At 49.3% G+C, this 142,823-nt stretch overlaps 2 protein-coding genes and 1 long non-coding RNA gene across 4 annotated transcripts; 2 read left to right on the top strand and 1 right to left on the bottom strand.

The window, feature by feature from the left end:
• Positions 1-501: 501 nt before the first annotated feature.
• On the bottom strand, positions 502-8,708 carry LOC140905513 (uncharacterized). Of its 2 annotated transcripts, none has more exons than XR_012156872.1 (3): positions 7,730-8,708; positions 3,700-3,806; positions 502-3,558 (listed from the first exon to the last, which is right to left on the bottom strand). It is a non-coding gene; the product is annotated as an uncharacterized lncRNA (long non-coding RNA). The 2 variants fall into 2 exon arrangements; XR_012156871.1 differs by having other exon boundaries at positions 3,700-3,797.
• LOC140905512 (interferon-induced protein with tetratricopeptide repeats 2-like) lies at positions 8,105-13,279 on the top strand. The gene is made up of 2 exons (XM_073328972.1): positions 8,105-8,388; positions 10,911-13,279. Exons 1-2 carry the CDS (start codon positions 8,384-8,386, stop codon positions 12,214-12,216), a joined length of 1,311 nt encoding a protein of 436 aa, XP_073185073.1. The 5' UTR covers positions 8,105-8,383; the 3' UTR covers positions 12,217-13,279.
• Positions 13,280-56,652: 43,373 nt separating this feature from the next.
• On the top strand, positions 56,653-139,646 carry TNPO3 (transportin 3). Its single transcript, XM_073328965.1, is given in 25 exon segments — positions 56,653-56,905; positions 56,907-56,939; positions 90,079-90,279; positions 91,696-91,769; positions 92,783-92,939; positions 99,644-99,787; positions 103,667-103,842; positions 108,132-108,270; positions 110,068-110,214; positions 111,117-111,224; positions 111,977-112,068; positions 112,766-112,831; positions 115,707-115,846; positions 116,034-116,225; positions 118,582-118,673; positions 120,456-120,532; positions 126,660-126,720; positions 127,285-127,425; positions 128,123-128,239; positions 130,338-130,432; positions 131,112-131,268; positions 131,913-132,080; positions 132,838-132,950; positions 137,252-137,342; positions 138,595-139,646. Coding segments are annotated over 24 exon segments (2,853 nt in total). The 5' UTR covers positions 56,653-56,803; the 3' UTR covers positions 137,313-137,342; positions 138,595-139,646.
• The last annotated feature ends 3,177 nt before the right edge of the window (positions 139,647-142,823 follow it).

The raw sequence follows: 142,823 nt of genomic DNA, 5'->3' as shown, positions 1-142,823 counted from the left end.
AGTATGTGCATGCATAGCACCTAGCACCAAGAGGCCCCGTCGTGCTCTCATCAGACATATTCCAACACAATAGAAGAGGGTTGTGACGGGTTGAATCACAGAAAACCCCTTGGGGCTGCCAACTGATGTGCCAAGACTACTTCTGCCCCTGTTTTCCCTGGCAGCTTGGGACTTCAGTGCCCTGCCTGGTTTGAGCCAGACATGCTTACCTGCTGCAAACACAGGCCCAGGTCTGAACCATGTCCCCCAACAGCTGCAGGCTTAACTGAAAACAGCTTAAGAAGTGTTCCTGTCTCTAACACTCAGATGCCCAGCTCCCAATGGGGTCCAAACCCCAAATAAATCTGTTTTACCTTGTATAAAGCTTATACAGGATAAACTCATAGATTCTTCGCCCTCTATAACACTGTTAGAGAGATATGCACAGCTGTTTCTCCCCCTCACCCCCCCCCCAACCAAGTATTAATACATAATCTGGGTTAATTAATCAGTAAAAAGTGATTTCATTAAATACAAAAAGTAGGGTTTAAGTGGTTCCAAGTAGTAACAGACAGAACAAAGTGAATTACCAAGCAAAATAAAATAAAGCACACAAGTCTAAACCTAATACAGTAAGAAAGTGATTACAGAGGAAACCTCACGCTCAGAGATGTTTCAGTAAGCTTCTTTTGCAGACTAGGCTCCTTCTAGTCTGGGTCCAGCAATCACTCACACCCCTATGGTTACGGTCCTTTGTTCCAGTTTCTTTCAGGTATCCCTTGGGGTGGAGAGGCTATCTCTTGAGCCAGCTGACGACAAAATGGAGAGGTCTCCTAGGGGTTTAAATAGACTCTTGTGGGCGGACACCCCTCCCTCTCTCTATGTAGAATACAGCTACAAACAGGAGTTTTAGGTCACATGGGCAAGTCACATGTCCATGCATGACTCAGAACTTACAGGTAGCAGCTATTGTTCACATGCTACCTTGAACGTCCTCAGGTAGACTTCTTATGTGGATTGGAGTCTTCCAAGATCCATTGTCTGTTAAGTGTTTCTTGATTGGGCACTTAACTTGCAAATTCCTTTCTAACGAAGCTGACCAAATGCCTTACTAAAGCTACTTAAAATCAAACAAGTACACAGCCAATATTCATAACTTTGAGTACAAAAATGATACATGCATACAGATATATTCAGTAGACCATAACCTTTGCAGAGATATGTTACCTAAAATATATTCCAGTTATGTCCTATTTACTTTCATAAGCAGATTTCCATAAAGCATTATGGGGTGCAATGTCACAAGGGTCTTCCACTATCACTCTTACACAGCATCTCTCATGGAATGATGGAGCCTGTCCCTGTCTGAGACACATGGGCCTTCATCTCCAGCCTCCTCATCCTTGCAGCCTCATGCACAGGAGCTGGGGTCTTCTCTCAGCAGTGTGCAATGAGGAGAGACATCACTATAAGGGCAGGAATGGCCCCACTCGCCCTTCCATTGCCCCAGTGATTGGTTTTGCCTTCTACATTTTAAGAACTGGAATGATAAAGACTGTCATACGAAAAATGGCTACGTTTGCAAGTATCGACCCTAACGAGGAGAGTCGCTCGCCTGCGCCTGAAGGGGGAGCTCAGCGCCTCGGATGCAAAAGAACTGGGCTCCTTGGGCATGATCAGACAAGGTCCCAGACTTTCCGATGCCTTTGCTGCATCAAGGGACAGTCCTCTCCCTCCCTGAGAGACCAGATCTCACTTCCCCAGCTGCAAACTCTCTTCTCCGAAGTGTGTCTGTTCTAGTTACACTCCTGCCCCTTCCCCTCAGTGGCTGCAGCCCACAACAAGAATAAACTCTCCTGAGCATGCAGTTCTGTGTGTGTCTCCTCTGTCCCAATCCTGGCCCTGCATAGAGGCATCCATCCAGCCCCCTCTGACTGTGTTCTGAACTGCCCAGATCTCAGTGGAGGAGAGGAAGGGGACCCTCAGAGGGAGGCAGGATGGGCCTGGCCTTTTGGATAAGGGACAGGACTTGGTCTCCCTCTAGATATCTGCAATAACCAGAGTTTCTTCTCTCTTCTGGCCCACCCATCTCCTCCTGATCTCATCTCCACTCAGACACACAAAGCAGGGACGTTTCTAGCGGTTGTGTAAACATCAGGCCCCACCAGAGCTGGAAGCATTTGCCACAGTACTAAGCAGGCTGAGGTCCCTGAATACCACCCCTTGGACCTTTTTCCAACTGGTCAGTGTTGGACAGTGACTGGGTTATGTTACTATTCCTGGGGGAATTCTGCACCACTGTGTGTGCAGAAAACATGCCCCTGCCCCCCACACTAAGCCCTTCCACACTTGGATCCTGCTGGGCTGAGCCTGCCTGCCCACACCTGGTGTGCCCGGTGCAGAGGGGCAGGGCCCTGGGAGTTTCGGGGGAGGTCCAGCCCTTGCGCTGTATCAGGGTCCAGAGCAACCTCACTGCCGAGTCCTGTCCTGGGGGGTCGGGGGGTGCTGCAGCGTGATCTCCCACTTCCGTGCAGCCAGTGGCCTGTGCTCCCCACTGCCACACTGGAGCATCCACATTTACTTATTAACAAATAAAATTTGCAGAATTTTAAAATACTGTGCACAGAATTTTTATTTTTTTGGTGCAGAATTCCCTCAGGAGTAGTTAACACCTTTGGCCCATCTAAATTAATACAACAGGCCCTGACCTGAGTGGCACCTCTAGGCGTGGCCTACCACAATGTAACTTCAGCCTTCTGCATGGTGGAGTCAGCAGCACCCACACAGGTTCAATATCTAGGGGTTCCTCCTAACACTGCCACAAAGAACTGGCTCGAGCCCCCCCACCGCAGTAATCTGGGAAAACTTAACACCGCCCCGGGCGCCTCCAAGAGACAATACGTCCCCACTCACAGGCACTGACTCTGTGTTTTACAAAAGAGAACTGCTATTGAAAGGGAAAGGGAACCCAGCATTAGTTTGGGAAAACATCACAACCACATTCAAACACATGTGATCATAAGCCAAGCCAACCCCACAGCACACTTTTGTTAGGTGGGTTCATTTTCGTATGTTTTGTGACTACAGGAATCCATGTTGGTTTCAAAATGGAATTTTATGCCCACGTGAGCTATAGGTCCATTTTCCCGCTCTTTTATTTCTCCTGGAGTTGTAAACAATTTCCAGTCAGAATTGGTTTTCCTAAGGGGTTTCCCAGAAGGGGCTTCCCGCCTTTTCTAAGGGGTTTCCCGGGCAAGTGTATAAAAAGCTGCCCCGAACATGGCCTCAGGGCTGTCCAACTGAGTGGCAGCTAGGGACGGTCATGGGTCGTGGGTCTTACCTGCAGACATCTATCCATCCTAGGGATTTTCCTCCAACAGCTTCCTCACCTCTAAAGAGAAGAGAGGACAAGAAACAGCACTTACCTTTCTCATCGTCCATCGCTGTGCTCCTGAGCGTACCATTTGTTCTGTTTTCCTGTGGCCCCGAAGGAACATCAAGGGACTCCTTGGAGCTCCTCTCCAAAGCCTTGCCGTTAGCCAGAGGATTGAGGTCCCAAGCACCTGCTGTCGCTTTGATCTGTGAAGATGGTTTTTATATCTGTATTGTAGGGTTGAGTTTGGGGGTAATCACTGTATTGTGCAATTTTGCTCTTTATTCCCCTTCTTATTTCTCCCACTCTTTGTTATAAACCCTTCAATACACTTTATTTGATTTTACCTTTACTGATTGACTCCTCATTATTTAGGGTGGGAGGGGTCCTCTTTGCAGGAGAAGGGATCCTTCCAGATGACAGACGCTGGACAGGGAGGCCGAACCTAGGGAGACTGAAAGCATAAGGATCTCTTTTCTTATCACACACACACACACACACTCCTCCTTTGCCTTTCAGTCCTTTTCCCCTTTAACACAGGGCAGTGTCTTTTGCCTCAGTTTCCCAGCTGCTGGTGGGAAAGTCCGAGGAATGAATGTCCCATTAGCACATCGCTCCCCTCTCCCTCCACTGCACCCCACTCACAGTTGGCTGTCCTTGGTCAGCAAAGACCCAGAGCTCAGAGGGGCCTTCATGTGGGTTCGCCTCCCACCCCCACCCAGGACGTGCATCGAGCACAACGGACCCTGCTGCCACCCTTCCCTCTGCCACCATCGGTCACCCCGGCGCTGCTGCTGCTTCTCTGCCGCCACCCGCTGCTCTCTGCGATGCCACGTTCTCAGGTCCCACCACTGAACCCAGCGCTCGGTGGGTAGCGGGAAACCTCACTGCTCAGGCGCTCTCTTTCCCTGCACCACTGTCCTTCACCAGGTCGATGGCTCGGCAGCTAGAGCTCATCATCAGTGATTTCAGCCCTAGTGACCCCTTAACAGAACAGCTCTCAATTGCGTCAAGTAGCTCTGTCTTTACACCAGGCCTTCTCACAACAAAATTTGTGGTGGCCACCATGCATCCACCAACTCTTGCTGGTGGCTGCTCTGACAATTCTTCCCAAAAGACTTAATTAACTTTAGGAAAAACAAACAAATATGCACATGGACACGTCCATGCCATTGTAATTTATCTAAATGTAGGGTTTGTATTTTGCAGACTCAATAATAAAAATAATGTACAGGTGTCTCTATTGTTTACTAGACCCAAATGCAATAGAAACACAAATAAGGTGCTTTGAACGTTCTTATCTTTTTTGTTGTTTCTTTGGCTTTTTTGGTAAAAGGTGGATGTCTGTATGACAGTTTGACCCGGACGTTGCTCCTAGTCTTGTGCTCTGGGCAGGAGCGACTCACCGTGCCAGGGAGCTGCCAAACCCTGTAGTTACAGCAACTGTAGGAAGTTTATGTCCAACCTAAACCTCCCTGGCTGCAATTTAAGCCCATTGCTTCTTGTCCTGTCCTCAGAGGTTAAGAAAAACAATTTTTCTCCCTCCTCCTTGTAACAACCTTTTACGTACTCATGTAAATACAGAAGTCTTTTTCCCCCATCCCATCACTAGATGTTAGAGGAGAGCTCAGTCACTCCCTGCTCACATAGCCACTGGGAGCTGACAACAGGAAGGGGTTCGGAGGGTTAACAGCCCATGGGGAACACGGATCCCTCCCACCAGCTGGACACCCCAGTTACTCAACCCTGCACAGAGACCAGGCATGAGGGGCAGACGCAGCCCGGCTTCTATGCCACCCAACCCCTGCAACCCTCTGCAGGGCCCCACAGAGCCAGGATCAGCCCCAGCACAGCAGTTGGGGGGGGGGTGTGCGGGGGGGAATGTGTTCACAGGGGCATGCATGTGAGTCGTGCAAGTGTTCGCAGGAGGGGGGTGTGGGGAGGGGGATGTTCAGAGGGGAAGGGTGGGTGACGTCTCTCCTGCTGCCCCCACTCCCCGTCCTGGGCACCTGCCAGCTCTTTGTACAGAGATCAGGAAGCTGAAACGCAGAGAAATGAAACCTAAAGGGAGCGTGAGGAATCAGAAAGAGCTGGGCCGGAAACGCAGCAGGCTATGGTGAGGCCCCACCCCCTGCCAGCCTGCCTCACTCTGGGGAGAATGCATTCGGCTGGCAAGGCCTCGGGCTGCTCTGAGAGCCTCGGATGACCGGGGCTGGGGAGCCCACGGGACATGATGGGATTTGTCCCTTTAAGGAGCATTTAAGCATCTCCAGCAAGGAGCTCTCAGCTGGGAGCTGGTCAGGGCCCGTTAACCCTCGCAAGCCCAGGCCTCAGGCACCGACACCCCCCAACAAAAAGCAACCGCGGCTTTGCATCCCCTTTAAATAAATTGCTCTAGATGTGGCCCTAGGGTGCTGGCTGTTCCCCCCTCACCCCTCAATGATGGGACAGTCCCCCCTACCGATCGAGGGCAGAGAACCAGGCAAACGATTCCCTGAGTGTGTTGAAATCGGCTTTTTAAGTGTATTGTCTTTATGCTGCTGCTCCCCCTGCTTCCTTCTCCTAGGATCACAAACTCTTTATCGCTGTGTAGTCACTTTCACCCAAGTTGCCTTCCACCTTCAGATTCACAGCCAGCTCCTCCCTATTAGTGAGAAGGAAATGGCAACTAGCCACCGGCCTTCCCCCCTTTACATCCTCCACCTTCTGAAACAAAACAAAATGTATATTTAAAAAACCCTCTGGAAAGACGCTTCTCCCTCTGGGAGAGGAGAAACCAAACATGTGACAGGTGTGAGTCACAGTAATTAATGCACAGCTGGAAAGCGCTCAGACACTGCAATGAGGAGCAGAGCGTAAGAACCGATGTAGGACGGAACAGAAGAGACCCCCACACTGTCCCCACAGCGCAGTGAACCAGGCAGGGGCCCCACGGAGATAGAACGCGATCGTCTCATTGAGGAGCGCACCAGCATGCGGCAGTACAAAGGGAAGAGATGAGGCTGCACAGGGAACCTGGGTAACGATGCAGCCTCTGGCGGGACACAACGGAGAGTATCAGTTCAGGACAAATTGCTTAGAGCAGGGCAGTTACAGCCCAAGGTTGGGTTTCCTTTACTATTAAGGCACACCGAACCAGCCAAACAGATCACTTGGTCTCACCCCACTGGCTAACCATAAGTCACACAAGCAATTCCCTTCGACACTCCGGTTCCCCAGTATCACCACCAGGGCCACTCGTTATGGGGACGACTGGTTATGAAAACCAATACCCCAATAAAAAAAAACGGTTCTCCCAAACCTAAAGGACCAAGCCCCAGACCCAAGTCAATATACAAGTCAGATCTTACCCACAAATCACACTGTTGCCAATCCTTTAGAATCTAAAAGTTTACTCATTGAAAGAAAGAAATATAGATGAGAGCTAAAATTGCTTAAATGGAATCAATGACATACAGTGATGGCAAAGTTCTTGGTTCAGGCATGTCGTAGTGATGGAATAAACGGCAGGTTCAAATCAAGTCTCTGGAGAACATCCCCAGCTGGGATGGGTCATTCAGTCCTTTGTTCAGAACTTCAGTGTAGCAAAGTCTCTCCAAAGGTAAGAAACAGGATTGAAGATAAAATGGAGGGATTTCCAGGGCCTTTTATATCCTCTGCCATGTGGAAGGACACCCCTTTGTTCTTACTGTGGAAAATCACAGCAGCAAGATGGTGTCTGGAGTCACTTGGGCAAGTCACATGTCCCTGCATGACTCAATTCTTTTACAGGGAGAGCAGCCATTGCTCACATGCTACCTTGAACATTCCCAGGAAGACTTCTCATGTGAATTGGAGTCTCCCAAGGTCCACTGTCAGTTAAGTGTTTCTTGACTGGGCACTTATTGAGAATAGTCCCTTCTCAAGAAGCTGACCAAATGCTTCCCTGAGGCTACTTAGAATCAAGCACATTGAGATACAAGTACATAGCCAATGTTCATCACTTCAACCACAACAACGATAGACCCATACAGACAGCATAATCCTACCCAGCCAACTCTAACCTCTCCATAGACACCTCACACCACAACCTCTGTACAATATTTGCTGCAACTATATAACAGTGGTTGCAACAATGATCTATACGGTCACAGGTCATGTCAATAACGTCACAACCTGACTATTATTTCCTCACTTTAGAGGGTTTCATTTGTATGTGGGGGAGGCATTTTCAAAAGTGCCCAAGTGACTGAGGAGCAGGGATCACGCTGGCAGCCAATGGGGCCTGGGTGACTAAACCGGGCGGGGGGCCTTTGGAAAGTCGCACCCTGCGCGGATAAAGCTGGGGGAGGTTCGGGGAGAGGAGGAGACCTGGGGGAGCAGGTACAAAGCTCTCACCTTTGGCTAATTGCCCTGCCTCCGTCATCGCCCTCTGCTCCTCGCTGCTCCGTGCCCCAGGCAGGGCCCTGGAAGTGCGTGAGGGCGATACGAACACCCCCCGGTGGTGGGGAAGGGCTGGCCGGGGCCGGGACGCGGGCAACCGGTTCGGGGCAGGGGGCTGTGGAGCTGGTTGGGGGCTAGCAGGGAGCGCCCGCGGCGCGGTGATGGTGAGTGACCCCGTCCGTGCCCTGGGAAGCCCAGGCCAGGATTGTACGTGTGCAAGAGCGTGTGTGCACACACCCCCCCACACACACACAAACACACACACCCATAACTAGTCCCATGTCACCCAGGGAGCTGCAGGTGGCGACTCAGGCTGAGGGGACGCTGAAGCTGACAAGTGGAAGGGAAAGTTAAGTTTCAGTTTCCTTTTCTCCTGCTCACTGCCGCTTTCCGGGGAAATGCAGCTCCCCAGCCAAACCAGTGAGATCCCCAGCTAGCAACCCGCCCTGCATAAGAAGGGCAGCATCGTCCGGGCGGCCACAGTCCAGCCTGCCCGGGCAGAACTCGGGTCTCTCCCAGAACCGGGCACGTCCACACCTTGGGAAGAAACCCGGGGCAGTGAAAGGAGCCGTCACCTCCCCTGGCCGGGCTGGGACTCAGCGGATCGCAATGAGGTAGGAGCATTGGGGTCGCTGGGCGGGGGGGACATTTCCAGCCAGGGCTAAAGTCAGGCAGCTTTCCACCCCCCTCTGCGCATTTCTGGGGCTGTAAATCTCCGGCTTTGAAAGCTCTGGGGCGGGGTCACTCTGGGGTAATTCTGCGTCCTGTTGACTCTCCAGGCTGGTGCCTCTCAGGTCAAGTGCAGGTCACTGTTGGCACCTCGCCCTGCGAGCTCCCCTCGCTCCACCTTCACGGAGAGCTCCCCCTCTGGCCAGCTGTCACTCCGGCTTCGCTCCGCATCAACGGAGGAGTCGGTAAGAGAGTGCCCCCCCCCCAGCCCTGTCCCCCCCTCTCCGTTGTGTTTCAGAGTAGCAGCCGTCTTCGTCTGTATTCACAAAAAGAAAAGGAGGATTTGTGGCACCTTAGAGATGAACCAATTTATTTGAGCATAAGCTTTCCTGAGCTACAGCTCAGGAAACCTGGCTGCTGGGGGGGAGAGATTAATTCTGATCCCTGGGGAGCTGGAGCCAAGGGGCAGCCGGGGGGGTGGGATGGGACCAGCCCAGGAACTGCAGAGAGAAAAGGCAGCAGCAGCAGGAGCCCGGAGCTACAGCGCCGGGGAGGCTGCAGGGAGGGGAACCAGCTGCTTGCAAGGGGGGGCTCTTGTGAACGCTCAGCCTGGAGCTGAGACCACGTCACCCCACTGCCCCCCCAGCACCACCCTGAGCGCAGGGCACCGGCACCAGACCAGAGCGCAGGGACAGCTGGAGGGAGTGCGGGGGGGGGGGGGGCGGCTATGTGTCTAGCAAGGCAGAGGGGGGAGTCCTGTGAGTCTAACAAGGCGGGGGGGAGGATTGTTCTATTGTTCAGTGTGGTGCTTGTTCCAGGCTGACTATATTTCAGGTTCCCAAAAACACTTCCTTATTTAGTTTCTCCACACCAGTCATGACTGTATAGACTGCAATCATATCCCCCCTTAGTCGTCTCTTTTCCAAGATGAGCAGTCCCAGTCTTATTAATCTCTCCTAACATGGAAGCCGTTCCATGCCCCTAATCATTTTTGTTGTCCTTTTCTAAACCTTTTCCAATTCCAATTTATCTGTTTCGAGATGGGGCAACCACATCTGCACGCAGGATGCACAGCAGGGGGAGGGGTGTAACAGGCCTCGATTGTCTCAATTAAATGTCCGGAGACAGAATATTTACATTCTGCCGACCCTCAGAATCTCCCCATTACATTTCTCTCCTGCCTACTGACTAGAGTGGGCCCCGTTCCCATTGATACTAAGGTTATGGCTACAGTGCAGTCACAGGTGTGTCTAGCTCAGGTAGGCATCCCCGTGCGAGCTTTAATCTAACTAGTGGGACTAAAACGAGCAGTGAAGCCGCAGTGGCACAGACCCGGATGTGGGCTAGAAACAATACTACATACCCGGGGGGCCAGACGGGCTTGCAGGTCCTGCACCGCCAAGCGTCACTGCTGGTTTTAGCTGTGATATCTAGGTTACAGCTAGTGCCGGAAGGGCAGCCCATGCTACGGTCCCACCTCTCACTGCAGGGTAGGCACACCCTGCGGCCATTTCACAGCACCCTGGCCGTGCGAAGGGGCCTTTCTATTTACACTCGCTTTACGCTGCCAGCGTGTTGGGAACTAGCCTTTGTGTAAATGAGAGTCAGGCCCTTCCTGTCTCCTTGGATAAATGGCCCCCATTGAAGTCAGTGCGAGACTCTCTCTCCACACACACATATACGTATCCCAGGACATAAATGACCCCAGTGGGCAGCCAGATGATTTCCAATGTTTGAGGGGGTTTAAGCGCACCCTGAAGATTCAATTTTCTAGATGTCAGCTCCTTAAAAATGACATTTCTATTAAAGTTAACCCCCATACCTTACATTATTGGTCCATACTGCATTTGCAACCTTAGCTCCAGATTCACCAAGTTCTTACATGGGAAATCCCTTTGTTTTGTAAACTCTGTGTTGTGACATCATGATGTACATTTTGGCTTGGAATAACACGCATCAAATAGTCCAGTTAATAGCTAGCTTCAGCCCTAAAGATGAACTGCACAACAAAACAGTCACTTCTAAATACTCTCACTTAGCAGCTCTGGTGCTGGAGGAGCATTCAAACAGGGAAACACATTTTGAACAAATGTTTTGTACATTGTTATTTCCCCCCTGAGAAATTCTCCTGACGTTACAAAGCGGGGAGCTTTCTGTGACATAACAAATACCACAGGCTGCATCTACTGCAATGAGTCATGGGGTTTTGCAGTGTTGCTTTCTAGGACACAGGAAGTACTAAGAGGATTTCACAAAGGTTAGATTCAACTCATTCATACTGGTCCCATGCATGGGAGAGTGAGGACGTCAGACACTGAAATCCAGGCTTAGTTCTTTGTTGCCACTTAGCAATTTGCTTTTAACCAGAAAGAAACCCTGTCACTCTGTAATCACTGCCCCATCATTGTAGCATGTAGTGGAAATTCATTCAGCCCAAATGGAGTCTCATTTTCCCCTCTCTTTACAGCACTCTGCGTCTGAAGGAGAAGCTGCAGGCCCTCCAGTGCCACTTCACCTGGAACTTTGAAATCAGAGACCAGGTAGATGCAGTTCACCTCCTCCAAACTCTGGCTCTCAGGATTGCCCACACTCACTACCAGAACCAGCCCACGCTCCTTGCCATGCAGGCTTATCTCTGCCACCTGCAAGGGCAATATGAAGACGCTCTGCAAAGCCTTAGAGAAGCCGAAAAGATTCTGCAAAGAGATCACCCAGATAACTTCCCCCGGCAGGTCCTGGTCATTTACGGTAACTACGCCTGGATCTATTATCACTTGGCCCACTATGATTTGGTTGAACTTTACCTGGACAAGGTCAGAAAGATCTGCAGCTCCCTGAAGAGCCGCTCTCCACATGCAGCTCAGATCCCTGAGATACATGCACAGAAAGGCTGGTCTCTCCTAGCAGCAGGCTTCCGCAATGGCAAAGAAGCCACAGAGTGTTTCCAAATGGCATTAAGAGAAGATGAAGCAAATGGGGAATTTCTTGCTGGGTTGGCAATCGCAGCCTTTGCATCATGGGATCACTCATACAATTCTACGTCTTGGAATGAAGCCAGAGAGAAGTTGGAAGACATTATCCCTGAACAGCAGCAAAACTATGAAGCTAAGGTGTATTTAGCCGAGATCCTTAAGAAATCGGATAGACAGCGAGCAGAAGCCCTCTTAGAAGATGTTGTTCAGAATAGCCTGGACCCTGAGGTCCTGAGACATGCAGCCAAGTTCTTTGAACGGGAATTCGTTAAAAAAAAAATTTCTATTCTAGAGCGAGCAATCTCTCTGAAACCCAATTATCATCTCCTTCACTATGACCTTGGTTATTGCTACAAGATACAGTTGTGGGGGGCCAAATCCAGCAGAAGAGAAGAAATATTGGCAGCAGCTATTGAGGCCTTCAAAAAGGCTGTGCAGAAAGATCCAGCCTCTGTGTTTTCAAGGCTGGCTTTAGCTGAAATGTATGGAGAAAGCACACCTCACTACCAAGAAGAGATTTATCTCAATCTCCTGAGTGAAATGCCCAGCCTCAGCAAGAAGTGTCAGCAAGCAGTCTGCCTTCACTGGGGAAATTTCCTCTTTTACCAGCAGAAGTCAGTGTGGGAGGCAGCTGAGATGTACAAAACAGGTTTCGCCATTCCAGACAACTACCCGGAGAGGCAACTACTGAAAAGGAAGTTGGAAAAGGTGGCAGAAATATTCCAGCAGAACTCCCAAACCACTGAGGCTGAGGCCATACGTGACTTCATTCACGAGACTGAAAGTCATTCTCTTGAATAAAGGAGGAAGTCCACTCGTGGCAACAATAGAGCAGGAGACTGGAGATCTGGAGAACATGGGGGATCCTTTCCCTTCCCTGGACACACCAAGACCTCCTTCTGAAGTGAGTCACTTTCCCCACCTGTGTAACAATGACATTCGTGTTGCAAATGACTCAGACTATAGCATATGCTGCTGCTGCTGCTGCTAATTATTATTAGCTACCTATCTTGTAGTCACGCCTAGTAGCCAAGACATGGACCAGGACCCCATTGTGTCTGGCCCCAAAGAGTCTACAGTCTGCAACAAGAGACAACAGGAGGGAACCAGCAGACAGATGCAGGAGCAGAGGCAGACAATACTGGTCAGCGAAATGGACAGTGGTCTCAGCCCATCAGCTACCCAGCCATTGTCAAGTGTTTTGTAAGCATCACTGCAGAGCAGAGTTTAGCTTCTGATACTGAGCAGCTGTTTCTACTCAGAGGGACAGTGCAACCATCCTTGTCTCTACGCAAACCTACCCTCCAGCTCTGCTGCCTTCTAATATCCACACAGCAAATAGGTGTGGAGTTTCTTCTAACAGCGTTGAGTTTTTGCATTTGCATTTTGCTGAGTGCCTGTTGTGTGTCTATATAATTATTCCCATCTTTGCTTTCCGCACCTCACCTGACCATGACTTACATTTACATGGCACCAGTTTCCCCAGCTTGTTGTGGATCTGATTTATTGTAAATGAAGTAAAAACATAAGTTACAGAGAAAAGAGAAATAAATCAGTCTCTTTCTTTGTGTTGGAACATTGCTTCTCCTGTCTCTAGACTGCATCAGGGTGAGCAGCACACACAGGACCCCACGGGCACGTCGAGCTCACAGTAAAGCACCGTGACAGTCACTAACAGAACACGAACTGTCCCACATTGAGGTGTCATTACAGGAGGTTTTGGAACAAATTGATAAACTAAACAGTAATAAGTCACCAGGACCATATGGTATCACCTAAGAGTTCTGAAGGAACTCAAATGTGACATTGCAGAACTATTAACTGTCGTCTGTAACCGATCATTTAAATCAGCTTCTGTACCAAATGACTGGAGGATAGCTAATGTGAGGCCATTTTTTTTTAAAGGCTCCAGAAGTGATTCTGGCAATTACAGGCCGGTAAACCTGACTTCAGTACCGGGCAAACGGGTTGAAACTATAGCAAAGAACAGAATGATCAGACACATCAATGAACATGATTTGCTGGGGAAGAGTCAACATGTACTTAGATTTTAAGAAAGCCTTTGATAATGTCCCTCGCCAAAGGCTCTTAAGCAAAGTAAGCTGCCATGAGATAAGAGGGAAGGTCTTCTCATGGATCAGTAACAGGTTAAAAGATAGAAAACAAAGGGTAGGAATAAATGGTCAGTTTTCAAAATGGAGAAAGGTAAACAGTGATGTCCCTCAGGGGTCTGGTCTGGTACCAGTGCTGTTTAACATATTCCTAAATGATCTGGACAAAGGGGTAAGCAGTGAGGTGGCAAAATTTGCAGATGATACAAAATTACGCAAGATAGTTAAGTCTCAGGCAGACTGCGAAGAGGTTTTAAGAGAGCTCACAAAACTGGGTGACTGGGCAACAAATGGCAGATGAAATTCAATGTTGATAAATGCAAAGAAATGCACATGGGAAAACATAATCCCAACTATACATAGAAAATGATGGGGTCTAAATTAGCTGTTACCACCCAAGAAAGATCTTGGAGTCATTGTGAATAGTTCTCTGAAAACATCCACTCAATGTGCAGTGACAGTCAAAAAACCGAACAGAATGTTGGGAATCATTCGGCGAAGTATAGATAAGAAGACACAAAATATCCTGTGGCCTCTATATAAATCCATGGTACGCCCACATCCTGAATACTGCGTGCAGATGTGGAACCCACATCTGAAAAAAGATTGATTGGAATTGGAAAAGTTTCAGAAAAGGGCAACAAAAATTATTAGGGTTATGGAACGGCTTCCATATTGGGAGGGATTAATAAGACTAGGACTTTTCATCTTGGAAAAGAGATGACTAAAGGGGGATATGATAGAGGTCTATAAAATCATGACTGGTGTGGAGAAAGTAAATAAGGAAGTGTTATTTACTCCTTCTCATAAACCGAGAACTAGGGGTCACCAAATGAAATGAATAGGCAGCAGGTTTAAAACAAACAAAAGGAAATATTTCTTCACCCAACGCACAGTCAACCTGTGGATCTCTTTGTTGTGAAGGCAACGACTATAACAGGGTTCAAAAAAGAACTAGATAAGTTCCTGGAAGATAGGACCATCAATGGCTATTAGGAGGTGCTGAGTGTCCCTGGGTCGGAACCTGGGCTAGCCTTTGGGCCCAGGTTCCCCCACCAGCAAAGTGGTATCCCCAAGAAGGGGACAGAGTAGCAGCCGTGTTAGTCTGTCTTTGCAAAAAGAACAGGAGGACTTGTGGCACCTTAGAGACTAACCAATTTATTTGAGCATAAGCTTTCGTGAACTATACTCACTTCAGTATGCATCCGATGAAGTGAGCTGTAGCTCACGAAAGCTCATGCTCAAATAAATTGATTAGTCTCTAAGGTGCCACAAGTCCTCCTGTTCTTTTTGCCAAGAAGGGGACAAATTTCATTTGGAGGCCCAAGCGAAAGGCTGAAATTAAAGGGCTCCGAGCCAGGGCTGAAGACGCTGGTGAGGGCAGGTGGTTTTGCTGGACTTCCGTTACCCGGAAAGGGTTTCATTTTGATTCCGTCACGTGGCTGGAGGGCTCAGCCACTGAAGACCCACCAAGCGAGGTGGGGGGTGCCAGGAGCAGGGAAAAGGCTGCAGTACCGCTCGCAGCAGCAGGTGGTGCTCAAGAGGTGAGTGTGCCCCGTTAACTCTCTTTGCTTAATCACACGAGAAATACACAGACCCCACCAGAATAATAAACCCTACCTGCACTTCCCTTCACTCCAGCTTACTCTGTTTTGAGGGAGTGGTATCTGAAAGGGATAGCTCAGTGATTTGAGCACTGGCCTGCTAAATCCTGGGTTGTGAGTTCAATCCTTGAGGGGGCCATTTAGGGATCTGGGGCAAAATAAATAAATAAATTAAATTGGGGATTGGTCCTGCTTTGAGCAGGGGGTTGGATTAGATGACCTCCTGAGGACCCTTCCAACCCTGAGATTCTATGATCTGTGTGGAGAGGAAGGTTATAAATAAATATTGGAGTTACAGGCAGCATGGGGGAGTCAGCAGCTGAGTGATGCAGGATCTAGAGGTGGGTCCCCTGTGAGGGCAGGGACCAGTCCCTGTACCACTTTGGATACAGGTCAGCGCTGTTCCAGTTTCATTTACTAGGGACACTCCACTGAGATAACGTCTGGTCCGCTTTGGAGTGCTTTATGGACGGAAGAGCCGGGAGGGAAGCATTTGTTCCCCTCGGGCGAAGGGGCCTATGGAACTTACAGGTAGCTGCTGTAACTGCGTTAACCTGGGACCCTGTTGTCTCACTTCATGAGAGAAGGGGGCAGCGCTTTTTGAAGGGAGGGTTTGCACAGTTTTAACCTGACTTTGCTGGGCTTCTGGGGGGAAGGTAGTGCCCTCTAGTGACAGTCTGAGAGAAGTCCAGGGAATGGATATTTTCTGTGTCGATCCCAATCCCTGCACCACTTGGGATACTTGCTACGCATTTCTCTTTCACCGGCAACTGAGCCTGTCACAAAACTCTTAACCCAAGGGCTGGGATACTGCGAGCTGCGAGGACCCCCGACTTAAGAACATACGAATGGCCAATGGTCCGTCTAGCCCCATATCTTGTCTTCCCACAGTGGCCCATGCCACTTGCAAACTTTGACTTGTTGACAAGGCTCTGGTGGTATCTCAGTCTCTTCAAACACTTCTTTCTGCTCCAGCTAGGAAGAATCCAGGTGACACAAGCTGCATGCTTTGGTGGCACTATAGAGAGTGAGAAATCATCCCTGAGAGAAGATCAGAGGGGAATGGGTTTGTAGGGGGGTGCTGAAGGGTAGGTGGTATGTTGGAACCTTGCGTTTAAATGTACACAAACAGCAACAAAGGGGGAGGGGGAATCTGTATAAGAACTTAATAGCTTTTGTTTTTAAAATTATTCGTAAGTATTCCAAATACGGTTCACCATATTTGTGTGTGTCGCAGGGCTGGTACACTCTGTTCCCCTTTGGGAACGGGGGCAGGCATTATAGCCCCACAGCTCAATCCAACTGAGTACCATAAGCTTCAGGGCAATGTGGCCTAGTGGCCGGAGTAAATAAGGCAGCCCTTCCTTGCAGGGCTGCAGGACTTAGTGGCCAGAATCAATAAGGCAGTGTTTCCTTGCAGGGCTGGGGGGCTAGTGCCCAGAATCAATATCACCGCCCTCCTCGTCAGGGCTGTGTGGCCCCATGGCCAGAGTGGCTGGGGAAGTGGGCCACTGCCTCACGGTGGGTGGCAGCTGGGTTTGGGGGACCTGGGCACTCCCTACACCACCGGGTTCCAACCCAGGCCCCTAGCGGTGGAGGGTTTCCCTGCCACCTGCTCAGTGGGAATCCTGCCAAAAGACACTGAGCCAAGCCTCGGTTCTATGACCAGTTCCCCATCAGGTTCCCCTGGATTACTTCCTACCCATTCCTCTATAGTTAGCCATCTCGGGGGGGTCCCACAGCCTCTTCTTCCTCTGTGGTGCCTGGGAGTCATTGGTCATCCCAGTCTGGCTGGCCTCTGCATCTTGGAGTATCAGCACTCCCTCCGTGGGAACCAGCAGCGCGCCTCCATTCCCTTCAGCGGTCCGCCCAGACTGAGCTGAGTTGCTCCCTTTTATATCTGGGTTCCAGCTGGATCCGGGGGAGCTTTGCCTCCTTGCCCCACAGAGCGTGATTAACTGCTGCCGAGCCAGTGCAGGGCTGGTACACCCTGTCACGGTGTGCATTAAATGTTTCTTTACTAAGGAATTGTCCGATTCTCTGTCTTTGAAGCGGACTGGGAACTGGTAACAGCTATGTTCCCGGTTTTACCTACCCCGGCCCTGAGGTTTAACTCTGTGTAATGCTTTGGGAAAAGATGGAATTGTGGCCTGTGTTGAGGTGAGGAGCAGGAAAAAGGGGGGTGTAATGGAGTTATACGTGTTACCTCTGCACCCCTTCCCCAATTACATGCATTCACACTGGCATAGCATGTTCTCCTGTGGGAAGGGGTATAAGCTATTCTTATACTGCATCGACACAAGAGGTTGGACCATGTGACGGAGGGGCCGGGGGCTTTGTGGGGTGTTATAAGTTAGGGGAGGTTTTTTCCTTCCTTACCTTTATGGCGTCTCTGTGGTTTTTAAAACACTTAACGTTGCATGTGGCGTGAGTAAGTGAATGTGACAGGAATGGAGTAGAGACATTATCAGTCTTGGGGACGGGGGTTCCCTCCCTTCTGCTTTATGTCTCTTCATGCTGCACCGTTCCCCTGTTCTGGTTCCATTTTCACTTTCGCCGGGAAGTAAGCAGGTTCCAGCCACTCAGGGTGCTGACACCTGGAAACTAGTTGGGGTTGCCATGACAACCATTAGCCAAGAAAAGCAGGACCTCATTGCCCCGGCTTGATCCTCAAAAACCAGCGGAGGCTGGGTGAGAAAAGCAGAGTCTGGGCCAATCAGCACAGGGGGAAAGCCAGGTACAGAACAGCTTTCCTGAGTTGACTGGAGGGGAGTGGCTCTGGAAGAGCAGGTGTGTGGGAAGCCGCCTAGTGATCCTCAGAGTGGCAAGTTGCGTGCAGTACAACGGAACTGTTAGGAAGGGAACTGATGTGCCAGAAGCTCCAGGCCATCTGAATCTGGGTGCTGGGAGGGTTAAACCTCATGCACTGAGTGTGAACCTGGGACAATTATATATTGAAAACCAGGGCTTTGAAACCTGCATTCCTCGTGGGCTTTTTTCATGCAAGGGGCACTTCCTTTCCCCATTTGAGGAAGGACAAATTAAAATTCGGATTTAGCCTTCACAAAAGCACCTGTGAGGGTTTCATTAGAGCTAGACCCTCCACTTGAGAGGTCCCTCTGACATACGAATTTAACTATTTATGGTAGGAAGCCACAACCCTACCCAACATAGCTAAATTAGCACAAAAACTGTGAGTAGAACAGGCCTGAACCTGGGTGTCTGATCTTGACATGGCAGTAGTAGTATTTACAGCAAATATTACAGCACCTTGCTGGTAACGTAGGGTTTGGCTCATCTAAACAGACCCATGGGCCATGCAGTTGGATATTCCCCAGTCTCTGATGGGGATCTAGGCCAGATGCTTTAGAGGAAACTGAGCTCCCTCATGCACCCAGCTGAGCAACTGTGATCCCTCATTCAAGGGGGAATCAAATAGCTCCAGGTTCATTAAAATCCTGCTTTTCAAAACTTTTCCACTTATTCCCCACTTTGTAAAGAAGCGAGGGCATATTACATCTCTGACGATGCTGTTTGTAACTCTAGATTTGTTAAAATCTGCACTGAGATGGAGGTATGGTTGAGAGTACATATAAGTATCCTAAAGGTTAAAAAAAAAATTACAGGGATGTTGGAATTATCCCAAAGCAAGCATTACACACCAAGGAAATTCAGAATGGAAGTTTCACTTGAAAGAAATCCAAATACTTTAAAATCTACAAATGCAGGGAAAGAAGCTTAATTCTTTCCATGCAATAATAATACAATTGTGATTAAGGTATTTTAGCATGCGTCATCACTCCTAGATGAAACTGATTTGTAAAGGAACATAAGTTTGAGTAGTCATTACTGTAGACACCAGCTCCTGTCTCTCCTCAAGGCGTAAGCAGGGAGACTTGGGCTTGTACTGAACTTTGTGTTGGTAACTCCTTGGCGGGGGGTGAGACTGACATTACACTCATTCTCGAATATTCACGACCGCTCCAAAACCGTGATGTCAAATGGGTTTTGTTTGGGTTTTTTTCTTTTTCTCCCCAGTTGAGACTGTGAAGTGTTTTCTTCCTTCCAGCCCAGAGAGACAGCAAATCTGACTGGTGCTCTTCAGGGAACCTGTTTGGGATTTTGTTGTTTGCCTGTACGCAGCAGGGAAACAGTAATTGTAACTACAGGAAAAAACACACAACTGTTTTTCCATCTAAAAACCTTTGGTTCATCGTGTAACCCTTCTGCCCGTCAGAGTTGGCAGCAACAAGGGCCGGGTTCAATATCTAGGGGTTCCATTCCAATAACACAATGCAAACCGGCTCGAGCCCCCACCCAGTGACCTGGGACAAATCTATACCACCCCCGCTGGGCGCCTCCAAGAGGCAATACTTCCCCTCTCGCAAGCACAGAGTCTGAGTGTAGCAAAAGCCTTTTAATAACAGAGAGAAACAATGTGGCATTATGTTGGGGAAACACCACCAACAGGATTCATAACACAACCCATGAGCAAAAAAAACCCACCCCAGGCAAATTGGGGCATGCCCTTTTCCCTTTGGTTCTTGAGTCCAGCAACCCCAAATCACCCAAAGCCCCATGCCCCCAAAGTCTCTGTCCCTGGTCAGGGCAGCCCCAGAGTTCGAAAGTTTATCTGCAGAGCTTTTTACCTCCCAACCTGGGTGGAGATGGGACGGGGGTAAGAGGCACCTTACATGATCTGAAGCTGACCACCCCATAGCGGCGCTCCGCTCCGCCAGCCGCCCCACAAACTCCTTCGCTCAGCTGCGCTCCGCTCCGCCAGCCGCCCCACGAACTCCTTCGCTCAGCTCCACAGCCCACAAGCAGCTCCTGCCATCCACACACTGCGCCGCGTCGACCTGCTTCACCAGCCATCCCACAAACTGCTCCACAATAGAGCTTCAGGCTCCCCCACTACTTAACACAACACTCAGTGATTTCAGCTCTTAGGTGAATTCAGCTTGTAGCAGGGGAGCCCCAGTGCTGGTGCACCGTCCACCCAAAGTGAGCTCAGCAGCCTATAACTAGACTTCTAATGAAATTAAAATTAGCTCTGATATTCCACCGTGGAGAGAGGAGGAAGTGCAATTAGCATGTAAGGCCCTCACCAAGGGGCCCATGCCACCAAGTATTACTACTTGTCCCCAGCCTCTCTCCATTTACACAGTTTTGGAACCCATGACCCTTGCCTAGCGAGTGCTACTTAGTTGATGGTGAATCCCTCCATCATAACAAAAGGCCACGTACAGTTCCAAGCACAGTTCCCATAATCAGGGTAATAACAATTTATTCTTCCTGCCCCAATAACAGAGACACTGGGGATCCCACAGCAGCCAAAGTGACCATTTGGGCAGCTATGGTCTTATTCTAGGCGGGGTGGGTGTGCCTATGCAAATGAGATCGGCCCCTGAAGTTCTTTTCCACAACTTGCCACACCTCACCACCAGATGTCAGGGTGGAGCTCATCCTGACACTGCTTACATTTGGGTTTTTTTCTTTTTCTCCCCAGTTGAGACTGTGAAGTGTTTTCTTCCTTCCAGCCCAGAGAGACAGCAAATCTGACTGGTGCTCTTCAGGGAACCTGTTTGGGATTTTGTTGTTTGCCTGTACGCAGCAGGGAAACAGTAATTGTAACTACAGGAAAAAACACACAACTGTTTTTCCATCTAAAAGCCTTTGGTTCATCCATACCGTCCACCACCAGAGGGCACTAGTCACCTCTCGGTCAACAGCAAATCTAAAGCTCTTGGAGGGAATCCCAGGGACTTCAAGGAGCTGTTCCTAGAGTCTGGGAGTCACATCACATCTTTGCAAGCTCTTTGTTGGAGGCATTTGCTGTGCTGAGTTCACGGGCCGGCTCCCATTGGTTTGTAAAGATGCCAGGTCACAGTCTGCTCCTAGTTACACCTGAGCAACTCTGCACTGATGTAATTACAGGGGTTTTGGCCGGTGGATTGTACCTGGCTTTTCTGAAAGGGAAAATCTGAGTCACCAGCTCCCTGCTTTAATCCCTGATCGACGCTTTCTGCGGATCCATTTGCTCAGGCCCCTGTCAGTCCTGTGCTTTAAAGAGGCCCAATCAAGCTGTGGCAACCCAGGAGTTCCATTTTGTAAAATAATTTACTAACTGCCTGGTCCCCTCTTTTTCTTTTAAAGAAGACCGGCTTTGGAAACCCAGAAATGCCAGCATTAGTGCAGGAGGACCAGACAGTGAGAGCACCGACAAAGTGAAACTGCCAGGTCGAGTTTCACTGTCCATGCTAAGTGTGACAAGGTAACTATCAGCTCTGGCCCAGCTCCTGCAGCCGGAGTCCTGGGAGTGGACTTTTACCCCTCTGCCGAGCCACACTGGAGAGCCACAGTACAAGGGTCGTCCTGTGTGCTTGGGGCCACCGTTATTCATATTTTACTTTCACATTTATTTTGATTTGGAGAGAAAATCTCCTTCCATTGCGCTGAGTGCTTTCACAGTAACCAAAACAGCCTATGCCAAATGCAGCCTTCAAGTAACTACAAAAGTTTTTTTCTCCTGCTGATAATAGCTCATCTTAACTAATTAGCCTCTCACAGTTTGTATGGTAACTTCCAACTTATTTGTATGTATATATATATATCTTCTTACTATATGTTCCATGCTGTGCATCCAGTGAAGTGAATTGTAGCCCACGAAAGCTTATGCTCAAATAAATTTGTTAGTCTCTAAGGTGCCACAAGTACTCCTGTTCTTTTTACAATTATATCATGGATCAGGCCCCCCAAATGTCCGAAGAGAATCTGCTTCAATACAGGAACAGGGGGGAGGAGGCCCCTGACTGCACACCCCGAGTTGTCACCTACTACCCCACACTGCAACCCCTAGGGGGTAACATCAAACAATTACAACCCATGCTTGATGGGGCCCCCATCCTGAAAGAAATCTTTCCTGAACCCTCTCCTCTGGCCTTCAAACAACCCCACAACCTCGCCAAGCTCATCAGAAGCAAGCTCCCCACAGACCAGGACCCACCAACTCAAAGTGGCACCAGACCCTGCCAGAACAACAGATGCAAAACCTGCAGACATATCTTCACTGCTACAATGATCAACACCCCACACAACACACCTTTCAAGATCCCTGGGTGTCAGTGACCGAGTTGTTAGCTGTCTGGCCTAGTGGTTGGAGCAAGAGTCTGGCCTACCAGTTAGAACTGAATCCAGATGGGCAGGTTTAGGAGCAAAGCCAAGGCTTGTAGCCTAGCCAGGAGTCAGAGACCGAAGCCTCAGCTGGAGTCGCAGTCAGGAGGGGGAGCCAAGGGCCTGAGCTGGGAGTCAGAGGTCAGGAAGGAGCTGGAGGCTTAGGGCAGATACAGGCTGGGGCAGGAGCAAGCACAGCTGCAGGCTAGGAATGCATTGGGCAGCACTGGGCTGCTGCTGCTCTTGCGCTTAAGAATCAACCTGCAGACCCCTGCAGCCAGCGGGGTGGTCCAGCTTCTATTGGACCAGCTGTGCTCATTGGGTGCCAGGAGACTGGTTCTGCTGCAAGCTGGCCCCTGACAGTATCCTCCCGGCAAGGGCAACTGCGAGGGGCCACAGAACATGGTTTCAGGGGTTATTTCTGATGGAACCTCTGAGTTCTGGAGCATGGATGTTTTCTATCAGCTCCCACAATCGCTCTTCCAGTCCATAGCCCTCCCAGTCTACCAGATAAGAGGCCTTGAACTCGCTTAGAGTCTAGAATTTCCATGACCGTATATTCCTTTTGGTCCTGGACAACTAAGGAAGGTTGTGGTGAAGCAGAGCATCTGGGAAAGGAATTCTCCACATAAGGTTTCAGACACGTGGAAAATGAGGTGGACCTTCAAGTATTCTGGCAACTGGAGCCTAAATGCTACAGGGTTAATCTGTTCCGCAATCTTAAATAGGCCTAGGCATTGATAGTCCAATTTAGCTGAAGGACGGGTGGATGTTAGGTGTTCTGAGGATAACCAGACCTTCTCTTCTACAGATAGCATTGGTGTGACTTGGCATTTTCAGTTGCCATGATGTTTGTGTGCCTCCTTGGAGGCTTCGATGGGCTTGATAAGCTCTTGGTGAAAGTGGGCAACTACGTCTGCTGTGGCAGGGACTTGGGAGTCTGGAGGTGCAGCCAAATGAAGTTGAGGGTGGAAACCACAGGTTGCATAGAATGGGCTGTGTCAGCAGATGCATGGGTGGAGGAGTTGTACACAAACTCTGCATGTGGCAGGAGGATCACCCAGTCAGCTTGGCGATAAGTGAGAAAGCCATGGAGGTATTGCTCGAGGATCTGGATCGCTTGTTCTGCCTGCCCGTTGGTCTGCGGGCAATAGGCCAAGGAGATAAGTGATTCCATTCCTAGGACTTTGCAAAGTTTGCGGCAAAACCAGGAAGTGAACTGTGAACCTTGATCTGAGACCGCTCCGGCTGGCAGCCCATGGAGCTGAAAAACACAATCTAGAAAAAGGCAAGTCGCTCCCTGAGCAGTTGGGAGGGAGTGAATGGAAAGTGTGCCATTGTAGGGAGGAGATTTATGGTGAGAAGGATGCTGGTGCGACCCTGGGTGTGGGTAGCTCTACAGTGAACTCCAAGGATACCAAGGGCCAGAGGCGAGAAGGGGTAGGCAAAGGCTGGTGAAGACCGAGTGGCCTGACATATGAGCACTTGTGCTGACAGCATAGATCTCGTGAATGAATATACCTCTCAACCTGGGCCACCGGAAATTCTGCAACACTAGGCCTTGGGTTTATTTTTTCTGAGTCCCTGCCTATGTTCTCTCTAAAACAACCCCTTCCCTTCCCTCCCAGAGATTCCTGTTTTACAGGCTCATCTAAGGACTTCCAGATCCTTAATTTAATCACCAGCGCTTTCCTATCTTAGGTTTCAGAGTAACAGCCGTGTTAGTCTGTATTCGCAGAAAGAAAAGGAGGACTTGTGGCACCTTAGAGACTAACCAATTTATTTGAGCATAAGCTTTTGTGAGCTACAGTAGCTCACGAAAGCTTATGCTCAAATAAACCTTAGAGACTAACCAATTTATTTGAGCATAAGCTTTTGTGAGCTACAGTAGCTCACGAAAGCTTATGCTCAAATAAATTGGTTAGTCTCTACGGTGCCACAAGTCCTCCTTTTCTTTTTCCTATCTTAATCACCCTGCCTCTGTTTGTAAACAAAACACTGACTCCCTGCCCCAGAGGCTCCTCTCCTCTGCAGAACCTAGTGCTGTAGTTAAGAGCTCCACCTTGGAGCTCCACTGACAGGAGCTCGCACAACTCCTGTATGAAACTGGGTGGGGGGAGGCTCCAGCCCCCCCTGCCCTCCCTAAATGGTGCCCCTGGGTCCTGCGGCAGAGCTACTAAAGAAGCTAAGTAGTCATCATGGAATGAGAGGCAAAGTATTGTCTTGGATCAAAAACTGTCTGGAAGTCAGAAGCAAAGAGTGGGGTCAGTTTTTATCCTGGGCCAAGGCTAACAGTGGGGCTCTGTACTCGGTCCTGGGTTCAACATATTAATGATCTGAAAAGGAGGGTGAGTGGTGAGATAGCAACACTTGCAGATGACACCGTGAGTTCGCTTAGTCAGAACCAGGCAGGACTGCACTAGATTCACCTAGGATGGTCTCTGGGCCACCGGCTGGTGAATGAAGGTCAATGTTGATAAATGTGAAGTGATGCACATGGGACGGAAACATTTAACCTACCCAAACAGCTTCCAGGGCTCTGCCCAGACTGTATCAACCCAAGCAAGGGAGCTGGCGGCATTGGGACTGCTCAATGGAGACCTTTGCTCAATGTACAGCTGCAGTCAGAAAAGCAAACAAGAAGCTGGGTTGCGTCAGGAAGGGGATGGAGGATAACCCAGAGAATGTCATAATGTCTGCATCTAAATCAAACATTCAGCCTCGCCTGGATACGGGGTGCAGGTCCCCGCAGCCGAAAGGCTATCGCAGAACTGGAGGGGGGTCAAAGAAGAGCAACAAGAATGAGTGTGGCCTGGAAGAGAGGGTAGGGCTGCTGTTGGCCTGTTTGCCCGGTTCAGAAAGGACTAATTGTCACAGGTGCAAAGGCTTGGGGCTCTGGACACCTCTGAATCAAACCCAGGCAGCACCGTCTGCAGTGTGACACCCTGCAGGATGCATTCTCACTAGGGCAAGCCCCCTTGGCTTCAGCACCTACTGGGACTGACCTCGGAGCTCCCCTGTTCCATGCTCCCTGCAATGAGTCCACCTGAATAGGACACCTGGGGGAAGCCTCACATGCCCCCAAAGGGGAGTCATGCACCCCAACTTCACAGTCAGCAGTGACTCCCAGCCAGCAGCGCTGTAGAACAGAGGGTTTATTAATGGTCTGGAACACAGTGCAGGAAAGTTCTTTGTTAGCACAGAATCCAGAAAGTTACAGCTCAGTCCATCTTCGTCAGACCCTGAGCCCAGAGCCCAGGGTCTCCCCCCGAGACCCCAAACCGGAGAGTGTCCTGCTTCCAACAGTCCAGCCTCAGTCATGCCCAGCTGCCCCTCCTCTATCCTTCGTTGAGTTTCCGACCAGGCAAAACGGTTCACCTGGCTTCCACCTCTCTTCCTTTTGTTGGATGATATTAAAGAAGTTCTGTATTAAAATCACAAATGAGTTTGATTCCCCATAGTTTAAATTCCAGGGTATTACTAATTAAGAGGTCTCTTGGTTTTTGGTGCTGTTTCTCTCCCTCTATGTGTGAAACTTGCAAGCTGCTAATTGCGTTAGTACATTCTAAGACAGAGTCTGTTCTCAAAGCAATTCTTTGTAATTACAACTACTCACACAGAGAGAGACTCAAAGCAATACTCTGTAACAACAGAAACAGCACCCAGAGACTCCCCGCCCTTTTGTTGTATTCATCTCGCTTTGTTAACAATTGTGATTAAAATAGAGATACAGGATGTATGTGGATGGATGCTTGGTGTGGATAATAACTGAATGATCAGGGAGGTGCCAGCTTAAGAATCCAGTGTCCATCGGCTGAAGAAGGCGTCAAGTGGAAATAACCAGAGGACCCCGGAGGGCAGACTGGAATCCACCCAACAGCCTCAAGGATGGGAGAACCAAAGAACAAGATAACATCTGGCAGCATGGAACTGTCAGGAATGTGCCATCTGCTGATTGATTCAGCAACAGCATGATGAAGCAATTCCCATAGACTGGCCTAGGAAGAAATTCCTGTAAAAATGGACTCTAGAAAGTGAGACCTTTGGGGTCTGATTCTGCAAACCAACTTCCAGGAGCGTCAGATGTGCATTTGACGAGGCCCTGCTCCCTCCTCATGTCCAGGCCACCTGGCCAGTGGCTTGGCATGAGCAACTCTAAGGCTGGTAACTATGATAACAACCTTGCAGAACCTGTGTGTGTGTGTGTGTGTTTGTATGAATGAATGTGTGAATAAATATGAAATTGAATGGAATGTTATAGCTGTAAGTAACTGCTTACTAGGATTCTTTCTGTATTCACAATAAATGTGGTATTTTGCCTTTTCCCCTTTAATAAGATCCTGCTGTTTTTTATTTTATTTGTATAACACTTTGTTCTCCAACTAGTCATAGCCTGCTGGCTTCTTGCAGAAGGTGGCCCCCCGGCCATCAGTTGCTAAGTTACAAACTATCCGTCCATTATCTGGGTCCAGGCGGCTAGATGGCTGTCACACCTGATCTTCTAGGCATCTCTGCAGAGATGAAACACCCTTGTCCCACCACAGGTGAATCATGCAACACATAGGGGAAACCGAGGCACAAAGAAAATTCCCAACTTTGTCACATTAACATCACACCCAAGGCTCTTTCAGGCCCTTCCCTCCGGGCACAGGTTATGAATTCAAACAAAAACTCGCAAAGTGACACAACACAAAGTCATTCTGGGCCCAGCCCAACACAGGCTGCAGGGGCTCAGTGGTTTCTCACACTGTATCTCTTTCCCAGCCCAGACACAGCAGCCAGCCCCCCTTCCCCATTGAGCCACTGACTAGCTTTGCTAATTACTAGATCTCTTCCCAGATGGGTCTGTAAATCAAACAGGGCGGGCTGGCCCCAGGCCCACAGGGACAGACCGCCCTGTTACAGAGAGACCAAAAACAAAGGAAAGGAGACAAACAAGAGGGGATATGATAAAAGGTTACAAAATTACACCCCAAAGTACAACTGTTATGCGTTGGGCTAAACCTTGTAATGAGTCAGCTGTGGCTGTTGCCTTCCATTCAGAATAAATGTAAAGATGCCATTGTAATCAGGTGGCTATCACCCAAAATCACAGGCACAGGAAAACGTTGAGTCAAAGCTGAATCCTGGGGGTTTTAAAAGACAGGGGCTGGAGCTGTGCTTGGGGGAACAGTTTGTGTGTGAGAGAGAGTTTGAGGTGGAGAGCCAGGACAACCTGGAGGCTTGGAGCTCTACGCAAAGAAGTGTATTTAGTCTGCGGAAGAGAAGAAGGAGGGGGGATTTGATAGCTGCTTTCAACTACCTGAAAGGGGGTTCCAAAGAGGATGGATCTAGACTGTTCTCAGTGGTAGCAGATGACAGAACGAGGAGTAATGGTCTCAAGTTGCAGTGGGGGAGGTTTAGGTTGGACATTAGGAAAAACTTTTTCACTAGGAGGGTGGTGAAGCACTGGAATGCATTACCTAGGGAGGTGGTGGAAGCTTCTTCCTTTTTGGTTTTTAAGCCCTGGCTGGGATGATTTAGTTGGGGATTGGTCCTGCTTTGAGCAGGGGGTCAGACTAGGTGACCTCCTGAGGTCCCTTCCAACCCTGATATTCTATTCATCTATGATTCTATGATAAGCTCTCCCCGGGGTTTGGGTTCTCCTGCATTCAGAGAAGCAGGATTTGGTACGCTCTTTGCAAATAAGCAAGATTCCATCAAAGAAAATACCAAACTTTGGCTGGCTGCTCAGCTCGGAAAGGGGTAATCCTGCTTTAAAAGAACATTATTAAGACTGCAAAGTCAAGCACACAAAAGTTAGGAACTGCCAGAAACAAGGTTACCCAGGCAACCTTCATTCAGCCTCCTTGTGCACACGTAGTATGAGCTAGTCTTTAATGACAGGATCACATGCTATTTTCCCACAGCATCCCTGCCTCAGTCAAGGAATGGCTAGTTGCTCAATATTTCTTCCTGTCCTCATTCCATGTGTAGGCCTAGGCCTTGGCCTTATTTACCACACATCATCCAGCCCTGCATTGAATACAGTTATCCGGTTCCTCCGGGGTGTTTCTCTGACACCCTCACCCCAGTATCTGAGCGCTTCACATCCGGTAATGAATCTATCTTCACAACACTCCTGTGGGGCAGGGTGGTACCATCCCCATTTTACAGATGGGGGAACTGAGGCACAGAGCGATCAAAGCTGAAATTGTCGGGCGTCCCCTAATTTTGGGTGCCCAGCTTGAGGCACCGAGACCCTGGTGTGATTTTCCAGAGTACTTTGCATTTTTAGGCACATGATTCTAGCAGCCAGTGCACTCTGTGGCCAGCAGAATCGCTGAGGCTGTAGAGGGGACAGCTGGGCTGCAGTTGATGGAGATTTTGAAAAATTATTTCTTTAAAAACCAAGGAAATTCAATGGCCCAAAACACTGTTAATGCAGCGTGCCGGTTGCCCAGCGCTGCTCCGTGCCCATCCAGCCTGCAGAGAGTGGCTACACTTAGCCCTCTGTAAACCGGGAAATACAAAGTTATGGTGTGTGCCACCCCAGCGACACCATGAGCCCGGCTGTAGCACAAGCTGTTTGTGATACGGGGGCATGGGACTGTCACCACAGGTCACAGACAGAAAGGAGTCCCCATCTTGCTGTAGGGAGCAGCAGGAGGTCGACAGCCATTTGCTGAGGCGTGAGGAGTTAAGGGAATTCCCAAACTGCTTTTCAGGAGCAGACAGAGAGGCGTTTTGCAGAATCCACCCTGAAACCGGATGAACCTCTCACTCCTTCACAGCGCCATTCCTGGGCGTAAGAAACCAGGAGCAGCGGAAGCGCCCTAAAAGTAGGGGGGGCCACAGGTGCCTGAACCGTGGCCCCGCCTCCACCCTGCCCCTAAGACCCCGCCCCACCTCACCCCGTCCCCTGAGTCCCCGCCCTCACGCCACCGCTTCCCCCCAAGACCCCACCCCCACTCATTGCTCTCCGCCCCTCCACCCGTCACTCATCCTTATGGCTGGTAAAAAGCGGGAGGACCGTGGCCCCCGGCCACCCTGTTCCAGCGCCCCTGTAAGAAACAGCAACAAATCGCCAGCAAAGAGCGTTCCTCTGTAGCCAGAGGATACCTGGGAAGTCTCCCACGCGTGTGCACACATGCAGGTAGTGAGATCTACCGACAAGCCCTCTCCATTCAGCCAGGCAGGAGGATGTGCAAATCATGGTGGTGCCGAGAGGTCTACCGAAGAGAAAAGAAAGAACACTGACTAACAAAGCAGCCTTCCCCAGCCCAGCCTTCCCCAGCCCAGAACAAAGGAGGAACCGGAAGGAGAGAGATGTGCACATCCAGAGCCACATGCCGTCAGGTACACCCTCACCAACCCAGAGAGCAGCCACACAGCGGCAAACCCCGACACGCACGCACCCCCTGGAGACAGATGCGTCGCGCTGACGTAACAGGGCATGTTCACTGGACTAAAATGACCATCTGGCCTCCCACAGCCCCTTGGTAACAGAGATCTGAGGAACAGGAAAATCTCTGTGTAGGTTGCTTCTGCACATTGATTGCATCATCTTGAGTGCTGTGCATGACCATCCCTGCGGTGGGGGCGAAGGCTGACCAGAATTGGGCTTTACTCTCAAGAGTCAAATTATCGGTCATCCCAGCTGCCACCCGGGAGCCCCAAAGCAAACCCCTGGCGAGGATTTGACCTGCAGCGGGCTCTGGGCACTCAGTGAGGCTTGCAGAAACTCAGCTACAGGAGGAGCCGACTGTGCCAGCCGAACCCATGCAGCTAATGTGACAGCAGCTCCTGCGAGGGGCTGGGCTGGGTGCCAGCCAGGGTGAGATGCAGCAAATGGCAGCTCCAGGGGAAAGCCGGGGGCAGCAGCTGCAGGGCAGACAGCAAGAGGAGGAACTGGCTGGGTGCACCCAGCTGCACATCAGCTAATTCAGAGGCTGCGTGCACTGACTGGCCCTGGCTTAGTGCTGAGTCACTATCTGTCCTCAGCCCAGACACAGCGTGGGCTGGAACCAGGGTTTACAGGCCTGCAGAGCCTCAGCTTCCCTGCGTGTCTCCTCCTCCTTCCCTGGAGCACCTTTGCTAATTGCCTGAGGGTTTGGATCATGCAGCCTGGAGACACCAGGCCAGGAGGAGGGAGATTTCAAGATGCTCGGTGGCAGGGCTGGGTCGGGAATCTGGCCTGCATGCCAACTTCATCTCCTAGCCTGGCCCTGTCAACTCCCTGGGCTGTGGCCTCTGTCTTGAGCCAAGAAGCAATAGGGGGCTGGCAGCCCATATTAGCAGCAGATGCTGAGAGTAGGGAGAATCTGTCTAGTTACCTGTCACCGTGGTATCTGGGCACCTTCTGGCACAGAGTCCTCAGTGGATTCTATCTGATCTATTTGTAGAGTGCCTCGCACCATGGTATCTAGGCACCAAATACAGCACCCCAGTTTGATGAACGGGTGGGAAGGCGGCAGGGAGGCGTTCATGTTTCATGGAGCCACTGCTTCAGGCTATCTGCAGACTCAGGGTATGCCTTCACCCCAAGGCCTATCCCAGCACAGTTATGGGCTGGGGGTTGCATGGTGGATCATCCGCTGAATGTGAGCTCCCACTGTGATGCTGTGGCCAAAAGAGCTAATGTAATCCCAGGATGCATCAACAAGGGAATCTCGAGTAAGAACAGAGAGGTTATTTTACCTCTGTAATTGGCACTGGTGCGACCAGAATCCTGGAATCCTGTGTCCAGTTCTGGTGCCCACAATTCAAGATGGACATAGATACATTATAGAGGGATCAGAGAAGAGCCAGGAGAGTGATTAAAGGACGGGAAAACAAACTTGATAGTGATGGACTCAAAGAGCTCAATCTATTTAGCTTAACAAAGAGAAGGTTAAAAGGTGACTTGCCCACAGTCTATAAATACATAAAAAGTTGTAATGAGGAGAAGGGAGAAAAAATGTTCTTCTTAACCTCTGAGGCCAGGACAAGAAGCAATGGGCTTAAATTGCAGCAAGGGTGGTTTAGGTTGGACATTAGGAAAAACTTCCTAACTGTCCAGGTGGTGAAGCACCAGAATAAATTGCCTAGTGATACCAGTCAGCTCTGTGTTTTTCGGGAACCAGGGTGCAGTATCCAGCCTGTCTGACTCATGAAAGACACCTCCCCCCCACGCACACCATCACCAGTTTCTTCTTAAACCAAAACCCATCAGAGAAAAAACTTTCAGAGAGCAGTGAAGGGCGTTGGGAGACACACCTAGACCCCCCCTGACAAGGGTGACAAGATTAAGACATCTTCATTAGCATACAGAATGGAGAACAGAGGCCACTCCCCTAGCCTCATCTGCATGAAAGATGGGACAGGGAGACAACTCAATTTGCATACAGAATGGAGAACAGAGAACCACACTGAACTCTGGGACGAGAAAAGCAGAGAAGCACTGCATCATGGGAATCTCTGCTCCACATATTAATGAACCTACACCTGCACACACCCTGCTCAGCAATTATCAGACCAATTCTAGTAATGAATCCTTGATTGATAGCCAAAATACTGAAGCGGCCCAGTTGCACTGTGAGCTTCCTGGAAGAAAACACCACCCATAGCCAAGAGTGATCAGCTCCTATTGTCTAGCCAAAAGAAAACCCTTATGTCATCAGTTTACCCATAAACAAATCTAGTGTTCTTCCTTGAACCATTGTATTTTCTCTACAAAAACCCCTACCTATGTCCAAGTAAGGGTTCTGATGCTTTGATCCAAACTATGCATCAGTTCCACTGGGACTCCATCTCCTGACTGATCGTGCTGGGGGCTCTGCCTGTCTCCTGCTCTCAGGACCCTGAGCTAACATCATCACCTGGGAACCCCGACCAGTTCAAGCCTCCTGGAGTGCGTGAGATCCCCTTCTTTCTCTCTCTCGCTGTTTTCCTTTCCACCTCAGGTATTAACCTTTAATAATGTAACTGTTATGTTGGTTTAGGCTCTCCTTGTGTAGTTATCACTATTATTCAATAAATAACTTTTATGGTTAAGCTGGTTGCTTCCCTCTCTCTCTCTGCACTTTACTCTTTGTGTTTTTAGCTTCCCCCATTTTCTCTGAAGCACTTCTTTTACCGAAGCTAAAGATCCCTGCAGAGTAACCCTAATAAATGAGCATACTCCAAAGTAACAGGCATATCTGGTAAGGCTGCGAAATCTCCGTCACTGGAGATTTTTAAGAGCAGGTTAGACAAACACCTGTCAGGGATGGTCTAGAGAATACTTAGCCCTGCCATGAGTGCAGGGGACTGGACTAGATGACCTCTTGAGGTCCCTGTCAGTCCTGTGATTGTATGATTCTAAGTATCCACAAATATTTAATAACAGGCTCTTCAGTCTAGCAGAGAAAGGTCTTACACGGTCCAATGGCTGGAAGGTGAAACTAGACAAACTCAGACTGGAAATAAGACGTACGTTTTTAACAGTGAGAGTATTTAACCATTGGAATAATTTATCAAGGGCCGTGGTGGATTCTCCATCACTGATAATTTTTCAATGAAGGCTGAATGTCTTTCTAAAAACTCTGCTCTAGGAATTATTGTGGGGCAGGTCTCTGGCCTGTGACAGCCAGGAGGTCAGACTAGATGATCACAATGGTCGCTTCTGGGCTTGGAATCCATGAAACTATGAGCTACACGCCTAAAACATAGACTGACCTAGCTTCATCGCTCAGGGTTGTTGAAAACCTGTACACCCTCTGCACCGGAGTTAGGTTGACCTCACCACTGGTGTAGTTGTGGCCAGGTCTATGGAAGGCTTCTTCTGTCGACCTAGCGGCCGCCTCCCAGAGAAGAGGATTAACTATAGCGATGGGACAACCCCTTCTGCTGATGTAGGAAGCATCTACATTGTGCCCCTGTAACTGCGGCAGTGGAGACATGCCCTATGGTGCCATAGCTACGCCAGCAAAACCCTGCAGTGTAGACAAAGTGTGCCCCAACTGAAGGGGTTTTCCAGTTGCTGGAGGAACACCACCTCACTGACCAATGGTAGCTAGGTCAACAAAAGCATTCGTCCGTCAACATAACATGGGGGTGAGGTTGGCAGAGTACAGCGCTCGGGAGCGGGGGTGTTTCCCATCTGTCAAGGTTCCTCCCCCACTCTGAACTCTAGGGTACAGATGTGGGGACCTGCATGAAAAACCTCCTAAGCTTATCTTTACCAGCTTAGGTCAAAACTTCCCCAAGGTACAAAATATTCCACCCTTTGTCCTTGGATTGGCCTCTACCACCACCAAACTAATACTGGTTACTGGGGAAGAGCTGTTTGGACACGTCTTTCCCCCCAAAATACTTCCCAAAACCTTGCACCCCACTTCCTGGACAAGGTTTGGTAAAAAGCCTCACCAATTTGCCTAGGTGACTACAGACCCAGACCCTTGGATCTTAAGAAAAATGAACAATCCTCCCAACATTTGCACCCCCCCCCCTTTCCTGGGAAATGTTGGATAAAAAGCCTCACCAATTTGCCTAGGTGACTACAGACCCAGACCCTTGGATCTTAAGAACAATGAACAATCCTCCCAACACTTGCACCCCCCCTTTCCTGGGAAATGTTGGATAAAAAGCCTCACCAATTTGCATAGGTAACCACAGACCCAAACCCTTGGATCTGAGAACAATGAAAAAGCATTCAGTTTTCTTACAAGAAGACTTTTAATAAAAATAGAAGTAAATAGAAATAAAGAAATCCCCCCTGTAAAATCAGGATGGTAGATACCTTACAGGGTAATTAGATTAAAAAACATAGAGAACCCCTCTAGGCAAAACCTTAAGTTACAAAAAAGACACACAGACAGAAATAGTTATTTATAATAGTCGGGGGTTGGACTAGATGACCTTCTGGGGTCCCTTCCAACCCTGATATTCTATGATTCTATGATTCTATTCTATTCAGCACAGTTCTTTTCTCAGCCATTTAAAGAAATCATAATCTAACACGTACCTAGCTAGATTACTTACTAAAAGTTCTAAGACTCCATTCCTGGTCTATCCCCGGCAAAGACAGAATATAGACAGACACACAGACCCTTTGTTTCTCTCCCTCCTCCCAGCTTTTGAAAGTATCTTGTCTCCTCATTGGTCATTGTGGTCAGGTGCTAGCGAGGTTACCTTTAGCTTCTTAACCCTTTACAGGTGAGAGGAGCTTTCCCCTGGCCAGGAGGGATTTCAAAGGGGTTTACCCTTCCCTTTATATTTATGACACCATCCATGAGCAACGCAGCTACGTGAACCAGGGCTCGGGAAGACAACACGGCATCAGTTCACCTTTGAGAGGTTGTTTCGCAGCCTTGAGGGCTAGGAACGTTTTTAAACACTTCTTGTTAAGGTAAAAGCTGAGATTCTACACAATCTGGATCGGCCACACAAGGACCCCAGGGAGGCAGGATCTGTCCCGTGGGCCATGGGTTGGATACTCGTTTTAGAGGGGAGTTGCCAGTTTACTTTCTGACAATATATTTTAGATGAAGATTCCCAGCACATCGAGCTCTTCCCTCGGGCAGGGGAGTTTATAAATGGAACGACAGTCATTAATTTATTACGATAATTGGAGCACCTTATATCGCGTTGCTGCTCTGAGACCGGAACCACTTGATCCTATTTTTCAAAAGCTGGGCCATGGACCTTAGATACAGGAGAGGCGAGAGGAGGCCAGGTGGTGGCACAAAAAGAAGGTGCTAGCCAGAGAGGAGGAGATGGGCCTGTTAACAAGCAGCCCTCTTGCTGGATTGGAAGCTCTTTGGATTTAGCCAATCACTGACTCATTCAGAGACCGAACCACAAAGGAATTTTGCTTTGGAAAGACACTAGTGATTGCACAAAATCTCAAGGGCAGATATGGTCAGAAAAGGAGCTTTAGAACTGGCCCCATCTGACTCCACATCTCTGCTTCCTGCGAGACTCCCTACCCCTCACACAAGCCAGCATTTATTTCCCTCTTGCCCCGCGGAACTCCTGCAGCAGTCAGAGAGTGAGCTAGAGTCCCGCTTGCTCGGACACCGCTGAGGGGTTGGAGCCGTTCTGGTAGCTGTGGGAGTCCGTGGCAAAAGCAGGAGCCTGGCTGGATTTCCAGCTCTCCCCTTGAGGCTGGGGTGCCAGAAGTGGAGCGATTTAGATCTGGACTCGTTGAAAGAGAATAAAGCTGCACTGTAAGTTTCCTCATCTGCAGAGAGATTTGCATCTGTTTTTACTGTGGAAGGCTCTGTTCCTGAATTCGCTGCCCATCCCACACCCGCTGCAGCCCTGGCAGTTTTGTACACATAAGGAACGCAGGGTTGAATAAAAAATGGAGCCAGTTGGAAACAGCCACATCGGCACCTTTCCTGATGCACAGAAGGTGAAATTCCCCCTCCGCTGCCAGCGAGCACAGGGCCTATGCTGCCCTTCAGCTGGGGATTTACTGGTTGCATAGGCTTTGTGCTGGCCCTCTCCAGAGAGGTGAATTTCCCCAGAAAGAAATGCAAGAGCTAGAGCTTTGGTGATGTTCTATGATTAAAATATGACCCTCGATATTATTGTTGCTACCATTGTTATATAATTGCAACAAATCTTATATAAGGTACGTCATGTAAGGCATCCATGGAAAAGTTACAACCAATCAAATATGATTATCCGGTTTGTATGCATGCATCATTTTTGTATCTCAAGTTATGAATATTGACTATATACCTGTATTTCAAAACACAAGGTAGTTTGCATCCGGTCTAGCCAGCATATTGTGAATGGACCATTCAGGTTGATGGCCCATTAACAAACACATGAAGCTTATTCCTTCCCGAGCCTTCCTGTGGATGTTTTAGCCAGAATATGGGTAGTAGCTGCTCCTATGACTCACCGAAGCATGCAAGGGCATGTGTCTAGCTCATGTGACTCTGGACTCTTGTGCCTGGACTTTTCCACAAACGGTGCTGGGAGCTTTGTTTGGGACAGTGAAGTTCCCTCCACATGGGAGAAGGTATAAAAAACCCTGGAAGCATCTTCATTTTGCCTCTTTCCTGCTCTGATCTCTGGACTAAGGACTTACACTAACAGGAGCGTTACAGCTAATGGACTGAGGACTTTCCAGTGTTTTGGAAGTTACCAGAGACATTACAAGCCAGCAGTTCATTCCATCACTGCTACAAACTTGATCCAAGAATTTTGCAATGAGTGTATGTATTTGTTTTCCTTGACCATTTTAACCAGGGGGTCGCGAGCTGTCAGCCTCCACCCCAAACCCTGCTTTGCCTTCAGCATTTATAATGGTGTAAATATATAAACAAGTGTTTTTAATTTATAAGGGGGGGGGGGTCGCACTCAGAGGCTAGGTATGTGAAAGGGGTCACCAGTACAAAAGATTGAGAACCAATGATTTTGATTCTCTCCTCTATCTTTTCTCTTATTAATAACACTTTAGATATTAGATACTAATAGATTGGCAACAGCGTGATCATTGAGTAAGATCTGATTTATAGATTGACCTAGCTCAGTGGCTGATCTCTTGGGATTAGAAGAACCCTTTGTTTGATGAAATTGGTTTTAAATAACCATTCATGATGAAGTCTGGTCTGCGGGTGGTGACACAAGGGCTGGAACGCCTAAGGAGACTGCATGTCTGACTTCTTGTTGATCCGTGGGGTGAGAGAGACATTGACTCTTGTTACTGGCTTGGCATAGCGTATGGAAGAATAGCCCCCAGTTTGGGGTGGGTCTGCCCCATTTCTCAGCAGACAGAGAAGCTCTATGATGCTGATGGAGGGTGGTGGCTCAACCTCTCTCTCTCTCCGCAGCTCACACACTCTGTCTACACTAGACAGCACAGGAGGTCATGGCTCCGAGCTGATACTGACAAATGCCCCAGCCATGATGTAACAGGGTTTGGACTTGCCTGTGTGGATGGGACAATGTTAAGGAGCTGTGCCCTGGGCCTGCTTCCAGAGTCTTTACTGGGATTACAGAGCAGCTCCTTTCAGAGGGTGGGGTCCTATCTACACAGGTAAGGCCAGTCCATATTACAACAGAATAATGCTGTCCCTGCTCCCCTCTCACCCTCAGAATTATCCCAAGCAGAGCTTCCTAGAAGCAGGGAGGGGAAAAGAGCAGCAGATTCAACTGAGTTCACTACGGACCCTGCTGTGCCAGGGAGGTGCTCAGGTAGGGTGACCAGATGTCCCGATTTTATAGGGACAGTTCCGATTTCTGGGTCTTTTTCTTATATAGGCTCCTATTACCCCTCACCCCCGTCCCAATTTTTCACATTTGCTGTCTGGTCACCCTATGCTCAGAGGCCATGATGATGGGCACCCGTACAACCCACAGGGACACAGCAATAGCTGCCGCGTAGCTGGGGATTTACACACTGAGCATAGGTCTGCATCCAGACAGGCGTAAGGCTCAGCAGGGCGCCTGACTTGGAGACCTTCTGCACCAGAAGACCAAGCCCCTGTCGCTACAGCAGAGGAGGAGCTCCATTCACGGTCACTAAATAGTAGGCTTTTATCCTCGCTGCAGCCAACTATTAGCGCTGGCCAATGAAACGAGGCAGCATGTGACACGGACACCTACATAGCAGTGGATACCCGCAGCAGGGAGCTGTCTATCCTAATCCACCGAGGTGCTGCTGGAAGAAGTTAGAAAATAGCATTTAAGCAGCCAGCCGGGTGGAAACTAGACAAACTCTTCCATCCGCTTAACAAAAAAGCTAACACAATGATCGGTGAGGCCAGCCTGGTTCCCCGGAAGTCTTGCTTTACTTTCCTCTCCCTCTGCCATTTCCCCTTCTCTTCTATCCTACCCATTGCACTTGGTTTGTAGTCAAAACCATAGAGGATCCTACTCCTGGCACTTCAGAGGAGCGACTCTGTAACCAACACTTATGTCATGAAACTCACACGCCTCCTCAGGGCTCGCTCAAGCGATGCTCCAGGTGCTGGCTTCGTTCCGGGCGTTGATGGAGCAATTTGGTCCATTGACTCCCATGGGGGGCGTTATCGGCATGAGGTCTGTGTCACAGAGGGGGACGGCCCTTTGTGGGAGCTGGATTTAGCTCCCCCCCCTCGCCTGGCACTAGCCAGCTGTCTCCCAGGTGGTGGATACAAGACCAACAAGCAGCCAGTGTTAAGCCTACATGGACGGTGGGGAGGAGACTCTGGGTCAGGGAAAGTGGGCTTGCCACACCAGCTGCGGAGAGGGCCTCGCTGCGCATATGTGCTACGTAGGGAACAGCAGATGCCTGGTCTACACTGCACAGGTTGACTGGTAAAACCTGTTTTATTTTGGCACATTTTTGATGCACACCCCCTCAGGTTCGAGTCCTGTCAGGGAAGCCCTGACCTTCTGCCAGGGAGCTCCTCCCTGAAGGCCACACACCCTCAGTCGGCACTGGTCTACCAGTGGAACATCTGTCTAGACGCCCATTACCCATACCGGTAAAAAGAGTCATAGAATCATAGACTATCAGGGTTGGAAGGGACCTCAGGAGGTCATCTAGTGCAACCCCCTGCTCAAAGCAGGACCAATCCCCAATTTTTGCCCTAGATCCCTAAATGGCCCCCACAAGGATTGAACTCACAACCCTGGGTTTAGCAGGCCAATGCTCAAACCACTGAGCTATCCCTCCCCCCAGTCCTCCAGCAACAGTCCCACAATGCCCCTGTCCTTGCAACCAAGACCACTCTGGCCACAGCTCTGAACTCTGCAGGCCAGGGGCCACCAGGAGAAGAAGGCCAAGCTCATTTTAAAGTCCCCAGGTATTTTTGAAATGTTTGTCTTCTTACCAGCCCACCTTGGCAAACACGCAGGGCTGGCTCCATGCAATGCTCTGGCTAAATCTTGTGGTGCTGCCTGGTCCGGGAAAGAAGTCCTGGATCGCCTCAATCTTTGGGGAGAAGGGGAAGCACAAGCCTAGCTGCCGAAGAACCACAGAAACAAAGATCTCAGAGTGGCAGCCGTGTTAGTCTGTATCCGCAAAAAGAACAAGGAGTCCTTGTGGCACCTTAGAGACTAACAAATTTATTTGAGCATAAGCTTTCGTGGGCTAAAACCCACTTCATCGGATGCATGCAGTGGAAAATACAGTAGGAAGATATATAGATATAGATATATATATATATACACAGAGAACGTGAAACAATGGGTCTTGCCCTACACACTATAACGAGAGTGATCAGTTAAGGTGAGCTATTACCAGCAGGAGAAAAAAAAACCTTTTGTAGTGATCATCAGGATGGCCCATTCCAATAGTTGACAAGAAGGTGTGAGTAACTGCAGTGGGAAAAAAAATTAGCGTGGGGAAATAGTGTTACTTTGTGTAATGACCCATCCACTCCCAGTCTCTATTCAAGCCCAATTTAATGGTGTCCAGTCTGCAAATCAATTCCAATTCAGCAGTCTCCCGTTGAAGTCCGCCCTTGAAGCTTTCCTGTTGTAGTATTGCGACCTTCAGGTCTGCAATCGAGCGACCAGGGAGATCGAAGTGCTCTCTGACTGGTCTCCGAATGCCATAATTCCTGACGTCTGATTTGTGTCCATTCACTCTTTTACATAGAGACTGTCCGATTTGGCCAATGTACATGGCAGAGGGGCATTGCTGGCACATGATGGCATATATCACACTGGTAGATGTGCAGGTGAACGAGCCTCTGATAGTGTGGCTGGTGTGATTAGACCCTATGATGGTGTCCCTGAATAGATATGTGGACACAGTTGGCAACAGGCTTTGTTGCAAGGATAGGCTCCTGGGTTAGTGTTTTTGTTGTGTGGTGTGTGCCTGCTGGTGAGCATTTGTCCCAGGCCAGGGGGCTGTCTGCAAGCAAGGACTGGCCTGTCTCCAAATTTGTCCGTTCAGATGTGTGCAGAGAGGGGATGCAGCAGCAGGGGTATGGCCATATGAGCCCCAATGCTGGGCAAAGGGGAAGGAGCTGTGGCAGGCCTTCCGAAAGGCAAAGAAGGCCAACAGAAAAGCTGGGGCTGCCCCCCAGATCTGCCGCTTCTATGCGGAGCTGGATGTCTTACTTGGTGGGGACCCCTTGTGAGACCTGGAGGATGGAACCCCAGAAGTGCCCAGCGATGAAGAGCTCATCAAGGAGGGGGCGTGATGGCTGAAGACCCCCTGGAGAGCTGAACCTGGCCCAGAGGAGCCCAGAGGAGGAACCCATTGCAGAAGGGGAAAGGAGCTGAGTTTGCGTGTTTAATTCATGGCTTTTTTCACACTATGTTCACAGGCTGCCTTGAAGCTCCTCCCCCTCTCAAAACGGGTGCTGAACGCATGTGGCCAGGGAACAAAGTTTGGAATCATCTTTTGCATAGCTGGTTTCTTAGAATGTGCACTGCCAGTTATAGGCAAAACAGGAGAACAAATATTGCAAGCAACGCATCAACATTTCCAACTGCATGCTTCAGCCAGGGTGAGCAAAGAGAATTCCTAGCCACTTAAATCAATTCATCGCAAGGAGAAAGAGAACCATACTGAGCATTCAAGGAAAATACACAGGAAATGAAAAATAATTCCTGCACGCAGTCCAGTAGCTGTTCATTCAGACCATCTGATTGGGTTACGGCTAAAAGTACCCAGCAAACACATACTGCAAGTATCAAAACATTCAGTATGGTGGTTCAAGTCCAAAACAAATTCCTTGCATGCTGTGCTTGAAATTAGGAGTAGAAGGAAGTAGAGGGCGTTTGTTGCTGACTCAGGGCACTTGGCTCTGAAGTGGCCTGTAGGGCTAGGCCGTGGTAACCTCCCTTCTTTTCTGGAGTACGGCGTTGATCTTGCCATAGATCTCCCATTAGTCATCTGGCACCATTTCGATGAAGTATGGAAGCAGGCATTCTTTGAGATTTGCCTGAACGTTTCTCAGCAGGGCTGCTTTGTTTCTTCCACCCCAGTAGGCAACTTTCCCACATCACCCTGCAATGAGTTCCACCAGCACTAGGAGTGCGGCAGCATATGGCACCCCCAGGAGTGGCATATTGGCCAGAATCACCACTGCCTGTAATAAGTTTGGTAATATTTACTGTGCTGTCCCTCCAGTTATTAGCTGGGGTGCCTGGCCAACCACCCCCATCTCCTCAGGGCAACCGGTTTTGAAAAGTGCCCCCTATGCACTCACCATGCTGGGAACTGCTGACCTGTCCTAAAACCAACGGCTCTGAAGCTAGTCTGATGCTGTTCATAGTTTTATTAAGATCCTTATGGGAGCCTTTTAGGGAGATTTCTCTCTCTCTTTTCCTATCTGCCAACTCTTTTAACTCTAACAATGTCTGTCTGCCCTGTTGTTAGCAGTGGCCTCAACGAGGGTACCCCTTCTGCACCTGCTGAAAAACTGACCTTGAGCAGGAGGAAGAAGAAAAGGACAAGGAAGGGCATGTTCTCCGGTCTCCTCTGGAGCTCTGAGTCGGGGGGCCATGAAACAAGGTACTGGAGAAGACACATTCTGGAGGAAAGGCAGAAAGACTGGGAGAGCCAGCAGAGGGACAAGAGGGTGCCCAGGGACATCCGCCAAGACATTATGGAGCTCCTGAGATGGCAAATGCAGATGCTACAAAACTCCCCTAGGCCCCATCAGCTGTTGCAAACAGCATGGACAATTCTGTTTCTGGGCCCAGGCCCATCCCCTCCCATGACACCAGCATAGCACGCCACACTAGGAGCAAGGAGCACTGCTATGAATATCCCTACACTGACCTGGGACTGATGCAGGGCAGCTCGGCAGCTCACACAGTCTTTTTAAATGGTCTGCAGTGATCGAGAGGAGTATTTTTATCACTTACAACTGCTCGGTCAAGTGGTGGTTTGTGCCAATAGAGATGTATTTATTTGGTCTTGCAAGACAGTCACGCAACCTCCAAAACCAGCCTCCCTTCTCCAGATGTACCCAGTACGTTAACCGTCAATTGACAATTCAGATGCCAGCCAACTACCATTTAATCATAAAGAGATACAAATTAACACAAAGCAGCACGCTGCCTGGGGATGGTGCACGGTCAAAGCACAAGGCCACCTTCAGCTGTCCAGGGCCTCAATGGGCCCTTGAGTTGCGGCTGCTGAAAGTCAGCAGACGGCCTTTCCACTTCCCCCCACCCTGCCAGCGACGGTTTCCCCCTTTGCTTTACGGATATTAGGTAAAACACAGCGTGCAGTGACAATGATCGGGATATTTTCTTCGATGAGATCCAGCCTGGTTAACATCCTTACCATCTATCTACCGAATGCTACACAACACAGTCATCCTGAACCTGCTCGGATGCCGGTTAAATCTCTCCTTGCTGCTGTCCAGGTGCCCACTGCAGTTTTATGAGCTAGGGAAGCAAAGGGTTAGGTTCCCAGGATCACTACTGGTGTTTCAACCCCCCCACCAATGCAAATGTGCCACCAGCGAAGGCAGCCACGTGTGCACATGCTCTCGTGACATTGCAATGCTGGCAGTGGTAAAACGTTCTGGTGTAGACGTGGCTTTGATCGACGTGGAACTATGTTTGTGACTGAACAGTAAACGCCTCCCTTGGGAAAGGCAATGAAGTTGTGACAGGTGGAGGCATCACTGAGGCACTGGCAGGTGAGTTGGCTGCTGGCTGACGCGTGAGTGTGGAAACTGAAGCCAATGCAGGGCCCGACGCCAGGTTTGGGGCCACCCTGTTACAGGCTGGATAAGAACTACAAGGCCAAATTCATCCCTTAGATCACCCAGTTGATTTCAGGGGGGATTAAACCTCCATGTTTGACCTACTGCAAATCTGGCCCTGGTACTTTTCTAGCATCTCTACACGTATTAAAAATACGCATGCCCTCCAACAAGTGCCTGAACTGAGCAACCGCGTCATTACAACAGGGTAACCTGTGTCCTTACTTGTCTGTCAAATCCGCCGGTTAGCTGTTGAGCTCTTCAGGGCAAGGACTCTTCTTTTCAGGGAAGTGCCGAGAAGTGCCGTGGGGGCCTGTAAAAGAGTAAATCGTTCTACCCTAAAATCACACTTGTGCCATGAACCCGCAAAAGCAAAGACGTTCTCTCCCACAAGTTTCTCTGTATGGTAGGTGAAATAAGCCAAACCATGCCAATGAGTATTGAGGACACTGGAGGCCTACCGGCAAATGTCCTTGCTCTTGTAGGTTTACATTATAGCGAACATCAGCTCCTTTGTATTCAATTTCCTTTTATTTAAACTTTCAGCAGTGCCATTGAGTAAAACTATAACAAGCAAAGAGCATGTCTTGGAATAAACAGAAGTATCCCAGAGCCCCTGAATGTATCACAGATCCCCAGCTGCAGTGAGTGGGACCCACAAAGCATTCCACCAATGCCGGAGACAGTCACATGGAACGAGATGCGACAGCTTTTGCAACACCACGCCATCTCTCTGTATTAAACTGAGGATTGGGTTGATGTCCGATTGTGTTCTCCACCATGGGGGAAGGTAACCACAACTTCTATAGGAGCTAAAAACAGTCGGGGGCGGCTACCCCATAGAGTGTAAATGACTCCTGAGAAACTCCAGCCCTGGGGTGGTTTACATAGACTGGTTCAAGCTGCATTTTCTGGAGACTAGGAGACAAAGAAAGGGGTTTGGTATAAAAGTATGAGCTTGAACTAACTCAGGGCCTTCTTTCTGCCCAGCAAACGGACAGGACCTTCTGTCCAAGGGGGGCCCAAGTCTTGCGGAAGGGCTGGAAAGACTTTACCAGGGCACTGTAAGACTGATGGTGACTCCTGGTATGCTTAGTGTGTGTTTAAATCTGTTTATTGTTTTTAATAGGGTTAGGGTTAGAATGTGCTTGCTTAGAAAGAGCTGTGTGGTGACTCATAACTGCTGTTCCTGGCCCTTGGCGAGAGAGCAAAGTACAGGTGCCGGCCGTTGGGCAGACTGGCTTGCTGGGGATATCACAGTACAAGGCAGGGAGCTGTATGGCCTTAAAGTCCCTGGTCAGAAGGGAGTGGAACAAGGGTCCCCTGCCAGAGACAGGTGATGGCTGGAGACCTAAGCCCTGACCGAGCTTTCCTGGAGTGGACCACTGAGGTGTGGATGCTGTTACCCTGAAACTGTGACACTAGGTTTTAGCTTTCTCCTTCATAATGGAAATAAATGGTAACTGAATCAAACCAGTTGAACTGTATTTGTGAGAATACAAAGAACAACCCATGTTATATAAAATCCAGCAGTGGGACTCTCAAGTAATGCATCTGAAGTGGGACTGAAGCATGAGCTCAAAGATCAGCGACCTGGACGGCTGTCAGTACTCAAACGTCTAATCCAGAAAATCCAAATATTCACAGTTTTCCCTGACTTTGTGCAGACAGCGAATACAGAACACTTGACTTTGTATTCAGCATTGGGTTACTCGCATTGCTCCTCAGCACTCAGGAGAAGGCAAAGCTCACCCTGGTGATCAAAGTTCCTCAAAGACCTCTTCTGTTTATCCGGGCAAAGAGCATCCCATACAGCAGTGTGTTTACAGCTTTAGTGCTGACGCGTGTGATGGGTCAGAACCCACCCACCTGTTCCTCCTCCGTTTCCTGGACAGAACTAAATGTTCTCGTGTTGCTTTTATTTATATACGTGAAATTTACTAGCATGTTGCCAAGAAGGAAGGGCCTGACTTTTATGTCTTGCTCTAAGAGCTTGTCTATAAATTCACCAATGAAGTCCCCAAAGCATTTATATTTGTTACATGACCAGATCATGTGAAAGGGTATCAGCTTGGGGACAGAACAGTTTAGACAGGCAGGTGGCTCTCATCCCATGCACTTAGCATACATGACATATAAATAGCCTATGTTTCAGAAAGCACTGACGGCATTAGAGGCAGGTTTTGCATTTTGCACCCACGTGACTCTTTGCATCTTGAAAATCTTTTTCTGATGAGAAAGTCTGCTTAGAATTGAATAGCAAAAGTCCTGAGGAAGGACGTCTGGATTTGTCCTGTCATGATTAACATGTAGCAAGTAAGCTGGAGAAATGTGGGCTCAGCGGAACTACCATTAAGTGCATACATATCTGGTTAAACAACTGCAAACTAAGATGGACTGATGCAGGATTGGAGGGAGGTCTCAAGCGGGGTTCCACAGGGATCTGTTCTGGGTCTGGTGTTATTTAACATTTCTACTAATGACTTGGATGTAGGTCTAGAGAGCAGACTGATCAGATTTGCAGATAACACAAAGCTGGGGGGGTTGCCAACACTTTGGAGGATAGCGCTAAAATTCAAAGGGATCTTGATAAATTGGAGATCTGGGTTATCGACAACAAAATGAAATTCAATAAAGACAAATGTAAGGTGCTCCACTTAGGGAAGAAAAACCAAATGCACAAATACAGAATGGGGGATAACTGGCTTGGTAGCAGCACTGCTGAGAAGGATCTGGGAGTTCTGGTGGATCACAACCTCAACATGAGTCAGCCATGCGATGCTGTTGCAAAAAAAGCAAATGCAATTTTAGGTTGCGTGAACAGGGGCATGACATGTAAATCACAGGAGGTGATAGTATCACTCTTCTCAGCGTTGGTTAGGCCTCAGCTGGAGAACTGTGTCCAATTTTGGTCACCAATGTACAGAAAGGATGTAGAGAAATTGGAAGGATTGAGAGGCGAGCAACAAAGATGCTCAAAGGGATGGAATGCAGCCGTATGGGCAAAGGCTGAAGGTACTGGATAGGTTTCATTGGAAAAGAAGAGATTAAGTGGGGACATGAGAGTGGTCTTGAAAGGCTGCCATAAAAAAGATGGAGAAAAGTTGTTCTCTCTTGCCACAGAGGGCAGGACAAGGGGCGATGGGTTCAAACTACAGCACAGCAGATTAAGATTAAATCTCAGGAAAACCTTCCTAACTGTAAGGCCACATTCTGGTCTCACATCAGTGTAAATCCAAAGCAGCTTCACTTATGTCAGTGGTGTTGTTCCAGAGTTATGCCTACGTAGCAGAGCAGCATCTGGCCTTAAACGAGTCAGAGCATCGCAAAGCCTGACAATAAATAATTGGAGGTATGGGAGACTGAGAATTACAAAAGTGAAACATGAGTGAAGGTTATTGCTACTTCCTGTTTTATGTGGTTATCTATGTGGAGCCGGAGTCTGCCCTCTTTTCTCTATGAGTAGTCACTGTTGACTTCAGGAATAAGGGTCTACTTACGTGGTAGAATAGGATACACTATAGGATATACTATAGAATATTCCATACTAAATCTAACCCTTCGTATTTATAAGGAACGGGGCCAACATTTTCGAAGTTAGGCACCTAAATCCCGATTTAAGCATCTAACTAAACTGACCAGATTTTCAGAGCTAAGGAGCAAGCAACGCTTTGCACCTTTGAAAATCAGGCTTGTTAGGTAAGTGCCTAAATATGAAATCAAATATCTAACTTTAGGCACTCAGATTTGAAAAGTTTTGGCCAATGTCCAGGATGAAGCCCGGTTGGAGGTTTGAAATGCTTATTTGGTAGTGAATAGGAATAGGGGGTATCCCTTTAAATAGTTTGTGAGCCCTCTAGCGGTGCTCAGCGTGTTCTGTGTTTTAGTGTAATTTCCAGCTCCAGCAGACATGTCTGTGCTAGCTCTGATTGCTCCGAGCACTAAAAATAGAATTGTTGCTACAGTAGCCACCCCAAATATGATCCCATCTGAGACCCTAGGTACGTACTCAAGCAGCTAGCCTTTCTGTGGCGATGGCTACACTTCTGTTTTTAGTGCACTAGCTTGATCAGAGCTAAAGTGGGTATGTCTCCTCCAGCTGGAAATGACACTTGCTAGCTCCGGTGTAGACATACGTTGTCTACAGAAACCAGTTTAGAAACCAGTCAGAGCAATAGTGTGTATATGTAGCTAGGCTCACATGTTTGTGTACATTTTGTAAACCCAGTTATTCAGAACCCTCTCTGCCTTGGTCTACCTATTATTCTGTAGTGCAAAGAGCAATAGACACAAGAGTTATTTATCTGGAACACGTTATGGCTGTCCCTGAAGAGAAGGGCAGCATCTGAAAATTGGGTGCAAAACCTTTGACATAATCCTGCTAGTCATGACTATGGAAGTTTCCTTCCATCTATTTAAGTCTGAATTTTAGCTGTGTCAGCTCTTCTCTGGTATTGGCTCCATGGATAAGACACCTCCGAAGTATAATTTTTATTCCTTAGTAGTGTATGTTAAACCAAGTCGGCTCCACTGACAAGCCCAGCCTTGATCTGAGGGTTATTCAAATTATTTTTATACACTGAAAATGTTGAAAAAGCTTATATTGTTTGGATGATCTCTAGTGTGTACGTTTACTGTGTTTAACAATATATCTGCTGCATGCAGGATTATTTCATTCACAGTGTAGCACAATGCAATCCTCTGAAACGTATTACTGCCACTCCTGACGATTCCAATGAAAGCATGAACAGAATGAGTGAAACAGAGGACATACTTTTCCATAGCCCGGGGGAGGATGAAGAGGATCAGAAAGAGACAACAACCCCCATCTAACGTGTAACTGAGGAAAATATCCAGACAATACATTCCATTCCCAGCCCATTACAAAGGTTTTTCCTCATGGACTGGGCCACTCCACAGTCAAATAATTGTTTTCTGTCTCTAATCACTCTGGAGGTGTGGAATAACCTGAGAGATCCCACCAAACAGCTAGTGGAGATTTGTGGCTTGTGTCTTCTTAGCATGAAACCTGCTTGATATTCATGGACAGTCATGAATATCCCCTTTGCTAACAGAGGAAAATCCTATCCAGCTGCAGGGCTGGCTCGTTGATGGACTGGCAGGATTTTACCTGTTGTTCCCATCCAGTGACCGGCTGACCCCTAAATGTCCTCTCCTTCTGCGTCACCCACACTGAACACCAATCACCAATGACTTCTAAGACAAATGCTGTACAAGGGAGGTAAGATTAGAATATCCGTGGTGTAAGACTAAATTTGATCGTGGCATGAGACGTTTAAGCAAGAGAGGGTTGTTAGACTCATAGACCAGGCAAAATATGAGTGTGTATAATTATATTTTACTTTCCTCCATTCACACTGCAATTTCAACTGGACATTCAAGTCTCCTTTCAATTGTTGTGCAGCATTGCAATGCATTGTTAAACAGCCACCACCTTTAACGTCAGAGGTGGTTCCATTGTAGTGTGGGGGGGGGAAGTGATTTTGCAGTGTGTATCATCTCTAAAGGATTTGATATAGAATATACTATGCTAATAATGGCTGACTTTCACCTATTTAAATCTCAATTTTTAGACATATAAGTGGGGGGGGAGGAAGGGAAGGAGAATCATGAAAAGTGTAGCCTTTATGGTGCCACAAGTCATAAAGCTTATAAAAACCACCGTTTTAGTGCTCATCTTGCCATGCACTATGGGTGAGACATTTTTGCCCAATTCTGTAAATGCTTTCCAGTATACTGCCCCCCTGCTCCCAGAAATCCACTGAGTAGCCCGCAGGAGCCTCAGCCGTGCTGAACCAGTAAATTAATTCTCCAACTAGCAGTGTAGAAACAATGGCTAAAAAGTGTTACCACTTTCCCCAGTAATCTGGAAAGCGCCATCTTATCTGGATAAGGCAGATAAGGTTCCCTTTATCTGTGGTGATGGGAGTAAGGACAAAGCGCCTCGTTATTCAGAAAGGTTTCAGCGTAGCAGCCGTGTTAGTCTGTATTCGCAAAAAGAACAGGAGGACTTGTGGCACCTTAGAGACTAACCCATTTATTTGAGCATGAGCTTTCGTGAGCTACAGCTCACTTCATCGGATACATGCAGTGGAAAATACAGCGGGGAGATTTATATACACAGAGAACATGAAACAATGGGTGTGACCATACACACTGTAAGGAGAGTGATCCCTTAAGGTGAGCTATTACCAGCAGGAGAGCCGGGGCAGCGGGGGGAAACGGACGGACGACCTTTTGTAGTGATAATCAAGGTGGGCCATTTCCAGCAGTTGAGAAGAACGTCTGAGGAACAGTGGTGGGTTGGGGGGGGATAAACATGGGGAAATAGTTTTACTTTGTGTAATGACCCATCCACTCCCAGTCTCTATTCAAGCCTAAGTTAATTGTATCCAGTTTGCAAATTAATTCCAATTCAGCAGTCTCTCGTTGGAGTCTGTTTTTGAAGTTTTTTTGTTGAAGAATTGTCACTTTAAGGTCTGTAATCGAGTGACCAGGGAGATTGAAGTGTTCTCCGACTGGTTTTTGAACGTTATAATTCTTGACGTCTGATTTGTGTCCATTTATTCTTTTACGTAGAGACTGTCCAGTTTGACCAATGTACATGGCAGAGGGGCATTGCTGGCACATGATGGCATCTATCACATTGGTAGACGTGCAGGTGAACGAGCCTCTGATAGTGTGGCTGATGTGATTAGGCCCTGTGATGGTGTCCCCTGAATAGATATGTGGACACAGTTGGCAACGGGCTTTGTTGCAAGGATAGGTTCTTGGGTTAGTGGTTCTGTTGCGTGGTGTGTGGTTGCTGGTGAGTATTTGCTTCAGGTTGGGGGGCTGTGTGTAAGCAAGGACTGGCCTGTCTCCCAAGATCTGTGAGAGTGATGGGTCATCCTTCAGGATAGGTTGTAGATCCTTGATGATGCGCAGGCGAGGTTTTAGTTGGGGGCTGAAGGTGATGGCTAGTGGCGTTCTGTTATTTTCTCTGTTGGGCCAGTCCTGTAGTAGGTGACTTCTGGGTACTCTTCTGGCTCTGTCAGTCTGTTTCTTCACTTCAGCAGGTGGGTATTGTAGTTGTAAGAATGCTTGATAGCAGACCTTTTCAACAAAAAACTTCAAAAACAGACTCCAAGAGACTGCTGAATTGGAATTAATTTGCAAACTGGATACAATTAATTTAGGCTTGAATAGAGACTGGGAGTGGATGGGTCATTACACAAAGTAAAACTATTTCCCCATGTTTATCTCCCCCCACCCCCTGCACCATTCCTCGGACGTTCTTGTCAACTGCTGGAAATGGCCCACCTTGATTATCACTACAAAAGGTTCCCCCCTCCCAGCCCGCTCTCCTGCTGGTAATAGCTCACCTTACCTGATCACTCTGGTTACAGTGTGTATGGTAACGCACATTGTTTCATGTTCTCTATGTATATAAATCTCCCCACTGTATTTTCCACTGAATGCATCCGATGAAGTGAGCTGTAGCTCACGAAAGCTTATGCTCAAATAAATTGGTTAGTCTCTAAGGTGCCACAAGTCCTCCTTTTCGTTATTCAGAAAGCGACTGTTAAAATCGGGTCACTCGTCTGAGCTGAGACAAGAACAAGACACTCCTTGGAATATGGATAAGAAGCAGTCCCAGATGAGTGGCAGGCCAGGCCTAGCAGCTGGCAGAGATTGGTTTTTGACTAATAGAGCAGGCAACGCCCAAGGGGTGCGGGGCTGGGCAGGCCTGGGCAGAGAAGAGCAGCCCCCAGGTATGTATATGTGTGTGTTTCAGGGGACTGTTGGGCAGGATGTGACTGAAGGTACAGCCAGGTAGGGTGGGTTGAGTAGGGTATCCCCCAGGTGTGCGTGTTTGGGGCATGGGGGCTGGGCAGGACTTGACCGAGGGATAGAAGGCACAGCTGGGTGAGGTTGTTCCAGTGGTGGTGGGGGAGGACAGCCCCCAGTTACGTGTGTGTTTGGAAGGTAGGGGGCTGCAAAACACTTAACTGAGGGCACAGCCAGCTAGGTGGATTGGGCAGACCCAGAACAGCCCCCAGGTGTGTTTGGGGATGGGGGGCACAGCCAGGTGGGATGAGCAGGGCTGGGGGAGAGGGTAGCCCCCAGAGGTATTTGGGGGTGTGGAGCTGGGCAGGTGGGTTTTAGCCAGGCAGGAGGGGCTAGGGCAGCCCCCTGGAGTATTTGAGGGCACAGCCAGGTGGGATGAGCAGGGGAGGAAGCATAGCCCCCCAGGTGTGTTTGGGGGTAGGGAAACTGGGGGGATGGGAAGGGGCAGAGGGAAGGCAGTCCCCAGGTGTCTTTCAAGTGGGAGGGTGGGATGAGCAGGACTGGAGGGGCTGGGCAGGCCCCAGTTGTGGTTGGGGATTGGGGTGGGGGAGGATTGAGTAGGGCTGGAAGGGATGGGAGGGCTGAGTGGGGCTGGGCAGGCCCCAGGTGTGGTTGCAGAGGGAGGGTTGAGCAGGGCTGGGCTGGCCTCAGGTGTGGTTGGGGATGGGGGGCGAGGATTGAGTAGGGCTGGAGAGGATGGGAGGGCTGAGCAGGGGCTGGGTGGGCAAACAGGTGGGGGGGGGGGGTTGAGCGGGGCTGGGCAGGCCCCAGGTGTGTGTGGGGGAGTTGAGTGGGGCTGGGCAGACCCGGGGGGGGGGTGTGTGAGCAGGGCTGGGCAGGCCCCAGGTGGGGTGGGGTTGAGTGGGGCTGGGCAGGCCCCAGGTGTGGAGGGCGGGAGGAGGGTTGAGCGGGGCTGGGCAGGCCCTGGGGGGGGGGGCGTTGAGCGGGGCTGAGGGCTTGGCAGGCCCCAGGTGGGGTGAGGGGGGGTTGAGCGGGGCTGAGGGCTGGGCAGGCCCGGGTGCGGGGGGGGGGGTTGAGCGGGGCTGGGCAGGCCCCAGGTGTATGTGTGTGTGGGGGGGTTGAGCGGGGCTGGGCAGGCCCCAGGTGTATGTGTGTGTGGGGGGTTGAGCGGAGCTGGGCAGACCGGGGGGGCGGTGAGCAGGGTTGGGCAGGCCCCAGGTGGGGTGGGGTTGAGCGGGGCTGGGCAGGCCCCAGGTGTGTGTGGGGGTGTGTGTGTGTGGGGGGGTGTTGAGTGGGACTGGGCAGACCTTAGGTGGGGTGGGGGGGTTGAGCGGGGCAGGGCAGGCCATAGGTGTGTGTGTGGGGGGGGGGGGGGTTGAGCAGGGCTAAGGGCTGGGCAGGCCCCAGATGTGGTTGGGGGGCGGGGGGGGGGTTGAGCGGGGCTAAGGGCTGGGCAGGCCCCAGATGTGGTTGGGGGAGCGGGGGGGTTGAGCGGGGCTGAGGGCTGGGCAGGCCCCAGATGTGGTTGGGGGAGCGGGGGGGTTGAGCGGGGCTGAGGGCTGGGCAAGCCCCAGGCGGGGTGCAGGGGGGTTGAGCGGGGCTGGACAGGCCCTGGTGGGGAGGGGGAGCTGAGGGCTGGGCAAGCCCCAGGCGGGGTGCGGGGGGGTTGAGCGGGGCTGGGCAGACCCGGGGGGGGGGGGTGTTGAGCGGGGCTGAGGGCTGGGCAGGCCCCAGGTGGGATGAGGGGGGGTTGAGCGGGGCTGGGCAGACCCGGGGGGGGGGTGTTGAGCGGGGCTGAGGGCTGGGCAGGCCCGGGGTGCGGGGGGGGGGTTGAGCGGGGCTGGGCAGGCCCCCAGGTGTATGTGTGGGGGGGTTGAGCGGGGGCTGGGCAGACCGGGGGGAGGGTGAGCAGGGTTGGGCAGGCCCCAGGTGTGGGTGGGTGTGTGGGTGTGTGGGGGGGGTGTTGAGTGGCACTGGGCAGACCTTAGGTGGGGTGGGGGGGTTGAGCGGGGCTAAGGGCTGGGCAGGCCCCAGATGTGGTTGGGGGAGCGGGGGGGGGGTTGAGTGGAGCTGAGGGCTGGGCAGGCCCCAGATGTGGTTGGGGGGCGGGGGGGGTTGAGCGGGGCTAAGGGCTGGGCAGGCCCCAGATGTGGTTGGGGGGTGGGGGGGGTTGAGCGGGGCTAAGGGCTGGGCAGGCCCCAGATGTGGTTGGGGGGTGGCGGGGGTTGAGCGGGGCTAAGGGCTGGGCAGGCCCCAGATGTGGTTGGGGGGCGGGGGGGTTGAGCGGGGCTGAGGGCTGGGCAAGCCCCAGGCGGGGTGCGGGGGGGTTGAGCGGGGCTGGGCAGACCCTGGGGAGGCTGGGGGGGGTTGAGCGGGGCTGAGGGCTGGGCAGGCCCCAGATGTGGTTGGGGGGCGGGGAGTTGAGTGGGGCTGAGGGCTGGGCAGGCCCCAGATGTGGTTGGGGGGTGGGGGGGTTGAGCGGGGCTAAGGGCTGGGCAGGCCCCAGATGTGGTTGGGGGGCGGGGGGGTTGAGCGGGGCTGAGGGCTGGGCAAGCCCCAGGCGGGGTGCGGGGGGGTTGAGCGGGGCTGGGCAGACCCTGGGGGAGGCTGGGGGGGTTGAGCGGGGCTGAGGGCTGGGCAGGCCCCAGATGTGGTTGGGGGGCGGGGGGGTTGAGCGGGGCTGGGGGCTGGGCAGGCCCCAGATGTGGTTGGGGGCGGGGGGGCTGGAGCGGGGCTGAGGGCTGGGCAGGCCCAGGCGGGGGTGCGGGGGGGGTTGAGCGGGGCTGGGCAGACCCTGGGGGGGCGGGGGGGGGTTGAGCGGGGCTAAGGGCTGGGCAGGCCCCAGATGTGGTTGGGGGAGCGGGGGGGGGGTTGAGCGGGGCTGAGGGCTGGGCAGGCCCCAGATGTGGTTGGGGGAGCGGGGGGGTTGAGTGGGGCTGAGGGCTGGGCAAGCCCAGGCGGGGTGCGGGGGGGTTGAGCGGGGGCTGAGGGCTGGGCAGGCCCCAGGCAGGGTGCGGGGGGGTTGAGCGGGGCTGGGCAGACCCTGGGGGGGCGGGGGGGGGTTGAGCGGGGCTAAGGGCTGGACAGGCCCCAGATGTGGTTCGGGGAGCGGGGGGGGGTTGAGCGGGGCTGAGGCTGGGCAGGCCCCAGATGTGGTTGGGGGAGCGGCGGGAGGGGTTGAGCGGGGCTGGGCAAGCCCCAGGCGGGGTGCGGGGGGGGTTGAGCGGGGGCTGAGGGCTGGGCAGGCCCCAGGCGGGGTGCGGGGGGGTGAGCGGGCTGAGGGCTGGGCAGGCCCCAGATGTGGTTGGGGGGCGGGGGGGGGGCTGGAGCGGGGCTGAGGGCTGGGCAGGCCCCAGATGTGGTTGGGGGGCGGGGGGGGGCTGGAGCGGGGGCTGAGGGCTGGGCAGGCCCCAGATGTGGTTGGGGGGCGGGGGGGGGGGCTGGAGCGGGGCTAAGGGCTGGGCAGGCCCCAGATGTGGTTGGGGGGCGGGGGGGTTGAGCGGGGCTGAGGGCTGGGCAGGCCCCAGATGTGGTTGGGGGGCGGGGGGGTTGAGCGGGGCTGAGGGCTGGGCAGGCCCCAGATGTGGTTGGGGGGCGGGGGGGGTTGAGTGGGGCTGAGGGCTGGGCAGGCCCCAGATGTGGTTGGGGGGCGGGGGGGGGTTGAGCGGGGCTAAGGGGCTGGGCAGGCCCCAGATGTGGTTGGGGGGCGGGGGGGTTGAGCGGGGCTGAGGGCTGGGCAGGCCCCAGATGTGGTTGGGGGGCGGGGGGGGGGTGAGCGGGGCTGAGGGCTGGGCAGGCCCCAGATGTGGTTGGGGGGCGGGGGCTGGAGTGGGCTAAGGTCTGGGCAGGCCCCAGATGTGGTTGGGGGGCGGAGGGGTTGAGCGGGGCTGAGGGCTGGCAGGCCCCAGATGTGGTTGGGGGGCGGGGGGGGGCTGGAGCGGGGCTGAGGGCTGGGCAGGCCCCAGATGTGGTTGGGGGGCGGGGGGGGGCTGGAGCGGGGCTGAGGGCTGGGCAGGCCCCAGATGTGGTTGGGGGGGGGGGTTGAGCAGGGCTGAGGGCTGGGCAGGCCCCAGATGTGGTTGGGGGGGTTGAGCGGGGCTGAGGGCTGGGCAGGCCCCAGATGTGGGGGGGGGGGCTGGAGCGGGGCTGAGGGCTGGGCAGGCCCCAGATGTGGTTGGGGGGCGGGGGGGTTGAGCGGGGCTGAGGGCTGGGCAGGCCCCAGATGTGGTTGGGGGGCGGGGGGGGGCTGGAGCGGGGCTGAGGGCTGGGCAGGCCCCAGATGTGGTTGGGGGCGGGGGGGGGGCTGGAGCGGGGCTGAGGGCTGGGCAGGCCCCAGATGTGGTTGGGGGGCAGGGGGGTTGAGCGGGGCTGAGGGCTGGGCAGGCCCCAGATGTGGTTGGGGGGCGGGGGCTGGAGCGGGGCTGGGGGCTGGGCAGGCCCCAGATGTGGTTGGGGGGCGGGGGGGGCTGGAGCGGGGCTGGGGGCTGGGCAGGCCCCAGATGTGGTTGGGGGGCGGGGGGGCTGGAGCGGGGCTGAGGGCTGGGCAGGCCCCAGAATGTGGTTGGGGGCCGGGGGGTTGAGCGGGGCTGAGGGCTGGGCAGGCCCCAGATGTGGTTGGGGGGCGGGGGGGGCTGGAGCGGGGCTGAGGCTGGGCAGGCCCCAGATGTGGTTGGGGGGCGGGGGGGGGGCTGGAGCGGGGGCTGAGGGCTGGGCAGGCCCCAGATGTGGTTGGGGGGCAGGGGGGTTGAGCAGGGCTTGGGGGCTGGGCAGGCCCCAGATGTGGTTGGGGGGCGGGGGGGTTGAGCGGGGCTGAGGGCTGGGCAGGCCCCAGATGTGGTTGGGGGGCGGGGGCTGGAGCGGGGCTGAGGGCTGGGCAGGCCCAGATGTGGTTGGGGGGCGGGGGGGTTGAGCGGGGCTGGGCAGGCCCCAGATGTGGTTGGGGGGCAGGGGGGGTTGAGCAGGGCTGGGGGCTGGGCAGGCCCCAGATGTGGTTGGGGGGCGGGGGGGGTTGAGCGGGGCTGAGGGCTGGGCAGGCCCCAGATGTGGTTGGGGGGCGGGGGCTGGAGCGGGGCTGAGGGCTGGGCAGGCCCCAGATGTGGTTGGGGGCGGGGGGGGTTGAGCGGGCTGGGCAGGGCCCCAGATGTGGTTGGGGGGCGGGGGGGGGCTGGAGAGGGGCTGAGGGCTGGGCAGGCCCCAGATGTGGTTGGGGGGCGGGGGGGTTGAGCGGGGCTGAGGGCTGGGCAGGCCCCAGATGTGGTTGGGGGGCGGGGGGGGGCTGGAGCGGGGCTGAGGGCTGGGCAGGCCCCAGATGTGGTTGGGGGGCGGGGGGGGGGTTTGAGTGGGGCTAAGGGCTGGGCAGGCCCCAGATGTGGTTGGGGGGCGGGGGGGTTGAGCGGGGCTGAGGGCTGGGCAGGCCCCAGATGTGGTTGGGGGGCGGGGGCTGGAGCGGGGCTGAGGGCTGGGCAGGCCCCAGATGTGGTTGGGGGGCGGGGGCTGGAGCGGGGCTGGGCAGGCCCCAGATGTGGTTGGGGGGCGGGGGGGGGCTGGAGCGGGGCTGAGGGCTGGGCAGGCCCCAGATGTGGTTGGGGGGCGGGGGGGCCGGCCGGGAAGGGGGGCTCTGGCGGCGCCCCAGGGCTGTGAGCGGGTCTAGGCCGCCGCCCCGGAAGGTGACGGGCCCGGCCGGGGGGAGTCGCGGGGGGTTACTCGGAGGAGCGGCCCGCGGGGCTGGGCAAGGGGGGCCCGAGCAGGAGGGGCGCCTCCTTCCCGCCTCTCAGCGCAGGTCACTTCCGGGTGCGGGGGACAGGTGTGGCGGGGGCACCGGCCGGAAGCGCGCCGGGGGCGGTGCCCGACGGGGTGGCTGCGCAGCCGCGTATCCGCGCGGCGGGCGGGCAGGCTGGGCGGGCGGAACGCGGGGCGCGGGCCGCGCGCTTCCGGGGGGCCGCGTTCGGGGTGACACCGCCCCTCCCGGTAACGGACGCGGCCGGGCGAGGAGATGGCGGCGGCCGGGAGCGGCGGCTGCTGAGGGGCTGGGGCCGGGCGCGGAGCGGCCTGTGCGGGACCCGGAGCCATGGAGAGCGGCGGGGGCAGCGCGGGGAAGCCGAGCCTGCAGCTCGTGTACCAGGCGGTGCAGGCGCTTTACCACGACCCGGACCCGAGCGGCAAGGAGCGGGGCGAGCTGCTGGCTGGGGGAGCTGCAGCGATCGGTGAGCGGGGAGCGGGGCCGCGCCGGGGGCAGGTCGGGGGGCCGGGGAGCGGGGCCGGGCCGCGCCGCATTTGGGAGACTAGTTGGCCGGCCGGGGGCAGGTCGGGGAGCGGGGGCCGGGGGCAGGTCGGGGGGCCGGGCCGGGGAGATCGGGCCGGGCCGTGGCGCTGGGTGAGCTCGGCGAGGGCGAGCCGGGCCGGGGAGCGGGGCCGGGCCGGGGAGATCGGGCCGGGCCGTGGCGCTGGGTGAGCTCGGCGAGGGCGAGCGGGGCCGGGACCGGGGCCGGGCCGGGGAGATCGGGCCGGGCCGTGGCGCTGGGTGAGCTCGGCGAGGGCGAGCCGGGCCGGGGAGCGGGGCCGGGCCGGGGAGATCGGGCCGGGCCGTGGCGCTGGGTGAGCTCGGCGAGGGCGAGCCGGGCCGGGGAGCGGGGCCGGGCCGGGGAGATCGGGCCGGGCCGTGGCGCTGGGTGAGCTCGGCGAGGGCGAGCGGGGCCGGGACCGGGGCCGGGCCGGGGAGATCGGGCCGGGCCGTGGCGCTGGGTGAGCTCGGCGAGGGCGAGCCGGGCCGGGGAGCGGGGCCGGGCCGGGGAGATCGGGCCGGGCCGTGGCGCTGGGTGAGCTCGGCGAGGGCGAGCCGGGCCGGGGAGCGGGGCCGGGCCGGGGAGATCGGGCCGGGCCGTGGCGCTGGGTGAGCTCGGCGAGGGCGAGCGGGGCCCGGGGAGCGGGGCCGGGCCGGGGAGATCGGGCCGGGCCGTGGCGCTGGGTGAGCTCGGCGAGGGCGAGCGGGGCCGGGACCGGGGCCGGGCCGGGGAGATCGGGCCGGGCCGTGGCGCTGGGTGAGCTCGGCGAGGGCGAGCGGGGCCGGGACCGGGGCCGGGCCGGGGAGATCGGGCCGGGCCGTGGCGCTGGGTGAGCTCGGCGAGGGCGAGCGGGGCCCGGGGAGCTGCAGAGGTCGGGAGCGGGGCCTTGGAGGACCGGGCGGGGCCTCGGGCCGGGAGCGCGCCCTGGGGAACTGCGCGGGCCGGGCGGTCGCGGGGGGGAGCCCGGGACGGGCCATGGCGCGGGGCCGCCGCGGCGAGGGGGACCCGGGCGGCGGAGCCTGGGCGGCCCCGGCCAGGGGCTGGGAGCGGCGCGGCCGGCCTTGGCGCTCCCCGAGCCCCAGCGCGGCGCTGGCTGGCGTTGGGGGCGGAGCTGGTCCGGGCCGGGCCCCGTGCGCCGGAGGAGGCCTGGCAGCAGGGCTAGGCCCGCGCGGAGGCCTGTGGCGCGGCCGGCTGGGGGCCTCGTGTTGCGGGGAGGCCGGGGGCGGAGCGGCCGGGACCGGGAGACTCACCGCCCTCCCCGGGGTCTGGGTCCCGCAGCGGGCGCCGGGCCGGGCCGGGCCCGAGACGGGGGCTGGGTTTCTCGGGTCCGCGCCACGCGTGCGGGGAGGGCAGCAGGCCGGGGCTGAATGTGTCTGCGGGCGGGGACGGACCCGGGCCCGGCCTCTCCCCCCTTCCGGAGACAGGGAGGGGGCGCCGGGCCCTCTCTGCGTTGGGGGGGGGGGCGAGCTGGCTCCACGTGGGAGCCCTGGGCACTGGTTCTCCTGCGAGATTCCTGGTTAGCAGCCTGCCCCTGGGCTCCGGTTTCTGAACCTCCCTGCTCGCCAGCCTGAAACCAGAGCAGTCTCGTGTTTCTCTGGGGCGTCCCAGCCCCCAGCATCCGAAAGGGCTTTATGGAGTCCCAGGGATCACTGCAGCCATCTGGGGTGGCGCTAGACCGCAAACAACCCTGAGCTCGCTCCTGCTGATCTTTACCAGCTCTGTGGGCATGGAAATGACAATATACCCTGGCCCCTGCAGGCGAGTCCTCAAGTTCTGGAGACTGCAGCTTATATGATCGGAGTCCAGGCTTCTAGTTGTTGCCTTCAGGAGTCCCAGATATTTGAAAGGAAAGAATCTCTTTGTTCCAGAAAGAACTGCATATTTTCTCCTCTTATCTGTGTTGTCTGAAGTGAGATCGGGGGTTTGATGTTGATACTGCTTGTTCTGTAATAATGCTAGATTTTTTGTGACACGTACGTTTTTACTAACAGGAGTTAAGAACCTCGTGTTAAAGTACTATACTGACATACAAGGATTTTTATTACACTGTGTTACACCGGTTAGAATCTGAAATTCAGGAGCAGTTAACAAAAAGTTTTGCTAATATGCAAGTTGTGGTTAAAAATAGATAAAATGTATAGTTGAGGACATACAGTAAAGCAAACTAATTTTTGCTATGTAGTCTAACCGTTCGGATTATTTTACCATTGTAAGAAAGATTTGATTTTGCATCTCACTGTAGGCAATTTTCTCTGCCCTGATAGCAAGATAAACAGACATGGGTCACAGTGTGTTACTTTAGGACTCCACCCCAGTACTTTTCCAATTCGGAGCTCCCCTGTAGTTTGGCCCTGTTCAGCTGCTGCGAATTGTGACAGCAGGGGGAGACTTCACTTCCTCTACTGATTGCTGTTGTGGTTTTGTCTTAATAGTTTATTCGTAACGGAGATGTCTTGCTTTGTAATGGCTCTTTTTTTTCTTTTTAGTCTATTTATTAACAGATCTATTCTTTTATAAAAATATAAAAATTGCTTTGTATCTTAAATAGGGAAAAGGAGGACTTGTGGCACCTTTAGAGAATAACCAATTTATTTGAGCATAAGCTTTCGTGAGATACAGCTCACTTCATCGGATGCATTAACTAGAGAGAAACTTAATATATACATAATTATAAATTGGCCCATGAAAGTCCCTAAAAATTTATTGATGAGACCTGCTACAAATACCCGTGGTATTGATCATGTATTGTATTGTGGTTGATGCTTTTCTACTCAGACTTCCTCTTTTGTCTTGTCAGTTTATAGTGTTGGTTAAAGTCTTCCATTATCTCCTGTCTAGATCCAGACTTCTGCTTTTCTTACATTTAGATGCGTAACCTTTTATTGGTTCTATTCAAACTCTATGCAATATTGTGATTTTTTTCTCCTATTTTCCTAATTTGAATATCGTCTTGTTGTTTAATTTTAAGTATTGTTGAAGGGATTTCTCTCTTCCCTCCCTCCTCAGTATTCAAAGAAAGTTCTCAAACTATCAGCAGCCCCCAGAAAGTTCCACTAGGTTTCTAAATAGTGTTGTTGGGTTTTTTTGTGTTTGTTTTTTCCCCTTCTTCCCTGTAAAATTCCAACTTGGTGAGTGAATTTTTCTAGGCTTTGTCTTTCTGTCTTTCTTTCAAAAATAGTCTGTTGAAACAGAAAGACCTGTTCTTCCTCCCTGAGCATTCACAGGGAAGCATACTTCCTTAATGGGGGACAGGAAAGGCAGACTCTCCTTCTTTTGCACAATCTTTGCAATGTCTGAAAAGGAGGAAATGTGAATGACAAATTCTTGAGTTTTCATTTTTGCGGGGATTATAAACATCCCTTCTTTTGTGTTGTTGATAAGATGCATCAATTCAACACTGCTTATTTGACTCCCTTCTCCCCTTCCAAGAAGTATTGGCCTGAGCTTTCTGGCAACTTCTTGGAGCCTATCTCTGTATCTAACATGGCAGATCTAATGGCAATTACAAGCCACATTTAAGGACCCTGTAAGTGACATGCTGGGAAACTCTCAACTAATCAATAAGTTTGGAGTACTGTACTATTTCCTGGCTTCTGAATCTTCAAGGGGATTGATACTAGGCAGGTCCGGACGGTGTTACAAGACATTAGTCAGAGGGCTAAATCTACTAGCTAGAAGCCAATATAAAGTGTTGCCAGTCTTGTCATTATTCAAGGATATTGTCTTGTCTGCACCCAATGCTTCCTGGTTGTTGGGAATGGGTTAGAACCATAGAAATATAGGCCTGGAAGGGACCTCCAGAGGTCATCAGGTCCAGCCCCTAGTGCTGAGGCAGGAACAAATTAAACCTAGACCATCTGTGAGAGGTGTTTGGAGGTTTTTAAGAACAGGTTGGCCAATGATGGTGATTCCACAGTCTCCCTTGGAAGCCTACTCTAATGCTTAACTATCCTTATAGTTAGAAAGTTTCTCCTAATATCTAATAAATCTCTTTTGCTGCAGATTAAGCTGACGACATCTTGTCCTACCTTTTTCAAGGGACTTTTGAGTTTTGCGTGATCTGACACAGAAGGGCCACCTCCAGTTCACCCAACTGCAAAATGGGTATCTGATCCATTGGATTAGGGCAGTCATAGGCAGTCGGATGTGATGCTGGCCACATTGTACTTGTGTCCTTGTGTACCGTTGGCTATGAAACTGACGTGCCTTAAATGCATCAGCCCAATGAGCCATTGGCTTGGGGAAACTTTGACTTGACTCTTTATTACAGCATATGACATATTTGAAGACTTGTTACCGTGTTCCCCCTTGGTTATCTTTTTTCAAGACTAAATGTGCCCGGGTGTTTTTTAACCTTTCCTTCTAGATCAGGTTTTCTAGGCCTTTGATCATTTTTGTTGCTCTCTTCTGCAGTCACTCCAGTTTGTCCACATTTTTCCTAAAGTGTGGCACCCAGAACTGGACACGCTACTCCAGCTGAGGCCTCACCAGTGCTGAATAGAGTGGGACAGTTACCTCCTGTGTCTTATACAGAACACTTCTGTTAAAACACAACAGAATATTAGCTTTTTTCTGAACCGCACCACATTGTTGGCTCATATTCACTTTGTGATCCACTGTGCCCTCCACCAAATCCTTTTCAGCAGTGTTACCGCCTGGCCAGTTATTCTCCATTTTGTAGTTATGCATTTGATTTTTTCCTTCCTAAGTGCTTATCTTTATTGAATTTCATCTTGTTGGTTTCAGACCAAATCTTCCATTTCTCAAGGTCGTTTTGAATTCTAATCCTGTTATCCAAAGTGCTTGCAACCCCTCCCAGCTTGGTGTCCTCTGCGGATTTTGTAAGCATACTCTCCGCTCCATTATTGAAGTAATTAAAGAATATATTGAATAGTATTGGGCCTAGGACTGACCTCCTGAGTAACCCCACTAGATAAATCCTCCCAGTTTGACAGTGAACCATTGATAACTACTCTGAGTACTGTCTTTCAACCAGTTGTGCACCCACCTTCTAGTAATTTCATCTAACTCACATTTCCCTAGTTTGCTTATGATAATGTCACATGGGCCTGTGTTAAAACTTTTATCATGCCTACTGTTTCCCCTTATCTGCTTGGCCCATTTTGTAATCTTTTAATAGCCCCTAGTCTCTGCTGGGGCCTGTTGTAGTGTGATGATATTTTTAACTCAACAGACCAATACTCTAATTCAGTGGCAAAAAAGCTATATTCATAAAGAGTGAAGTTTCCTTGGTAGTATGTCGACCTGTTAAGAGTGTTGAGTTGAGTAAATCTCAAAGTTCTAAAAATCAGGAAATCCACAGTTAAGGATGCCCAGGAAACCTTAACCCTACCCTTTTTCAGCAATGCTCTAATGCACCCCAGTAACACACACCTTTACTCTGCCAACACCAGTTGCTGAAATGTGCAAGCTCTTCACCTCCTTCTACAACCCATTCACTCACCCTCAGGATTCCTTCTATACCCTGGAGCTGACGGGAAATTATTTAGATACACTCCAGGTTCAGTCCGCATGGTACATGTACCCACGCTAAATGGTGGAGGCATTGAAAAGATGCGTACTGGATCTTGAAGGTACACATGCTGCTCTTTCCCTTTCTGCTCACATCAGAGGGTACAAAACATACATCTTTTCGTATCAAGCAACGTAGGTTGTTACATATTCGTTGCACAGGTCTACAAAGGTTCAGGCTTGAAACATCAGTGGTGGGATGTTCACCATGGGCAGTGGTGTTGGCATGTTCCCTAAAACTACCCCTGCAAGCATAAAGTGGCTGCATGCCTTTCATGCCTCTCCTCTCATGCCTTTTCTCTTTGATGCATGCACACTGTATTCTTCCAGACTACACATCTATGTAAGCAAAGCAGTGAACATGGTCTTAAATACTGTTCACAATTTGGGTTCCCCAAAGACTTAGTGGGTGCCATGCGCTATCTTGGGTAAAACTGACCAATTGAGACCATTTTGACCCACATCACAGCACTAGTTTTTCCTCTAGCTTGGTGCAAAGAAAAATCCACCCAAAAACTTTTTGAAATTTGGGTCACTAACCTTGCTGTGTACTCCCATAAAGCATAACACATTTCAAGAAAAGTCATGCAAATGTGCAGATTTTAGAGCACATTGTCCTTTAAACAGGCCATGTCTATGATACAAACTTATGTCAACTCAAGTTACATCACCATACAGCTGCCACACGTAATACATCGCTTGTGTGTGTTCTTGGCTCCATGTTTCAGCGATGCACATACTCAATAGGAGAGCTTGTGTCAATGAAGTGCAGTGCACCACGGGCAGATATCTCACTGCAATTCGCCATGATCCAGCAGGTGGTCTTTTGGGAAATTTTGGCAATGCATGATGGGGCCAAAATGAGCTGCACAGTGGTAAATGGGAGCACAGGGTCAATTTCCCAAGTTTGCAACTGTCTCCATAGCATAATATCTGTATCCCATCATTTTTGTACCTTTTTTCAAAATCCCATAAACCCGTGGCACACTCCTCACTGTCTGCCGTCTCAGACAGAAGCATGAAGCCTGCACAGCTCTGCACTACTGTCATGAGTGTAGCAAGCACAGGATGCACGGTCCTGCAGTAGTTGAAGATCCACAAGAAGAACTGAGTGGATGGGGTAACGATTGGTAATGATTTTTTGGAGGACAGGTTGCAGTGGGACATAGCAAGAACCAAGTCTAGGTTGTTAGTGTCGTTCATGGGGCAGCTGCAGATGGTGGAGCACCGCTTTTGGGCCTGAGAAACAAGCACTGACTGGTGGGATCGCATTATAATGGAGGTTTGGGTTGATGAGCAGTGGCTGCAGAACTTTCGGATGCATAAGGCCACATTCCTCCACACATACAGCTGTAGCTCACGAAAGCTCATGCTCAAATAAATTGGTTAGTCTCTAAGGTGCCACAAGTACTCCTTTTCTTTTTGCGAATACAGACTAACACGGCTGTTACTCTGATTCCTGGATCTGTGTGCCGAGCTTGCACCAGCCCTTTTGCAGGACAGGGACACCAAAATGAGAACTTACCTGACAGTGGAGAAGTGAGTGGCAATTGCACTGTGGAAACTTGCAATTTCAGACTGTTACCGGTCAGTTGGGAGTCGGGAAAATCCATCGTGGGGGTTGCCGTTATGCAAGTGTGGTGGGCCATTAATCGTCTCCTGCTATGCAGGACTGTGGCTCTGGGCAGTGTGCAGGACATGGTGTATGGATGGATCTGCAGCAGTGGGGATACCAAACTGCAGGAGGGACGATAGACCTCACACACGTCCCTCTGTTGGCACCAAACCACCTTGCCACAGCGTACGTCAACAGAAAGGGCTACTTTTCTATGGTTATGCCGTCTGGTGGATTACCGGGGATGTTTCACCGGCATCAGTGTGGGCTGATCAAGGAAGGCGTATGATATTCACATCTTTAAGAATGCAGGATTTTTCAGAAAGCTGCAAACAGGGACTTCCTTTTCCTGACTGGCGGATTACCACTGGCAATGTTGAAAAGCCAATAGTGATTCTTGGGGACTCAGCGTACCCCTTTCTCCCTTGGCTTATGAAGCCATACTCTGGTCACCTTGACAACACCAAGGAAGGATTCAACTACCAGCTCGGCAGGTGCAGTTGAAAGTGCTTTTGGTCATTTGAAGGGACGCTGGCATTGTTTACTCACAAGACTGAACCTTGGTGAGAAAAATATCCCAGTGGTTATAGCTGCCTGCTCTGTCCTGCATAATATCTGAGAAGCAAAGAGGGAAAAGTTTCTGCCGGTGGAGGGCGGAGGTGAAGTGGCTGTCTACTGAATTTGAACAGCCAAATACAAGGGATATTAGAACTCAGCACGGAGCTATCCGGCTCAGGGAGGCTGTGAAAGACCATTTTTAACAGTGAGCCACAGTAACATGTGTTGTATACTCTACCAGGCCCTGCTCTTTTTATGGCCTGGTTGGAATTGTGTGGTGGTTGCTGTGCATGTAGGAATATAACATTGTCAGTGCACCTATTAATTTTGTTTGTGACTGATCCTATGAGTTGTGTGCAGTAACAGGTAACTGGCCGCTTTCAGAACTGCTGAGCACTCAGCAGCATGTGTTGTGAACTAATAAAGATGAATTATGTTCCAAATAATAGAATTTTATTCTGTAAAAAGGATCTACAAAAACAAACCACCCCACCAACTCCATGCTGTTTTAAAACAAATACATTAAAAACTTAATAAATTTTGAGAACAGAACCTATGAAGAGGAAAGAACACTTATGTTCATGTAGGTACACAACCATGGCTTTCACGGGTCAATGTATCTGAACCTGTGATTGTCTTTAATGTCCCTCAGGGTGGAGTGGTGGGGGAAGTTCAGTGACCCCTGATGCCACATGGAATCTGGAGGGAGGTTTAGGGATGGTCTCTATATTGAGTTTTTACAGTGGGCTGCAGAGGCACATGAGCCTCGGGTTGTTGAATGTGCAGGTGCCCCAGAGCCTGCTAGCATCTGTGGTTTGCTGCTTGAGAAGCCCTGTTATGTCCTGTGCATCTTCCTCTGCTTTTCATACTTGGACTCCTGGGTCTCTCTTCTCTCCATTCTTGCCTTCTCCAGGCTGTCCACAACGTTCATCCCCCAGGCCCTGTGATCACAGTCCAGTCCAGCACCGGCTTGCAAGATTTCATTGAACATGAAATCCCAAGTCGTCGTCTATCTTTTCCTTATCTGGCTTGGCTGTTCCATGGGTGTGGAGAGGGAGCCCCTGAAGGCCACAATGGCAGCAGCTGCAGATAAAACATCCAGAGGTACCATTGTCACTCTGTTCACTACCCAAACTTAAGCTGCCAAACTCACTCCTCTTGCTCACCTAAAGTTTTAGGCACTATCTTCTCACTTCTGCTTGGGATTGCTTGTGTGCGGCACCAGCCATGTTGAGTATGGCCCACTTGGGGCTGGGGCAATGAGGAGGGAATTGGCTGGTTGCATCAATCTACTAGTATAGGACATTGACACTAAATACTGGTGCCATTTTCCACAGACGGGGTTGATTTTTAGCTGGTATCTCACTGCTGAGGGTAACAAAGGCAGAGAGAGCAGTTACTGCTGGTATCCAGAAGCTGCCTGGGCCCATATGCTGTTAGCCTATGTACAGCAATGGTGCCTGCTGGAGTTATTGCAGAGTAATGTGGGAGGAAGAAATAAATAAAGCAGCCCTTCCTAGAAACCTTCAGCAGAGGATTGCAGATTGCCTTCAGGAAAGTTTCGTCGATCTTGCAGGAGGATTCAAGGGACATCCCTGTGTCCATAGACACACTGCTCCAAATGCCCCTTTCTCTCCCGCCTAAGTCTCTAGTGGGGAATGAAAAGCAGGTACCAACTGTCCCTCTTGGTTGTACCACTACCTCTCGAGTAAATTATTGAGTCAGAAATGTGTCCTGCTACTTTGGGGGCACCATCCCTGCAATTGAAAATTTACACTTACCCAAGGTTCCTTCCCCTGCACCAGGCTTGCCCATGCCCGACTGGCTGGACTGCGGTGGAGTCAAAAATAGGTCCTGGCTCGTTGCACAGCTGGATCCCCCAGTCGTCTGTCCCCCAAACTCCTCATTCTCCACCACCACCACCTTCTCACTGTTCCCGGCAGGGCTCTGTGACTTGGGCCCCTTGGAGGTATCCACGGGGGTGTGCAGGGAAGACTTGCGGGGCCTTAGCTGAGTATGGCATGCATCTCTTTTGGTGTTCTGATATGTTTGCTGCGTTCCTCGGCTTCCATGCAGCACTGCTCCTGATCCCTTCTCCTGGGTCCCCTGAGGAATCTGTTCGTAGGTGTCGACATTTCTATGGCTGGTCCGGAGCTGTGACTGCAGAGCCTTTTGTCCCCACAGGCCCAGGAGATCCAGTGTCTGGAGCATGGGCAGCTTGGCAGTTGCACTCAACAAAGGAGAGTTCGGAGGTGCACTTGCTGAGTCAGGGAAAGGAATTTCAGAAATTTGCAGGGCTTTAAAGGGGAGGGGGGCTTCCAGGCTACGCAGCCCCGGGGCAGCGGAGTTCACCATGGTGACCAGAGTGGTCACTGTGGGACAGGTGCTGGAGGGCGGTTCAGATCGTGTGCACTCGCACTGCGTCAACCTGTGCGTGTTGGCAGTGGCTCTATGCTGCTCGGGGAGATGGGGCTGCTCAGGGCACAGCTACGCAGACAGTTCTGCATCCGTGCAGCTGCTGCGCTTTAATGGAGACACTCTTTAAATGACGGGTGAGAGCTTCTCCTGATGGCTTAGTGAACCCACTCCATGAGAGACTGTCTACACCGGTAACTGTGTTCAGGGGCGTGACTTATTCACGCTCTTGAGCGATGTAGTTATACTAGAGTAATTCTGCAGTATAGACCAGGGGTCAGTCAGCTTAATGGGGCATTTTGCAGTTACATCAGTGGGAGACCAGTTGAGTGTTGACACATGCACAGGTAGGTCGCTGTAAGCTGCCTTGTATCCATCTAGCTTTATAGTGTAGCCCAGGCCACAGGAAGATAGAGATGATGGAGAGCAAGGCCTCCTTTATACCTCCATCTGCAGCATTGCAGGCTCTGAAAGGTGTGAAATGGCCCATTCACCTCAATGAGAACACCCCATGGAGGTGAATACAATAGCTCTGAGACTGTGACCTGCTCCATTAATCTCAGTGGGTGTTCTCGTCCCCCTCCTGGGTGCTTGAGTGCCTGTGATCCGCATGAAGTATACCTCTTCATGGCTCCTCATCCAAAGAGGCAGGACTACCCCAGATCCTGACTCAGATCGGGGCAGGGAGGGGGCCTCAGTCCCTCCCAAAAGGGTAAGCCTTTCCCCAGAACCTGTCTGGCTCACGTGAGGTGGGTCCAACCCCGATAGATCCTGGCACATATATGGGGGCAGCGAAGGGACTCAGACTCCCAGAGAGGCAAGAACCCCTCAGATCTGAGTGCACACGTGGGATGGGAGACTGGGGCTGACAGGTGCCGCTGCCCCTGTTCTCCCTGCCACTGACTTCCATGTCTCTCTTCCCAGTGTCCCACCCCTCCACTCTCTCTAGCGCCAGCACCTCCTTCACCTGAGCCCCCAACCACTCTCCTCTCCCTTGACACCCTTCCCCTTTCTCCCTATTCCCCCACTCTGCCTCCTAATATCACTCCCCTCCCAGCAAGCAGTCGTGTCCAGTTTTCCTCCATAAATACTCAGATTTCTTTCCACCCACAATAAAATTGCCACCCATGACTCAGATCATAGCAACATCCAGCCAGTCAGTCTAAAACTCCTTTTGTCTTGGGTGGGGGCTTGTGATTAATTTACCTTTAGTTTTGTTCATTGAAGGGTGAGTTCATGCCCATCAGTCTCAGAGGTGTGATTCATCCAGTCACTAATTTAACAGGACCTAGCAGCAGCAGGAAACTGTTTTGGGTAGGGAACTTGGGAACCCCTCTGTCAAATGACCCCACATTTGGATCACTAATGCTACCCATGCCCCTTATAAGGCAAGCCAAATTTTAGAGCAATCTGAATAACCGATTGGATTTTAGAGAACTTACAAGAGTTAAGCTTTAAAACATAAAATGACAGGAATGAAAACCCTGTAACCATTTTTCTGTATTGGTGCTTGTGCACGCACAAGTTTACATTTTCTCAAATACCGTTCTCCGTTTGAGTCCCCCATAGATTTAGTGGGTGCCATGGGTAAAACTCAGTTGACTGAGACCAATCTCTGGCTCAGGGGGAGAAGGGGACCTACCTAGAAACTTTTTGAAAAATGGCTAATTTTGCGGGGGGGGAGGATGTAATCTCTGCAACCCCTAGCTCAAATAACCTCAACATTGGGTCATTAAGCCTACCCTGCACCTTTCTGATACACATCTGATTTCAAAGGACTCCAACTAAGCATGTTGATTACAGAAGACTTGGAAAGGTGGACCTTTACACAGAAGCCGTGACACAAACTTACCTATAGTGGTGCTCCTGTATTGACTTTGGCTTGTGGTTGGCTCCTCTCTCCTGTGTGGTCCATCCTCCCCCAAAGTCCTTGGCTGCTGCTCAGAGTTTCCAAGGAATCGCAGTGCAACTTGAGTTTCCGGTAAGTTTTCCAGTATTCCGGTCAGTTTTTACTACTACTTAGGACCTAGGCAGCAGTAGTAGAATTGACCAGTCTAACAATCTTGCTGCTCCAAATTTTCTATGGGCTAGTATGTTCTTAAGCCTTTGTGACAGAGAACAAATATTTTCCTTGTTAACTTAATGGGAAGTAGTGGGACGAAGCTGAGTGCCTAGATATCTCAGAGACATTCCAAGCTATGACTGTTTCCACAGGTTCTGATAAATGGAAAGATCGAGTAAAAGGATGAATCAAATTTGTGTAGTTTTGGGTAACTAGTAATACTCCAGCTGAAGAGCAAACTGGTTACTTTCCAAGAGTCTGAGGACTTGCACTTAATTTCCATAAAATTGAGTGCTGCCTCTCGCTGGTATTATAAGAGTTTCAGCCTATGGAGACGACAGGTCCCAGTATGCATACTGCCTCTACTCGGATTGAAACGTAGTGTTGTATACCTGTCATTTTTGCAGGCTGCACCTCCTCACTAACGAGAGGATGGCAGCAAACAATGAGCTTAACAGTGAGAGTAATTAACCATTGTAACCATTTACCAAGGGCTGTGGTGGATTCTTTGTCGGTGATAATTTTAAAATCAAGATTGGGTGTTCTCCTAAAAGATCTGCTCTAGAAATGATTTTGGGGATGTTCACACAGAGGTAAAATGTGAGCAAGAGAAGTGTTTAGTTTTGCTAAACTTGTAAGTACAAAGTCAGATGCTTTTCTCAGGTGAGCTATATTAAACTACTACATCTCTACCCTAGAGGGCAGCTAACAATCTGAGGGGACAGACTTGCATGTTATGGTACAGTACAAAGAGAACAAGCACGGTGCGTGTGGTGATCATTACAGGTGGGTTTTTGACCTGTGTTGAATAAGGCTCATTCAGGCGTTCGGGCAAAATGGGAAACCGTACAAAACCAGAGTGGGCATACGTGACTAAAAACAGTTGAGGGAAGCCTATGGAGAGCTGCTTTCTATCAAGATGACTTATTGAATTTTGGGACTGGAAGTCCCTGAGGGCTGCACCACTACACTAAAGAGAATGGCATCAGCCGGCTGACTGCTCTGTAGGACTCTGTAGACTGTACTATGTTTGCCCTCTAATTTACAGAATCTCTCATCAAGAAGTGCAGACACGGCTGTCAAATCTCCTGCTCAAAACTTCTCCCTTCAGTGGGGTTTATCATCTGGTCCCATCCCTGTTGTAAATTTGTGATTTGGGCTCCAGCCTTGTTCCTATTGGTTATGATTCATATGTGTATTTATCTGGGGTTGCCTGGTGTAATAAATTAGTGGGCCACAGTTTTCCTTTTTAGCCTTTGTTATCTTCCTTCTCTTGCTTAATTGATCGCTCTGTAACTATTCCCTCTGCATGACTCCCCCACCTAAGTTACTGTCACTAAAAAGCAATCCATAGTGACTGAACAAGCATTTCTCTGTGAAACTACTGCTTAGACAGTGGGGCAGATAGGATTTCTAGCAAGACGATAGACCTATTTCAAAGGATCCCCTTATAGAGACATAACTCTCGCATCTCCTCTCATGAGAGCTCGTTGTTCCAGCGATTTCAGAAATCTTTTTTTCTAGCTGCGGACTGTGCTCTCTGTTTCGCGTGTCGTAGTGCAAATGTTTTCCTTGAGAACCTAGCTCGCCTCCAGGTTAACAGCACGGCTGGCTCTGTTGCTTTTTTAGATCTCTCTCTCTCTCTCTCACACTCTCTCTCACTCACGATTTTGTAGGAGGCTCCTGAGCTGTTCCTCCAAACGCTAAAGGTCTTGGTCCAGTGAGTGGATTGGGGTGGAATTAGTTTCCGTTCCGAACATAGCAAGTCATTAGTCTAAACCAGGGGTTTTCAACGTTTTATTTATGCACCCCTCCCCCTCCCCATGCAATAAAAATTCCACGGCCCACCTGTGCCACAACAACTGCCTTTCTGCATACAAAAGCCAGGGCTGGCATGAGGGGGTAGCAAGCAGGGCAGTTGCCTTTGGCCCCATGCCACAGGGGCCCCAACAAAGCTACATTGCTCAGGCTTCGGCTTCAGCCCCGGGTGGCAGGGCGCAGGGCCCCGGGCTTCGGCCCCAGGCAGTGGGGCTCCTGTTTTCTGCTCTGGACCCCAGCGAGTCTAATTCTGGCTCTGCTTGGCAGACCCCCTGAAACCTGCTCGTGGCCAGCTAGGGGACCCCAGACCTCTGGTTGAGAACCACTGGTCTAAACCATTCTTTACAGGATTCCTCTCAACTACCAGTTAGAGAGAGGTGAACTTTATAGTTAGATAGATCTTCTTTGTTCTGACATCTGACTTGTCCAGGCCACAGAGGGAATCTCACTGCTTTAATCTTCTTTTCCTCTGTGTTAAAAGGGAAATAATAATGTCCCCCTCAAAGGGGTGGAATGGTGTTGAAAGTTAATTAATCCTCTATTAACAATAGTAGTATGACCTCCTCCAGCTGCCAGTTTGTGGTTTGAGGAATAATACGTCACACTCTTCAGCATCTCTATCCAGACTTCCCAAGTGCTTGATAGATGTGAATTAATTAAATCCTCTAATAGCCCTGTGAAGTCAAGTGCTATTGCCACGTAACGGAGACAATGAGACACAGACGAAATGACTCGCCCGAAGTCATAGGAGGTGAGTGGTGGGGCTGGACTAGATCTCACATTTGATTTAATGAGCCTTCTTCGCCGAGAGAGTGGACGTAGCTTGGGACTGTCTGGGGTGAGGTTGGTTTGTGTTTAATAAGCAGTACTAATCCCTTGCATAATTATTGGTGGGTTACACACACTCAGCTCTTACCAGGCTGTGTTGTAAAAGAGGGTTTAGTCGATTTCAGTGGTGTTGGCAGTTTCAGGGCTGTGTGTAGCAGTGAGTCATGCAGCAGCAAAACACTTTAAAATGGATGGTTCATCTCTCCTGGGTTGCGGAGAGTAATAGGAGGATTTAGACCATGCTAGTGAAAAGCTTGCTGAGGTGTAGCTGCAAAACGTTCACCATGAGCGTCCTTTTGAAAATACCACTATAAAAGTCTCTTTGGCCTCTTCTGTACAATGCGCCTAAATTAGGTGGTTAGATGGAAAATGTTCCTCTATTCTCTCCAGACTAACTGCAACCTGTTGCAGCTCTTCCAGAAGTCCCATTAGGAGCTCACCTGCCTTCCATCAGGTTGCAGTGATCTTCCTGAAACCAAAACCTTGTTTTCCCAAGCATGAGCCATTCTTTTCAGGAGACAGATCCGAGGAACTGCTCCAGACTGAGGTGTCGATAGAAGTTTTGGAACACGTTGATAAATTTAACAGTAAGAAGTCGCCAGGACCAGCTGGTCTTCACCCAAGAGTTCTGAAGGAACTCAAATATGAAATTGCAGAACTACTAACTGTGGTGTGTAACCTGTCACTTAATAAAGCCTCTGGACCAGATGGCTGACTGATAGATAATGTGATGCCAATTTTTTTTTTTAAAGCTCTGAGGTGATCCTGGCAATTATGGGCCAGTAAGCCTAGTTTCAGTACCAAGCAAACTGGTTGAAACTATAGTAAAGAACAGAATTATCAGACCCATCTGAACATGGTATGTTGTTGAAGAGTCAGCATGGCATTTGTAAAGGGAAATCACATCTCACCAATCTACTAGAATTCATTGAGCATGTCAACGAGCGTGGATGAGGATGATCCAGTGGACATAGTGTATTTGAACTTTCAGAAAGCCATTGGCAAGGTCTCTCTCCAAAGGCTATTGAACAAACTAAGCAGTCAAGGGATAAGAAGAAAGATCCTCTCGCTGATTAGTAACTGGTTTAAGATGGGAGACAGAGTAGGAATAAACGGTGAGTTTTCAAAATGAAGAGCTTTAAATAGCGGGGTCCCCCAGGGGTCTGTATTGGGACCAGCACTGTTCAACATACTTATAAATAATCTGGAAAAAGGGGTAAACAGTGAGCTGGCAAAGTTTGCAGACAATAAGGATATGTCTACACTGCAATTAAGAGTCTATGGCTGGACTGTGCTAGGTGTCTCGGGCTAAGGGGCTCAGGGTGACTGTTTGTTTAATTGTGGTGTAGACATTCAGGATTGGGCTGAAGCCCAGGCTCTAGGACCCTGCGAGGTGGGAGGGTCCCAGACAAGCCTGATCCCAAACAGCCCCGCAGCCTGAGCCAGCTGACATGGGCCAGCTGTGGGTGTCTAAATGCAGTGTACACATACTGTGTAAAATGACTCCGGCAGATTGCAGTGACTTACAAAGAGCTCTAACGAAACCTGGTGACTGGGCAACAAAATGGCAGATGAAATGCAATGCTGATAAATGCAAAGTAATGCGCATAGGAAAACATGATCCCGACTATATATACAAAATGATGAGGCCTGAATTAGGGCATGTCTTCACTAGCAATGCAGCACTTGAACATGAAAGAGCTCTCCTAGTGGTATTAAAAAAAAAAACGAAACAAAACCCACCTCCACGAGGGGAATAGCTACCAGCTCTGGGAGCGCTGTCTACACTGCCACTTTACGGCACTGAAACTTGCAGCGCTTGGGGGGGGAGGGGTTTCACTCCCCTGAGCGAGAAAGTTGCAGTGCTGTAAAGTGGCAGTGTAGACAAGGCCTTAGCTGTAACCACTCAAGAAAGAGATCTTGCAGCCATTGTGGATAGTCTCTGAAAACATCTGCTCAATGTACAGCATCAGTCAAAAAAGATAAAAATGTTAGGAGCCATTGCGAAAGGGTTAGAGAATACAGAAAATATCATAATGCCACTGTATACATCCATGATATGCCTGCACCTTGAATATGTGTGCAGTTCTGGTTGTTCCATTTCAAAAAGATATATGAGAATTAGGGCTGTCAAGCAATTAAAAAAATTAATCGTGATTAATCACACAATCACACTGTTGATAAGAGAATACTATTTATTTAAATATTTTTGGATGTTTTCTACATTTTCAAATATATTAATTTCAATCACAACACAGAATAAAAAGTGTACAGTGCTCACTTTATATTTATTTTTGATTACAAGTATTTGCACTGTAAAAAAACAAACAAACAAGAAATACTATTTTTCAATTAATGTAATACAGGTACTGTAGTGCAGTCTCTATCATGAAAGTTGAACTTACAAATGTAGAATTAGGTACAAAAAACTGCATTCAAAAATAAAACAATGTAAAATTTAGAGCCTGCAAGTCCACTCAGTCCTACTTCTTATTCAGCCAATCTCTAAGACAAACAAGTTTGTTTACACTTGCAGGAAATAATACTGCCCGCTTCTTGTTTACAGTGTCACCTGAAAGTGAGAACAGATGTTCGCATGGCACTGTTATAGACGGCGTTGCAAGATATTTATGTGCCTGATTTGCTAGAGATTCATATGTCCCTTCATGCTTCAGCCATCATTCCAGGGGACATGCGTCCATGCTGATGACGGGTTCTGCTCGATAACAATCCAGAGCAGTGCAGTCCGGCGCATGTTCATTTTCATCATCTGAGTCAGATCACACCAGCAGAAGGTTGATTTTCCTTTTTTGGTGATTCGAGTTCTGTAGTTTCCGCATTGGAGTGTTGTTCTTTTAAGACTTCTGAAAGCATGCTCTACACCCTGTTCAGATCAGATTTTGGAAGGCCTTGGGTCAGTTACGAATCTCACATTGGTACCACCTTTGTGTTTTGTGAAATCTACAGTGAAAGTGTTCTTAAAATGAACATGTGCTGGATCATCATCCAAGAGTGCTATAGTATGAAATATAAGGCAGAATGTGGGTAAAACAGAGCAGGGGACATACAATTGTCCCCCAGGGAGTTCAGTGATCAATTTAATTAACACATTCTTTTTTTAAGAGGGTCATCAGCATGGAAGCATGTCCTCTGGAATGGTGGCCAAAGCGTGAAGGGCCATATGATTGTTTAGCATATCTGGCAAGTAAATACCTTGCAATGCCAGCTACAAAATTGAATTGCAAATGCCTGTTTTCACTTTCTGATGACATTGTAAATAAGAGGGCAGCATTATCTCCTGTAAATGTAAATAAACTTTTGTCTTAGCGGTTGGCTGAATAAGAAGTAGGACTGAGTGGACTTGTAGGGTCTGAATTTTTACATTGTTTTGTTTTTGACTGCAGATATGTAACAAAAAAATCTACATTTGTAAGCTGCACTTTCACAACAGATTGCACTACAGTACTTGTATGAGGTGAATTGAAAAATACTGTTTCATTTATCATTTTTACAGTGCAAATATTTGTAAAAAAATAATATACACTTTGGTTTCAGCTACAAAACAATACAATATATATGAAAATGTAGAAATACATCCAAAATATTTAATAAATTTCAATTGGTATTCTATGGTTTAACAGTGCAGTTAAAATTGCAATTAATCACAATTAATTTTTTTAATCACAATTTTTTTTTTTTGAGTTAATCGCGTGAGTTAACTGCGATTCATTGACAACCCTAATTAGAATTGGAGAGAGTACAGAAAGGGCAACACAAATGATTAGGGGTCTGGAACAACTTCCATGTGAGGAGAGACTTAAAAGACTGGGACTGTTCAGCTTATGGGGATTTTTAAGAGCAGGTTGGACAAACACCTTTCAGGGATGGTCTAATACTTGAGTGCAGGGGACTGGACTAGATGACCTTTTGAGCTTCCGGCCAGTTCTGTGAAACAGATGACTAAGGGGGGGGTGGTATGATAGAGGTCTATAAAATCATTAATGGTGTGGAGAGAGTGAGTAGGGAAGTCTTATTTACTCCTTCACATAACACAAGAACTAGGGGTCACCCAATGAAATGAATAGTCAGCAGGCTTAAAACAAACAAAAGGAAGTACTTCTTCACATAACACACAGTCAGCTTGTGGAACTCCTTGCTTTGGGATGTTGTGAAGGCCAAAAGTATAACCAGCTCAAAAAAGGATTCGATAAATTCGTGGAGGATAGCAATTGATGGCCCTGTAAGCCAAGATGGTCAGGGATGCACGCCCATGCTCTGAGTGTCCCTAAACCTCAGACTGCCAACAGCTGCAACTGGATGACAGGGATCACTTGAGAAATTGCCCTGTTCTGTTCATTCCCTCTGAAGCACCTGGTCCTGGCCGCCTCTCAGAAAGTGGGATATTGGGCTGGATGGACTGTTGGTCTGACGCAGTCTGGCCGTTACTATGTTCTCAGTCTTCCCTCTGAGTTGAATTTCATTATATAAACTGTTAGCCAGGGCAGCAAACACCACTGAAATGCAAGCACTTTACCTCGACTTGGTAGTAAGGAGCAGCGTCTCTTTACTGGCCCTTTTTTATTAATACCATCAAGCAGTTCTGTGGGACTCCGTCCGTAGAGCTTAAAGTACTTGAAACTGGGACAGAGAGACGTTATCTTGCCTAAGGTTGTACAATGAGTGAACGGCAGAGGGAGGAATAGAATCCCGTCTCCTATGTGTACAGTGTTATACACTGGGTAATTATGACCTTGTGGGAGGAACTAATTGAAGGATAGAAAAAACAGAAAATCCTTTACAGTCTCCCCTGCCTTCCTCACCCCCTTTCTTGTGACCATCTGAGAACTTAACTCTCTATGGCAGTCACTTAGTGTACGTTGGCATGGTGTGGGGGAACAAAACAACCATGTTAGTGAGTCACAGAGCTCAGGTCAACTGACTCGGTCGGGGTTGTGCTGCAGGGCTACAAATGGCAGTATAAACGTTCCATTTTTAGCCCCATAGTGTGAGCCTGAGTCAGTTGACCCAGTTGACTCACTGATGTGGGGTTTGGTTGGTTTGTTTCTTTGCTGTGTAGACATACCCGTAGTGCATCAACTTGTGTTGAAGCTGCAACATAGTTTATGAACCTGGAATAAGAGGCTTGTTTCATGTCCGATGAACAAATCCAATCCCCTTGGGTGTAATCTGATTTGTCCTGTTGGTTCAATAATAAAAGTAATTGGCTCTGAGCCATGAGCCACTTCAACTCTTTGTTGACCATCGGCCTAACAAACCCTGCCAGCAACTTAAGAGTTTCAGCAACATCCTGTATATACTCAAAGCAGCACTTACACTGATCAAGTGCTTGCCAATCTGGGGGCGGGGGGGGGATTTTTATTTTTTTAAATAATGCTGGTTTGTAACCTGAACTGGGGAAATAATTTGTAGTGAATAATTTGAGTTTTTAAGATCTTTTTTTCCATTCACAAATTGTCTTTGAGCAAATTAAGGGTTTCTTGGTATTCATTATTCTCAACTATCCTGAATAACTTTTATAGTCCATAGAGCGGCTTAGACTATGCATCAGCGGCTTATGAGTATTGGATATTTGACTTGTGTTGGTTGGTTCCAGTGGGCACATAAGTCATGTGATATGGCCCTACTGATTGAGTGCAACTGAGAAGCCAGTATGAGTGGATGTGATCAGACATTTTTACTAGAATCATCATGGGAAGCAAATTTATTTAATATTTTAATCTGTTTATTTTGGCAGTTTCCCAAGGAAAAACCCTTTTAGGACAGGGTGCTGGTAAATACTGGCTTAAACCCGGTTTAAATCAGGAATCTGGGAAAAATTGCATCAGTGTCCAGCAAGCATAGAACAAATCTTTTCAAGCTTTGGATACTTCCATTCAAAACTGAAGAATAGGCTCAAACTATCCATTACATGAGAGAGTTGGTCTTCTGCTTCAGAATGCTATCTGCAGCTCTGGGTGTTTCTAATTGCTTAATGCTGTCAAGCTTACAACACTGCACTATTTGTCATTTTCCTATAACAGGGTGGATAAAAATCAGTTATTTTTAAAAAATAAAAATTGGATTATTTTATTTAAATCAGATTTTTTTGATAAAATGCTTTTTGAGTATCTAAACATACTTTTAATTAAGATACATTATAGCTCAAAGATATCTCATCATGGACTAGGGATTATAAATTCTAATTCTATTGTATGAACAATATATTCATGTAATATTTAAGAAAAGTTTTGTAAATGAGATCCAGAGGCTTCTCTATAGATTATTTAGGTTAATCTTTCTATCTACCCAATGGGACTCAGTGCTCAGTCTAGAAGGTACCATCAGAGACGCTTAGTTTTGCAGTTCTCAAACTGGATTTGTGTCTCCAGAGAGGTGAGAAATAACTCTATTGTCCCTCTGCAAATTTGTGTACACAGAGTCAATCCCTTACCTCTCTCTCAAAGTGCAAAGTTTTAAAAAGTTCAATGAATAGAAGATTGTTGGGGGTGGAATAGATCTGGACGAGGGGATGAAGTCTGGAGATAAAGGTGAGAAGCGAGGGACATATCTTGTTTTGTTAAAATATTATATGTTTGCTGTTGAAGAAAAAAATCCAGAATACTTAATGTTGTTGTTTTTAGTTAAATAAAACAATTTAAATGTCTGTCTGGTGATATTCTCTTCCTAATACAGCATGGTAAGAAAATCCTCCAAATGTTAATGATTAACCTGTTGAATTGGAGATAGTGCACCTCCCAGTGACTTCATAAATACCTGCTTCAGTTACCTTTGGTAAATGAAATAACCAATCATTCATTTTCTGATATAGCTGTAAAACTGATTAAACTTTTTAGATGAATCTATGATTTTAGTATGTAATTAAAATTAAGTGTAATGTTGTGTGCATTAATGAAACAGTTTTTAAAATAGAAAATGCTTTAAACTGGGACTAACTAGTTTTCCCCAGGGTGGTAACCACCTCTGGTAAATACTATGCCATCCCTGATTTGTCTGGTTCTGTGTCTAGTTGTTCCTCCCCTTGAAGGTATCTAAGTCAGCATTGTGCTTCTCTGGTTATTTATTTGAGCTGTTCAGATTTGTCCGTCTGCTCCTTCCTTCAGAAGTCACTGTTTTTCTTTTTCTTTTAAACTATCACTTATTCCAGAAATGTAATGCATGTGGGTAGGAAATTAGCTAAGGGAGTGTCTTATAAGAAGTTTGCTTTCCACAACCTCAAGACTTTCTGTGCATGGCCTTGGGGTCTACTCACCTGTAGGGAGTATTCCAAGGTCTTTAAACCACAAAATGCAGAAGCCACTGGGCCAAAAAAATCTGCACCCTGTGTTTTGAGTTAAATAAAAGATGCTATCTCCTGGAGGTTTTGAGTTTATTTTTATCTATATAATGCAGATGTTATGTGTATGCGATCGTTGCTCATTTGATAAATGTGTATTTCAGAATAGGACCTCCACCGTGGAGGAGTCTCTGTTTTACTGCTACTTGGCTAGCTTCCAATCTGTGTGAACAAGTTCATAAAAATAGTGTGCAATATATACTTGCAACAGAGAGCTGCGTTCCCAGGCATCTGATGTTCAGAAGACCGTGTGGATTGGTATTAATGCCGGTTAACTAACACTTTTTTTTTAAAAAAGGTGAAATTAAACCTGGATTATAGCAGTATAATTTTATTTACTTTATTCTTTCAAGGCTAACTCCAGTGTAGACTTCCCCTCTCCCTCCTCCACGTTTTCCTCCCAATCAGCTAAAAAGATAGTGATGTATGAAATTTAGCGTGGATTTAGGCTTTGTAAAAACAAGCATTTTACAAAACTGATGCCATTGGAAATGATTCCATGACTGTTTTTCAAAATTCCAGTAGAAAGCTTTTTGGAAGGGGGAAAAACATTCCCCTGTAGGTTTTTGCAACCCAAACACTAAGACATCTATGAAATATACTAGAAACAGACTGTCCACAAAAGTGAAACTGGCTAGTTTCTTTTCAATGTCTAAACAGAGAGAAATGGAGAATGTAAACCTTATAAAGTGTGGGAAGTAAATATTGAAAATGCTTCTATTTTAATATGCTGCTAGTGGAAGTAAATACAGAGCTTTTAACCTGGTGAGTACCCCATTGAATTTTTAATTTGAGAGGGAGGCTTTTGAGTTTTCAATCATTCAGTCTGAACTCGGTGCAGATTGGAAGCAATGTGCCAGTCTCTCTTCCTGTGCGTGGGAGGCTTTGTCCAGTAGCAAATAAGGCTGCACTTCCTTTCCTTACCCAACCAATCAGTGAGTTCCTAAAAGATGTGAATGTAGAAATAGATGTGTGGGGGTTATTTGTGGCATTTTAGAAATGAAATTCACACATGTTCGTTGCACAGTGCTGATATCCGTTTCATGCTTGTCTTTGTACTAATGCAGTTACAGGTGTGTTAGGGTTCTTAAAGGGTCCTGTCTCTGTTTGTGTGTTTTGTTGTTTTTTGTGCAGAAGCGGAAAATACGGTTCACTGATATCTTCAGACATTGCGTCCTGTGTGTAGGTGGCTTTGAGGAGCCACAAGAATTTTTCCTCTTATCATTGTTCTCAACCTCTTATCTAAGGCAGCCTTTTTAGATGTGACTCCTCTCAGAATTAATTCTAAATCACACAGCTCTTATATATACCGCCAGCTCTTCCCCCTAGAACTGTGGATTGTACCAGTCCAGGGAGCAAGGCCTTGTTGGAAGATTGAATCTGTTTAGACACTTACATCATTATCATACAATGTGTAAGTGCTTCCCAAGTGTTTGAAATAGACATAGCATTACCTCTCCCTCCCCAGCCTGTTGGAGAAATAATCTGATCAGTTTATAGGCTATGTGGGGGCAAGAGTGGGTATATTGTGTTTTTATAACACACGGAGGGAAAGCTGAGTTGAAGCGAGTTTTGAAAGCAGAGAGATCTGCTTTCTCTTTCATGGAAGTGACTGTGGTGGTTGAGGGCCAATTCCTGTGGAGAGTCAACTCGTGTGCCGCCCTTCTAATAGACTCCTTTGTTCAGGTGGAATGAAGCTCTCGTGGGAGGCCATGAATATGGAGGCAGAGGCCATCTCTGGCAGTTAGGACCGATCTCCTAGATGGCTTTGACTATCAGGCCTTGAAGTGGACGTGTATGCAGCAGGGAGCCAGTGCAGAGCGTGACGCGCCAGGGCGGTGGTGTTATGGCAACCTGTGTGTCTAAGCAGACAAATTATTGCCAACAAGTTGGCACTTCTGTGGGTGGATGTGGCTTCGTTCCTAGATTTTGGTTGGAATAATACTGCCTGGAGATCATGAATGTGAATCGCCATAGCCAGGTCTGTGCGTGATTAGACGGTGCTATTTTTCTGACCAGTTAGAGAGAGAGGATGGCACTTGTTTTGCCACCTGCTTAGTTAGGCCTCAGTGTGGCAGAAGGGGTTACTAATCTTCTGTCCTGTTTGCAATCTGATATTGTTCCCCCAATTTCAGACCTAAAGGTCGCAATTCTTCAACAAAAAATGGGCCATCCTGATTATCACTGCAAAAGTTTTTTTTTTCTCCTGCTGATAATAGCTCACCTTCATTGATTAGTCTCATTACAGTTGGTATGGCAACAGCCATTTTTTTCATGTTCTCTATGTATATATATCTTCCTACAGTATTTTCCACTGCATTCATCCGATGAAGTGGGTTTTAGCCCACGAAAGCTTATGCCCAAATAAATCGGTTAGTCTCGAAGGTGCCACAAGGACTCCTCAGGTTTTTTTGCTGATACAGACTAACATGGTGTTCCCCTAATGTATTTACAAACTAGAAAGTGAAACTGATTTGAAATAAGTCTATTTTCATTGTCAGAGCTGATTTACTCGGCAGACTACTAGTAACCAGTTGAATAGTAAATTAGATTTCACTTCTGTTGTTCGAAGGTGTTAAGTTTGCTAAGGTAGTCTTTTTTTAAATTTATGAATTTTAATCTGGCAGCTCATTAAAACTGAGAGAGGGTATTGCCTCTTTGCAAGCAGTATTACATCTTCGTGTGAGTATGGTCTCTCAGTTCTCCAGTCCCCTTATTTACCCGTGTCTCTTGTTACAGCCACGTAAATCTCATATTTCACGTTGTTGCTAGATGTCACGCTTCAAATGGTTTATTGTTTTATCTGTCTGTGGAAGCTGGTTCTTTGAGACAAAGCCTATTGGGTGTGGATCTTTAGAACCTACGGATGAGGAGTCTGAAGCTTTAAGGCTCCCTTTCTGCACTGTACGTCCTCCCTTAGTTCTCAACCCTTACTATATCTGTTGTAAAATACTGACCCCAGTATGACAAAGGTACTTGCAGGGACCAAACAAAAATCTTCTACACAAGCAAGATTATGTATAACTCTTAAAAGATTTATTGAAGAAACCAGACCTGTAGCCAGTCTTAACCTTGATAGGTGCAAATTTGACCAATTATTTGAGCTTTGCATGTAAGACTAAAGAACTTTATCTTAACCCTTAACCTCTCTGTTTTGACAAGGCTATTTTAGAGTCTTACATTACGAAGCCATCTTATTTTTTTAATAAACTTCCTTTCATTTAAAGTAATTCCAAAGGGTGTTCTAAACAGTTCAGACACCGTGCTGGGCTTGGTTTTTCCGAACTGAATAGAACAAGAAAGATCTCTCTCTCTCTGGTGATGAAGACTGCCTCTGAGGTGGGATACTGCAGATGTTAAACAACAATGCTGTAGAATAGTTTGGGCCAGAGAATGTTGTTACCTTTTTGAAACTCAGTGGGAACTTATGGAGTCAGAATGTAACTTCCCACATTATTTGGTTAGGATACCTGGGTTACCATGATCACGAAAGTGGGAGAACCCGGGGCTTCTCATATAACCCTATGGACAGGCCCGTTCGTTCCTACAGCTGGACGCGTCCTTGGGAGTCTAGTCAGGAGCAGAGCGTACATGTAGGTGAGGGGGAATGCTGAGTCTTTATCATCACAGCTTCAAAGAAGAGTGCATCTGTAACTTGCTACATGGTCCCTCCTCGGGATGCGTCTTCATCCTTCCTGAAACCCACTCGAGAGAGCATCCACCATCTGAAGACAGGAGCTAGGACCACTTAGGACAGTCCTGCTTCCACTTAATAATGCCTCCATTGCAGTTATATGCCACTCTCTGTCCCCAAACTGACTGTAACCTATAGAAAGCTCCCAGTTCCTGTGGCCTCAGAGATTGAATGGTTAAAGTTGGAACCCAAACAGCCACTGCATTTTGGTGATTTCCACTATCTCCCCTGGAACTACTTCGGCCGTCATGTGCCGGGGACGACATCAACTCACATTTTTTCAGACTGACTAAATTTTAAAAAGTCCAGTTCCTGATACAGCATCTTCTGTGTCCCGAGTTACTTTAAAAAAAAAAAAATCCATTACAGTTTTTATACGAGGATTTCCTGCTCTTTTCTTTATACGGGCCTGTGACAGAGTGGGAGTAGCCGTACGAGTGTGTGAGAACTGCTTGCAAAGGGTGGGAGAGCAGGGCCTGTGACAGAGGGTCTCTTTAGTTACATCACTTTCTCCCTAGCGCTGACTGTACAGTTGGTTTAGTGCAATTCACAAAGTAAACAAAGGAGGTGGACGCTTTTGCTGGTTGCAGCGTTCTGAAATGTTTGTTGCGGCTATTGCAGATAGAAAATTGTGATCTCCCCCCCCCCCAAGTTGATGGTGTCCATTTAAGGTCTTCCCTCACCCCTTCTGCTGTTGCATAGTTACATTTCAGTTTTGTTTCTGATCTTGCTACAGTGTTTCTAAAAGTCTCTGTTAATTTTCTAGTATGAAAAATATTTTAACTTGTATTGCCTGGAATCCCAGCAAACCTGCTGAGATCGATCTCCTGGATGGAGCCTGCTGTGAAGGGTTTATATAATTTCTAGATATACTGGAGTTAATTCAGGCCACGAAAATGCCTCATTTTAGCCCATGTCTGGGCTGTTGGGACTGAGTTGGAAACCTTTCCAAACACTAAAATTGTAACAATCGTGTTAGACTGTGAACTTGTCTGTACAGTTAAACTGTCAATCATGCAGTAAGTTCTGCAGCCTTTGTGCTATGGGCCACGAGCTAAGACCTTCTCGTGACCCACTCCCAGCATCTCAATCCCTCCCACTACGCAGTTCTCAATATATTTAATTCTGCAGATGACCGAGAAGGGCTCTGCTGACCATTGGTGATCTGTAGACTGCAGTTGGTATGTCTCTTACTATAGATTGATTACCTTGGAGTCTGGTGTGATTAGTCTAAAATTATTTCAACTCTCCTTGTCCAAATTGGGCTGGGAGGTCCAGCTAGCTTACAGCTATGTCTGTAAACACTGGTCAAGCATGATTTTGTTAGAACCATTTTGGAACATGTTTTGCTGCTTCAAACAGTGGGCAAGGCCTTTCGTGTAATGAGGCTTTGGTGATAGCTGGGTTTATGAGAGAGAATGCCTTTAGTAGATTTTTGTCACAGATGTACATAGCAGCTGGAAAAGAGGGACTGAAAGATGAAGAACTTTCAGACAGCAAAGACATCTGGTTTAAGGGAGGCAGCACCTGAGAGGTCCATAAATCTCTTCCAAAATCACTAGTAATTGATTCAGGCCTGTTCAGTTCCCTTTGAAAATGAGCCCCTGTGGGATGCATGAGCATGTCCACCTTGGACGCAGTCTGCCTTCTGAAGGTGTGTTGGACTTTGGTCTCAGGAGCAGTGCCCTGCCTGCGATGGCTGCAGTGGCACTGGACATGAAAGCCTCCAGAGCAAATGCCAGTTTGGTGTTTGAGACAAAGATCATTTGGGCAAGTGCACTATGCATGGAAAGGGAGGGGGGACCTGCATTTAGAATGAAATCCAGTCCTGCAGAGTAACTGCTCTATGAAGAACTTTTCTTAAATCTACAAAATCCAGAGAAGTCAAAGCAAAGGATGAAACTGTCCTTAACTCACCTTGTGTCTAGATATTGCAGCTAATCAGGGCATGTAAGTTTCCCCCCGCTGTCTCCTTTAGGCACCAAGGGGTGAATTTGAAGAAGTTTCAGTATTAACTCCTAATTTCCAGGTGCTTCTGGGTTTAAATCTTTATTTTATTTTTGATGCATATTTCCTTTGTTCTGGTATTTAAAGCAAAGGGGATATAGGAGCTGAACAGAACCCTATTTGTTCGTAACTGTGCCCAAAGTAATATCTTGGGGCTCCTTTAACAAGCTGAATTTTTTTTTGATTTGCCATTAGTCTCATGTCTGTGTATTGTTGTGCACATTCAGAAAGCATGCAGCTGCTGCATGTGTATTGCTTTCTGGGCCAAAATGCCTTTGAAATATATCAACATGTTTAATATTTAGGTTATAGTCTCGGGAGCTGGTGCCTTGTCTTCCTTCCTTACTGTAAAGCGCCCAGAATTATCCTTGCTGTATCCAAATTAGATCTTGCTTTGCTCAAGACTACAGAAGTCCGTGCCAACCAGTTGAGTTCTAATCTCGGCCCGAACATAGATTTGTGGCCTTGGGAAAGTCATTCCATTTGTTTTCTCCCCTATGAAATATAGTGGCCTGCCCTCATTTGGTATCTGCAGCAAATCACTGAATCACACGAGGGAACAGGATGACCGGTAACTGAAGCTCCTATCTGTAATGTATTGGAGGAAAAGCTGTGTTTCCCCAGGGGACTTCAATCTGGGTGCCAGTACTAAAACGTTTTAGGGATTTCTAAACCTTCTACATAACGGTTTTCTAATTCAAAAAGTTTTGCATCCAACACAAGGGAATTCTGTATTAGACTTCAGCTTGACAGTAAAGAAAAAATGATCACAGACCCAAAAGTTGGTGGTTTAGGCACAAATGATCATTTTTCATTAAAGACTTGGATAATGGAGTGCAGAGTATGCTTATAAAATTTGCAGATGACACCAAGCAGGGAAGGGTTTCTAGCTCCTTGGAGGACAGGATTAGAATTGAAAAATGAACTTGAAAAATTAGAGAATTGGTCTGAAGTCAACAAGAGGAAATTCAATCAAGACAAGTCCAAAGTGCTACACGTAGGAAGGAAAAATCAACTGCACAACTACAAAATCAGGAATAACTGGGCCAGTGGTTCTCAACTAGGGATATGCAGAGGTCTTCCAGGGAGTACATCAACTCATCTAGATGTTTGCCTAGTTTTACAACAGGCTACATAAAAAGTACTAGTGAAGTCAGTAGCAACTAAAATTTCACACAGACAATGACTTGTTTATACTGCTGTATCTAGGATACGTTGAAGTGTAAGTACAGTATTTATATTCCATTGATTTATTTTATAATTCTATGGTAAAATGAGAAGGTAAGCAATTTTTCAGTAAGTGTCCTGAGACACTTTTTTGTATTTTTATGGCTGATTTTGTAAGCATGTAGGTTTTAAGCAAAGTGAAACTTGTGGTTCACAAGACATATCAGACTCCTGAAAGGGGTGCAGTAGTCTGGAAAGGTTGAGAGCCACTGGGCTAGGTGACAGGACAGCAGAAAAGGATTGGGGGAGGGGTTATAGCGGATCACAAATCGAATTTGAGTCAGCCATATGGTGCAGTTATGCAAAAAGCTAATATTCTGGGATGCATTAACAGAAGTGTTCTATGCGGGACTCGGGAGGCAATTGTCCTGCTCTACTTGGTGCTGGTGAGCCTGCAACCAGAGTGCTGTGTCCAGTTCTGGGTGCCACACTTTAAGAAAAGTGAGGACCAATTGGAGAGAGTCCAGAGCAGAGCAACAAAAAGTTTAGAAAACCTGACCTATGAGGGAAGGTTAAAAAAAACGGGGCATGTTTAGTTTTGAGAAAAGAAGGCTCAGAGGGGACCAAGTAAGTTTTTGAATATGTCAAAGGCTGCTACAAAAGGGCCGGGGATCAGTTTTCTTCATATCTGCTGATGGCAGGACAAGAAGTAATGGGCTTAATCTGCAACAAGGGAGATTTTAGGAAAAACTTTCTCGCTAGAAGGATATTAAGCTCTGGAGTAGGCTTCCGAGGGAGGTTGTGGATTCCACATCACTTGTGGTTTTTAAGAACAGGTTAGAAAAATATTTGTTTGGAAATACAGGAATGGTCTAAGCTAGGTGTACTGGGTCCTGCCAGCGACTGGATTGGATGGCCTCTGGAGATCCCTTCCAGTCCTACATTTCTGTGATTGTGTCTTGATTACATTTGTAATATGTGACTAGAATAAAATCCAAACTGGCAATATATATACTTAGTGCATTAAAAGGGCCAGTTTCACAAAACAGAAAACAGTTGAGCCAGATCAGTTGTTGGAAAGAATTTAAACAGAAAAATGTGAATGATAACTGGGAACTGTAGAAGAACATTTTAATGGATGCCTAAAAAGCCACAACTGAGAGAGAAGGTTTCTCTGGCTAAACAACCAATCCAGTTTAGTGGGGAAGCGAAAGCAACTACAAACAACAAAACATATAAAAATGGAAGAAAGGGGAAGTTGATAGTGATTATGAATATAAATCAGAAGCTAGTGATTGTAGAAAATTGATAAGGGAAACAGAAGGGCACAAGGAGAAATGTATAGCCAGCAGAGTTAAGGAAAATCAGTTTTCTTAAAAAGTATGTTAGGAACAAAAGGAATAAATACAATGGTCCATTAGTAGACAGAAATGATAGAATTGTCAATGAAGAAAAAGGCACAAGTGTTGGATGCATTTCTGTTCTGTATTGGGAATGTAAAAAGCTGTGCGGTTCGTATTAAACACAATATGTGCAAATCGTTTTCAGATTTTTTTTTTTAAAGTGCTTCTGGCGTGAGATTTCAGCTGCCACGCCTTACTGCGAAGAGAATGCGTATAGCTGAAACAAACATCTTGGAATGAGGTCTGCAGTTACGTTGTGTCAGGTGCATCCTGAAATGAAGGCTCAGGCCTGGTCTACACTTAAAAATTAGGTCGACCTAGCTATACGTCACTCAGGGCTGTGAAAGATTTTGCTCCCTTAGCACCGTAGTTAGGTCGACCTAACCCCCCGTGTAGCCACGGCTAGGTCCATTGAAGAATTCTTCTGTCAACCTAGCTACCGCCTCTCGGAGAGACAGATGACCTACATCCATGGGAAAGCCCCTTCTGTCAGTGTAGGGAGTGTCTACATTATGGCAGCACAGCTGTGGCGTAGATATGGCCTGTGTTCCTTCAGGCACCCATGGGGGTGGGTCCTGAGTGTAACCGCACTTTGTGAAGTCGAAATGTATTTGTGATGACAATGTCCTAATTCCCCACTGGGTTCTCAAGCGTTGTTTTGTAGGAGAGCTGCACAGAAAACTTGTGCCTGCTGACCAGAATGCTCACGCTTTTATAAGATGTTACAATGGGAAACCATACTTTGCCCTTGTTGAAGCTCACATAGACATCTCGCTGGGGGTTAGGCTCCCAGGTTTGAACGATGATGGGCTTGTAGACTAAAGACAATTCTGACTTCAGATGCTGTGTGAGAGAGATGTGGAGAACGCGAGTTGAGCGTGGGGTGCTTGGAGGGGAAATGAGTTCTGCTCCCAGGTGCCGGGGTTACTGTAGCGTAGTCCTGTATGCGAACGTAAAGCGTGCGGTAAAACAGAACCGTGCCAAGCAGCAGGCATCCCGCTGCTGCTGAGGTAGAGCTGCACGCTGATCCAACGCAGCACAGTGCTCCGGGCACAGGGCTGGAAGGCTTTTTGGGACGTGTGTGGCTCCTCGGATGGGGCGGCGGAGAGAGCAGTCTGCCCAGGGCATAGTGAGCAGCAGTGTCTCATGCAGTGTGCAACATCAGAGTGGAGTTTGGGGCTTGGGGGGAAATGGGGAAAGGGTTGCACTTCCACCATGTGCCCGTTTTACAGCCCTCCCGGCACACTGGATTTGTTACAGGGACGTAACGAGAAGGGGCAGTTCTACTGTTACTGCATGCTGGCAAAGAGTGATCTCTCTGTGTTAGAGGAGAGAGTGCATTTGGAGCTCAGATACCACGCTAACTAAACAGAGGAATTGTAGGTCTGATTTTCATGACTCACTCTGGAATGATGATAACCTAACCTAGGTTTTGTGTGTTTTAAGGCTTGACAGGACCATTAGATCATCTAGTCTGACCTCTTGTACGTCACAAGTCCTACTCACCGCTTTTCTGCTTATACGTCGAAGTATCGCACGGCCCTTTGCACCACAGCATTGCACCTGGAGCTCAGGTTGAGTTGCTTGTCTACTGTGATTCCTAGCCCCTTTTCATGTTGGTTCCTCCCCGGGAACCATTCTGTAGCTGTGGCTTATGTTCCTGGTTCCTAGATGCGTCGCTTTGCACTTGGCTCAGCTGTATTAGAACACAGTTTGTCTCAGAGGACCCAGCTTACTGGGATGTCAGGATCGCTCTGTAAGACTGCCCTGGCCACCTCATTATTTGCTAATCTGGCCGTTTTTGTCATTGGAGTGTGAGCTGCATTCCAGTCTCGTTCGCAGATCTAAGAGCTAATTGCAGAATGATTATTACTAAAATATTTTCCTGTAATTTCTGTTCCCTCTCTCTCTCCCCTGACCCCATGAAATGACTTCATTTAGCTATCAACAGCTCAGGTGCGGTTCTTAGTCACTTGTGAAGGTCCAGGAAATGTGTTGTGAGGCCCAGCTGGGATTCTGAAGCGGGTCTGGAAAGTCCCAGGTGACTGCAGCTTCAGGCTGTATGGTGAATGGTGCTGCTGGTGAATGGCTAGCGCGTCTTGTGCTGCTGAACTGTGATTTGTCACACATCTGGCAATGAACGCTGTTTTAGAACAGGAGTGGAAGTGCAGTAAGCATTGCCTGTGTAAACCAAGGTCCACTGGCAAAGCTGACTCTCCGTTTAATCACCAAAGTAGCCGCCTTACTGGAAATGCTAAGCAGTTCCCATGTCAGGTGTATGATTTGCTCTTTTACCGTGAGGTGAAGTTGGTTCACGTTGTGCTTGAGCCTGGCATCTCTGTGTAACCAGCCTCTGCTAAGTGACTGACACTTTTGACAGCAACGCCTTCAGAAGGGAGTCCCCAGTTCAACACTTCTGGTGATAGTCTTGCTAAGAACAAGGGAGTTGTAACTGCAGGAATTCTGGGTTCTTCCTTTTACAGACTTGATGCTTAAACTTGTGGAAAGTCCATTTTGTTCGAAAAACCCTGCCAATTAATGTTTAGCTAATCTGAGTTCTATTCCATGTCTTTCTCTGCTTGACGGCAATGTTCCAATTTGCCTTTAGGTTCATGCGTGGGAGATCTCAGACCAGTTGCTACAGATCCGGCAGGATGTAGAATCATGCTACTTCGCAGCGCAGACCATGAAGATGAAGATTCAGACGTCGTTCTATGAACTCCCCACAGACTCGCATGCTTCATTGCGGGACTCTTTACTGTCCCACATCCAGAACTTGAAAGATCTGTCACCGGTCATTGTAACTCAGGTAAACTGTGTGTTACTCCTGGTGTAGGGGTGGAAAAGGAGCATTTCTCAAGGCAGTTGCATACCACTTTTCCGTAATAAAGGATGAATAATTCAGTGCCTTAATTAGATATGCATTGTGGACACGTTGTAACATTTACACCACTGCCCCGTCAAATCCATTCTGTGCAATAATTGCTGCCTTGTTTAGGAGAAAGGGCAAGAAATAGATGCTGCTAGTCATGTTTAATCATAACTAAAGTTTTTCACTGCTGGCTTTCAGAAATCCAGCATTCATGTGCCCTGGCTCTTCTTCATTTAGCGTGGAGCAGGAAAAACGGAGAAAAGGAAAATCAATGCCCTTTAGACCCAGTCAGAGCAGTATCTCCATTTATAGGCTCAGCTTAGTTTATTTCTTGTCCGATGATGAATTCAGCAGTGATTCAATATGTTAATACATTATTTTACCCCTTTCTGTGCTGCTTTGGGAGAGTGATGGGCGGAGCTGCTATACAAGGATCTTTTCCCTGCTCAGCTATGAAAACAACATTGAATTACCCATCAAAACACCCTCAGAGACTGGAAGGTCTCTGACGTGAGGTGCTACCATTTCCCCAGGCCTGTGTTCATCTTAGATATTGAACTAATTATTCCTTCATGCCGTCAACTTAGCTCTCCTGCGTGACACTGCAGAGCACTTGTCACTACATCCCTATGAAGTCCAAATCAACCTTGCTACCTGTTGGTCCTCGATCAGCCTGCAGGGTCTGATCATGCACTGGTTGAAGTCAATGGGAATTTTGCATTTGACTTCTGTGCAGGCAAGGTTGGGCCTGGATGAAAATTGTTTATAGCAGAGGAACTGTACCTGGCTTCAGTTCCAAATTAAATGCAAATAACCTCACAGTGCTACCAAGGAGACTGGCTAAGTTTCTAGGGAATAGTGTGTATGATGCAGCCTCCACTAGCCAACCTGAGAGAAGGTTTGCAGCCATGGAGAAGATGGTTGGCCATCTGGATCAGATACTGCAGTTTGCAAGTGGGTGGGAGAGTGCTGGCCTCAGTCTGAAAGGTGAGTTGAAGGCCCTATGACCCCTCAGCCTGAAGGAAATGAGACTGTTACCTGTGACTAAATGATGTGCCCAGCAAAAGTCACGCAGCCCCTTCTGTCCTGGTGGAGTGGTGCATTGGTTATGAGTATTCTGTTGCTGCTTACACACCAGAGAAATAGTACTGTGGCTCGTGGCTACTAAGTCCTGTGAGATTCCCATGAGATTGGAGGGGTCTGGCTTTCCTTCACAGAGGGTTTGACTTCTCCCAGTGTTGCTGAACAGAAACTGGATGTTTTTCCCCCTGTCTAGCCGCACAAATTGGACACTCCGTGTTTTTAGCACTGGTCTTAGACTTGTTCTTTTTTCCCTCCTCCCCCACATTTTAGCTGGCATTAGCCATAGCAGATCTCGCCCTACAAATGGCTTCTTGGAAGGGCTGTGTACAGACACTGGTGGAAAAGTAAGTATTTGTTTTATATCATTAAGCTTTATAGAAATATTAACCCTACAAATCACTCCACTCCTACAAGACTTGGCCTACAGGAATGCGAAAAGAAAGGTAATGATCTGAAAGCACAACTGCACTGAAAGCACAACGGATACAAAAGAGTTGAAAAAGTGCTAGAAAATAACCTTTCTGTGACTGATAATTTAAGTAGCTCCTGATTCCAATTGAATTATAGTCGTGAAGTGTTCTAGGTGAGGCGAGTGGCAAGTCAGTTTATAGACATATCTGTGATGGAAGCCGTGCATGCTTTTTTGGGGCTCCGGTCTAAGTCTTCCTCAGCTCCATTTCTGTATTACTTTACAATCCCTTTCTCGCGCGCATAGCTGGCGTATCCTTCTGGTTTAGGGTTGATCAGGAGTCTCAAGCCAGTCAATGCTGCATCTTCACGGGTTGCAACTGTAGCTAGTTAGTGTCGTGAGACATTCCTTTCGCTTCTTGCTAGGGCTGAGTACTGTCACTGAGCAACTGGAGCTCAAAGTAGGATCCACATCCAGCAATGCTTGTCACTGCATGAGGCCAGCACGTACCCAGGGCGCTGTCGTGAAATGGTGCAGGTGCTGTGCGAAGTTTCCACTCGACAAAGCCACTGCAATGTGAAATGGAGATTGCATGACATCATTGTTGGCGGCGTCTGCATGTAATAGGACTTAACTGCTTGTATTTGTAGAACAAGAGTTTTTTGTCATCCTCCTTGACAGGCACTTCCGACTATGGTGGGAGAACTAAACCCCAAACCGGGGTCGGTAATGCTCATTTATTTCATAGCCTAACGTTTGCTTTTGACATGAATCCAGACCATGTGCTTTCGGACAACTCTGTCCAGAATCTCTTCCAGTGAGATTCCTCTCCTCTCCCACTGTGGTGTTAAAGGTGCTTAGACGCTTGTGGAGTTCGATATCGTGCATGTTGGCGAGCCCCTTTCTTCTCCATGCCATTTCACCTCTTTTCCACTCTGTCTGCTTCAGGTACAGTAACGACGTGACATCACTGCCCTTTCTGCTGGAGATCCTCACGGTGCTACCAGAGGAGGTTAATAGCCGATCTTTGCGCATTGGAGCCAACCGCCGTACTGAAATCATTGAAGACCTGGCTTATTACTCCAGTACAGTGATCTCCCTTCTAGTAAGTAGATCACCTGGAATGCAGGCATGTGACAAATCAGCCTGCTCGGGTGAGACTATTTCAGATCTAGCCCGGGTTGGAAGTGATCAGGAAGCTATCAGGGCTCCTAACAGCGCCAGTATGAAACTAGTTGCTCTCTCCAGTCCCTAGCGGATGAGAGTCAAACAAAAAAGCACAGCTGGCCCCCAGCTGTAAGCAGTAGGCCAAGGAATGAGTTTGGTCATGGATACTTAACTACCCCTCCAGCTAGTTTCTCCAGGTCAGGATTGAGACACGTTAGTGAGGGGCAATGTGGGGAGGAAACTTGCCCTGCCACTCTTTGTTCTGTGCTTAAAGGCCTTCAGCCTCCTGGGCTGTCAGTCTAGCAGCTCTCACTGGCGCTAAATGCGTTTAGACATAAGGCCCTACTTGAATCGTGGCTGAGTTGTGGACAAGCCATGGAAAATCATGGAAAAGTAATAATGTCCATTGTTTTTTCCGCTGTCGGCCACCTGTGGGGTCTGCAATACCGTGAATTAAGTAGGGCCTTATTTATAGATTATAAAAAGATGAGGGATCTCAGACCATTCACTTACCTTATTTTAATATAAAAGGAGACTGGCAGAGAGAAACTTTAAAGTAATTCTCGAATAAGAGGTATTGATTTGTCAGAATAAGCACTTTAGGGTTTACAGCTACCTAAAGGACATCTTATGTATCTTATTTTTACTGTGAGTTCTTTCTTGACTTACCCATGCCCTTCGTGCAATGCCTTGAAGAAATGTACACCTTTCTCCCCTCCCCCACCCCCGCCTTGCCACGCCAATCAGCTGTTCGGTGCAGGAAGTCTGTGGGGGGGTGGGGAGAAGCGGGGCGGCGGCGGCAATGCGCTCAGGGGAGGAGGCGGAGGTGAGCTGGGGTGGGGAGTGGTTCCTCTGCCCCTTACGTGCTGCAGCCCACCCCAGCTCACCTCCGCTCCACCTGATTGGCGCAGCAAGCCTGGGAGGGAGGAGAAGCGGAGCTGCGGCGCGCTCGTAGGCGGAGGTGAGCTGGGGCGGGGGGGCCGCAGCAAATAAGGTGGTGGGTGGGGCGCAGAGGAACCGCTTGCGGTAACGCAAATTCGGATATAATGAGGTAAAGCAGCCCCGCTCCCCGGAGCGCTGCTTTACCACGTTATATCGGACTGCATTATATCAGGGTACAGGGGTGTACTTATGTTCCCAATGCTCCCGTACTGTTCACCCAAAGGATCCTATATGGTGGCAACTGCAAAAATGTACCTGGATGGAAAAATCAACATCCACAGGTCAATTTCTAGATGTTTTCCCACTGGTGTGCCACTGAGGGGAGCCCAGGCTCTCCAGGGAGCTAACCGCTTGAGGACATTGGTGCTCAACAAGGCTTGTGACTTGGGTTTGAGGAGTGAAATGAATCAACCCGTCTCCAAAGCAGTTCACAGAGATTGAAAGGAGCTGACTAGACTATATCCAGCCCCACTTTACTCAGTCAGTGTTTTCCCAAGGATGCTTTACTCGTTTCCTACTAAATTGTTTGAACTAAATACTCAAGAGATACCAATCTGGACCCCTCCCCACCCAGCTCCAGGCTGTACTGAAATACAGCCCCCACACACATTAATGCAGAGCTCCTCATTAGTTTTTACCATTTCACATTGCTTATTTAAATGGGAAATACAACATGCCCCCCAGCTGTGCATAATAAGGCTGTTAATATCCTAGAACCCCAGATGGAATTGCATTTTGATGTATTATAATTATAATAGATGGTAACAGAAATTATTTTTTTGCTTTGCAGCCCATGCTTTCTCTGTTTCTCTCCTTTCGCTGCCCTTTGCATCTGTGTCTGCTTTGCTGTCTGTTCCCCAGTCTTTTCCTCCAGCTGCTTTCCTTTTGCTTCAACTCTGGCCATAATTTTTCTCATTTTCGTAGCTGTTGGAGTTGGAACGGATCTGCATACCTCTCTTCTTCTTCACCTTTAAAACCACCTCTCGCTTAGTGCAGGTTCATTCCCCAGGGTGTCTTCAGCACTTTGTCTAATCCAGTTTTGAATGCCACCAGTGATGTGGGTCACCACTTCCTTTGAGGGAATTATTCCATCACCCGACCAAGCTCACCCTAAATTTTCCTGTGCACTCTTTAATGCCACTACTCCTAGTTACAGAACTTCATAAGATGTCAAATTCAGGAGTGGCAGAAGTGCCCTAAAAGTAAGGGGGACACTGGTGTCGGAACCATGGCCCTGCCCCTCGTGCCACCCACTCCCCCCCAAGGCCCCGCCTTCCCTCTTTTAAAAGTGATGAGGCTGTGGCCCCTCCCCCCACCCCCATTCCAGCATCCCTAGTCAAATTCCCTTCTCAGTTTGATACTACACCCTTTGTTATTTGCAGACAGTTATTATGTTCCCTTCTAGCCATTGATTAGCTGTGCCATATGTAGACTATTTAACCTTACTTTGTGAATCAACTCTCTTGCCCATTTCTAATTCCTTTTGTTCTCTGGATCGCCTCCAGCTTGTTTGTATCTTTCTGATACCTGATTGCTCAGAATTGGGCATAGTATTCTGGTTGTGCTCTGAAGCCATAAAGAGGCTTCCTGCAATGTGATGGGGTACTTCTGCCCCAAAGGATCTCCAAATCATATGGAGCATGTTGCCCTTTTCTTTGCTATCCTGTAACAAGCACCTCCAGTTCATTGTCCAATATAGTCTTGTGTTTGTCTTGACTCCCCGGCTTTCCATATCTCTCCTGTGTTAAATCTCACTTTATTTTCAGCTCCTTTTTATTCAGTCTAGGTCCTTGTATTTGTGTCCTTGTTGTTGCTTGTAACTTTTTCCCCAGACTCTTCACTCCCTACCGTTTAGTTTCATTTGTTTGGTTAACATGCTGGTTACTTCCTCTTTCCAGCTCATCAGTGAAGATGCTAAATAATTACTTCTGGGGGAATTCTGCATCACTGTGCGTGCGCAGAATTCATGTCCCCCGCAGAATTCATGTCCCCCGCAGAAAAATGAATTCTGATAGGGAAACTGCAAGAGCGGTCATGCGCCCATCCCTGGCAGCACAGGCAGGTCGATTTTGGGTTCCTGGATCAGCTGGTAGAGACATAAATCACTGCAGGGAGCGCTTGGCAGTCATGCATGTGAGAGAGGGAGAGACACTGTTCCTCTCGCTTCCTATTGCAGCATGCTCGGCATGGAAGGGTAGAGGGCATTGGGGTGTTTCTGAGGAGATAGGCATGGGGCAGGCTCTGTCCCCTCAGGCAGAGCAGAATGTAGCAGCCTGCCTGCTTAGTGAATTGTTCCCACTGTCTTTGTGAATTCTCGCAGGAGTATAAAACAGGTGTAAAAGTTTTAAGGCTCCTTTACATTGCCAGAGTGGTGTAAAGGACAGTATGGCCTTAGAAATGCTTATGGTGCTTTAGTGATTAGAACTGAACTAAATTTTTGGACTGAAAAAATTTCCTATCAAAATGTGCTCCATGAACTGTTTGCTACTGATCTATTTGGAGATGGTCAGTAGTCACTATAAATTGTGAGTTTGATTCCCCAGCCCTCACTTGCTCTTCAGGTGCCTATGATGTGACACTGAGCTTATGGCTGCATATATTTGTTGTCTAATAACTAGAAATAAAAGGTCAAACCTAGTTACATTACTGGGCGGGGGTTGGGGATTTTTGCCAGTGCTCCCCACTCCTCTTCTCCATCTATTATATTGTAGTTTAAATAAATTACCAAAATAATTGAAACCAGTGTGATTATATTGCATTATTTTGACAAATAAAATATTCACCAGGAGTATAAATAATATGGGGGTTAACCCTGTTCTGTGGTGTGACCCGGCACTGCACTCATCCCCCAGTTTATTACCTTGCTGTCCAGAATTCCTCATTTTCCTGTGTTCAAACTGCTTTTGAAGTTTAATTCTTTTCTTTTCAAATTTAACTGGTAGCTTAACGCTTAGTTTAAAAGTTCAAAAAGGCTGCCTCCATACAAATGTATAGCCAAGAACAGGAGCAGGGGAGGTTAGGAACATGGGGTCAGACCAGACCGGTCCAATCAGTTAGGTATCCCATGTCCAGCGGTGGCCAATATCTAATGCTTCAGAGGCAGATTGATTATGTGTCTGCTCTTTCTTTCTCCCCTCTCTTCTCCCCCCACCCCGCCCCAGAAAAAAAAACAACTCACACCATACAATGCACCTGTGTATATAAGGATGGCCGTGAAGAACACATTCCTAATTTTGCCAGTTGGTTTAATCCAGATTCTAACTGTAAAAGTCTATGAGACTTTCAGAAGGGACCATCGTGATCAGCTAGTCTGACCTTCTGCACCTTGCAGGCCACAGAACCTCACCCTGGAGCCTGTACTAGAATTAGCTGGTTTAAATTTCAACCTAGTTTAAAGCCTAAGTTCTATCTTTATGGATCTGCAGAAGTGTTACCCTTAAAACTTTGTGCTGCTTTTTCGCTCTAGCCACCTCTGGCACTTTCTCTGTGAAGAGAGAGAAGCCGGCTGTCTGATTAGTTAATTGGTTAGTTGAGCAAGCTCATGTCTCTCTGATTGCTTATTGTCTTAGTAGAGATGATGTGGGAAGCCCGGGTTAGTCAAAAGCTGATGGTGGATCATAAAGGATCATGAGCAGGCCAGCTGGACCCAGTGGTAGAATCTCTGAGCATGTTCCACCACGATGACCCTCCTGAAGTCTGAAAGGAAAAGTGGCTCTTGGCAGCACGGTGGCAATTCTCTGGTGATATCTGCTGGTGGTCCGTCTGCAGATATGCCTTCTGAGAGAAAATCGTGGGACAGCCTGTCATTTGTTTGCTTTGCCAGGCAGACTCCACCCAGGTGTTTGCTTTGCCCCGGCGCGCTCTGCATATATTAAAGATTCTGTATTCAGACCACCCAAATTTCCTTTCCAAAGTCCAGAGTGAGCATTTTAATGAGCTGCCTGAAGAGCAAAAAGAAATCGGGTGTCTCTGTCTAGGATTTAACTTATATATATAACTCATATAGGATTTAGCTCATATTTTTTTAAGTTACTTATATTTAGGGGTCTACCAAATTCTTCGCTGCTGTGAAAATTGCATTACAGACCAAGAAATCTGGTCTCCAGCCACCCAGCTCTGAAGGCAGAGCGGAGAGCAGCAGCTGCTGCCCTGGTGCCCAGCTCTTCAGGCAGCGCCAACGTAAGGATGACGATACCGTGCCCTCCCTTCTCTGCAGCTGCTGGCCGGTGGCGCTGCCTTCAGAGCTGGGCGCCCGGCCAGCAACCGCCGCTCTCCGCTCTGCCGGCAGAGCTTGGCGCCCAGGCAGCGCAACCCCCAGCATCAGCACAGACGTATGGGTAGCAATACTGCGGCCCCCTAATAGGCTTCTGACCCCCTTTTTGGATCTGGACCCCTAGTCTGAGAAATGCTGTGGGAGAAGTTGCACCATTTTCTTGGGTTCATCGCAGTCTAAATAGTGAATTTCAGGGATATGTAACCCATCTGCGAAATTTTCCATTTATGCCGTGACCAACCCATGAAAATTGTGTGATTTCTCCATGAGCTAAGTAGACCCCCTGCTGTCCTAATAAAACCTCTGTCTAATAAGACAGAGGGTTTATTGGAGTCCTCTAGAGGCTGTAATAATGTACAGAGCTACTAGCCTTCTGGACTAGATTATCAAGTGACCAGTAAGCATGACCCTCTTAAAACATTTGGTACGGAAAGTTAAGGTACACTGTCAAGGTTCCATTTGGTATGGAAAGTTAAGGTACACTGTCAAACTTGTAGGCTCCATTCTCCCTGGAGCTGGGGTGGTCCAGGGTCCACTCAAGCCCTGACTGGGCAAAACATGAGGCTGTTCTTCTAGCTTCGCACGGAAAGGGCCCCCTTTGGATGGGTCCTGGCAAACCTTGTCAGTGGGGTTGCTGATGAACAACAGAAGGCTCTCCCTCCCCCAGGCTGAGGGCCCCCAGCCACAGTCAGAAATAACTCCCCAGTTTCTTGCGGCACGATGGTGTAATGATTGTCCTCAAGCGGGCCTGAACGACGCCTTTTACCTTTCAAAGCCATCACCGAGACGCTAGTGATGCGAGTGTATTTTGCAGCAGTGAGCATAAGGAAATCTTAACTTGAGACTTGGCAAATAGGAAGCTCATTAGGGCTGGGCTTCATCTATCTTTGAGACAGGACCCTGTAGGAAATTGATGTGCTGTGGAGGGGTGAACATATTCCAAGCTGCTTTTCTCACCATGTGCTGTCACTGCAGTTGAAGTCAATTGATGTGCTTGGTTTAGTCCCTAGATCACGTGGGGGGCTTGTCTATTTAGGCAGGGCGGGGGGGCTCAAGTCATCTCCTATCTCGATCGTGCTTCCTTCACTTGTCCTGCCAGACTGACATTCCGGGTATAGTACGTGGCTCATGTTTCTTGCCATGCGCTTTTCTCGAGAGGCTGATTTTAGGCGTGGGGTGTCATTTAGTGATATAGACGAGTCTCTTCACGTTGACACTGATGGGTGTGGGGGAATTCTGGTTTTTAAATACAGTTCATCCCTCAACGATCACGCCATGGATGCTGCGTACCTTGAAACGCTGATCCTCTCTGTTCACAGCTTCCAGAAACCTGTTGAACGCAGGAGGGCGTCAGTTTTGTGCTTGTGGAAATGAACTGGTAACTTCGGGTCTCTAACCAATTCTCCGTCCCTGCTCTTTCTCCCCAGATGACCTGTGTAGAGAAAGCAGGCAACGATGAGAAGATGCTCATGAAAATTTTCCGCTGCCTGGGGAGCTGGTTCAACCTGGGAGTTCTGGATAGTAACTTCATGGCCAACAGCAAGTTACTGTCCCTCCTCTTCGAGGTGCTGGTGAGTATTCGCTCAGGCCATTGACCGAGCTCCTCTCTGCCCGGGAAGAACGATGTTAACTTTTTACCAGGAGAGGAGCAGCAAAACTTTTAAATCAGTTTGAAATCCCTGTGCAGATTTGTTACAAATCCGTTGTAAACTTTGGCACACTAGGATGACAGCTCATTGGTGGTCTGCATGGCGGGTCATAAAGAGAAGTTTACTCCCCTTCCTGGGCCCTTTTCTCTGTCTTGAGTATGAGACCCAACCCATCTCTTATCCCACTGTGCTGCTGGTTGTACGCTAGCTCTTCCCCAGTGCCCCAAATAGCTCTGCTTAGTGCCCCCTCGATTTCCAGCCTGAAGGCTGTCAAGAACTGGCAATTTGGAGAAGTGGGTGTCAACAGGAGCACAGGACTCTCTTAAGAGCAAGAGTCCAGTTTAAGTGCTGCTTCTGTCCACATGTCAAGTCCCGAGTTTAGGATTCCAGTTTTCTGGAACCAGCTGCTGCTGTCGCTGACCTGAGATACGCCTAGAACATGGGCCAGCGTTCTTGCACTGAATCCTGAACTTGGGACTGGACAGGGAAGTGGAGAAGGGGGTGATGCTTACGTTCTCTGTGAATTTCCAATCTGATCCTATTCCATTCTGGGTCAGAGACCATGAAGGTGAATGGCGAAGTTTCTTTGTGAGCAGACTGGGGTGAAGTTAGCCCCAAGCACAGCATGGTGAAAGGGAGGGTTGAAGATGTCATTTTTAGCCTTTACCGAGTAAGAGAAATGAACAGCAAAGGACTGTGGCTCATGGAGTCGGGGAGGAAACCTCGCTCCATTTCTCTAGAGTGAAATAGGCGGGGAAAAGAGCAACTCAAACAAAATCTTGGTTTTCTGAACTGCAAAGGGATTATTGGGGGATGGATAGGTGAAGGCCCTGGGCCAAAAACACAGTAGACTTAAAATGTGAATGTAAGACCTGTTCTCCAGTTTGGCTGTGTACCATAGAGGAGGGAGAAACCTGCACCTTCTTCAGGGTGATCATCAGGGTCATCATCCATCTACACTCCCAACCTCCAGCTATTCAGATAGTGAAAAGAACCATGTATTTCTTCTCATGCTGCATTTGAAAGTCCTTGATCTGAGTGGTATGAACGTTTTTAATTAAAGCAGATGGTAAGACACCTTCTCGCCCCCTGGACTCCGTTATTCCCTTTGCCTGCATTCCTGTCGAAAGCCCTACTGCAACAAATCCTTCCTCTGTGTAGCTTGGGATTCAGCAGTTTTAACCCCAGATGGGTCATGAAATGGCTCACCGTACTGTTTCCAGTTATAGCACATTGGTCCAGGGCAGGACTGGAGTGGGAGTGGGGTGGCATTGGATTGCAGAAACCACATGATCCTGTAATCTTTGCAAACTCAGTTATACTTTCTGGCAGACAGTACCTCCGCAAAGAAGTTCACAAAATTCTAGTCGATCTGGTCTCCTGTTCTCACAGTCTCGCCCATTCATCATCAGTTTTCTCAACTTCTATTAAGAGGTCACTTTGTCTAGTTCACTGATGCTTCCAGTTCCACTTTGTCTAGTTCACTGGTGGACTTTTCCTGTCGTGCCCCACCCCCCTCTTACCAGTAATGGAATCGGTCTGTGCTTCCCTCTCCATTACTGTCCAGTTGGCTCCGCAGAGGAGCTGGGGCTAGAGGCGGAGTTGGGCTGGGGGTGGAGCGGAGCTGGGGTGGGTGGCACTCCCTGCCCTGCCCCCTGTGGGGGCTGGCCTGGACCTCGCCACCGCACCCCCTTCCCCCCAAACATTCCTCTGTGCCCCTCTAGGAGGGTGCACCCCCCCAGTTTGGGGACCACTGGTCGAGTTCTTAGAGCATGAGGCTGGGAGCCAGGGCTCCTGGATTCCATTCCAGCTTCTGTCACTGATGTTCTTTATGACTTGAAGTAAGTTTGACTTCAACTTCTGTCTGCTTCCCATCTGCGAATTGAACATTGCTATCAGTTGCTGTTACTGACCACTTAAATTAAGAATGAGTGCAAGGTTTTATACTAATCTCCCTTTTTAGGAGCTCATAACTTTCTCCATCATATACAAGGTGGGTGAGATAATATCTTTTATTGGATCAACTTCAGTTGGTGAGAGAGACAAGCTTTCGAGCCACGCAGAGCTCTTCTTCAGGTCTGGGAAAGGTACTCTGAGCGTCACAGCTCAACGCAAGGTGGAACAGATTGTTTAGCATAAGTAGTTAGCTCATATTCTAAGGGACCAGCATAACTACTTACACTAAACAATCTGTTCCACCTTGCATTTAGCTGTGACGTTCGGAGTACCTTTCCCAGACCTGAAGAATCTGTGGCTTGAAAGCTTTTCTCTCTCACCAGCAGAAGTTGGTCCAATAAAAGAAATTACCTCCACCACCTGGCATCTTTAATATCCTGGTATTGACAGGGCTACAACATTGCATCCCTCATATACAGTTCTTCCTGGCTGAAATTCACTATGCTTAAAGGTGAATTGTTTTGTAAGGCTTTGAGCAAGGTGCCTTTAACACTTGTTCGCATTAGGCGAGTGTTGGAATAAAGTTCTCTCCATCTGCACAGGATTTAAAATATTCAAACGTCGTTAACTTTCAAGGCTAGAAGCATAAAACTTGGCTTGGTTTGTAATCCTCATCAAAGAAACAAAACTGGCTGTAGATTTTCCAAGTTCTGAACATTTAAGTCAATATTTTGTTCATGTACAGTACTGCGCTTTTATCCCTCCTTTTTCTGACACCTTTAACTCAGACTTTCCTGAGTTAGCTGTTCTTTCTCCATATGTATGGAAACCCCAAAGAGCTCCAGTAAAACAGGAAAATTAAATGTAAAAAACTTGCATTAATGCAACATGAAAGTTGAAGAGCTGAGCTAAGCACACACAAGTCAGAAATTCCCAAATGGTACCAGTTCGTCCTGCATTGTTCACTCAGACCTGTTGCATGGATGAGGTATTGTCTAATGTTTTATTATTATGCCGTTATGAAACGGGTAACTTGCTTTGCATTTGTTGCACGATACAATCTAAGCAAACAAAAATGCAAATTAAGGTTCCCATTTAACAATGGAAAGAGGACTAGACAGCCCTTAATGCATGAAACAAGTCTGAGTTAATGTTGCAATAGAAACTGTTATCCTCTGGGGTTTTCTGACTTCTGAGTGCTCAGCTTTTCAGCCTGCATGTTACATTAATGATAGTTTTTGCAGTTAATTTCTCCCTGCCCTTCCTTGTTCGCAAGGGATTGTGCTGCTTAATTATTCAATGTTTGCAAAATGCTTGAGGATCCCCTTATGAAAGGGCATCTATAGGTGTGCACCGGATTACTGCTATTCCTTTGTTTCCGCTCCTCTTCGCTGTCTGCTCTCTCCTTCTTTGTACGCCAGCCCTGTCTCCTTTCCTAATTGCCCCCAGCCCTATCGTAGCTATTAAAGCTTCTGTGAAATGAGCCTTGCACAATGGCCATGAATGTTTACCAGGCAGGGCCCACCCTAAGCCACCAGGATAATAAAACCAGTATTTTATCCGCACTTCAGGGGGGTGTTTCCCCTCCGCTTCACCACCCAAGGAGAAAGGGGTAGTACAATTTTTCCATGGTGCTGAAATATCTCAAACCTGAGATTTGAGTCATTCTGTTCCACCTCTTTACGTGCCATGTAGAGAAGCCAGAAGGGTTCCATGAGGCGAAGGTCAGTTGCCCCCTGGGTACAGCAGCAGGCTATGCAGGGCAGGCTAAGGAGGTGGTGTGGGGAGAGCTGTGTATTAAGAAACGTGCCTTGGTATTTGAGATGAAACAAAAGCTTCGTTAGGTGCAGCCTTGTTTATCGCTCCTCAGTCACCTGGCTCCTTTCCTCCCCTTCTGTCCTGCAGCGACAAGACAAGACGTCCTCAAACCTGCACGAGGCAGCCTCTGATTGTGTGTGCTCGGCTCTCTATGCTATTGAAAATGTGGAGACCAACCTGCCCCTCGCACTGCAGCTCTTCCAGGGAGTCCTGACGCTGGAGGCCGCCTATCACATGGCTGTGGCCCGGGAGGATTTAGACAAGTAAGCAAATGAGCCTCCGGTGTTCCTGGAGAGGGGGGAGAGCTGCAATAATTAACTGTCAACTTGTCTGTTCAGAGCTATTCTTGGGATCGGCTGTGTTTGTGCAGCGCTCTGGAGTGTCGTATGCAAATGATTGCTCACAGAACAGGGATGGCTGAGTTAATGGCGCTTCCCTTTGCCGTCAGTACGCCAGGCTCGAATTGCCGGCGGCGAGCAACCTGAGCTTGGGCAGGCAGGAGGGAGCGTTGCAGGCACGCTGGTGCTTTGCTCTTATCAAAGGGCAGCAGAAGACGTGCCGCTGTGCGCCTCTCATGGAGTGATGAGAGACAGAGAGTGGAATGGCTGAGCCTTCCGGAGAGGGACGAAAACCAGCCTTGTGAGTGCTACGGCATGGGACTTGTCCTGCCTTCCATCTACAGAGTTCTGTGCCGATGTTAAAGAGCCCTTCTTGTTGGTTTTATGATGTTAGCATCTAGCTGCTCCAACCAAGATCAAGGCCTCACTCTGCTTGTACAGTGCCTAGCACAATAAGAGGGTTTACAGTGCAGAGAGACAAGACAGAATAAAGGGTAAAAGGAGAAACAAAGGCAAGAGATGGGAAGTGAGTTGGCAGATCTCTTGTGGCAGTGTCTCCTCTCCCCCACCCTGCAGCCAGTGTTCCTTGCTACCTCCCTCTGAAGTCAGCACTATCAGAGGGGAAAATGAAGGTGAAGAGGGTGGTGGCTTTCCATGGATCATGCCCCAGATCACTCCTAGAACTGCCATTAGAACTCCCAGTCCTGTGCTCAGCCCACTCGGCCATGCTGTCTGTTACACAATGCTGTGCTGTCGGTCCTCGGGAACTGAGAGATGGCAAACGGAGAGACTTCACATTCGGCAATCAGCCCTCACTGTCTCTGTGGTCTTGGTTTTGATCTTCCTCCTTCAAACAGAATAGCAAAGCTGGTTAGTTTGAGGACAGGTTTTTGCTGTTCAACTCAGCCCCTCAAATTGTTTTCTAAAGATATTTCCAGGACAGCAATCCTGTCTTCTAACACAAATTGCCTCCCTGTCTGTGACATGCTGCTGTAAAATTCAAGGCTGATAAAGCTGGTTCACGTACTTGTGTATCATACGCTGTTGCACAGTCCCTCCATTCTGGTACTGTATGTCCTGTTCTTGTGCCGAATGCATTTGAGGTTGATTTTGGTAGACTTCTTGGGGTCTGTTTGCAGCGATGGAGATGGATGTCCTAAACTTTCTCCTGAACCACAGTCTCATAGTTGTCCTGGGTACGTATTAAAGTTTCACTCTGAGGAACCCAATTTAGACCAGGCAGTGGTCTTCACTTTCATCAGCACATCCTGGAATCCATAAAGGGAGAGGCAATTCTTGATTTAGTCCTAAGTGGAGCACAGGATCTGGTCCAAGAGGTGAATATTGCTGAACCACTTGGTAATAGCAACCATAGTGTAATTAAATTTAACACCCTTGTAGAGGGGAAAATACCAAAGAAGCCCACCACAGTACCATTTGACCGCAGAAAGGGTTAACTACACAAAAATGACTACTAAAAACTACACTCAATTAGCTGTTACCACTCAAGAAAGGAGTATTAAAATCATTGTGGATAGTTCTCTGAAAACATCCACTCAGTGTGCAGCGGCGGTCAAAAAAAAAAGCTAACAATGTTAGGAACCATGAGGAAAGGGATAAATAATAGTACAGAAAATATCACACTCGACATAGATCCATGGTACGCCTGCAGAAAGGGCTAACTACACAAACATGAGTAGGCTAGTTAAACGGACGTTAAAAGGAGTGGTCACGAGTGAAATGCCTGCAAGCTGCAGGGAAGCTCTTTAAAAACACCATTATAGAGGCTCAAACTAAATGCATTCCCCCACCAGTAAGAGGACCAAAAAATGCCACCATGGCTTAACAGCAGAGTAAAAGTGGCAGTTAGAGGCAAAAAGGCAGCTTTAAAAGTTGGAAGCCAAATCCTACTGAGGGAAATAGAAAGGAGCATAAACTCTGACACGGCAAGTGTAGAAGTGTAACAAGGAAGGCCAAAATATGAATTTGGAGACCAACTGGCTAAAGACACAGAAACTAACAGCAGCATGTTTCTTTTTAAGTACCTCAGAAGTGGGAAGCCTGCCAAACGCACTGGGGCCACTGGATGATCCAGGCGCTAAAGGGGAGCGCTCCTGGAAGACAAGGCCGTTGCAGCGAAGCTAAATGAATTCTTTGCATTGGTCTTTCCTGCAGTGGATGTGAGGGAGATTCCCACACCTGAGCTGTCCTTTTTAGGTGACAAATCTGAGGAACTGTCCTAGACTGAGGTGTCAATAGAGGAGGTTTTGGAATAAATTGATAAACAGTAATAAGTCACCAAGACCAAATGGTATCACCCAAGAGTTCTGAAAGAGCTCAAATGTAAAACTGCAGAACTACTGTGATATGTAACTTATCACTTAAAACAGACTCTACCAAATGATTGGAGGATAGGTAATGTAACCCTGATTTTTATTTTTTATTAAAAAAAGCTCCAGAGGTGATCCCGGCAATTACAGGCCGGTAAGCCTGACTTCAGTACAGGGAAAATCGATTTAAACTAGAGTAAAGAACTGAATTATGAGACAAATAGATGAATACAATATGTCGGGGAAGAGTCAACGCGGCTTTTGTAAAGGGAAGTCATGCCTCACCAGTCTAGTGTTCTTTGAGGGGGTCAACAAACATGTGGACAAGGGGATCCAGTGGATATAGTGTACTTGGACTCTCAGAAAGCCTTAGATGTTTCACATGCCAAAGACTCTTAAGCAAAGTAAACTGTTATGGGATAAGAGAAGGTTCTCTCCTGGATCAGTAACTGGCTAAAAGATAGGAAACAAAGGGTAGGAATAAACTGTCAGTTTTCACAATGGAGAGAGGTCAATACAAGGATCTGTACTGGGACCTGCTGTTTCACAAATTCATAAATGATCTGGAAAAGGGAGTGAACAGTGAAGTGGCAAAGTTTGCAGAGAATACAAAATTATTCCAGATAGTGCAAAGAGTTCCAAGGGGATCTCACTGAACTGTGTGACTGGGTAACGAAATAGCAGATAAAATTCAGTGTTAAGTATAAAGTAATTCACATTGGAAAACAATCTCAACTACACATAGAAAATGATGGGGTCTAAATTAGCTGTTACCACTCAAGAAAGGGGTATTGGAATAATTGTGGATAGTTCTCTGAAAACATCTGCTCAATGTGCAGCAGCCAAAAAAAAAAAGGGGGGGGGGGAAGAAAGCTAGCAATGTTAGGAAAGGGATAAATAATAACACAGAAAATATCATATTGCCTCTCTATAAATCCATGGTACGCCCACATCTTGAATACTGCATGTAGCTCTGGTTGCTCCATCTCAAAAAAGATATATTTGAATTGGAAAAGGTACAGAGAAGGTCAACACAAATAATTAGCGGTCTGGAACAGCTTCTATATGAGGAGAGATTAAAAAGAGAGAGTGCTCAGTTTAAAAAAGAGATGACTAAGGCGCGAATGTGATAGAAGTCTGTAAAATCATGACTGGTGTAGAGAAAGTAGATATGGAAGTGTTGTTTACTACTTCTCATAGCACAAGAACTTGGGGTCACCAAATGAAATTAATAAGCAGTAGGTTTAAAACAAACATAAGGAAGTATTTCTTCACACAACGTACCGTCAACCTGTGGAACTCCTTGCTGTGGGATGTTGCAAAGTCTGGAAGCATAACTGGATTCAAAAAAGAATTAGTTAAGTTCCTGGAGGATAGGTCCATCAGTGATTATTAGCCAAAATGGTCAACGATACAACCCCATAATCTGGGTGTCCCAAAATGTCTGACTGCCAGAAGCTGGAACTGGACAACAGGGGATGGATCACTCGAGATTGCCCTGTTCTGTTCGTTCCCTCTGAAGGATCTGGCTCTGGCCACTGTTGGAAGACAGGATACTGGGCTCGATGGACCATTGGTCTTGACCCAGGATGGCCGTTCTTAGTTCAGATTTTGTTAAGCACATAACTCCCACAACTATGATGCTCTTCAGCACATTGTAACCCCATTTCCCTGAATTTGGGGGGTGAATTAGAAACGTCTCTGGATAAAAAGGCTGCTGAAATGGAAGGATTCAGTGTACCCCTGCCTCTGAGATGACTGCTTAGTGCATGTTAGCTGCAGGAAGCTAATGCTGTACATAAGTAGGAGACAGTTTCTCCCTGTATTTACGATATCACTGGGTATTTGCATGTGAAACATGATTTGCTTCACTTCCTTCAACAGGGTTCTCAATTACTGCCGTGTCTTCACTGAACTCTGTGAGACGTTTCTGGATAAAATTGTTTGTTCACCAGGCCACGGGCTGGGGGACCTGCGCACGCTGGAGTTGTTGCTGATCTGTGCAGGCCATCCACAGTATGAGGTAGGACTCAGTGCGTTACTCACTCTTCTTCCTCAATCAGATCTTCAGAAAGCTTTTCTTTATAGCCTAGCGAGTTTGGGCAGGTTTCAGGTCCCGTTCCATAGTGGCCTTGAAAGCCTTGCTCTGAATTTGTGATGCAGAAGGTATTGTTTAACTCGTCTGTGCCTGAGATAGAAACCCGAGGCAGCCTCTCCTGATGGAAGAGGTAAGGAAAAGTCCCTCATCAATTTGCTTGAAAGCATTTTAAACCTCTCACCTGCTAGGAGCTGTATCTTGCTTCCTGCATCTTCTCTGTGCAGTAGTCAGTCAGGGTCCGCCTTAGGGAGAATAGATTCCTGGGTGAACATGTATTTTGGTGCCTCCCCTGGCCCCTGCTGCTCCCCACCCTCATTGCTCCCAGCTCTGCTGCCTCCCCCTGACCCATTGCCCCTAGCTCGCTTCTGCTGCCTCACACTATAGGCCCGCCTCACTCCTTGCCTCTTGACCACAGCTCACCCATAAGGCTAGCCCTTGTAATGGGTTTTTTCAATGTTCCACGTAGGTAAATGTTCTCTGAGGCTTCCAATGTAGCGGTAATTTCTTGCATGTCCACCCAAATCAGATGAGTGATCTCATCTCCCCTCGCTTTCTCCCCCCGGCACACTTTTGCACACCACCTGAAGCTCAGAATAGCAAAATATCACATGTAAGATGTGGGATTTCCCCAGATCTCCCACTCTTGGGATATCCCCTGGGACAGTTTGATTAACTAAAATTTTGCTGACTGACCTTTAGTTGTGTTTGCTGTGCCCCTTCTATTCAGATCTGTGTTCAGTAAATGTGCCCCCATCACAGAGGTACTGATTTATGGATTGGTGCTCGTTACATATAGCACTAATACATGTCACCAGCCAGACCTGGTTTCATAACTACCTATGCACCCGTCACTTTATTTGGGACATAGAACTTTACTGATGGAGGAGTCAAGCCTTTAAAATTAGTCTCTCTTCATGAGAAAAGTAGAAACTGGACTGACTGGGTTTTAAGTGGGCTAGCATGCTGTTAACTTCTAGAGGTGCGGGTTTTCAAATACACAGAAGTCCCTTAGGCCTTATCTGCACACAGTTTGGGTACCAGGATAACTGTCAGCTTTTGGCTGATAATTATACTAACCCCACCCCTCATATGGACACAGTTATACCGATATAAAGCATGCGTCTGTGCATGTAACTGGGTCCACACTCAGGGTGCAGTGCTTTCTTAGATGCAGTTTTTATGTGTGGCCCAGGCCTTGGGATGTGAGTCACATTATCTTTCCATGGTTATTGGGGTGACTCATGCCTGAGCGAGGAGGGGGTGGAGGTTTCTGTCTGACAGATGTTTGACCTACATGAAATGAGCTGATGACTTCAGCTGAGCTCCTAGTGAGCTCTATCCACTGCTGCAAGACACACTAGTATCTGAAGAGGTTTGAAGCCAGGAGGCTGAATTACCCCTTTGCTCGGGGATGGCTCCCTAGGCCAGAGTATGCCCAGCGTGGGGACATCTTCACTGTTACTCTGCAGGGTCACTCATCCAAACGCTGTCCCAGCACTAACTTGTTTGATTTTTAAATCAACTGCTTAAACAACAAGCGAAAAATGCAGGTTTGTGAAGCCGAAGGAGCTGCTCGTGGCTTTGTTGAGGCTGCAGGTGTAAGTGTGGAGCCTGTGACGGTGCTTTTCAGCAGCAGCCTTCTGACGACTTTCCACACTAGGAGGATGGGGGCAAAATCCTGTCTGTGAAAATGACGAGTGGCTGTTTTTCCTCTCCCAACAGGTGGTAGAAATTTCCTTTAACTTCTGGTACAGACTGGGGGAGCATCTGTACAAAACAGATGATGCAGTCATACACAGCATCTTCAAAGCCTACATCCAGAGGCTTTTGCATGCTCTGGCCAGACACTGTCAGCTTGACCCGGACCACGTAAGGCTGCGTTCAGCTCTCTTCCTTTTTCCTCCCCTGCTCCAGTAGGCTGCAGTGGACATGGGGGGGCTGGTGAAATGCAGCTCACCTTCCCCACGCGCTGATTGTCACTGCTAGCTAAGGAACCAGACGTGTAACGGCTCTGCATGTAATGGCTAGCTAAGGAACCAGGCACGTAACAGTTTTCGTTACCGCCCACCCCCCTCATTTCCATCTGCAGTTAGGGATGGAAATGACGGGATTGGGCAGTAACGAAAACTGCCATATACTTAGAGGGCCTAATCTGACAACCCCTCCCTTCAGCAAGCCAGCCTGTGTTCTGGCAGAGAGGTCTGGTGGCTGTGCTGCCCTAGAATGACTCTTGGGTGGGCAAGTGTATGATGGGGGAGCTGGGTGCTGGCAGGTCTCATTTTTGCTTTTGCCATTCTTGGGTCCCCTTCTCCCCCAGCTGAAATGCCAGTGTGGAATTGCAGGCTGAGCACATTCACCTGACTGTCCTCCCCGCTGGTCACTGTCTCCCTTCTTGAAGGAGCCTGAGCCGCTTGGAATACTTAGTGCCATCCCCGGCTGTATTCCCCCACCTCCCGGAGACTTTGCATGGGTCTGAGAGCTTGCCTTTATTTCCGGAGCTCAGTGCGGGGAGAGGATCTGGCCTGTTAATGCAGGATGTGTGGAGTGGGCCAATCATGAGCCCCAGACACCTCGCTTGACATGATGTTGGTGCTCCTGCTTTCCATCCCTTGAAATCCCCTTCGGCTGAGATGGCAGAGAGGATCACATGGTTTAGGGTGGCTTAATGTAATAGCTTGTCTTGCCCTTCCCTTGCTCTGTGGGTGAATTAGGGTCTGGAAGTCCCCTTAGCTGCTGTAACCCCACTTCCTCCAACTCTAAATCTCTGCTAGGAGGGTGTCCCGGAGGAGACAGATGACTTCGGGGAGTTCCGGATGAGGGTCTCGGACCTGGTGAAGGACTTGATCTTCCTGGTTGGATCGGTGGAATGTTTTGCCCAGGTGAGCCCCTAGTAATGCTGCCGTGGCGCTGGATAAGTTGCCTCGGAGGGGATTCTGTTGCCTTGGGCATGTTTAGCGTGGCTTTGCACGCACAGGATGATGTAATGTCCATATTCTGTGAATGGATTGTTACCCTGAGAGGCCGTGTCTTCTCCTTGTGGCGGTGTTGGCTGCTCACCTCCACCAGGCTGGCCAGAGTCGGCTCCTGTGGCTTGATCCTGGATTGCCGTGTCCCCTACCACTCGCTGTTAGTTCAGAGCCCACTCCAGCTACAGTGGAGCGTGTACTCTCCCCTCCTTGACAAAATGAAGGATCTCTGCATATCCTGTCACGTTCACCACTGTGTGGTCTGGCTGGGCCCCAGGGGCCGTCTCCCAGGTTCCTTTCCTCTCTGCCGGCTGACGCCACGCTACGCTGCCCCTCGGGGCGTTCAGCAGTGAGGACGCTGCAGTCACTCCGCTGTGTGATAAAAGCTGGTTCTTGGTGGCGGGGTGAGATCGCCTCCAGGAGCTGCCGCCGAGTGGGTCTTGTCACAGGCCTCAGCGCACTTCAGGCCTCCTCTGAGACCGCGGCGCTAGCAGTGAGCATTAGATCAGCCTCGGTGCAGAACCAGGCTCCAGAGAGTGCTGGGAAAGCAGTTTAGGAGGAGAGGAGCAAACAGGTTCTTCTGCCACTTCCCAAGGAGAGGTGCTACCCTGCTGCTGCCTGACTTTCTTAATCCTCCTGTGTGACCGACTCTCTCTGCCCCACAGCTTTATGCTACCTTGAAGGATGGGAACCCTCCCTGGGAGGTGACGGAAGCTGTTCTCTTCATCATGGCCTCTATAGCCAAGAGCGTTGACCAGTGAGTATCAGGCACTGCCTGCCTCTGTGAAGATTGGGTGTAGGGGCTCGTCCCATTTGTTTTCGGGGCTCTGGCTGCAGCTGACCAGTTTACTCCTGGGGGAATTCTGCACCAAAACATCCACAATTCTGCATATTTTATTTGTCAAAATAATGCAATATAATCACACCAGTTTCACTTATTTTGGTAATTTATTTGAACTATCACACAGAAAAACAGTCGCAGTAGCTGTTCAGCATTTCCTAAACACCTGAAAGTTAAGTTACAAACACACAGTAACCAAGACCCTGCATTCCAGTTCTAATCCTGGATTTTCATTTAAATTACAGGAGTTTTGGTTTGCTGTTTGGTGTTCTGTGAAGCAGACTGTCACTTTGAATTGCTCAGACTTTCACACATGGAAGTCGGAGAGTTTCGCTAATCATTGTCCTGCATTTTTTTCCAATGGATAAGTGAAATAGATCCTCAGCTGTAATCTAGCCCCCTTGTGCCCCCTCTCTGGCATAGGGGAAAAAACACGAGAAAGCCCAGAGCCCTTCCTAGCTCAGGGTTCCCTCAGTGTCCTTTACAATAAGGCTCCTTTGCATGCTCTGGCAAGATATAGGAGCCTGAATTGGCTAAGAATAGGAACAATTAACTAACATTGGGAACATTAGCAGCCTGCCTGCTTAGTTGTTACATTTCTGCTCTGCCTCAGGGACAGAGCCTGCTTCACCCAGCCCTACGCCTCCAGGACACAGCAACGGCGAGCGAGAAGGACAGAGTGAGTCTGTCTCACTGGTTCATACAGGCACCCGCCCAGCCCCACCCACTTAATGTCTCTCCAGGGGCACATGCACGCCCAGCTTCCCCGCCCAGCTTCCCCGCCCCCGATGATCTGCTCTCAGCTGCTCCCAGCAGATGCTCCCAGGCTGCCGCGGAAGGGGCGTGTGTTTCCCCACAGATTTCTTTGCTCCCTCATTGTTCTGTGCGGGAGCCAAGAGATCTGCGGCAGGTACGAATGCTGTGCCTCCACTGGGGTGCAGGACCCCGCCAGGAGAACCAGTTGCCAAGATTCAGGGACGGCTGAAAATACCCTGAGCAGCCCTGAGTTGCTCTTGTCTGTAGCGCTTGAGCCGCTGTCCCCCCAACCAGCAAGTCAGGTTTACCCGCTAAAAATGCAGGTCCTGCAAGCTCATGCAGAGACCTTCGTGTGCCACAGGGCTCCTCAGTTGAGAGAGAGATTACTGCTGATGTGAAACGTAAGTGAGGAGCCCCAGATACCTCGGTGCTGGACTCCCTCCTTGTGTACCGTCAGGACCGTGCATCACCCGGCCTCTGCCTTCATTCTCCCCATTCTCTGTTCTTTCCCAGCCCCTCTCCTTAATGCACCCTCAGCCAGTGCCATCCGCCAATGCCCTCTGCTCCTCAAATCCCTCCCAATGTTACTGCCTGGTATCTCTCGTCTGGCTTGTGGAAGGCGGGGAGCCCTTCAGGGCAGGGAACAACTCTGTAAAGTACTGTTTCAATTGCAGCTCGCATCACGAGTCTGTAAAACGATTATTGGCGCATCCCCTGCTGGCAGCGGCCCTAGGATCCGGAAGGCCATTGCTTTCCGGCTGGTAGAGGAGAAGGGCAGGAGTTCCGTAACTGCGCCGGTCCCTGGAGGCTGGCGCTCTCTGTTGTCTGGGATGCCCTGACACCAGACGACTGAGTCACAGAGGACTAGCAAAACAGGGGAGGGGAAGGCTAAATTAAGTGTTGGCAAGGTGTTCGAGTTTTGCCAGAACAAATCTATCCGGTCTCTACAGGGCAGGTGCTCCAGGGAGGAGGTGGTTGCTAGTCTGTTGCCTGTAGATTCACCGGCTCAGACTGCCAAGCATCAAAACTCATCGTGTTGCTCTTCTTCGTGTTGCGGATGATACTAAACTGGGAGGAGTGGTAGATACGCTGGAGGGGAGGGATAGGATACAGAAGGACCTAGACCAATTGGAAGATTGGGCCAAAAGGAATCTGATGAGGTTCAATAAGGATAAGTGCAGGGTCCTGCACTTAGGACGGAAGAACCCAATGCACAGCTACAGACTAGGGACCGAATGGCTAGGCAGCAGTTCTGCAGAAAAGGACCTAGGGGTGACAGTGGACGAGAAGCTGGATATGAGTCAGCAGTGTGCCCTTGTTGCCAAGAAGGCCAATGGCATTTTGGGATGTATAAGTAGGGGCATAGCGAGCAGATCGAGGGACGTGATCGTTCCCCTCTATTCGACATTGGTGAGGCCTCATCTGGAGTACTGTGTCCAGTTTTGGGCCCCACACTTCAAGAAGGATGTGGATAAATTGGAGAGAGTCCAGCGAAGGGCAACAAAAATGATTAGGGGACTGGAACACATGAGTTATAAGGAGAGGCTGAGGGAGCTGGGATTGTTTAGCCTGCAGAAGAGAAGAATGAGGGGGGATTTGATAGCTGCTTTCAACTACCTGAAAGGGGGTTCCAAAGAGGATGGCTCTAGACTGTTCTCAATGGTAGCAGATGACAGAACGAGGAGTAATGGTCTCAAGTTGCAGTGGGGGAGGTTTAGATTGGATATTAGGAAAAACTTTTTCACTAAGAGGGTGGTGAAACACTGGAATGCGTTACCTAGGGAGGTGGTAGAATCTCCTTCCTTAGAGGTTTTTAAGGTCAGGCTTGACAAAGCCCTGGCTGGGATGATTTAACTGGGAATTGGTCCTGCTTTGAGCAGGGGGTTGGACTAGATGACCTTCTGGGGTCCCTTCCAACCCTGATATTCTATGATTCTATGATTCTTCTCCTTTCTAACGTCATTCCCCTGTAGCAAGAGTGATGGAGGTTTCTGAGAGCTTGACCATCTTGTTGCTTTGTGTCTCCCGGGTCACTGACCCTTGTTCCTCTGAACACAGCCTTTCCCACTGTGGCTCCTCCTGGTTGCTGATTACTTGGTTAACAGCTGAAAACACAGGCATGCTGGTGGAGTGAGACACCTCCACCAATAGGGCTGAATTCCCTTCTGGTACCACTAGGAGGCGCACTTCCCCTAGTTCAGGGCATAGCTGATGGAACAGGGCAGGATAAAACAGATGATGTCTCGGGCTGATGAGTTGGATTCCTTGTATCTTAGAGATGCTTTTTGTGTCCAGTGGAGTGGGTGGCGATGGAAGGGTCCTGTGTGCATCCAAGTAGGAGCCCCACAATGATCTGAGTACAAGTGCCGCTCAGGGTTAATCAGGAATGCCCGTTGAATTCCTTGCTGAGTGTTTTCCTCTCTGTCTTGCCCCATAACCCTGGCTCTTACCAGATGGCTCTTCTCATTCACTCTTCTTCAGCTTGCTGCTCTTTCTTGCCGCTAGTATTCTGGAGCTTGGTGGTCCTCTCCCCTGGCTCTGGCTCCCCGGTGTAAAGCTTGGACTGAATAGCGTTTAAGTGCTGAGTATTGTTACAGTTATTGTTAAAGATACTGGCCCCCGCTGGGCGGTGTGTCCAGACTTTCTATCCAGGCTCCTCAGGGTAGCGACTCATGGTTCCTTGATCTAGCTGGTACTTCCATCGATTCTGCTATTTGAAGGCTGAAACTGTCGGTTTCTTGCTTGGGAATAGGACTGACTGTGCCAGATACTGAGTAACCACTGTCCTCTGTCCCCAGGGAGAACAATCCGACGCTGGTGGAGGTGCTGGAGGGGGTGGTGCGCCTCCCCGAATCCGTACACACTGCTGTCCGCTACACCAGCATCGAGCTGGTGGGAGAAATGAGTGAAGTCGTGGACAGAAACCCTCAGTTCCTGGGTGAGTCTAGCCGTTGACACTAGCTCAGTCTCTGCACTTCAGCTGGCTTCCCTCTGGGAAATGTGACCTCTCCAAGGTCAATGCGGGACAGATAAACCAGTGTGCCTCTTAGAATGAGGCAGAAAATGAAGCTGTGGGAGTCCTCTGTATAATCCAGTGTCTCCTTGTGGGTTTCTTCTCTTCTCAGATCCTGTGCTGGGTTACTTGATGAAAGGTCTCTGTGAAAAGTCACTGGCCTCTGCTGCTGCCAAAGCTATTCACAATATCTGCTCAGTATGCCGGGACCATATGGCTCAGCACTTTAACGGCCTGCTGGAGATTGCCCGCTCCCTCGACTCCTTCATGCTGTCTCCAGAGGCTGCTGTGGGACTCCTTAAAGGTATTTCCTCACATGCCCAGACACCGCTGTCAGGACTTACTGCTTAGTGCAGACGTGCACTCGATATTGTGAGGGTCACCGAGGGGGTGTATTACAGCCCCCAGTGTCACACTTCAGTTGACATTCTCAAATCACAGTGAATTCTGACCAAATCACTTTCAGGCCAGAATTTTCCATGCCTATTCTTGGCCCAAAGGTGATTTTTTTTTTTTGTTTTTGTTTTAAAGAAAGTTGGATCCGAATTTTTTCAGTTATGCTCAGCTCTGAAGAAGAAGTAGAAAAATACAGGTTTTCTGCTTTAAAACCTACTGCCACACTTCATTCAGTGACTCTGGTAGAACGTTGACATGTAGCATGAAAATATTCTTAAGTACCAATGGGACCGAATTTGAAGCTAGTCTGATAATAGTTCTGAGTTCATGGAAACTGGCTTCGGCTCATGCACAGTGGAAAACAAAAGTTTTTGTACTTCTGGAAACAGACTGATTTGCACTCGTGCAGTTTTTAATGTTCATTCTTCAATGTATGTCAATAGCCATCAACTTGCATTAAGGTCTTCAAGCAGCAAGCTGTCTTTCAGAAGTACAGTAAAAGCTTTGTTATCCAGCATGTTGGGGGAATAGAGGGTGCCAGTAGGTAAAAAATTTCTGGTTAACTAAGAGGGAGGGAGTTTGGGTGTTGGGAAGGGGCTCGGGGTTGGGGCGTGAGAGGGGTGAGGGGTGTGGGCTCTGGGAGGGAGTTTGGGTGCAGGAAGGCTTGGGGCAGAGGGTTGGGGCATGGGAGGGGATTCGGGGTGCCGGATCCAGGTGGCGCTCATCTCAGGCGGCTCCCTGGAAGCAGCGACATGTCCCTGCTGCTCCTAGGCAGAGGCGTGGCTAGGCGGCTCTGTGTACTCACCACTCCCCGAGCGCGGGCTCCGGAGCTCCCATTTGCCGGGAACCATGCCAATGGGAGCTCTTGGCCTGCAGGTGGAGGTGTGGCTTGACAGCTCTGTGCGCTGCCTCCGCCCACAGGCACCGCCCCCGCAGCTTCCATTGGCTGCGATTCCTGGCCAATGGGAGCTGTGGGGCCAGCGCTTGGGGCGGGGCAGGGCGAGCAAGCCGAGCCACCTGCCGGCCCTGCACCAACTGTACTATAAACCGGACTTTCAGTAAGATCAGAAATGCCGGTTTATAGCGCTTTCCAGTTGGTAAAGTGTCGGATAACCTAGCTTTTACTGTACTTATCAATGTATGTCGTTAGCTGTTTAATTGCTTGTGCGTCTGTAATGTGCCTTGCGTTAAAGATTTGCAGGACCTTGCATCTAACATTCTTTTTAAGGGGTTTCAGGCAATCCTAGCACTTGTGCTGCCTGGAGGGTTTGTTTTCTTTAAACAAAACAACACATTGCACTGAGGGAGTTTAAATACTCGTGAGTTCTGATACCAGAACATTGAATTGCATGGTTAGGAAAGGGCAAAGTGAAGGTTCCTCAGCAGTATTGTATTGGCCATGTCAAGGAGAGGTAACGCTGTCCATGTTTTCTGGTTTAATATGCAATTTCCAATTTACGTTGTAAAACACATGCCAGGAAACTTGCACTGAGTGACACTTGGCTAAAACGACTGCTGCTGTTGCAACCTTAACTTGTGCATTTCCTGACCAGTGCCTGACTGCACCCTTTATGTTGCATTAACACATTTTGCATATCATTTTATGTTTGTGCTCTGAGTACGTTTTAGGTAAGATGCTGTTGTTACCACGGGCCCTTACAGCAATGGGCAGTGACGGGGCAATGCAAGTGGTGTTTGATTTTGTACCGACTGTAAGACCCCTAAAATGCTGTAGTATAAGGTTTTACTTTTTTTTCCGTCCCCCAAAAGTGTGTAATTTTCCAGGGTTATTGCAATTAGGCTGAAATATAAAGAGCTTTTACTACATAATGACGTGCTATGACAGAAATGTTTTGTGCCTATTCTAAGCTCAATGGTGCATCGTGCTTTTCTTTTCCGGTCACAAGTGTGATTTGAGTGGGGTTGCTAAATTTTTCATTCATCTAGGTTCTTCTCTTACTCCAGCACGCCGGCATCTTTCGTCTTCCATCCCACACATCCATTTCAGCGTCCGATCCAAATGAAGCAGCAATGCCAAGTTGTGGTATATTCAGAGGAATGTGTTTTATTTGAGGGGTAATAACTTCATGTCCAGTCAGGACATGTGGATATTATTAGATGTTTTTTCCTGCTGTGTGTAGGGAGATTTTCAATTGATTTTGCTGCAGTTGGATCCATGTGGGGAAACTTGTTCATTTAGTGTCTGAAACTGACTAAACTTCCACTCGACCTTCTCCCTGAATTCTTTTCCTCTTGCATTCCAGGGACAGCATTAGTTCTTGCCCGGCTACCCTTGGAAAAGATAGCAGAGTGCCTCAGCGAACTGTGTGCCGTTCAGGTGATGGCACTGAAAAAGGTACTTCGGGGCACTGCAGTTGCAGAACTTTTGCCTTGTTCTGCAGCTGGATTGGTTATGCCAGTCTGTAGTAGGAATTTTCTGTGTGTTGCTCAGTAGAAAACTTCCACTGTGGCTGCAGTGTTCTACAAGTGCCATAGCACTGAGCAACTTACTATTCTGAGCATGGGGAAATAACGTGGGAACGACAACAGCGTGAAGCAAGATCTGAAAATACAGCGTCATAACTTCCGCTGGCATACGCTGCTGTAGCTCGCTGAAGTCAGTGCAGCTACACAGATTGACACCAGCTGAGGATCTGATTCAGAGAGGAGCATAGTAACTTAAATAGGTGTAAGAACCAGATTTGCAGAACGCTTGAAAGTGTTGTAAATACATGAGCCAATTTGCATGAAATGTAGCCGATTGCAGCTTCAGTATGGAGCTAGTCTCCTCATGTTGTATCTCCCAGCATGCAGTGCTTCATCTCTGCTGTGATCAAGATGGATCTTTGCATGCTGAAATCTATAGTCTCTATGGACTGTACCCCTACAGTGTAGTTGATGGTGGTCACGGGCCACTTACCCATCCCTGAAGTATAAGTAGCCCACGATGCCTTTTCATTTGGAGTCTTGGCTAAAGGAAGGTAAAAAGTGGAAAGGGCTGGGAAGTGAGGGGACGGGCAGCTAAGTAAGATTGCATGGGATACTCCCATATGTCATTCCTAAAATGACCTGCCATTTTGGAGCCTTGTGGGCTGAATGGCTCCCTCTCTGTTGTGGAAGCTGAGTTAAGTGTGGTGTACAGTTTGATGTGAGTAACTTGTGAGGCGTGCTCACCAGCTGATCAGTTTGTCTCCTCCTGGTAGGGCTCTCCTTTGCCATTCTGTCTGAAATCCATGTCAAGTAAGCTCTGAATGCCCCATGGAAAAGCCGTAGGTAGTAGGAACTTCCCATCTTGTGCAGCTGAGACTAGTCACCACTCAAATCTTTTCACAAGCCCTAGTCCCATATCTCTCCCTTCAGGCTCATAGTGTGATACTCCCCACTTCTGTCTACGAACAGAAGAGTCTTCTGCTCTGCATTGGCCAGAACATGGGGAGTCTGAGACATGAACATTGCTTGTGAGGTGTGAAAGAGGCACAGTTTACTTTGTAAAAAGAAAAGGAGTACTTGTGGCACCTTAGAGACTAACCAATTTATTTGAGCATGAGCTTTCGTGAGCTACAGCTCACTTCATCGGATGCATACTGTGGAAAATACACAAGATCTTTTTATACACACAAAGCATGAAAAAATGGGTGTTTACCACTACAAAAGGTTTTCTCTCCCCCATAAGTCATTATGCAAGGTAACCTATTTCCCCTTGTCCCGTCCCCCCCCACGTTCTTGTTAAACCCTGGATTTGTGCTGGAAATGGCTCAACTTGATTATCATACACATTGTAAGGAGAGTGATCACTTTAGATAAGCTATTACCAGCAGGAGAGTGGGGTGGGGGGAGAGAAAACCTTTTGTAGTGGTAAACACCCATTTTTTCATGCTTTGTGTGTATAAAAAGATCTTGTGTACTTTCCACAGTATGCATCCGATGAAGTGAGCTGTAGCTCACGAAAGCTTATGCTCAAATAAATTGGTTAGTCTCTAAGGTGCCACAAGTACTCCTTTTCTTTTTGCGAATACAGACTAACACGGCTGTTACTCTGAAACCTGTCAGTTTACTTTGTGTTCTCGGGACAACAGCCATTCAGAACGGAGCTCCGTATGGTCACTGAAATCTCAGCTAATTTTGCTTGTTTCTCCAGCTGCTGTCTCAGGAGCCGAGCAATGGCCTGTCTTCAGACCCCACTGTGCCCCTAGATCGACTGGCTGTCATATTTAGGTAAGAGAGGTGGGGACTAATGCAGGCTTTGTTGGGAGCTCCTGAGTAAGACTGTCTTGCTGGGGGCTGGGAGGGGCCTGCTGATCTCTCTAGATCAACTTAAAATCCCTGAACCAGCCAGAGGTTCTCATTTATAAAGGTCTGTAAAAACGATACGTTCTTCTTCAAGTGCACTCGCCCTATGTTATTCCACTGTGGGTATGCATGTATCCAGGCGCCTGCTGTCAGAGTTCCTGAAAGCAGTGTCCATTGATCTACACATGGGCCCTCGCTGTCCTGTGCTTCCAACCCAGGAGATAAAGGGCAAAACAAACCAACCGCCTCTCAAGTTCCTTCTTGTAGTAGGAAGAGAGCCTGAGACATAAGCCCTTTTATCATAGGCCTGGTATGAGGCAGGACCTGCTCACAGAATCTGGCAAGAACAGGGCTGATATTGCAGAAATTCACATTCCTAAGAAGTACTACACACAGAGTGCTCACGCAAACACAGCCCGATATCAAGGATGGTTCAAAAACATTCCCCAAGGATAAAAGGAACACACTGACCCCTCCTGAAAGATAAGGTCAGGATAACAGTACGTAATAAAAATGTTTGTTTTAAACCAACATGTACAAGGTGATGGGTGATAACTAGCCACGTCAGGGGGCAGTAACTAACTATGTCAGAGGGACCGTAACTAACTTGTTTGTATCAGGGTATAAAGATGTAGCTCAGAGGGAGTGTCTTTGTCTAGCCGAGTGGGGAATGGAAAGTCCCACCATTCACTGAGCTGCGTCCATTGTCACAGGCATACATATCTTAGTATCCTTGGGGGAAGCTCACGTTGCAGCAAGGTTTACTGTCTGCTGCTCTTTCCTCAGTCATACCTGTGAGGAGTGGAAACTTCCTCTGAAGAAGCACTTAATGGAGAAGGTCATGAGGCTGCAGTCAGGCCCCAGCTTGGGGACACCCCATACATTGGCCTGACTCATCAAGGAGTGCATTTCATGCCGTGAAGTCAGACTTAGGAGCGAGGGAATGAACTCCTTGTCAGGTGGGCCGGGAGTGCTCTCATAAGCACAAGAGCAAATTCTCCTCTAAATCCACTTCAAAGCAGCCAGATACAACCCTGCTAAGTCAAGCAAGTCTTTCTGCTCAGCCTGTGCCATGAGTCGGCTCGGGGGCATGACAAAAAGGGCCACAAACCCAGGGCTCCATTGGCACCAGACCACTCTGCTGGCAACAATGCCTCTGGCACTGGCAAAAGGCAACCATAGAGAGTCTCAACCACCAACAGTACTGCCTCACCCGACTGTGGCACAAACTAACTCCTCCGGCTCCGTTGGTTCAGGCAGACGGACCACCTCCTATTCTGGGGCGAACAGAATCTTGCGCTACATCTGACATTTTTGGTCTCCCTGATCTCCAGTCTCCATCACCATAAGGTCCTTCCCTCATGAGGGAGGCGTTGACTCTACCAGGAGATGCAGTTTGTCGGAGGAGTCTGTCTCCCATTCCATTGTCCAGGCGTCTTTTCCCTTCTGCGGAACCGTCGGTTTGGCCAATGGATTCAGAATTGGCTTTTTTTTTCCCCTTGGGAGACTGAATTACCCAAGGAACCGACATCACTTCCTCCAGTGCACGCCTTCCCAGACAAAGGACCCAGGCCAGCCTGGAACCAGCGCCTATCTCATTACCTACCTCAGAACCATTGGTACCCCATGCCCTGGGGACCTCCACAACCCCCCATTTGACCCCTCCTACTGTCTGTTCTGGAGTCCCAGGGACCTGGACCATCTTCCAGAGTCGACATGATCCATGAGGGAGTCAGTCCATCCCTCCTCTGCAAGAGGACAGACAGGGCTTCCTCTGGCCCCATGGAAGAGCAAGTTTATGAGCAGGATCCAGTGGTACCAATGGAGACCGTCCTTATCTCTGGATGAAGCAGTCACTCTGATACCCATCCCTCCAGCAAGCAGTTCCAGGAATTGTTGTGTAAGGTTACAGAGGAGCTACAGATCTCCCTGGAGGAAGTTTAGGATCCTTAATGTAAACTTCTGGAAGTTCTCCAAACGTCTGGATCCAGCTGAATAGCACTTCCTGTTAACGAATGAGCTAGAACAGTCTGGCATACCTCAGTCACTTTTACCCCTTCCGAAGAGGGCAGAAAAACACCATATTGTCCCAGCCAAAGGGGTGGAATTTATTTTCTCATCCTGTGCCTAACTCTTTGGTTGTCCAGACTGCCATGGAGATATCTAGACAGCAGCATCCTAGACCTACTCCAGTCAATACAGAGGGTAAATGCATTGATTTTATTGGGAAGGAAGGTCTTCCTTTCTATTAGCCTTCAGTTCAGAATAGCCAGTTACCAAGTACTGTTGCCAAAGTATGATTACCTGAACTATTCCAAATTCATGGACTTGGACAAGCTTCCACAACAAGATGGAGCTCCGTTACGAGCTCTCGTTGAGGAAGGCAAGTTGGTTGCCAGGCCCACTGCTCAATCAGCAGTAGGTGCAGCACTGTGAATCATGGCTTCATGCTTTCGGGATACCCAAAAAGAAGGGGGGCTGGAGACCTATCCTCAGTCTGTGTCATCTCAGCCTCTTCTATTCACAGACTGAAATTTTGCATGGTCACACTGGCATCTGTGATCCCATTCCTGGAAAAGGGCATGTGGTTTACAACTCTTGATATGAAGGGCATGTATTTTCACGTGGACATTCATCCCACTCAGATATTGTCTTAAGTTCATGGTGGCCCCTGACCATTTTCAACACCGAGCGCTCCCATTTGGTCTTGCTACTGCCCTTAGGGTCTCTGACAAGTTCTTTTTGGTAGTAGCAGCCCATATGAGGTGTCACAGCTTCACCATCTTCCCCTATCTCTGTCTCATTGCCAAGACATATCAAGATGCTTATGAGTCGACTTCACCAGTGCTCTAACTCCTGTCTTCCCTAGGGGTCGGCATGAACTCAGAAAAGTCTGTCGTCACTGCAGTGCAAACTGTAGACTTCATTGGAGCTTCCCTAAAGTCAGTCATGGCAAGGGCTTATCTGCCAGTGCACAGATTCCAAGCGATGAAGGACCTCATAGAACAGGTCGTGAACCACCCTCAAACAGCAATCAGAATGTCTTTCCATCCTGCAGCACATGGCTTCATCTGTGCTTATCGCACCATTTGCCATACTCCATCTTCATTGCCTTCAGCCATGGCTCAGAACAGCGTACTCCCCAAACCAACAGTCCATGAACGCCATAGGAACTCTTCCCACTAAAGTAACGTCATCTCCACTGTGGTGGAAGTATCCCCACCAGGCATGCATGGGCGTTCCCTTCCTTCCCCTCTCACCAGACAGTCACTATAGATGCCTCCCTTTTAAGCTGGGGAGCTCACGTGGACAGCCAGACAGCGCAAGGCATTTGGACATCCTGAGACCCCAGGATGCACAGCGATATTCTGGAACTTGAGAGCAGCCCAACCCTTTCTCACATTCATTCAGGTCCCCAAGTCCTCGTAGTGTCAGGCAATATGACGACGACCGTCTTTTACATCAACAAGCAGGGAGGAGTGGGATCCATTCCCCTGTGTGCTGAAGTGGTCACTCTGTGAGATTGGTACATCAGCAATGATATCACCCTGTCAGCAGTTCACCGTCCAGGAAATCAAAATCTGCTGGTGGACTCCTTCAGCAGACACTTTGCTATCAACCATGCCTCCGTGGTAAACAGTAGTTTTGCTTGATGGGGAACCTCCACGCGGTCTCTTTGCCTCTGACAAACAAAGTGCAACGTACACTGCTCCAGACGAGGCCTAGGACATTGCTCTCAGGGCAGCGCTCTCCTTCTGTGGTCAGACCATCTGAATTCTGCCTTCCTTCCCTTACCACTCCCACATCGAGTCTTACAGAACATTCGTCTGGACAAGACACTCTCATCAGTCCCAACTGGCTCAGACAGTTGTGGTTCCCGAGTCTCCTACACATGTCATCATCTGGTCCTTTCTGATCTGCCCCAAGCACCCCAACCCATAAGCACTCCCATCTCAGGGCGTGGTTTTTGGTTGGGCTCAAACTCTAGAACGTTCATGCTCAGAAGCCGGGCAAACAATCCTTACCAACAGGTGAAAAGATTCCTCTAGAAAACGGTGCGTAGCAAGGGGAAGCATTTCTTTATCTGGGTGCAATAAAAACTTAATGCCCAGAAGCTCCGGGTATTCCCCGTATTCTGGACTATCTTCTTTCTCTCAACACAGTGGGTCTTTTCCCATCAATTCTTTGTGTCCACCTGGCAGCAATCAGGGCGTTTCACCCACCTTCTGCTGGTTGCTCAATTTTCACTCACCCACTGAGTACCAGATTCTGGAAGGGTCTAATCCAAACCTTTCTGCCAGTAAGGAAACCTGTTCCTCAATGGGACTTAAACTTTGTTCTTTGGGTCCTCACTAGGCCTCCCTTTGAGCCCCTCGCTACTTGTTCCATGTCTGTCCTTCCCATGAAAGTTGCATTCCTGGTAGCCGTCACCTCAGCCAGGAAGGTGGGTGAGCTCGGAGCACTGATGGTGAATCCTCCTTACACCGTGTTCCGTAGAGACCATTTCATTGTGTTTTACATTCTAAACTCACCCCCCAAAGCAGTTTGTTTCACCTGAACCAGTCAGGCCACTTAACTGTGTCTCTTCCAAAACACCACACATCTGAAGAAGACTCCATCCCATCAACAAGCCTTGTCTTTCTACCTGCACAAGGACAAAGCCAGTCAAAAAATCTCCCAGGCTGTTTATCGCTGTAGCGGGAAGAGTCCCAGGTCAAGCAGTATCTTCTGAGGATCTCCAAATGGATCTCTGGCTGTATCTTACTCTCTCGGCTATCTAATCTTCCTCCCCCACCTGGGGTGAGGCGTATTCGACAAGAACGCAAGCCACGTCAATGGCATCGCTTCAAGAAGTGACTCTGTTTGACGTTTGCAAAGCAGCTGCATGGAGTTCCTTCCGCACGCTCCCAAGACATGCTTCAGTGCAGGACTCCTCCGCTGACGCCTGCTTGGGGACAGCATTCCCTGAAACAGCTCTGCTGTCTGCATCCGCAGGCCCCCCATCTGCCTTGAGTCCTGCTGGTCAGTCGCTGCCAGTGGAATACAGATCAGGACCAGCACTTAAAGAAGAGAAAGTTACTTACCTTAGAGCAGAGGTTCTCAAACTGGGGGTGGGGACTCCACAGGGAGTCGCGAGGTTATTACATGGGGGGGTCGCGAGCTGCCAACCTCCACCCCAAACCCCACTTCGCCTCCAGCATTTATAATGGTGTTAAATATATAAAAAAGTGTTTTTAATTTATAAGGGGGGTCGCACTCAGAGGTGTGCTATGTGAAAGGGGTCACCCGTACAAAAGTTTGAGAACCGCTGCGTTTGGGTAACTGGAGGTTCTTTGAGATGTGTGGTCCCTGTCTGTAGTCTACCTCCACATCCTTCCCCTCTGCTTCCGAGCAGTCTTGAATTAGCTGCAGAGAAGGAACTGGAAAGGCGGTCAGGGCGCCCCGCCCTATATCTCCTCAGCTGGAGGAACGAGGAGACAATGGCACCTGCGTGGATCAATGGAAGCTGCTTTCCAGAATTCTCCGTCTGAGTGTGTGGCGCGCATGCGTACGCACAGTGGACTACAGATAGGGACCACGCATCTCAAAGGCCCTCTGGTTACTATAGGATAAGTAACTTTCTCTGCTGTGGAGAGGGCCAGGTGGGCTCCTGTGTACCCCATGCCATAGTTACTGTGTGTAATGCCCTGCCTCGAACCGGAAACCAGGCAATAAAGTACAGCCTTATCAGTAGTGACTCTTCTGGCTAGGAAATGTGCTGGAGTCCAGTACGCAATGGGTCTGCAGCCCCAGAACCAGCCCCCAAGGTGACCCTCTTGTCTGTCCTCTCGTCAGAGGGGCTAAAGAGATTAAATTCCCCTCCCCCACTCCCAGGTCGTGTCTCCAGATGTGGGAAGCGTATTCTGTTTGTGTTTATGCAGTACGTGTGCTGGGGGGGAATGGAGGCCCTCGGTGGTCAGGGCTGTCACCCAGGTGTGTTTCACCAGCACTGAGTTAACACAGAATAGCTCGTGTTTAAAAAGGCACTTGACCCTTTTGTTGCTTTTCCCAGGCATACCAACCCCATTGTAGAAAATGGCCAGACCCATCCGTGCCAAAAAGTCATACAGGAAGTAAGTGAACATCGGTGCCAGGCCTGGGGCCATCCTTCTCCGTACGCGTCTAGCCAGGAATTGGGGTGTCCCCGTCACTGAATGCTCGGGGCAGATCTGGTCTCCACAGGTGTAGCTTTGGCTTTGGGCTGGTGAGCAGGAATGAGCCCCACGTACAGTCACTGCTGGCTTGTCCCTGTAATCAGAGGAGAGGCTGCTGTAGAACTGCTGGGAGGGGGAAATTGGGCATGAAGAATCAATGGGCTTGTATCCTAGTTGCTTTCACTCCTTTCCTTGATAAATAGAGGAATTAAGGCAAACCTTGAGTAAAACGTTGTAGCCCCTTCTTTGTCGAGTGCTTTGAGATCCATGGCTGTGTGAGAGCTGGGGTCACTGGATGCGCGGGAAGGACTCCTTCCATCCAGGAGGTGCCCGCAGCTTCGGTTGCCTGGCAGTTGGGTGGTGTACCTGAGGGGGTGTCTTGCCAGCAGCTGGGGACTGTCGGGACACAGAGTATCGTAGTCACTGGGGTGGTTGTGGGGTCCCTTCCGAGTACCTTGAGCCCTCCCTGTTGTGCTCACTCAGATCTGGCCGGTCCTGTCGGAGACCCTGAACAAACATCGTGCCGACAACCGCATTGTGGAACGCTGCTGCCGGTGCTTGCGCTTTGCTGTCCGCTGTGTCGGCAAAGGGTCTGCGGCCCTGCTGCAGCCGCTGGTCACGCAGGTGAGCGCGCCCGGGGGAGACACGTGGTGGGGGAGCGTCTCGCCCGGTCGGGGTGTCTTGAATCGGTGTGCGCAGAAAGCGAAATCTCACAACTGGTCAGGTGGCTGAGCCCCTGGGTGAGATTTACAGCCCCCAGGAGGCTGGGAGGTCTGGGACGGTTAAAAGTCTGTGTGACACTTGGAATACCTGTAAACAGGTCACGGTGCACAGGTAGCTCTGAGCTGGGGGAGACTCTCGTGGTTACTGCTTTATAAATACCGAAGCCAGGTGCGACGTAAGAGGAAGCCGTGCTGGCTTCATGAGTACACATGCGGCTGCTCTAATGACATGGGAAACCAGCCCTACTTCTGGGCAACTGTTGGTTGTCAACAGCGGTTGGACGGGAAGCCCCCCGCTCTCCAGGGACAGCTAAGTACGGGAATGGGCCCGGGCAGCCACCCTCCATTGAAGCCTCAGGGATAGGCCTCTGTCAGGGCGGAGACTGGGGAATCCGGCCAAGCTGGCCCTTTATAGGGGAGAATTTCTCCTGTACTGCACGCGAATCGCCACTGGGGACTGGAAACCTGGCCAGGCCATGGGCTTCCTGGTGGTAGGACACACATCTGCTCTGTCGAGCTCCTGGCTGGGGCCAGCTGACGTCGGCCGCGTGTCTTGGAGCGGAACGTGAGCTGGAGTAAGTTTGCTGTGTCCTTGGCAGATGGTGAACGTGTACCAGGCACACCAGCACTCCTGCTTCCTGTACCTTGGCAGCATCCTGGTGGACGAGTACGGGATGGAGGAAGGCTGCCGGCAGGGGCTGCTGGACATGCTGCAGGTAGGTGTCATGAAGGCACGTCCAGTTATGTGTATAAACGGTACCCACTCCCTGCCGTCCCACTAGGCTTCAGCTTTTTGATGCCTTTTTTCCCCTCCGTGCGTTTCTCACTGAAAGCCGATGGGAGTTCATCTTCCAAGTGTCGCTTTTGAAAATGGGTCTTCAGCTCCTAAGTCGCTCAGATGTTCTAGATAATATTTCCGCTGGGCTGCCCTTGGGACTCGCCCCTGTTCAGCAGCTGGTGCAGCCGCATCCCTTGGTGCAGATGAGGACGCTGGACCGAGCTTGCTGTGGCTTTCCCCAGGGTGCTTCCGTATGACCTTTGTCTGATGTTCACAGTGGTCCCGACCTGATATGGGGCACGTCTCCCGCCCAGACGGCAGCTGTGTAAACAGCCAAAAAGAGGAACGCTTTGTTTAAATGCCCTCTTCTCTCGTGTCGATTGCTGTGGTTAGTGCCAGTGGCAGGGATTGCTGCACTGTGCCAAATGCCCGGTCAGTGAAACCCAAACCAGCCCCTGCCCCACCTGAAATTCCTTGATGTGGTGCTGGTTCCCAGCGTGGGCCCCCTGTGCTGGTAAATAAACATGGATCCAGCACAGGAAATCAAAACACCCAGTGGGGGGGCGGTGGGAGGAAGGGGATAAGGAACTGATGGTGCTTCTGAACCCATAACGTTCCTTCTAAAAGCGCAGCTCGCTCCCTGATCTAGGCACTGCCCAAGCTGTGACTGGCTCAGACACAGCATCTGCGTGCTTGGGGCATTATGCGTTCCCAGCACTGGGTGAAGGTTAAGCCTGGCTGTCTCCATTCTGCATCTCTGGCACCTGCTGGCTAGCGAGCGGCCAAGAAGTCAGGGCTCCGCCAGCTACACCTCACTGGTTTGTGGGGACCCCGGCCGCTCATGGAGCCCCATCACTGGACCCTCACTGCTCCTCCCAGCTAATGCACTGCTTGTGTACGGGCATGGAAGGGACCGTCCTATGGCTTAGGCCCCACAGCTGGAGTCAGGACACCTGGGTGTGTCCCAGAACTGTTTGACCTTGGACAGGTTTCCTGTCTCTAAAACGGGGAGACTGATTCCTGCCTCCCCGGGGCCCTAAGGCTAAGTTAATGTTTGTAAAGTGATTTGAGCCCCATAAATGCAAGGCGATTTGTAAGCGTGTGGGCGGTATTACTCCTGGCTGCGTGGGTGAGTCTGAATGATTCAGGGAGACCAGGAAAATTGGGAGAGAGTTAAGCGACCAGGTGCTCTGCCTCCGCGGTTTTGCTTCCACCTGGATCTAGGAGCTCAGACTTCTGTAAACCACCAGACACCCCCGCAACAGTGCCCCATTGTAATCCGAAAAGCCTGCATGCTGCAAAGTGAGCATGCCCCCTCTCTCTTCTTCCCTCTGCCCCCTTGTCTCGTCTTCCCTCCTTTCTCTGCCTACACCCTGAGGACAAATTGAAATGTGAATTCCTCATTTCCATGTCATAACTGATGGCCTGTATATTTAAGTGGGAGAAAGGGTAATGGAATTTATTGGCTAGCTTAACTAGGGTTTCCTCATGTACTTTTTCCCACCATGTAAAAAGCCAGAGTGTAGCTTATTCAACTGCCTCAGTACACTGATATGTATTCATTTGTGACTCCTTTCATATCATGTTAACTGGATTCCAGAAGCTATCTTCATTGGCTATTGGAGATTTGAGATTTGATGAATCTTGCCCGCATGCTCAGGGTGTAGCTGATCACCATATTTGGGGTCGTGAAGGAATTTTCTTCCAGGGCAGATTGGAAGAGGCCCTGGAGGTTGTTCGCCTTCCTCTGTAGCATGGGTCACGGGTCACTTGCTGGAGGATTCTCTGCTCCTTGAAGTCTTTAAACCACAATTTGAGGAATTCAGTAGCACAGACATAGGTGAGAGGTTTTTCACAGGAGTGGGTGGGTGTGATTCTGTGGCCTGCGTTGTGCAGGAGGTCAGATTAGATGATCATAATGGTCCCTTCTGACCTTAATATCTATGAATCTATGACAGACTCAGTGTCGCATGCCATCTCTAGAGATCATGGAGTACGTTAATTTAATTAACCAGTCCCCTTACCCCTTCTCCTAGGCACTGTGCTTGCCTACCTTCCAGCTCCTAGAGCAGCAGAATGGCCTTCAGAACCACCCAGACACCGTGGACGACCTCTTCCGGCTAGCCACCAGGTAACCACTCCGCCTAAACACGGGATTGCTCCTTTACGTCTGGCTGGTTCTGCTCCTTACTCAGTGGGCGGTTGAGTGCTTCCCAGGCAGAGGGAGCTTCCATCTTTAATTCCCTCTCTTCCTTTGGATTTATAAGCTGTACAAATGGCAACCCCCCCCACCCCTGGTACCCTTAGGTTAATGTTCACAATCCTATCAGAACGGCCTGCCCACTGCACCCACGAATCGAGGCTCGTCAATAACTGTCACAAGAAAGCCACCCTCGCAGCACATGCACGTCCCCCAGAGTCCCCTGCCAGCCCAGGCGCCTCGGTAGCTGCCGTAGGTGCTTTGGCTGCAGCACAGCGTGACCTTGGATTTGGAAGTGGTCGGGACTTTCCCCGGTTCCTCGAGTTCCAGCCGTCGGCATGGAGGATAACTTAGTCTCCAGCAGGGGGCAGTGCAGTACAGCTTGCAGTCAGGAAGTTGCCTTCTGGGGCTGGCCTGTGAATCAGGAGGGCGGTGGGAGCTGGAGGCTCCGGGGTCTTGCTCTGACTAGCGCTGGAGGGAAGGGAACGTTCCTCTGAACCCCACTGCGGCTGTGTCCTTGGGGCGTCCGTCCAAACCAGCCTGCCAAGCAAAACTGCCTTCTAGCTCACACCTCACTGATCGCGCCCTGATCTCTCTCTGCCCTGCCCAGGTTCATCCAGCGCAGCCCAATCACCTTGCTCCGCAGCCAGGTGATCATTCCCATCCTGCAGTGGGCCATCGCCTCCACCACCCTGGACCATCGGGACGCAAACTGCAGCGTCATGAAATTCCTGCGTGACCTTGTCCACACCGGGGTGGCCAATGACGTGAGTGATTCCAGCGTTTCTTCTCCTAGTGGTGGGGTCACATACGGCCCTGCCCAGTCGGCTCGGGGAAGCTGAGCTTTACCCCCACCTGAGAGAGAGGCTGGCTGGTTTGGGTGTTGCTTTGCTTGTTGCATTTATCTGTGTTGCTCTTGGAATTGCAGCTGACAGATGAACCATTCAAAGCCAGGTGAGATTTGGACTCCCACCTGCCCATGGGGAGCCTTAGCCTGCAGTGCTGTTCCCAGGTTAACCAGACCAGTAGCGTCGCTCACGTAGTGCTCTGCTGGAGGAAATGCCTTCCTAAGGGTGAACCGCCGCTGCCCTGGTCTCTCCTCTTGGCCCCTTGCCCCAGGAGCCTGGTTCCTGGCTCTCACTCAGGCCACGTGCAACAAAAGGCCAGTTGTTGCTTGCTGGGGCCATAGGGCAGTTGGTGCCGGTGTTCGTGCCCTGCCTATGCCAGGTTGCTCGGTGCCAGCGGGCAGCACCGGAACCCAGGGTGCTACCTTTCCGGCGCGTCGGTCACTGCAGCGAGTTCGGCCTCGATGAGCAAATAGCGCTGGGAGGTGGGAAGGGATGCAGAGGTGGAAATGTGCCCCAGGCCACCATGCTGGGCACTGCTCACGCGGCCCCTCTTCCCTCTGCAGCACGAGGAGGACTTCGAACTGCGGAAGGAGCTGATCGGGCAAGTGATGAACCAGCTGGGCCAGCAGCTCGTGAGCCAGCTGCTGCACACCTGCTGCTTCTGCCTGCCGCCCTACACCCTGCCCGACGTAGCCGAGGTGCTCTGGGAGATCATGCAGATCGACAGGCCGGTACGGTTGGCCGGGCAGCCCCTGGAAAGAAAATGTAGTAGAAGTCTAACGCAGGACTGCCTTGAGCCCGGTGTTGGCACGGGGAGAAACTGGCCTGCCCGGGGGATTCAGGGGATGGGATCGAACGAAAGGTGGGGCAAGCGATTAGTAGCTGTCAGAACATCCAGGGTCAATTTCACCAGCCTGAATAAAAAAAAATCGCATCTCCTCTTCAATTACAGCGGTGAAGATTAGCACCCACCCCCTACTCCACCTCCCTCAAGTGCTCCAATCCCAGCGCTTTTAGCTCTGTGATTCTTGCTAGCTGGCTTGTCCCTCTCTCTACTTCGTTCCTACTCCTTCCTGCTTCAAGACTTACCGCCGATCCTGTCTCCCCACCCTCCCTCCAAAGTGGGTTCTCAGTTCTCAGCCAGCACAGGAAGATTGCGCTCTTGAGGTGCCTATGGGCTGATAGCCGCTGCAACAAAACGCAGTCCTTGCTCAACCCGAGCTGAATCTGTCCCTGCTGGGTTGTGAATCATTCCGAGCAGTATCTGGGCACAAGCAGGGTTTAGTAGTTGCTTGGAATGATTCATTCCGGCTGTACAAAGACAACGCGTAAAAATGAAACTTAAAAATAGGCCCTCTTTCCTAACAGGCTGACTAGCAACGCTGCCTGGGGATGCAGGGCCTGCCAGCACCTGAACCCAAACTTGGTCTAGATTTCTTTTTACAGCAATAAAATGTTTAACTTTTTCCTTCCTCCCTCCCTCTCCAGACATTTTGTCGCTGGCTAGAGAATTCACTGAAGGGTTTACCAAAGGAAACAACCGGGGGAGCCATCCAAGTGACGCACAAACAACTTACGGACTTTCACAAGGAGGTGACTAGGTGAGTGAACTCCGTGTTGGCAGGATGCCCTTGTTCACACAGGTGTTACCATGAGTCACCCCCACGCACCTATCTAGGGCCAGCCATTGGGCTGTTCCGTATGACTGTCCGCTCAATCGTCAGAGACTTTTTAAGCCAGAAGGGACCATCGTGGTCATCTAGTCTGACCTCCTGCACATCGCAGGCCACAGAACCTCAGCCGCCCCCTCCTGTAATAGACCCATAACCTCTGGCTGAGTTACTGAAGTCCTCACATCATGGTTTAAAGGCTTCAAGTTACCTTGAATCCACTATATACTTTAATTGAAATCAACAAGCGCCCCGGGCTGCAGAGGAAGGTGAAACCCCCCAGGGGCTCTGCCAATTTGACCTGGGGGGAAATCCTTCCTGACCCCAAATGCAGCGATCATCTGCATTGTTCTACAAGGGCTGCCAGAGGTGTCCCTTACAAAGAATTAGTACCTCCACTAAAGCCAGCGGCCCAGGAGTCTGCCATGGTGCTTCTTGTGCTGAGAGTGCTCTGTGGTACTTGCAGGCTCTCCGCTGGTAAAACCCAGGGGCCAATCTAAAATCCTCCTTTGTTATGTAAGCGTTAAAGGTAAACTTAGAATCAACCTGCCCCCTGCTGTCAGCCCCTGCACTTTGGGTCACTGAGGCAACGAGTGGAAAAGCTCTTACAGATGAGCAAGACCACAAAGCATCAACTAACGGGAATAATACTTATAAATGATATAGCCCCGTATGCACGCATCCCGCTCCTGTGAGGAAAGACTGATCTTCCATTTACAAGTCACAGAGGGAGCCTGCAGCTGCCAGGGTTAGACCTGAGTTGTTCCAGAGCTCCGACAGCTAGGCCACACGATTCCAGTCACTTGGCCAGTCAGCTAGCTACTGACCCAATCCCTGTCATTTACAACGCAGATTGTCCCTGTGATTGTCCTGAAAACCGAAGCACTGATTGTTTAACCTGGAGTCTCTGCCTTGGCACAGGTGGCCCCGGATTCTGTGACTGTGAAAGGATTGATGCCTGTGACTTGGCTTCTCCGAGAGGTTGACTCAGTGGGAGCTGTGATGACTCAGCCCCTCTGAAAATAACGTCCCATGTTGAGATGGGAATTTGAGAGCCTCCATGTTTGAAAATGTTGGCCTTGATGTCTGATAGAACTCTCTGCAAGTGGATTGCTTGGGTGCTCCCGTTATCTCAAGCAATGGAGGTGTCTGATTACAAGGCATTGAGTGAAGATGCTGCTCTGCCATTTGGGTAGCGAGGTCCATCATTTGGAATAGATGTCAGTTTCTCTTGGTTTTAAGAGAATGCTTTGGGTCAGCGATCAATTCCACGGCCTGGTATCCCTTTGACTTGCTCATCTTTGAGAGCTTACTCATTGCCTCTGTGACCCCTGCAGCTCTCAGACATTTGGGTAGCTCCAGCGTCCTGCCCAAGCACTAAACTATTCAAATTTGTTGAGGGAATCAATGATCATGTGGGTATGGGGGATCCAGGGGATATAGTGTACATGGTTTTTTAGAAAACCTTTTGACAAGGCCCCTCACCAAAGGCACTTAAGGAAATTAAGTTGTCCTGGGATAAGAGAAGGTCCTCTCCTAGAACAGTAACGGGCTAAGAGATAGGAAACAAAGGGTAGGAATAAATGGTCTGGAGAGAGGGAAATAGTGGGGTCCCCCAGAGGTCTGTACAGGGACCTGTGCTGTTCAACATATTCATTGATGATCTGGAAAAGGGAGCAAACAGTGAAGTGGCAAAGTTTGCAGGCGATACAAAATTACTCGAGATAGTTAAGTCCAAAGCAGATTGCAATGAGTTACAAAGGGTTCTCACAAAACTGGGTGATGGGCAACAAACTGGCAGATGAAATTCAACACTGATAAGTGCAAAGTAATGCACATGGGAAAACATAATCCCACCTACATGTATCTAATGGCGGGTTCTAAATTAGCTGTTACCACTCAAGGAAGAGATCTTGGTGGGATCATGGCTAGTTCTCTGAAAACTTCAGCTCAACGCACAGCAGCAGTCAAAAAAAGCGAATGAAGTGTTAAGAACTATTAGGAAAGGAATGAAAAATAAGACAAAATATCCGAATGCTATTCTATAAATCCATGGTGCGCCCACACCTTGAATACTGTGTCCAGTTCTGGTCACGCTGTCTGAGTGGAACTGGAGAAGGTTCAGAGAAGGGCAACACAGATGACTGAGGGTGTGGAATGGCTTCTGTACAAGGAGAGACGGAAAAAAACAGGGACTGTTCACCTTAGAAAAGAGATGATTTAGGGGGGTTATGATAGAGGGTCTGTAAAATCATGATTGGTGCAGGAAAGGTGAATAGAGGAGTTATTTACCCTCACCCACAATAAAAACAAAACAAAAAAAACTAGGGGTCACCGATGAAATGAATAGGCAGCAGGTTTAATGCAAACAAGTAGTACTTTTTCACACAACACACAACCTGTGGAACTCATTGCCGTGGGATGTGTGATGACCAGCAGTATAACTGGGTTCAAAAATGAACTAGATAAGTTCATGGAGGATAGGTCCATCAGTGGCTATTAGCTATGGTGGTCAGGGATGTAACCCCATGTTCTGGATGACTTTAAGCATCCGACTGCTAGAAGCTGGGAGGGGAAGATGGATGTATCTCTGTAAAATTGCTCTATTCTGTTCACTCCCCCTGAAGCTCTTGTACTGGCCACTGTCGGAAGGAGGACACTGGGCTAAATGGGCCATTGGGCTGACCCAGTAAGGCCGTTCTTATGTTCTTAAACTGGGCAGTTCCATTCTGCTGCCCAGGCTAGGCGAGGAAGAGGAGTTCAGTTGGATATTGTTCTTTGCCTCCTGTTCTAAACCAACTACACTCCAGAACTGATTGTTACGTGCCCCTCACCGTGGTGTCTGGCTGTTCTGTTGCGGTATGTGCTGCAAGCACTCTGGTTCCTTAGTGCCCTTCAGCCCTGCTTACTTAGAATCACAGAATATCAGGGCTGGAAGGGACCTCAGGAGGTATCTAGTCCAACCCCCCGCTCAAAGCAGGACCAGCCCCCAGATCCCAAATGGCCCCCTCAAGGATTGAACTCACAGTCCTGGGTTTAGCAGGCTAATGCTCGAATTGTGCAGTGTTGGTACATAACTGGTGGTTGGAAGGAGCTTGTTCCCTGGAGGCTTCGTGACCCTTCCCAGCCCCGCCACCCCCATTAACCCTTTGATTTCTGGTGATTTCCCCTTCATCCTGTGGGCGGGCTGCACACAAGTGGGGGTCCTTCCGCCAGGGCCTGTGCAGCGTATCTGGGCTGGGTTTCCTGGGGGAAGAATCCGCTCTTGACTTTCCAAGCCCATGAGAGCTCTGTGCAAACCGAGGCCGCAGTCTGTGTCCCGAGTGATCAGGAATGCCAGAAAGCCCCAGCTGGGGTCTAGAGTCCCCTCCTTTTCCATCGCTTTCTCTCCTCTTCCGTGAGTCCATGCAGTGTCACATGGAGGAGGGAAACCGCAGGGAGTTAGGTGACTGGCTGCCCTGCTCCGAAGCAGGACGAGCTCTGGGATTCCTTCCGCCCACTGGGCTTTCACAGGCCTGTACGTTGCCCTCAAACACTCACCTTGGTCTTCTCTGCCCTGTGACTCAGCAGCTCCAGGTTGCCTGGGCTGCTGGCTCTGCCCGGGCCTGCACATGGGCGTTGTTCCCCCCCCCAGCGGTAAAGGGGCAGATCACCTCAGCATGGCCCGGCCTGTTCCTCCAGCTCTTTCACGCCCTTGTGAAACGCCAGCCTTGTGTCGCCGTCAGTCAGAAAGTCAGAGGCCCGGAGCTGGGCCAGGGCCCTTGTCATTCTGGGATTCTATCAAGGCCCCTTCTCGGTTGGATGTTTTCCTGCTTAGCTTTCTCATCTCTGCAGCCTGGTCCTCCCAGCCCTTCTTGGGAGGCAGCAGGCAGCGTTCCTTCTTTGCCTGTAGGAAAACTGAAACACTCACGCCAGCGCCCGGGAGCCCCTGACCCCCAGTCCTGTGCTGGGACCACACGATCGCACCCAGTGTGTCCTCGCTGAAGCCCGGTCAGGCTGCCTGAGTGTTCAGACACTTCCCTGGAGGGTCGGTAAAGTTCACGCTCGGCCCCAGGTCGCTAAGGTGGGAAATCGGCAGCTGTGACGCAGCCCGCTGCTGTCTGTGTCGGGGGGAACGAGGGGCCTGCACAGGCCTGACTTCCTGTAGCATCTCCCAGCTTCTGCTTCAACTCAGCCTTCCCTGGCAAGGGCCTGGATCTTCCCTTCCCCTAACAGCCACCCTTGTCTTTCAGTGCTGAGGAATGTAAACAAGTGTGCTGGGCCCTGAGGGACTTCACCCGCTTGTTTCGATAGCTTGCGCGCCCACTCTGTGCCTGTCTCCAGGTTAGTAGATGCTGTCTGGTCGCGCTCCAGGTCCGGTGGACACCTCCCAGCAAGGGCACCCTGCTGGTTGAGCTGTCCCCGACTTCAGGGAGGGCAGGGTTGGGGCCTGTAGCACAAATTAACCCCTTGGTTGCCAGCGGGTGGTAAGAGCGGTGACTCTGAGAAATGCCAAGAGGGGGCTGGTTGTGAGAATCCTGGGTCACCGTGGTGGAGAAGACAGCCTGAGGCCCATGTATCGAAGTGAATCCATCCTAGGCCATGTCTGGGGTGAAAGGCTGGTCAGTGGCCGATGTGTGAAAACCCTCGACTTCAGACGCAATCTGCGTTCTCACCCTGAGCCCACACGCTGAGCCCATCCCCGGACACCGGCTACCAGGTGTTGCACATGTAACCAAAGGGAGTAGCTACCTCTGGAGCGTTTCTCTGGCATGTGCCATGGAGCCAATGCACAGCCAGGGGTTGATGGACAAAATAATCCAGCACCCTGTGGGTGATGGACTCCTGAGGCCATTTGCTGTCCCAGAAGGCAGGGGGACGGCAATCTGTGAAAGCCCTGCTGGGCCTCAGAGTGCTGGCTGGTGGGAAGCCAGGGTTTCTAGCCAGAGGTGATGTGTGCAATGTGGCCCTGCTGACTTAGAGCTGCCCTCACCTGCTGGCACCCCCCAGTTGTTAGCTTCAGCAGCTGTTTCATCTGTAAAGGGCCGGTGACAGCTTGGGATAATGGGGTCTTTCACATCAAGGCTGCACGTTCCAATTCAGCCCAGATGGATGAGTCGTCTTGAGCATCTGAGGGCAGCTTGATTGTCAGTATGAAACTCAGTGGGAGTTCCCAATGGATGGGTGACAAATCAGCAGCACTCCTTGGTCTCTGCAAATAGACCAAGCTCTAAATCCATCCTCCTCGAGGGGGCCTTTCAGGTCAGGAGAGAGTCATGTTGGCTAGGGGGCAGGTTCGGGCATTGCTGCTGTCCATGTGGCTAGAGAAGCTCATCCCAGGACTGTTGTTCACCAACACTCAATTAAAGACCATAAAAGCTTTGTTTAGTGCCTTCGGTGCAACTTTCAGCCTCTGGGCTCTGTCGCAGCCGTGGAGTTACTCTGTATTTCCAGCAGTAAACTGGGCCCTGTGGCACTCGGGAGTCCAGAGCGTCTCTCTAGGCGGTGAGCTCTTTGGGGCAGGTGGGAGCCTCTCTTCGTAGCCATAAATCGCCTTGCTCTGGAAATCCTGACTCTGCTTTCTGTCCCCCTCCAGGAATGTCTTTTTATTTAGAAGACAGGAAATAACAAAACCAAGAATGTCCCACAATCAGCAGACTTCATTGTGGCCGAGGGCTTTCACTCACTCTAGTGCGCATCGTCAAACCCGAAGAGACGCACCCCCGCCAGAACAAGCCAGTGACGTTACTGGGTGTGAGTGGGAGGGCAACTCAACCTGACTAAAGATGGCTGCAGCCGGACCTACGGCATCGTGGGGGGGACGCTGCTTTCCTGATGGACTCGCTTTAAAAAAAACAAAAAAATAAAAAAAAAAAAGAGAGAGAGAGAGAAATGAAACAAGAATGGGAAAAAAAATTGCCTGGTAGCAAAAAAAAACAAAAAAAAAAACAAAAAAAAAAACACCAAACAAAGTAGAAAACTTTCTGTGAAATGAAAAATAAAATAAAATTTACTTAAGGAAACCGTGGGGATTAAAAATACACACCTAGCAAAACCCCTTGTCTGCACTGGGAGGGGGGAAGGCACCCAGGTTTTTAGCCCACTTCCGGAACTCCCCGAGCTCCCTCCACTCCCCCTTACCCCTTCTAAAAGAGCAATCCGGAGGAGTGGGTTCCCCCACACAGCACCGTGGGGATCCCGCTGGTCGCCCCTGTGGAGCGCACTTCCAGAGCTCTGGAAGTTTAAACTTACCCCACCCTGCCCTCTTTACGCACCCCCCTCGCTAAATCTGATGCCATCAATCTGTCGGCCTCCGGGAGGAGAAACCGCCTGCGATAGACTGTTATATATTATATATATTTTTCTTTTTTTAGTTTGGTTCTTTTTTTTTTTTTTAAATTTGGTTTTCTTTGGGTTTTTTACTGTGAGGGGGAGAGAGGAGAAGGGCTCTCGAGGTCGCAGTGACGGGGCTGACTATTTTACTCAACAGATTTGGAAACGACTCCCTGGGGAATCTTACATTGACAAGACCCGAGACCCTGTGCAGGCGTTAGAATTGAGCGCATGCTGTTCCGTCTGGTGTTGTAGCCATCTCGAGAACAAGACAAACGAAAAAAACAAAAAAATAAATTAAAAAATTAAAATGTCGGTTTTGTGCCTCATGTCTCTGGCTGTTGAACCAGTCTGGACGCCTCCGGCGAGGAGCGGGACTGCCCCCGGCTGCTGCCCTGGCTCCGAAATCCCGGTAACCGTAGGATCTGTCCGCGTGCTTCAACTGGCAGCAAGACCCCGTTACCCTTAAAGGGTAGTACCAGCGAAGGCGGATTGTAGTAACCGGTTGGAAGGGACTGTGCCAAGTGCCGTGATATTTAATTTTCAGTGCTTTAGTCACAAGACTCAATCCCAGTTTAACCCTCTTCTCCAGCCACCTTGGCTCCTGCTACTTGAGGAAGAGAATTCGCTTCTCCCTTGCACGCTGATTGGCACAGTAGCATTCACTAACCTGGCTGTATTGCTGTGCTCTCGCTGTAATCCTAGGTCGTACCTTTTGAAATTACCCTGCAGCCTCCCTACTTCGCACTAATGCAGGCCAGGTCTGGTGGGAATTGCTGGATTTTATGACTTAATAAGTAAACGACCAAAGAGGATCAGAGTCAAGGTGCCTTTTTTTTTTAATTGCACTGCAGCGAGCTTCTGAGCAGGGTGATTGAGCGTGACCGCCATTTCATTGCCTTCTGGTGTCCGTTGTGTAAAAGCAGCGTGCCTTCAAGGCCCCCACGCTGTACCAGCCGGCTAGTCAAAGCGAGCCGCGGTGTGAGACTCATAAGCACCAGGTGAGCTTCCCATGCAACGTATTGGTGAGCAAGGTTCTCTCCTGCAGCCAGAGATCTAGTTAACAATACAGCAGCCTGGGACTGCTCAAAGGAGCCTGGTAAAGGTTTATATGCTAGGCCATCGTGGCTGAATGAGCCACAATTAAATACTACCCAAGCAGCAAATCTATAGCTCTTCTCCTTGACACTTGCCTGCAGGGCCATATGGCTGGAACTGCCCTGCCCTGCCCTGCCCAGGGCTAAAAGGCAGTGAACGTGCCTGGCTTAGGGCTTTCATCTTTTGGAATCGTAGGTCTGTGCTCGGAGGTGCTGGTGAGTAGTTCCCTCAGCTGGCCAGCACAGGGCCCATGTGCACTGAACATCAACTGTCATCCACCCAGGGTGTTTGGCAGTGCCAGCTGGTGCTCATTTGCCACTGACTTTGCTAGGCTCAGGCTTCGTAGCATTTAATTTCAGAAAGGGGAACGACACAAAAATGAGGTTAAACAGAAATTAAAAGGTCCAGCGCCGAAAGTGAAATCCCTGCAAGCTGCATGGAAATTTGAAAGGCACCGTAATAGAGGCTCAATTTAAATGTTTTCCCCAAATTGAAAAACAGTGAGAGAACCACAGAAGAGCCACCATGGCTAAACAACAAAGTAAAAGAAGCAGTGAGAGGCAAAAGGCGTCCTTTAAAAAGTGGAAGTTAAATCCTAGTAAGGAAAATAGGAGCATAAACTCTGACAAGTGAAGGGTAAAAATAGAATTAGGAAGGCCAAAAAAGAATTTGAAGAACAGCTAGCCAAAGACTTCAAAAGTAATAGCAAAAAATTTTAAGTCTGTCAGAAGCAGGAAGCCTACAAACCAACTTGGGGGGGGGGGGGTGTCACTGGCCCATCAAGATGCTAAAGGAGCACTCAAGGCTGATGAGGCCATTGCAGAGAAACTAAATGAATTCTCTGCATTGGTCTTCAGGGCTGAGGATGTGAGGGAGATTCCCAAACCTGAGCCATTCTTTTTAGGTGACAGATGTGAGGAACTGTCCCAGACTGAGGTGTCAATAGAGGAGGTTTTGGAACAAATTGATAAACTAAACAGTAAAGTTACCAGGACCAGATGGTATCACCCAAGAGTTCTGAAGGAACTCAAATGTGACACTGCAGAACTACTAACTGTCGCCTGTAACCGATCATGTAAATCAGCTTCTGCACCAGATGACTGGAGGACAGCTAATGTGAGGCCAATTTTTAAAAAAGGGCAGTCAAAAAAAAAAGCCAACAGAATCATCAAGAAAGGGATAGATAAGACAGAAAATAGCACGTTGCCTCTCTACAAATCCATGGTTCGCCCACAGCTTGAATCCTGCATGCAGATGTGGTCTCCCCATCTCTAAAAAGATATATTGGAATTGGAAAAGGTTCAGAAAAGGGCAACAAAAATGATTAGGGGCATGGAACAGCTTCCGTATGAGGAGGGATTAATAAGACTGGGACTTTTCAGCTTGGTAAAGAGACGACTGAGCGGAGATATGATTGAGGTCTATAAAATCATGACTGGTGTGGTGAAAGTAAATAAGGGAGTGTTATTTAATCTTCAAACACAAGAACCAGGGGTCACCAAATGAAGTTAATAGGCAGCAGGTTTAAATCAAACAAGGAAGTATTTCTTCACACAACACAGTCAACCTGTGGAACTCCTTGCCAGAGGATGTTGTGAAGACCAAAACTATAATGGGGTTCAAAAAAGAACTAGCTAAATTCATAGAGGATAGGGCCATCAATGGCTATTAGCCAGAATGGACAGGGATGGCGTCACTAGCCTCTGTTTGCCAGGAGCTGGGAATGGGTGACAGGGGATGGATCACTTGCTGATTCTCTGTTCTGTTCATTCCCTCTGGGGCACCTGGCATTGGCCACTGTTGGAAGACAGGATACTGGGCTAGATGGACCTTTGGTCTGACCCAGTATGGCCGTTATGTTTGCCCATCTTCCTGCCCTCCATCAGCCAAGGAAAGGTAACCAGACCCTCTGCATTTACAAGTCTCTAGGTGGTGGGATAAGGGGGGGTAATTGTTGCAGAGCACAGGGCCAGGGTACAGAAATGGCCGACACTCTGTCTCCTGGCACCTGATGGCCTGGGCCTTCCCCCCTGCAAGGTGAGAACTAAAGGGTGGGAGAACAAAGGAATCCGGTGCCCTCCTGGCCTGGGAAAGGGACAAAGCCCAGAGGAGGAGGGGCTGGAGGGGGAGGAGGAGTGAAGTGCAGACGTGGTTGTCTGGCTCACTGCCCCCCAAAATGGACCCGGCTGAGGGGGTCCTGTTCTCTGCACCTACAAGCTCTGTTAGACCACGTTCCTGTCGTCAAATAAAGCTTCTGTTTTCCTGGCTGGCTGAGAGTCCCGTCTGACTGTGGTGTTGGGGGGCAGGACCCTCTGCCCCCCCCCGACCCCACCTGGGCAGACTCGCTGGGGGAAGCGCACGGAGGGCAGAGGATGCTGAATGCTCTGAGGTCAG

This window comes from Lepidochelys kempii, chromosome 1, assembly GCF_965140265.1.
Source record: "Lepidochelys kempii isolate rLepKem1 chromosome 1, rLepKem1.hap2, whole genome shotgun sequence".
NCBI lineage: Eukaryota > Metazoa > Chordata > Testudines > Cheloniidae > Lepidochelys > Lepidochelys kempii.
This window is presented reverse-complemented; position numbering and strand designations above follow the sequence as displayed.